Here is a 144,179-nt window from a genome sequence, read left to right as displayed (position 1 = left end):
CTGAAAACTGTAAAACACTGTATCACAAGATCCAGAATCCGATGGATTCAGGGGCAAGCACAATCGAAGAATGATGGGGGCATTGCATCTACCATTTGCATCCATAAAGATTATTTTGTTTGAACTCATTTTTGTTGTCTTTAATATTTGCTTAAATATTTTAATCTTAATGTTTGAATTTATGCTACCTTCTTAGGTTGAATAATTAAGTGAGTTTTAATCTTTAGTGCTTTGAATATCAAATAAATTACGGATTCTCTTAATTATTCAAGAATTATAGATTTGACATATGGAAATATTAGACATTTCTTATCCAGTCTAAAACCCAAAATAAAATCTCTCGATTTTTTTACCCGAAATAATTCATGGTCACTACCAAAAGACCAAATTTTGACATTATCCATTTTTGAGACCTTGAAACATTGTTTTTATCTTTTTTGAGACACAAAAATTCATAACCATACCTTGTTTGAGCCAATAAAGTCACCATCGTCTTCTTAGACGTAAAACCAACATATTTTTCTACCAATAAAACCTAAAGGCATTGAGTACACTGTTCACTTGAACATGAAATTTCCTACAAGAAGAAACAATGTGGGGCAAGCGATCTTCTGAGGACGAGCCTGAGCAATTGAGACATGCTGAGAGCAAGAAGCAGAATAAGGAAATTCATTCAAAATAATTTTATCATGCATTAATTACATTTTTCATGTGAATAAACAATTAATACTGAAAATCTATCCCCCTGGGGATACCTCTTCTACAAGGACTTCTATGTATGAGATGATGAACGACTTTATTTCTTTATCCCTTCACAACAGGAGAAAATATATATCCCTTGTGTCCCCCTTTGAGCCTGAATTATGATATTTTTTCTGATTCAACCCTAACCAATGATCACCCTCCACAATGGGAGGCAAGTTGGAGGAAATATGCTCGCATGAGTGAAGACATTGATTCAAATGAGATACCAAAGGGAACCAAATACCAAGTGCGAAGACCAAATCAAAACAAAGAGAAAAGAAACAAAGAAAAACAAAGAGAAAAGAGAAAAAACAAAGAAAGAAAAACAACAAAGAAAATAAAGAGCAAAGACAAAAAACAAAGAAAAAGAAACAAAGAGAAAAAAATCAAAGAAAAAAGAACAAAAGAAAAAGAAAAAACAAAAAGAGGACAAAGAGCACAGACAAAGAGTCTCTCGACTCAAATGACGCATCAAACTTCAAACCATGAGAATTGATCAAGCACAATCATTCCAAAATCACTTCACTTGAAGATCACAGAACATCAAGAGAAAAACACATACAAGCATGTCCAAATTGAGCAAGACAAGATTGAAGGCGTCAGAATGAATTGATCATTGGTTCAATCACCCTTAAACACTTATTTGGGCCTACTTATCCTTTTCTTTCATAACCGTGAACCATGGCCTACATTACGTGCCTAAAAATCCCTTCTAATCATACATGGATTTCTAAACAGAATAGACTATCTTCAGATTTCATCCCGCCCATCAGAATTAATCTTTTTTTTACAAAAGATTTTCTAAAATCTTTAATGCATGATAGAGAAAAATAACAAAGAGGGTTCAAGACGTAAATATTGAATAACGTCTTGAAACCAAAGGAGGATTCGAGTTGAAAACCTGAAAGACGGCTCGAATACGAAGATGGTGCAGCTATTGCATAGAAGGCAATCAGATAAATCTATTGATAAGGCATCGCACAACCCAAGTGAGATCATGAGAGTTGGGAGTCGGAGAACACTTCCAATAAAGGAGTACAGAACCTACTCTATCAGATCAGTGAACAACAAATAAATGAGAACACCATACCTTTGACCAAAAATAACAACTTAAGATATTTTTTTATCCTTTCCTTATTTAACCATACCTCAAAGATAGCATTGATCTTGACACTTGTCAAATAGCTATAATTTATTAAAGGATTAACAGTGTAATTAATTCTTTGATATCTAATGAACTCTTGTTTTATGATTTGTCAATTCTAAAACCTCGAAAGGGCAATATTTTCAAACTTTTGATTAAACATTTTTCAAAACTTTTTTTAATTAATATTTTCATACATTTGAAATACAAGAAGAAGAAGAAGAACGTTTGCAAACAAGACAATCTCTCTGGAGTGGATCTTGGTAGTTGACAAGTGGCTCTCAGACACAAAGCTCATGCTTATAATCAGTGTTGAAGCAATCAACATTGAATATTGGGGCATCTTTGAAGAAATCAACATCGAACATTGGGGCATCTTTGGGGATTCAACATCCTGATGCGAACGACCAGATCTTTTGAAGGCCTTTCCTCCACCATCAAGAACAAGCAGATTATCAGTATCCTTTGAGTTGTTTTTCTGGAAACAAATTTTTGTCTCTCTTGAGACAATTTTTTTAAAAAAAATCTTACAGTTGTTTCCTTTGAAACAAAATTTTGTCTCATTTGAGACAGTTTCCTTCAAAACAAATTTGTTTCGCTTGAGACATTTTCCCTTTAAGATACAAATTTCGAATTTGTTTCACATTAAACAAAGTTGATCTCACTTGAGATCTTTTCTAAAAAATAAACTTTGTCTCTCTTAAGACAATTTCTCTAAAAACAAATTTTGTCTCGCTTAAGACAATTTCTCTCAAAGCAAATTTCGTCTCGCTTGAGACATTTTTTCTCTGAGATACAAATTTAAATTTATTGTACTTGAAAGAAAATTAATCTTACCTGAAATTTTCAAAATCGATTCATCTCGCGTGAGATAGTTTCCCCTTTAAACACAAATCTGAAATCGTTTCCTTTGAAACAAAACAAACACCTTTGAGTTTGTTTCCCTAGAAACACAATCAACAATCTTTTTCTTTAAAACGAAATTTGTCTCTCTTGAGACAATTTCTCTTGAAATAAATCTTTGAGTCTGTTCCTTTTGAAAAATCTTTGAGTTTGTTTCTCTTAACAAAATCAGCTTTGAGGCTATTTCTTTAAAAACAAAGTTTTGTATCTTGAGACATTTCTATAAAACCAACCTTTGAGATTGTTTCTGTAACACCCGTAACCCGTATATTTATACATTTACAGATTACAGATGTCACCCGAATTCTCGAAAACCATTACCTTTTCAAATGCGATTTAAAATTTATTTTCTTAAAATGGTAAATAATATTATAAAAATACCATATCATATAAATCATGTTTCGTTGTAACCAATTTAATTCAAAAGATTTATTTTATATGAATAGTGAATAGTACCCGTGAAAAGTAACAGTGAATAGTGGGGGAATTGATTCCCTGTAGCAGAGGAATCGGTACCCCATTTACATATTGGAAAAATTTGCTTAAAATGGGGTTACTGTTCATGCTACAGTACTTTCAAAAATTTCATATAAATCTCATAAAAATTCACCTTTCATCACTATAACAATTTCCAAAATTTATTCAACAAAATAAATTTAACATTATCAAATTACATGCCACCATCTAAATCAAATTCCATCATAGGATGTCTTACTGATGTTGAAATATACCTCTCGATGCTTGATGTCGTTCTGAACTCTTTATTCTTATTCTTTTCTTTTTACCTACGCGTGAAAATCATCACACGCTAAGTATAAACTTAGTGAGACAATTAAAACAATAAATAGTGCAATACAATTCATGTATGAATTTAGATTTCAAATCCAATACCATAAAATCATGCTAATAGCATATTCATTATTTTACTATGATCAAAATATCATAACTGAATATAAAAATATTCTTTCCAAAATACTTGCCATTCAAATTCCATAAGCTCGTAAGCTTATTGTTTTTCAATACTTGTCATTATTCCGTAAGCTCATAAGCTTATTTGCATGGTTACCATTTATTAACCAATAAAACATAATCCATAGCCAATAGCCCAATATTAAACCTTGAGGACCCTGGGTATTCGAGTAATATTTGCACCGTAGTGCTACACGTAAGGTCGTGTCCATCATATACACCGAAGTGTATTACACATAAGGTCGTGCCCACCATATACACCGAAGTGTATTACACATAAGGTCGTTCCCACCATATACACCGAAGTGTATTACACATAAGGTCGTGCCCACCATATACACCGAAGTGTATTACACATAAGGTCGTGCCCACCATATACACCGAAGTGTATTATAAATCTGCAGCTGCTATACTCTATGACATGCCAACTATACCCTGTCCCTCAATGACTTATTTGGGCGTATAGTCTACTTTATTCGATCCATCCATGGCAAAGTATATTATCAAATTTAACATTGGGCAGTTCATACCCAAAAACATTCATGGTAAAATATCACATATTTCATGATCAATGCATTTTAATTTCATACTCTGACATATCAATGTCAATTTATAAAAAATGATATAAAATCATGCCGATAAAAAGGTCGACTTATCGCAAGTCTTCCTTATGATGTATAAAACATCCATGTATAATTTCATGCATGTATTGCACTCACCTTGACACTTTATATCTTTCAAAATATTTGTGCCTCACTATTGTCCACAATATACCCTTTTTATACTTGACTTGCTTCAATTGCAAATCAACCATGATCTGTATAAATCACAAATTTATAACAATACATATGTTAGTATTTTACCAACATAAATACATTCCACCATATCTCCATACTATATTGAAATTCATCATCTATCAAAATATTCAACTCTTAATAATTCCTTATAACATTGGAACCAACTTTTCCAATTTACCCAAAATGGTCTTCACCATTTTACCACTTAAATTCTTAATACCAATAATTCCAACATAGAAATTATTTTCATTCAAATGCTTTTACAAAAGCATAAATACATTTAAGTACCCCAACTATGCAATTGTTGTACTTAAATCATCAATCATTTCAATCTTCCCAAAATAATCAATTTCACATCTAACACTCATTTCAATTCTCAAACAACAATTTCCAGCATAGTACATCAATTATACAACACTTACATAACAACCCATTAATTTTCCAGAATTCAGACAACTCGTACTACCCTTAAAGAATCATTATTTTGTATTGATATAGACACTGGAATTCAATTCCGTTTCTTTCATTAAAAACTAGACTCAAATAATGATCTATCCATATAAATAACTCCTTCTAATTCATTCTGTACAATTTATGGTGAATTTTCAAAGTTCACCAACAGAATCTGTTTTGTACAGAATTCTGCAGTCTGACTTTTCTGACCTTTCCTTAGTTAAAACTTCATATATATTTGTATACAACTTGAAATTGATCTCCATTTGTTTTAAACAAGACTAAATCCATATATGAACACAATATATAAAAATAACCTCCAAATTATTTTTATATATTTTCTGGTGAATTTTCGAACCTACTACCAGAATCAAAATCCAAACTGTTTTTTTTAACTTCATCCTTGGGTTCTTCATCATTTTTATTATCAATTCTTAAAATCTCTTAACCCTTCAAAACCCCTAAAACACATGAATCAACACCCCTTCATCAACTCAAGATGAACTTGAACATGAACCTTATTGATATTCATGTCAAAACGTAGAGAATTGAACGTAGAATATTTTTACTAAACACACTGAAATCTAATTCTCAACAATATGCTTCAAAATTCAAAATAAAGATACCTACCTTCAAGATTGGAGCTGCCGGCCCTTTGATGAAGAAGAAGCTGAATTGCTCCACTATATTTGATATTCTAATGATATAATATCTAACACATGCTTAATATATATATTATAATAGAATATTTTATTCCATTCAATAGGAAATTTCACTTTTGCCCTTAATGAATTTCCATATTCACCATATAACCAAGCAATCTGATCAATACCATATTTCAAAGTCAAATATAATTTATTTGACTTTTATATCCGAAATTACCCCTGAATTTTCAAATCTTGCATTTTAGTCACTAAATTCCACTGTTTCGGTTAAATCTGAAAAATTGCACAATTCTAAACCAAATTTCTCTGATCCAAAATATTAAAATAATATTTCCAACCATTTTATAACATCCTTCAAATTTTTGTAAAATTCCATTTCGATCTGAAATACCGATTTCCTTGCCGGCTTTAACCTTTTCTAGTTTTTCTTTACTAAAATTCCAAATCCAAAAAATATAATTTCTATAACTCTACTATCAAGAGTAAACCATCTATTTATGGAATAAAAATTCTTTTTAGGAAATTATCACTTAATTCCCTAAGTTTTCCCCCAAATTTCTACTTTGACCATTAAACTTTCAAAATTTGCATTTTGGTCTTTGTCTAAATTTTTGGGGTATTACAGTTTCCATTGAAACGAATTTTGTCTCCCTTGAGGTGGTTTCTTTGGAAACACAAAATCTTTGAGTATGTTTCTCTTGAAACAAAACTATCTTTGAGTCGTTTTCCTTTAAGCGAATTTATTTCTTTTGAGACAACTTCTCTTAAAGCATCATCTATGAGTCGGTTTCCCTTGAAACCATTATCCCTAACTATGGCATGTCATCCTCATCGCGTAGGAACCGTGTCATCCCCCGACTAGACCTCCTCATCACGTAGGAGTCGTGTCACCCCAGATAATATATCGTCCTCATCACGTAGGAACCGTGTTATCATTCCTAAAGATGGCCAGAACTCTTCATCACGTATGAGACGTGTCATCCACTGACCAGACCTCCTCATCACGTAGGAGCCGTGTCACCCCTAGATAACCAGTCGTCCTCATCGCGTAGGAACCGAGTTATCACCCTACCTAAAAATGGCCAAGAACTCTTCATCACGTATGAGCAGTGTCATCCCCCGACCAGATCTCCTCATCACGTAGGAGCTGTGTCACCCTTAGACGACCAGACCTCTTCATCGTGTATGAGCCATGTCGTCCCCAACAACAAACACATATTCAATTTATAGGCAAAAGAAAGAGAACCAGACAAAAACGTGATGTCTTGTCGTCTTTGTCATATTCTTGTTAACACAAGAATGTGCAAAGAGGGGAAGCTGTAGACACCAATTTTTTTTCCGGGTCTTTTATTATTATTTAATTATTATTATATTATTATTATTATATTATTATTATTATTATTATTATTATAGTATTATTATTATTATATTATTATTATGATTAGTATTATTATTATTATTATTATTATTATTAGTATTATATTATTATTATTATTATTATTATTATTATTATTATTATTTTATTATTATTATTATTATTATTATATTTATTAATACATTTGTTTTACAGGCCAATCCCGAAGCCCAAACCAGATTACATTAAAGCCCAAGTCCCCCATGACCCGGATACAACCCAAACTGATGATCCAACAGTAGAACCAACCCAACAAACTGGAACCCAGTCTAGACCCAGTTCAAATAGGACCCAACCCTATTCAGTGACCTGACCTAAGGTAAATAGGGTTTTAAAACCCTAAACCTAGCTAGTTGCTACCGCCGCCTGTTGCTTCTACCTCCGACAGCCTCTGACGTCGCCACTCTCATCAACAGTGACCTAAAGTCCTAGCAGTCTGTCAAAGAACCAGTGGAAAAATTAAAAGAAAAATTATGTTCCCGATGAGCTCAAATCAATCCAAGAGATTTATCACAGAGAGAGATCAGAGAGATGCAAATAAAAGAAGAAGCAGAGAGAGACAATGGGGATTCCCATTCGGGGGTTTTGAGAGAAAAAACGAGAGAGGGAAATAGGGAGATAATCAAGGGGAGACAAACCGAAACAAAAAAAATGAAAAGATTTGAACCAACCCAGAAAGAAAAAATCAGATTCGAATACAAAAAAGGAAAAAGAGAAAAAAAAAAGATTTATATCTTGGTTCCTCACGTTGGAAGTTGGAAGTTGGAGGTCGTCGGAGCTCGGTTTTTTTGAAGGTAAAGTCCCTTTGTTTCTTCAAATCTATGGCTTTGCGGTGGTTTGTAGGCTAAAATATGTTGGGTTTCGGGTTAAGCGGGTTGAGGGGAGCCGATTGAGGGTAGTTAGTTCGCTCTGACCACCGTACGTCGTCGTCGGCCCCGCCGTGGGAGCCTCTGACCACCATGGTTGTTCTCTCTTCGTTTGAGAGAGTTGAGAGAGTTCCAGAGAAATTTCTCTCTCTTTGTCTATTTAAAGTGAAGCAAATGAGGGGGGAGAATGGGAAACAAAGCCCATTTTGGGCTTATATAGTTCGCTCTAAACGGCGTCGTTTGTAAGGGGCTTCTCCGTGTTTTTTCTTTGGGGGATAATAACAGGTTTAGTCCCCCCTGTTTTGTAACTTACTATTTAGCCATTAAATGGAAGTTTATTTTATTTGATTTGAGCACTCATTTTTTGTACTTATATTTTAGTCATGTTATTACATGTTATGTCATTCTTGTAAATATCTGACTTTGATCTCAATGTTTTTAAATGTTTTTTTAGTCACTGATGTTATGTGTTGTGTATTTTCTTTGATATTTAATTTTGGTCATGAAATTTTTAAATATTTTATTTGAGTCATTGCTAGGCATTTGGTGTAATTATATTTTAATTCTCCATTTTTCTGTGTAGTTTATTTTAGTCCTGAACATGATTTATGGGTTATTTGTGTTTCTAGTACATGTATTTATTTTAAATAGATTATTAAGGCTCTAATTTATTTATATTTGGTTAATAGGTCCTTCTAGTTTCTGTTAATACCATTTCAGTCCTTTAAGTTTCTATTTTTACTATTTTAGTCCCTAAGTTTCTATTTTTTGTTATTTAAATCCTTTAAGTTATGTATTTGCTATTTTAGTCCTTGTAATTTCAAATACTTATTTTTTGTCATTTCATTTTAATTTGTAATATTCACTCATTTTTATTTTAATCTTCATGTGAATATATTTACATGTATGTATTATCATTAAGTAAATATTAACCATAATTATTGTATGTAAATGTATGTTGTTTAATATTATTTCCTTCATGTTTTTTTTATCTATTTTATGGTATTCAACTACTTTCAAGAACACGTATTTGTAGAACGGACGTTAAAAGTATCAATTGATCGAAGTGGTACAATCTAATACGACGTTCGAACGAAATGAGACTTGAAATAAATTTAATTTTTTTACTAATTAGATTTTTTATGATTCAATTGTTTTTATAGCAATTTAATTTATGCAAAGGTCGATATTCAATTTATATTTGATTCGCATTTTATCGAAGAGGGAATATTCTTTACGAATAAGAAATAGTTGAGATAGCTTTCCCAACAGATAATTGCTAATCTCGATATTTCTTTTCAAGTTAAAGAATTTTCTTTATATAATTAACTTGGAGTAAATTAATTACATTTTAATAAACGGATCATAAATTAACTTTATATTCGATTTATAAGTTTCACCATTTACGACAATGTGTAAGTGACACAGTACTAATTATGAGTGATGTGGGGTGCTTATCCTTTCCCACGCATAACTACTCCTGAACTCATTTTGATTGAATCTTTGTAAACGCAGACCAGCTTTTTTCTTAAAACGATTTTTCTTAAAATTGCTTTTTAAAAGACGTTTTTAGGTATTCGACCTACCTAACCCAAAGGTCGATGGCGACTCGTTTTTCATTTAATTTAAATCAATTTCAAATTCGCCCATTTTTCAAATTAGAACAAAATCGTTTTTTAAATAACATTAAAATCTTTTTTTAAATAACATTTAATTGTTTTATAAAAAAAATGGTTATGACAAGTAGTATTTGATTCTACCTCTCGCTAATTCCTGTCATTTGATTAAACCTGTCCTTCGTAGTCGTAAAAAAATTCATAAAGATTCAGTGTATATTTAGCACTTCGGTGTCTTTGTTTGTTCGTATTTTTCTGGGTTAGGAAGACGACTCCAAGCTTGAAACACTTGGCTCAGTGAGAATTATGGTAAATTATTTCAAAGGCAAAAATAAAAGTGCAGACCCGTTGATTTGTGCTTCTGAAAAATGCTTACACAATACAGAATATAATTACCAATAAATTGTTATATAATTGAAATTTTTATCACCTCTTTAATTAATAATCATTATCTTATTGATATATTTTTATTTTAAATTCTTCAATTGATTTTTTTTTTATCTTGATAAGTGTTCATAATCAGTTTGTAGATGGCATATTTAAGTTGTGATAAAGTTATTAATTAATAAGTGCTCAATAGATTTTTTTTAAAAATTTGTTTGTTGAACGTTCTTCGGCTGATGATGAGTGTTAATCGCAAGCAATCTGACGTAATCGAGAACGGCCCACGCCCAATAACATAAAACTGATGAATTTCGACCGTAAAACAGTCTTCAAGGCTGGCGTTCGCAGTTTGCTAACTGCAAATTCCCATCGCAAACCTAGCTGTCCGGTCATTTAAGCCGACGGCAGCGCAATATCTTCAAAAACAACTTGTTTATGTGTAGGGATGGGCATGCGTCGGGTTTTTGGTCCACCCGACCCGAGAATAAGGGAGCCTCCACCTGAGACCTAATCCGACCAAAATAAGGTTTCACCCGACCCGACCGACTCAAATATATGACTTAGAAACCTGACCCGACCTGACCCAAAATAATAAAAAAATTATTTTTATTCAATAAAACAGTGACTTAATTAAAAAAATTATATATAAAGGGGTATTATTGTAATTATTCATAAATATATAATATAAAATTATATTTTTTTTTCGGGTCGGGTATTTTTCACCCCAAACCCGACCCGACTCAAATATCAAACTGTAAAAAATTCGACCTGACCCGACCCGAACCCGAATTTTTTTTAAAAAAAACCTAATTCAATCGGGTCGGATCAAAACTCGTTAAGTTCGGATCAGGTCGGGTCGAAACCCGTTAGATTCGGGTTGAGTGCTTATCCCTATTTATGTGTAATCCAATGAGAACTCTCAGCATTTAAGCGTAGAGCGTTGAGATATTTTAATTTAGATATTTTGAAGGGACGGTATATTGAAATGAAATATCTTCTAAGCTGTCGTTTTCTGGTCAGACCATTTAAGCATATAGTTTAAGTTACCGATAGCTCATAAAAATGGCAAGTAACAATTGGGGATTGTGTTTACAAGGTTGACGGTTCTACATAAAACTAGATAAATGTACCAAAACTAACACAATAATTTTAGCAAATATTTTTTATAGAAACCATTAATTATATTAAAAATAAAAAATATTTAAATTATAATGCAAGGTTTAATACCACAATTATAAAATAAACACATAATAAATATATTTTTCTGAACATGAGAAAACTAGCCACTTAAAATCACAAGACCATTCAAGGAAAATGTTAAAAAATCTACTTGGATAAAAGGTAGATACAAACAGAGTTGACAGCACTAACAAACAAACTATAAAATGAGATGAAACTATTGAATGATTATTGACAAATCGCAAATCAGAATTGAGTGACGTGAAAATACTAGCCATGAACGTAAATCGAGTATCTAGTTTCAATCAGATGATCCAAAGCAGGGAAGATCAACGGGATAAAAAATAAAACGTCATTTTCATCAGTCGTGACAATGTCAAATTCAACCCTGAAAAAAATGAAAACAACGATCAAACGATCGAGAACGTGTCATAAAGATAAAGAAACAAATGTCATAAAGGCAGAAAAAGATGTGACGACATAAAGACATAATAAATAAAATTAAAAGATAAAAAATATTAAAAAATACACTATAATAAAATAAAAGCAAAGTAATAAATATCAATAGTCGACAATCAACACCAAAATTGATATAACCTTTAATTGTAAAGATGGTGAAGAAAAGAGAGTAACAGTCGTTATTGAAAAAAAGGAAAATATGACAAACCCTATTAAGCAAATACATTTTGGTTAGTTAATGGTAGCCACTTCGTATATAAGGTAGACTTAATTAAAATAAATTTAGATAATACTTATCTGTGGTAAAACTAAATTAACATAAAATTTAAATTATTAATTTTAAAACCAAACCATAAACGTAAAAGAAACAAATACATTTTAAAATGTAAACGGGAAATTATTTCAGCATATGAAAACTGTTTCATTTCGTTTTCAATCCAATATTTGTATGTGGAGAGAATTTACATGCCAAAAAAGCATGAAGGAAATAAACTCTCAGCTAAACACTACAACAAAATCGGTGTGTAAAGACACAATACCAACATCTCTTTAGACTCGTCTCTTGCGTGAAAAGTACATGATGGTCGACCAATGTCCAAATTTAATTTCGAGAACCAACTTTAACCCCATTTGGCGAGCTCTAGCTAAGTATTGGAAGGATCTCCAAGCGAGGATTGCTTGGTCTGTAGGTAATGACATCTCTGTTCGACCTCTAAAAGATATTGGGGTACCTTCGCTCGGCTCGTTGAGCGAGCATGTGGGAATGTTGAATTCCTTTTCCCGGATTACTCTATTATGGATTTCACTAATAATCGTGGGGAATGTGATTATGGTAAACTCTCTCGGACTTTTACTCATGAAGTGGTAATGCACATTCTCAGTAATAATTGTCCTAACAGCTCGGCAGGCGATGATCGAATTATTTGGCGTTGGAATCCTAAGCATAATTTTTCTGTCGGCAGCACTTACATTCATCCCGGTAATGTTGCTTGGAATCCGAAAGATACATTCTGGAAAGCCCTTTGGAAAATTCAAGTCCCTCAACGGTTAAGAGTATTTTTATGGGTTGCTTATAAGAATCACCTAATGACCAACTTGGAGAGGTGCCACCGATCTATAGGGTCTTCCCCCTTTTACGGATTCTGTTCTTCAGTTGAAGAATCTTCGATTCACATCCTGCGTGATTGTAAGGAGGCACGGGCTATATGGCATCGTCTGCTCCCGCCTAATCTCCTCCATTCTTTCTTTAACATGTCTTTGCAGGAATGGTTTCAGGATTGTCTCCTATCAAACGCTACTGTTACAAGCTGGAAGCTTCCTTGGCCAACTCTTTTCTCGTCAATAATCTGGTAGCCCTGGAAGGCGAAGAATGATTACGTCTTCAATAGCTCGAAAGTCTACACTGTCGGCATCTTAAGCAAAGGGATTACTTGGGCCAGGTATTATCATGGTAGTCATGTACCTCCGATTCTCCTGTTGTACTTCAACAACCCGCCAAATAGATGAGACCGAACCCAGAATAGCTTTGCTTGAATGTTGATACTGCCATCTCTTCAACAACAGGTATAGGCTCAGTTGGTGGCCTTTTTCGGAATAACACAAGTGATTGGATCTCCGGCTTTCAGAAATCTATTGGGATAACTTCTACAATTCAAGCCGAACTTTGGGCGATTCTCATTGGTCTTCAGTGTGCCCAAAAGAAAGGTTTTGAAATGGTTCAGATTCATTTCGATTGTGTTGAAGCAGTTGACATAGTGAATAATCCGAATGCGAGTCGCAACCCCCTCTCCCTAGTTCGACTCATTGATGCTATTAGATGTGGCGCTTGGGCTACAGAAGTTGTTTGGACCCCACAAGAATGCAATAAACCAGCAAACTACCTTGTCAGAACTGCTACGCCTCATTCCCTAGAGCTGATTTACCTATTCCTCCCTCCAGCCGAAGTGATCTCCTTGTTGGAACAAGACTCCGTTATTGTTCCTTTGTTGCAATAGTTTTGTAGCTTCCACTTTTCAATTAAAAAAAACACCATATAAACTTTCTAGTTGGGCCCGCATTTATCTTTCTGACTGTGTCTGACGTTAGTTTTTATAGCTCAATTACCCTTTATAAATACACATTTTGCATAGCAGTTGCATGTGCAATGAGTTTTAATATCTTGGGTGAGATAATAATTTTATATATCTATACTTGTACCGTATAATAGAAAAAATATAAATAAATTTTTTAAAACAAAAATGTAATAGAAATTATATTCAAACAATATTAATATTAATACAAACCAAAATCTATAAGGCTACAAATATCACCTAAAACGATATCTTCGTGTATTTTTTTAAGCAAAAACCTCTATTATTTTACGATAATTAAGACTTTGTAAAAATTAACTTTCGATGCTTAGAATTGCTAATCCGTTCAATCTATTTTGAGTCATCGTGCTTCGAAGATAGGATTTCAAGAGCTTCAATTTTAAAAAACTTCTTTCCGCGGAAGCAACTATAACCGGTACCGTCAACAAAATTTTATATGCTATCAACACATTAGGGAACATATACATTCTTCTTGCAAACTCCATTATCTACTTTTCAATTAAACAAGAGTCATATATACAAGAATAATAAAGTAATCCTTTCAAAATACTTCTTGAGAAGATTATTGTTCTCTTTCGGTATTTGGAATTTCATCAAATTATTTTTTTTATAAGAAATACAATTTTTTTAAGAAATTGAGGTTCAACCCCAATATTATATGTTATTTTTTTAGCTTCATTAATAACATTGTCAAACCCAATTTCCCTATATTCTTCAAAATAATTAATTAATCCCTCTAAGTTTTTAATCGCAACATCAAAAAGAGTATATTTCCCTTCTCAAACTATGTCCCCTCAAACATATTGTCCTGGGTTAAGGCCCATCTGGCACATATTGGGTCGGGCCTGGCAGAATCTCACCCTTTTCCAGCCACCATTTTCGAAGAAGAAGAAGAAGAACAGTATTGGAGTTTGGCCATCCCCAAAACTTCCTCTTCTTCTTTCGCATTATATAAAGAGGTCTTCTTGCAGGCTTCATGGCCCAACTTATATTTATTGCTTCTATCTGTGTTATTCTATCACATTCGTTCATATCAGGTATTGGTTTGGGAAACGTATTCAATCAATTCTGAAGTTAATTATCTGGATTTGGATTCAAGTTTGGGTTGTTTTGAATTGATTTTCATTGCATTGTAATTTGTAAACAGGATTGAATGCAACAACTTTTGTAACCCCCACAGACCGATAAGGGTAACCAAATCCGATCTGGGGTGTCACATTAGGGCCACCGGAGCGACCCATTGTAAAAATAGCGGAAAATTTAAATCATTTTATCAGAACATGTAAACTTATAAAATCATTTGTCACTATTTAAAAATAAAACATATTTCCAGACTCATATATAAATCAAAATACAATTACATGCCCCCTAATCACATGTACCATACTCTGCAACAACACCGAAAGAACTCCCTTACTGAAGTCGATAGATGCACTGGTACAAATCTTTTAACCTGAAAAGGTGAGTAATAGAGTGAGCTTCGAAAAGCTCAGTAATACAGAACTACCAGATGATGCTGAAAAACGTGCAGATACAGATAAACATATTTTCCTTATTGGTTCAGATATTTACAGATCTTTATGTTGAGCTGAGGTCCATTGATATCGCATGTAGTAACAAATAGTATTCATTTCAGATGGAAATATTTCGGATGTCTAGGTTCAGGAGATCAGAACAGGTTTTCTAGTGTGTTCCCGAAAAATTCAGTAAAAAGATATAGATCTTTTAAAACATATATATATATATATATATATATACCCCCATCCGTTCACATCATAAATGTGTAGGTTCCCCAGAACCATACACCCAACCGCACATGCCATTTAGACCCTGAGCACAAAGCCGAGGAGTCTGCAGATAATCTTCCTCCAACAATAAACCCCCAGATAAAACATTTCTCCGTCGGTAAACGGAGATATCAGAAATCAAAACATAATTCAGATCAGATATCAGAACAGAATCCAGGTTAGGAATCAGAACAGATTTCAGATCGGATGTCAAAACATAATTCAAATCAGAAATCAGATAAAATATTCATATAAGTAAGGAACACACTAGAGTTTCCAAATATTATTTAGAGATACAGGATAATCTTATCGGGCAGAGAAACACAAATCTTTAGTTTAACGATAGAATATTGAAATTTAGAATCACTATTGGAAGAGTTCATTAACTGACAGAATCATCAGTTATTCAGAATGTGAAATATCAGGATCATATCTTATTCGGACAGTTTTCAGAAGTTGTACATAATCAGAAGGGTATTCAGAATCCTTTGTATCCATGTCAATTGATCGGATAATCGAACAACTTGATAACGAAGATTCAGAACCTTAACAATTTATATCCACTGGTCAATTCATTTCCCTTCCAGGGTATTTACTTTTTTAATACCACAAATTCTTGTTCATAGATCACCTTCAGAATCATCGCTGAATAGATCTTCCAATGATCTTTATTTCATTTCCAAGCTTCCACGATATCATGAAATACTGACGTGCTTGATTTGTAGTTCATGTTCCATAAGGACAGTACATCTTATAAACTCATCAAAATTTCCAGACTTATCCAATTCACTTACTTAATCCTCGATCATTGAGGTTACTTAGCTTATTTAGCAGTCAAATTCATTCCAGTTACTTCGGGGTTTTTCAGAGTAATTTAGACGTTACTGAATTTTAGATACATGTTGTACTTCCATTCCATTCGATTTGGTCTTCATGGTTGATTTGACTAACAAACGTCCAATTCATAGTACTGAATGCGATCTAGAGTTGAGTTGAGTTGAATACTTCCAAAATTATCATCGAGCCAAACTTAAGAAGACGAACACGCATTCCAGTAATATCTATGCTATTTAGGTATTGACATAGATTTAGGGTTGATCTACTCACTTAAGTTGTTTTCCATTACTTTTAAAGGTATGCCAATACCTATGTTTATTTGGATTCCTTAATTAATCCAAGGCATTTACTTGGTATAGGTCATGAGGGTATTTTGGTAATTTTGGTATTTAGTTTTATTCCATTCATTTCAGAGCTCGAGGATATCCAATCATTCCTGAGCTTGGTGATAATCTTGGGTCATTTCCATTACAGGGGTATTTTGGTCATTTTACAGATCTACGGTATTTCAATCTTTTCCTTCCATCCGATCTTATTATTTAATTCAATCTTATCATTTACTTCAGTCCTTTCGAACAATTCTGACAGCAGAATACCCCCGATAAATTACTCTTCAAGTATTTAATCATTATTCGAATATTTTCAGGTCAAGTGTCTTCTCAGACTTTACAAACGGAATATCAGAAATTTTCCTGCACTAAGTCGGGATCTAACAATTAAATCCGTACTTAATCGAGTTAAGTACGAATCCTCTAAGTATTTTCTCAGTCAGAGTCATCTCAGACTATTCTATCTCTTAAGGGCATTTCCGTAATTTCTTAACCAGATAAGTTCGATATTAGCTCTTAACGAAAATAATATAATTTAGAGATCTTATGATTAATTGCTTTCTTGAACAATCTCTGATCTTGAAATAATTCCCTTAACACACTTCTAGTATCTTGCATAAACCCTCTTGGGGTTAAAAACCGGTTATCCATAATGTCTACGTATAACTATCATTTCTTATGCACATCAATATTTTTATCAGATCAATATGTCTGTAAAATCCTCTTATCTAACTTCCATATTCCAATCTTGTCTTTTTATAACACAAGGGTATTTTCGTAATTTTACCCTACCGGAGTATTTTCATAAATTCACATCCAAATGCCTTTAACATTTAACCTTTGATGAAATAAATTATAATTTACAGATCCAGGTTGATTTCTTTACCACTAAGCACAACTTGTAATTTAATTCTAGCAATCCCTTAATTTCTTATAAAAGTCATCTGAACCATAATCAATTACTGAACCTTTTTACCGTATTCAGATCGAGTGTAGAACTTCATTAATTACACATATGAGACCAAACATTTCCATTCATGCATTTACCAATACCAACATGTCCTATAAAGCATAAAGAGGTAGTAAATTATTACCTCGATTTCCGTGCAATACTGATCGACCATAAAAATTCCATTCGAACGCCTTTGATCTTCAATTCAACTTCCAATAATTCCTCAGATACATATCAACATAAATTATATCAGAAACGGAGCTTAATTACGATAAACGGATCGAATCGGGTGATAAATTAGTGGAAGATGGCTTACCGAGTTCGAATTTGGCGAAACGGACTTCGGATTCGGATTCAGGACGTCGAAAGCATAAAATATGACTTTTCGGAAATTTGGAATTTTCGGTCAAAATCAGAGTCAACGGGTTTGACTGACAATTTCAAGGCCTTCGGGTTCGAATTTTGAAAAACGGACAGCGGAATCGGATTTGGAACGTCGAAAAATGTCAGGATAGGTATACTCGGTCGAAGTCAAAGGTCGTTTAATGCCCGGTCAAAGCCGGTCAAAGTTTTGGTCAACAGTGGTCAACTCCGGTCAACGGTCAACGGTCAACGGGTCAACGGTCAACGGGTCGGGTCAACGGGTCGGGTCGGGTCAACGGGTCGGGTAAACGGGTCGGGTTGGTCAACGGGTCGGGTCGGGTTGTGATCGGTCAAACCGGTCAAAACAGTTCCAAAACCGGTCAAACCGGTCACTTTTTCCTTCCCCACGCGCAGTGGCGGCGCGTGGGGGCACGTGAACAGTGATAAAATCCCGGAAAAATTTCTAAAAATTATTTTGAGCGATTTCGAGATACTTACAAAGCTCGGTTCACAATTTTGAACGGCGGAGAGCTCGATTTCAACAAATCGGGAAGTTTGACCGGTTCACCTCCCAACGCGCCACCGCCGCCGGAGAAAAAGGAGAACACCGATGGACTCGGAACGGCACAAGGAACACGATGGTGCGGGAGGTGTCGTAAACGGATGACCCGATCGTCGTGAATCGATGAAAAACCAACTAAAACCGAGTTATTACCGACGATACTTCCGAATGAAATTCACGACGAACGGCGATGATTCACGACGAAAGGTTTGAGGGGTTTTGTTCCTCGGTTGACAACGAACACGATGGTGGTTTTGGCTCATTGTTTGGAGGTCGGACGGCGAGTAGATCGGAGTTCAAAGTTGGGTTGAGGGAGAGGGAAAACTGGAAAAATTTCCAGAAAACATACGGGGGATTGAGGTTTATAACATCTCATATTTAAAAATGGTTAAACCAAGAGTTTAGCCACTGAACTTCCTGCACTTCATAAAACGGTCTGCCAACTTTAAAATTTTACAATTTAATCCCTTATTTCTTTCAAAATACCAAATTAAATCCACCAATTTATATTTTCTTAAATTTAGCCCCTAAATTGGGGTGTTACAATTCTCCCCTCCTTAAAAAAAATTCCGTCCTCGAAATTCATTCATATCACATAATTGCATAAATGAAACTTCCATCAGTTCTTTCAAATCTATCAATAGCTTTTATAAAAGTACGATTCCTCCACTTATCCTTAACCAACTGAGCATACATTCTTATCATAAATTTTCCTTATTTCAATAAAAGAATTTAAAATTTTCTCGAGTAATCAATCTCTTCAGAATTCTCCCTCAGTCCAAGTAAATAATCAGAACAACTTTATTCTTGTGAAATCAATTCAGCATTGGATACGTGAATAGGCTCGTAGAGCAGCAACATATCTCAATTTCATTTCCGGAGTCGAGTCAGAAATTCTCAGATGAATAACTCTCACATGGCTCATGAGATACTTTACAGCATTTAGACAGATGTTACTGGTATTCCTTTTTGTAAAAGTATAGCCTTAGCAGATAGAAGCTTTGGTTTACTCAATACAGATAGGGACTCAGCCCTGGAGTTCCGGCTCAGAGAGGTACGATTGCAGTCTAGGGGCATGTACTGATCAGACATATTTTGACATTTGACCGGCCGGTCTATCTTGAAAAAATTTTGACTCAAACCATATCTCTGATACCACTAAATGTAACCCCCACAGACCGATAAGGGTAACCAAATCCGATCTGGGGTGTCACATTAGGGCCACCGGAGCGACCCATTGTAAAAATAGCGGAAAATTTAAATCATTTTATCAGAACATGTAAACTTATAAAATCATTTGTCACTATTTAAAAATAAAACATATTTCCAGACTCGTATATAAATCAAAATACAATTACATGCCCCCTAATCACATGTACCATACTCTGCAACAACACCGGAAGAACTCCCTTACTGAAGTCGATAGATGCACTGGTACAATTCTTTTAACCTGAAAAGGTGAGTAATAGAGTGAGCTTCGAAAAGCTCAGTAATACAGAACTACCAGATGATGCTGAAAAACGTGCAGATACAGATAAACATATTTCCTTATTGGTTCAGATATTTACAGATCTTTATGTTGAGCTGAGGTCCATTGATATCGCATGTAGTAACAAATAGTATTCATTTCAGATGGAAATATTTCGGATGTCTAGGTTCAGGAGATCAGAACAGGTTTTCTAGTGTGTTCCCGAAAAATTCAGTAAAAAGATACAGATCTTTTAAAACATATATATATATATATATATATATATATATATATACCCCCATCCGTTCACATCATAAATGTGTAGGTTCCCCAGAACCATACACCCAACCGCACATGCCATTTAGACCCTGAGCACAAAGCCGAGGAGTCTGCAGATAATCTTCCTCCAACAATAAACCCCCAGATAAAACATTTCTCCGTCGGTAAACGGAGATATCAGAAATCAAAACATAATTCAGATCAGATATCAGAACAGAATCCAGGTTAGGAATCAGAACAGATTTCAGATCGGATGTCAAAACATAATTCAAATCAGAAATCAGATAAAATATTCATATAAGTAAGGAACACACTAGAGTTTCCAAATATTATTTAGAGATACAGGATAATCTTATCGGGCAGAGAAACACAAATCTTTAGTTTAACGATAGAATATTGAAATTTAGAATCACTATTGGAAGAGTTCATTAACTGACAGAATCATCAGTTATTCAGAATGTGAAATATCAGGATCATATCTTATTCGGACAGTTTTCAGAAGTTGTACATAATCAGAAGGGTATTCAGAATCCTTTGTATCCATGTCAATTGATCGGATAATCGAACAACTTGATAACGAAGATTCAGAACCTTAACAATTTATATCCACTGGTCAATTCATTTCCCTTCCAGGGTATTTACTTTTTAATACCACAAATTCTTGTTCATAGATCACCTTCAGAATCATCGCTGAATAGATCTTCCAATGATCTTTATTTCATTTCCAAGCTTCCACGATATCATGAAATACTGACGTGCTTGATTTGTAGTTCATGTTCCATAAGGACAGTACATCTTATAAACTCATCAAAATTTCCAGACTTATCCAATTCACTTACTTAATCCTCGATCATTGAGGTTACTTAGCTTATTTAGCAGTCAAATTCATTCCAGTTACTTCGGGGTTTTTCAGAGTAATTTAGACGTTACTGAATTTTAGATACATGTTGTACTTCCATTCCATTCGATTTGGTCTTCATGGTTGATTTGACTAACAAACGTCCAATTCATAGTACTGAATGCGATCTAGAGTTGAGTTGAGTTGAATACTTCCAAAATTATCATCGAGCCAAACTTAAGAAGACGAACACGCATTCCAGTAATATCTATGCTATTTAGGTATTGACATAGATTTAGGGTTGATCTACTCACTTAAGTTGTTTTCCATTACTTTTAAAGGTATGCCAATACCTATGTTTATTTGGATTCCTTAATTAATCCAAGGCATTTACTTGGTATAGGTCATGAGGGTATTTTGGTAATTTGGTATTTAGTTTTATTCCATTCATTTCAGAGCTCGAGGATATCCAATCATTCCTGAGCTTGGTGATAATCTTGGGTCATTTCCATTACAGGGGTATTTTGGTCATTTTACAGATCTACGGTATTTCAATCTTTTCCTTCCATCCGATCTTATATTTAATTCAATCTTATCATTTACTTCAGTCCTTTCGAACAATTCTGACAGCAGAATACCCCCGATAAATTACTCTTCAAGTATTTAATCATTATTCGAATATTTTCAGGTCAAGTGTCTTCTCAGACTTTACAAACGGAATATCAGAAATTTTCCTACACTAAGTCGGGATCTTAACAATTAAATCCGTACTTAATCGAGTTAAGTACGAATCCTCTAAGTATTTTCTCAGTCAGAGTCATCTCAGACTATTCTATCTCTTAAGGGCATTTCCGTAATTTCTTAACCAGATAAGTTCGATATTAGCTCTTAACGAAAATAATATAATTTAGAGATCTTATGATTAATTGCTTTCTTGAACAATCTCTGATCTTGAAATAATTCCCTTAACACACTTCTAGTATCTTGCATAAACCCTCTTGGGGTTAAAAACCGGTTATCCATAATGTCTACGTATAACTATCATTTCTTATGCACATCAATATTTTTATCAGATCAATATGTCTGTAAAATCCTCTTATCTAACTTCCATATTCCAATCTTGTCTTTTTATAACACAAGGGTATTTTCGTAATTTTACCCTACAGGAGTATTTTCATAAATTCACATCCAAATGCCTTTAACATTTAACCTTTGATGAAATAAATTATAATTTACAGATCCAGGTTGATTTCTTTACCACTAAGCACAACTTGTAATTTAATTCTAGCAATCCCTTAATTTCTTATAAAAGTCATCTGAACCATAATCAATTACTGAACCTTTTTACCGTATTCAGATCGAGTGTAGAACTTCATTAATTACACATATGAGACCAAACATTTCCATTCATGCATTTACCAATACCAACATGTCCTATAAAGCATAAAGAGGTAGTAAATTATTACCTCGATTTCCGTGCAATACTGATCGACCATAAAAATTCCATTCGAACGCCTTTGATCTTCAATTCAACTTCCAATAATTCCTCAGATACATATCAACATAAATTATATCAGAAACGGAGCTTAATTACGATAAACGGATCGAATCGGGTGATAAATTAGTGGAAGATGGCTTACCGAGTTCGAATTTGGCGAAACGGACTTCGGATTCGGATTCAGGACGTCGAAAGCATAAAATATGACTTTTCGGAAATTTGGAATTTTCGGTCAAAATCAGAGTCAACGGGTTTGACTGACAATTTCGAGGCCTTCGGGTTCGAATTTTGAAAAACGGACAGCGGAATCGGATTTGGAACGTCGAAAAATGTCAGGATAGGTATACTCGGTCGAAGTCAAAGGTCGTTTAATGCCCGGTCAAAGCCGGTCAAAGTTTTGGTCAACAGTGGTCAACTCCGGTCAACGGTCAACGGTCAACGGGTCAACTGTCAACGGGTCGGGTCAACGGGTCGGGTCGGGTCAACGGGTCGGGTCGGGTCAACGAGTCGGGTAAACGGGTCGGGTCGGGTTGTAACCGGTCAAACCGGTCAAAACAGTTCCAAAACCGGTCAAACCGGTCACTTTTTCCTTCCCCACGCTCAGTGTCGGCGCGTGTGGGCGCGTGAACAGTGATAAAATCTCGGAAAAATTTCTAAAAATTATTTTGAGCGATTTTGAGATTCTTACAAAGCTCGGTTCACAATTTTGAACGGCGTAGAGCTCGATTTCAACAAATCGGGAAGTTTGACCGGTTCACCTCCCAACGCGCCGCCGCCACCGGAGAAAAAGGAGAACACCGATGGACTCGGAACGGCACAAGGAACACGATGGTGCGGGAGGTGTCGTAAACGGATGACCCGATCGTCGTGAATCGATGAAAAACCAACTAAAACCGAGTTATTACCGACGATACTTCCGAATGAAATTCACGACGAACGGCGATGATTCACGACGAAAGGTTTGAGGGGTTTTGTTCCTCGGTTGACAACGAACACGATGGTGGTTTTGGCTCATTGTTTGGAGGTCGGACGGCGAGTAGATCGGAGTTCAAAGTTGGGTTGAGGGAGAGGGAAAACTGGAAAAATTTCCAGAAAACATACGGGGATTGAGGTTTATAACATCTCATATTTAAAAATGGTTAAACCAAGAGTTTAGCCACTGAACTTCCTGCACTTTATAAAACGGTCTGCCAACTTTAAAATTTTACAATTTAATCCCTTATTTCTTTCAAAATACCAAATTAAATCCACCAATTTATATTTTCTTAAATTTAGCCCCTAAATTGGGGTGTTACAACTTTCACCATAGTAAACAATTGCAACTATGTTGTATGGCCTGGAATTCTCACAAACGCAGGTGTTCCACCTCTTCCCACTACAGGTTTCACTCTTCAAAGAGGTGAAACGAAAACCATTGCCGTACCGACATTATGGGGTGGTCGTTTCTAGGGCAGAACTCGTTGCTCCCAAGATTCCGTCTGTAAATTTTCATGTTTGACGGGGGATTGTGGCTCCGGAAAGCTAGAATGTTCAGGAAATGGCGCTGCTCCACCTGCCACTTTGGCTGAATTTACTTTAGGTGGTGCCAGTGGTCTTGACTTTTTTTATGTTAGCTTGGTGGACGATTACAACATCCCTATGTTGGTAGTTCCTCAGGGAGGTACAGGGCCTAATTGTACCTACTTTTACGTCGGCATGGCAACGGTTATGGCGTTTTGGTTGTCAGGGCACTCTTCTAACTCATTCACCAAGTATATTCGTACGATGTCATATAGAATGGAAAATATACGAAATATTATCATTTAACACAAACAACAACAACAAAATCCTATTTTTATATAAAATGAATAAGGATTTAGCACAAAAATATCCATTAAAATTTGATGGGGAAAATGTAATTATTAGTGACCCCGATGGGTCCCACGAGCTTGTCTGACAGTGACGTGGAATGCATTCAAGACTGAAAATCCTCTCCCGTCAACTGAATTGAAGTTCCCCTAGCAAGTTGCCTCTTCAACATGTGAAAATCGGTGGGTTTGGGTGAAGAGCCTAATGTACGAAAGGGAGGCTTTTTTTTCAGGTCGAATTAATTTATATTAGAAGAGGGGATGGTATTCTATTGATTATTGATTTCATGGAAGGTATGGATAATATTTAATATTATCATGCCACTACTACAACTGGAGCATTTGCTTCCAAGGGAAATGAAACTAATCATTTTTATTAATCAGTTTTTGTGTCGATGTTTTATGTTTGTATTCTAGATTGAGAATTTTGATTAAATTAATCCTAGTGACTCTTCACATTAATAGAAGGATTATAATATTTATATGGATCACATATAAATACAAATAAAATCAATTAGAACCAACGAATGTTAAATGCGTGCAAAATGAGTAGTAAATCAGCTAGGGAAAAGTGTTTCAATAATGCAATGGATAAAAAAATTCTTCACATAGTACAGTCGAACAATTATTTGTTGAAGTAGGGTGATTGTTGCAGTGACCACCATATGTCTTCAGGAGCACATGGCGGCCTCTATAGGTCTCCAAGAACACACGGCGACCTATAGAACACTTGGCGACCTATGGAGTTGCAACAACAAGAGAAGAGAGAAGAGTTGTTGTAACAGAGGAGGTTTTGTCACAATGAGTACTTGGCGACCTATGGAGCACTTGGCGACCTATGGAGCACTTGACGACCAATGAGGTCATTGTAGCAAACACCCCAATTAAAAAAATAATTTGAGTAGAACCCTATATGAGAAAAAAAAATTCCAACGCCCTACATGGACGAGAAAGCCAATCAGCTAAATAGCGACTGCCTTAAGTTATTATTTCGCAACTGGAGCCGTCGTAATTACTGGTAAGGGTAGGGGCCTTCAGGCCTCAGCTATTTGTTGGATTTCCTTGTCAAATTCATCATGTATTCCGCCCACAATTTCTACCATTTTATAGACAACTAGCATGCAGAATTTGCAACCTTTTTCCTTTACTGATCAAAGCAGGAGTGTCTTTGAAGATAAGATTTAGACAAATGATTGAATTGTTTGTACGTGAGTAAAGCATTCATTGGCTTCAACATGGTGATATCACAACCATAGCAATTTGGGAGCACAAGGCTGCTATTTCGTTGGTTGCAAGCGCGTGCATTTTTATCCATTCCCACAGAAGTTAGGACGCTAGATGGTTGTTGAGTTATTAACTATTTGTTTGAACAAATTAATTATAAGCGGGCAGATGAAACGTCTTACTTTGCTAATTATAAGCGGGCACAAATTAATTAGATGGTTATTGCCCCACGCGTCCATGGCCGTGAGGGCCGGGAATCTCCAATAATTAAGCGAGGAGCAGACCGTTTGTAGGATTGGTACAAACTCACGAGCCGAGACATTTCAGTAGGATCAAATTTTAATTTAAATATATTGGATAAGTTTATTGGTTATGAAGTAGCAGACATCACTGTTGCTTTTGGACGTCGAAATTATACTGGGGTCTAAACTGATTTTGGGGCCTCAACTTAATGGCCCTTAAGTAGTGCCCATTTTATCAAATTCAGTTTTTTCTATTTCTTGTTACATTAAAACTAGGGAGAGAACTATTAAGCATGAGTGCATGGCTTCCGTAAATCAACGATTTATTAGAACAACCACTTTATCGTGGATTTTGCAGTAATCTATAACTTACTAGAATACAATAACAACTCATATCGACTAATGTCTCAATCATTTTTGTCCATTATGCAATAATTTGTAAAACATAAATCAAATTAACCCATAACTACTATATTGTTTTCAAATAATTTTTAACTCTCTCTAATAAAACCCACTTGAAATATTTAATTTTCTGAAGCATATACGAACATTACTGTGGAGAGAAATATGAGTTCAAAATGCTTTAACTTTTGTATTCCTCTGAGTTGTTTTCAAATGAAATCAACAAGACCTTTATATAGACACTATGTACTACTCTGCCAAAAACAGAAAAATAATAAATTCTATTAAAAGCCATAAAAGACCACTATCTCATGTATCACCCCTTGGCCTTTCAACTACAAAAACTCTTGACCTTTTATTTTCCCACTAAAAACAACATTTAATGTTTATTCAACAAAACTCCACCGTAAACTTAAATGCTTCTACCATCTGTCATGCCAATCATCTTTTTGCATTTATCGAAAAGTACTTTCGATAGCGATTTTGTGAAGTTATCCGTAACTTGATTCTGGCTTGCCACATGCACCAATTACATACTTCCTTCCTTCACATGATCTCGGATAAAGTGAAAATGAACATCAATGTGTTTGTTTCTTTCATGGTTCACTGGTTGCCAACTCAATTGCTGATTTTTTGTCAACATGAATCACAATTGCACCTAGTTGTTTTAGCTCCATCTTGCTCAACAAATTTCTAAGCCATATCGGATGACATACACATCAATATGTTGTTGTATATTCAGCTTCACACGTTAAGAGCATCACGATCAGTTGCTTCTTTGAAATCCAAGTAAATGCAATATATCCCATAAAAAACACATATCCGATGTGTTTTTCTGATCGTCTATGTCTCCGTACTAATCGTCGTCGGAGTATCCAACCAATTTGTAATATTCTACTTTCGAGTAGAACAACCTGACTAGCACCGTTCCTTGGATGTACCATAAGATTCACTTCAACATCTTCTAATGTGAATAAAACGGCTCCTCCATGAACCGACTTACAATGTCGACACTTAATGAAAGATTCGACCTTGTTCATGTGAGATAGCGAAGGCTTCCTACCAAACTCCGGTATCTACTCTTACCAAGACACTCCCCTCTATCGAACTTCGAGAATTTTGCATCTGGTTCCATTGGTGTTGATATCGGGTTGCAATTTTCCATCATGTACTTCTTCAAAATCTCTTTTGCATATGTCTCTTGTGATACAAAAATACCCGTCTCTATTTGTCTAACCTCCAAACCAAGATAAAACTTCATTAAGCCCAAATCTGTCATCTCAAATTCCCGTGTCATTGTGCCCTTAAACTCTTCTATCATCTCATCATTTTTACCCATAAAAATGAGGTCATCGACCTAAAGAGTAATAAATAACATGTTACCTCCATTATTCTTTACGTAAAGGGCATGCTCGTAGGGACATTGCTTGAACACGTTCTTCTTAAAATATGTATTGATAAGTGTATTCCATGCCCGTGGTGCTTGTTTCAACCTGTAAAGTGCATTCTTCAATTTTATCACCTTATTCTCTTCTCCGAGTTCATGTACCCGAGTGGTTGTTTGATGTAGACATCTTATTCGAGCACACCATTCAAGAATGTAGACTTGACACCCATTTGAATTGAGCAGCTTGTGAAATTGGTAATCGAATCGTCTCCATTCTTACAACAGGAGAAAATACCTCGTCATAGTCGATTCTTACCTTTTGCTTATATCCCTTCGCAACAAGTCGCGCCTTGTACCGTTCTATCTTGCCTTGAGCATTCATCTTTTTCTTGAACACCCATTTCACACCAATAGGTCGACTTCCTTTTGGCAATTCTGTTAGCTCCCATGTATTGTTGCAGTCAATTGCCTTAATCTCCTCGTTCATGGCGGTTTGCCACTTCTTGTCACTCAATGCCTCTTCAAAGTTGATATTTTCAGCATCTGCCAAAAGACATACAAGATGTACTTCATTTGATGAATCATACAAATCTTGTAAACTTCGCATTTTGGGTTTTTATGGTTTATTTTCATCATCAATAGTTTTAGAGTTTGTTGGTATGCTTGGTGCAGCGAATGGTGATTCTCCAACTTCGATGATAGCCTTTGTCGAATTGTTTCAGTCTCACTCGCTTGTTTCATTTACATGCATATCATGACTCACCATCACCTTCTTGCTTATCGGATTGAGTAGCTTGTACCTTTTTGTCTTCTCATCATACCCAATAAAAATATACCTTTTGCTTTTATCTTTGAGCTTCGTTCTTCATTGATTCGATACATGTGCATAAGCAACACTACTGAACACTTTGAGATGAGAAACTGTTGACTTTTTTCCACTCCATGCCTCTTGTGATGTTTTATTATCTAACTTTACATGTGGAAATCGATTTTGTACATAGATGACACATTGCACGACTTCTGCCCAGATTTCATTCGGCATCTTCTTACTCTTAAGCATTGATCGAACCATGTCGAGAATGATTCGGTTCTTCCTCTCAGCCACACCATTTTGTTGAGGAGAGTATGGTGTGTAACATTCCAAAACAGGGCATATAACATCCTCAATACCAGGTTAGTGACCAAATTGTAATATTTCAGGATTTGGTTATTTAAAATGGAATAGTTGAAAAGTTCAATGATTTATTTGGAAATATTACCTTAAAGATGCTAGTAATTATAAAAGGTATTAAAGGGTAAAAGGGTCATTTGACCAAGAAATGAATTAAAAAATGGGATATGGTATGGATATATACACGTGGGAAATGAGAGATTTCTCCAGAGCTTTCTTCTTTCTTCTTTTTCTTCATACGTGAAAGAGAGCCAAGCAAAAGTAAGCTTTTTGATCTGTTGATTATTTGTTAATTTAAAGTTTGGGTTTTGATCGTTAGATGAAAACTAAGCTTAAGGAAAGCTTAAGTTATCTTAAAATCAAAAGATAAAAGAGTTAGGGAAGATTAAAGATTTTGAGTTCTTGAATGAAATTTTGATATAGAGTTGATAATTACAATTGGAAGTTGGATTTGACTTGTCATCAATCTAGTTAAGACATATGAAGTGTTAGAAGTGGAATTAAATCATGTTCCAAAGTTGTATGATTCTTGAATCTCATAAGGAGGATAGGATTTTAGGGCTTAAGATGAAATAAATGAGTATAGATTAGTTTAAATAGGTGTATAATAGTTAAGAATAGAAAAAGGGATGAAATATGAAGAGTTGAGAGAATAAAGAAGGGATTTTCGTGCTCAAAATATCATTTCTGGGTTGTGTGCATCGATGCACTCTCAAATAAATGAACATAGAAGGAAATTAGTGCATCGATGCATAAGGAGTGCATCGAAAAACCTGCTTAAAATACAAACATCGAATAGGATTTATACATCGATGCATGGATACTGCATCGATGCACCTATCAAGGGATGCATCGATACATGGTGTAGTGCATCGATGCATGCCTTCATTAAAAGTTAAAAATAGCTTTCTTTTTATCCTAAGAAGTGATGGTTTATAATATATTAATTAGTATACGGATATGTATCAATGTATTACTATGTAGATTTAGAGCGTAATCTTATTCCGGAACAATCGAAGAATTAGAATCAAATCAAAGCAAGCAAGGCTAAGGTGAGTGCAATTTTATTGTACTTATGTTATAGAATAAGCATTGGCTTGCGATGAGCCAGTGACGAAGTTACTATGGTAATAAGTAACTCGTAAAATGTTATTTGATTTGCGAATTCTATGTATGCATGAGTATATGTAACATGATTTATATGATTCATATGATATGTGATACTGAACTACATGAATATATGAGAATATTATATAAGTGGTGTGATAGATTTGACATGTTATTTTATGTAATACGTGTTTACCTTATCACAATACATGAGTAATATGAAAGAGAAAGTATATGTGATACGTGAAAATAAATCATATGTTTATATGAAAAGTGACATGAATTACATGAAAGTAAACTATGTGACTATATGCACATGTGATATATGACAGAAGAAAAGTAATATGTGATCATAAGATCAATGAAAGTGTATAAGTGAAAATGCCCATGTTATGTGTATTGAGAGCTAGAGGTATAGTTGAAATGCCAAGAGTCGAGGGTTTACCTATGTTCTAAGGAACATATGGACAGTTTACCTAGGTTCTTTGGGACCTATGGACAGTTACCGAGGATCTTTATGACCTTTGGATAGTTACCGAGGATCTTTATGACCTCTGGATAGGTCATTCGGGACATTTATACGAGCTGTGGTGACAGCATAGTAGTGCACAACCTCAATAGACTCACGTATCTACAGTTCTCACATGTGTACCATGGGCTAATAAAGAGATAATATTAATAAAATGGATATGATGATATGTTTGTTTCCTTATGAAATTTTATGTGTGATATATGATGGTACAAATGGTAATTATAAGATATATGATATGGATATAAAAGATCATAGGAATAGGAGATAAGAGATATGAATGATAATGACATATATGTATGTATGATTACTAGTTAAAGTTACATTATATTTTTATTACATCACTAAGTCTGTGATTTAGCGTGTAAGTGATTTACACGTAGGTACCTAGAATCGGGAAGAACAGAAATAGGAGTGGCAAGAACAGCAGCACTGCTAGAAGAACAGATCAGAAGTAATTGTGAAATTATGTATTTTGATGGTGTATAGTGTGTTGGCATGTAAGAAAAGTGTTAGTTACAAATGCTCTGATCAGTTTTGTCTTGTTTTGGTTAACTCGTATACAGTAACAATGTTATTTTAATAAAGTTTTAAATTTCCTTGGTTTTCGTTAAAAGTTAAAGTTTGAAAAGTCAATGTGACACCTCAGACTTGTATCTGGGTCGGATACGGGTTGAAGGTGTTATATTTAATGCTATCAGAGCTACGGTTTAGTCAATTCTCGGCATAAAACGAAGTCTAGAGTGTCTTATAAAGTATACATGCCAACAAAATAGTGAAAACTTCTGATCTGATATAATAGTAAGTGTGTTGTTTTGCTGATACAATGATATGGGTATGTTTTTATAGATGTCCAGACATGATAGTTCTCGAAGTCAAGCGGGAGATGATCGGCCCGCTAAAAGTAGTAATTCACCTGCCCTGGCCCAGCAAAGTGAAGAACAAGCACCTTCTGGAGTGCCTATAGCTGATCAAGATGTGTTTTTTAGAACATTAGAAGCAGTATTGACGTGTTTCCAACCTCCTACTACTTCAACTCCAAGAATAAATGTTGCAAAGGAGTTGAAGGGTTTGGGAGCTCCAGAGTTTAGGGGTGAAGCCGAAAAAGGTCCTGTTACCGCAGACCTTTAGCTTAATGATGTAAAGGTTATGTTAGAAGGACTTCACTGTTCTAGTGTGGAGAAATTAGATGGAGTGTTCTACTTGCTTCGTGGGCAAACTAGAATTTGGTGGACGAATGTTACTCTGAGACTGACAAGTGACCAAGTGACATGGTCTTTATTCTTAGAAGAATTTAAGCACAAGTATATAGGAGACCAGTTTATTCAGAAAATGAAGCAAGAATTCTTGAATCTGAAACAGATGAATCGCACAGTGTATGAGTACGAGTTTAATAAGTTAAGTCATTTTACGAATGAGTTGGTCCCAACAGAGAATGATGCATGTGAGTGGTTTGTAGAGGCTTTGCACCCGAGGTTGAAAGAAATGTTAATAGTGCTAAACTTGTCTTCATTTCAAGAAATAGTAAATTATGCTAAAGCTCTAGAAAGAGCTCATAATGAAAGGTTTGGGGATTAAATAATCTAACTCTCTAAAAGAATAGGGGTTTCATCGAGTTCTGCACCACCCAAGAGAGGTAGAGATTCTGGTTTTCAGTCTCAGACAAGGATTGGATCGGTGGTATCCTCTGTTAGAGAATCAAATCAGATAAGAACTAGACATGCCCAATCAGTAGGGTCTGGTGATGGAAGAGCACAACAGAGACATTGTCGGACTTGTGGAAGATATCACGGTGGGACATGTAGAGTTAAATCTGGATCTTGTTTCCGATGTAGGGAACCAGGACATTTCATGAGAGATTTCCATTGGGGATAGAAGAGCATGCACAGTTGGATCGATCTGCTTCTATGTCTCAAAGAGGAAGGGGTAGAGGAAGAGGCATAAGTCAACCTGATTCCTCTACTCAATAGGAAATACGTTCCACTGCTCGAATGTATAATATTAATACCAATGAAGATTTTGATGATCCAGAGATAATAGCAGGTATTTTCTATTGTACAGTAAAGGCATTATGATATTGGTTGATCCGAGTTGTATATATATACATGATTAGTGAATGGGTGAGAGAATTGAGAATTGTAGATAAAAGTCATTTGTAGTAATATTAAAGTGACAAATTTAGTAAGGCACAGTGCTCAAGTAAATTAGATATGTTGGAGATGTTTCATTCAGATTTAGGGAATTGAATTCTTTGTTAACCTAATGGAGTTATTCTTCAAGAGATTGAAAGTAATATTAGAGATGGACTAGTTATATAGTTAGTATGCAAATGATAATTGTAAATTAGGAAGAGGTACAACTAATCAGCTTAGACGGATTGGAAATGTCAGTGTTGAAGGATATATGTTATGAGGAAAAATATTAAAAGAGCAAGTGATAGGAGTATGTTTTGGAAGAGTTTTGGGAATATATATATATATATATCTGTGATCGGTTTATAAGACAACGATAAATGAAATGTTTGAATTTGAATCAAGAAAAAAAAAGAAGGTTTAATAAGTTAAGGAAATAAAGGATGAGTTATTTTGGTTAGAAAAAATATATATGTGGATGATTTGACGAAGGTTTACATTTTTCTTTAGAGAAGTGGGTTGAATAACAAAGTAATGTGAGAATGAATGTATTAAATTTAAAGGATTTATATGTTTGATGAAAGTTAAATATTTAATAGAAAAGTTTGAGATGAAAATGGATAAATATATTTTGACTGAATAAGAATTTTACAAGGAATAAGGTTGTGCAAGTAGTGTTAAATATCATAATTATAGAAATACGATATGGAAGGTTATTTAAAGATAAATATAAGTGTTATGAAAGTATGAAGGATAGGATATAGTTTGGTTATGTATATGAAGATCTTGATTATAACAGGATAAGTGGATAAAGAAATGAAAAGAATTGAGTTTAAAGGATCAGATATAAGATAGACTATATGGAAGGGTAGATGATAAGTTCAATATAGAAGTGAAGGAAAATGTGCAAGGTGATATGAAAAGATTGTTTAATTTTGTAAAATATATGTTTAATCACATTTAAAGAAGATTCAAGATTATATTCTTGGTTAAATTATAATGAAATAAGAGTTTGGTTACTGTCTACGGGATGAGTAATATTATACGGATTTTATGAAGGTCAAAGGAAAATGTAAAAAATTGAAAGAGTGGAAAAGATAGATAAAGATTGGATTCTTTGGAAATTGAAGGCAAATCACTGATTATAAATTACGAAGGAATAAGTTGAAAAAAACATGAGAACATTAGAAGATATGTTCTTATCAAGATGTACAATGAAAAATTCGAGGACGAATTTTATTTTAAGGATGGGAGATTTGTAACATCCTCAATACCGGGTGGTGACCAAATTGTAATATTTCAGGATTTGGTGATTTAAAATAGAATAGTTGAAACGTTCAATGATTTATTTGGAAATATTACCTTAAAGATGCTAGTAATTATAAAAGGTATTAAAGGGTAAAAGGGTCATTTGACCAAGAAATGAATTAAAAAATGGGATATGGTAAGGATATATACACGTAGGAAAGGAGAGATTTCTCTAGAGCTTTCTTCTTCTTCTTCATACGTAAAAGAGAGCCAAGCAAATGTAAGCTTTCTGATCTGTTGATTATTTGTTAATTTAAAGTTTGGGTTTTGATCGTTAGATGATAACTAAGCTTAAGGAAAGCTTAAGTTATCTTAAAATCAAAAGATAAAAGAGTTAGGGAATATTAAAGATTTTGAGTTCTTGAATGAAATTTTGATATAGAGTTGATTATTAGAATTAGAAGTTGGATTTGACTTGCCATCAATCTAGTTAAGGCATATAAAGTGTTAGAAGTGGAATTAAATCATGTTACAAAGTTGTATAATTCTTGAATCTCATAAGGAGGATAGGATTTTGGGGCTTAAGATGAAATAAATGAGTATAGATTAGTTTAAATAGGTGTATAAGAGATAAGAATAGAAAAAGGGATGAAATATGAAGAGTTGAGAGAATAAAGAAGGGATTTTTGTGCTCAAAGTATCATTTCTGGGTTGTGTGCATCGATGCATCTTCAATGTGCATCGATGCACTCTCAAATAAATGAACATCGAATGCAATTAGTGCATCGATGCATAAGGAGTGCATCGATGCACCTGCTTAAAATACAAAAATCGAATAGGATTTATGCACCGATGCATGGATAGTGCATCGATGCACCTGTCAAGGGATGCATCGATACATGGTGTAGTGCATCGATGCATGCCTTCATTAAAAGTTGAAAATAGCTTTCTTTTTAGCCTAATAAGTGATGGTTTAGAATATATTAATTAGTATACTGATATGTATCAATGTATTACTATGTAGATTTAGAGCGTAATCTTGTTTCGGAACAATAGATGAATTAGAATCAAATCAAAGCAAGCAAGGCTAAGGTGAGTGCAATTTTATTGTACTTATGTTATAGAATAAGCATTGTCTTGCGATGAGCCAGTGACGGAGTTACTATGGTAATAAGTAACTCGTAAAATGTTATTTGATTTGTGAATTCTATGTATGAATGAGTATATGTAACATGATTTATATGATTCATATGATATGTGATACTGAACTACACGAATATATGAGAATATTATATTAGTGGTGTGATAGATTTGACATGTTATTTTATGTGATAGCGTGTTTATCTGATCACAAGACATGAGTAATATGAAAGAGAAAGTATATGTGATACGTGAAAATGAATCATATGTTTATATGAAAAGTGACATGAATTACATGAAAGTAAACTATGTGACTATATGCACATGTGATATGTGACAGAAGAAAAGTAATATGTGATCATAAGAGCAATGAAAGTGTATAAGTGAAAATGCCCATGTTATGTGTATTGAGAGCTAGAGGTATAGTTGGAATGCCAAGAGTCGAGGGTTTACCTATGTTCTAAGGAACATATGGACAATTTACCTAGGTTCTTCGGGACCTATGGACAGTTACTGAGGATCTTTATGACCTCTAAATAGTTACCGAGGATCTTTATGACCTCTGGATAGGTCCTTCGGGACATTTATACGAGCTGTGGTGACAGCATAGTGGTGCACAACCTCAATAGACTCACGTATCTACAGCTCTCACATGTGTACCATGGGCTAATAAATAGATAATATTAATAAATTGGATATGATGATATGTTTGTTTCCTTATGAAATGTTATGTGTGATATATGATGGTACAAATGGTAATTATAAGATATATGATATGGATATAAAAGATCATAGGAATATGAGATAAGAGATATGAATGATAATGACATATATGTATGTATGATTACTAGTTAAAGTTACATTATATGTTTATTGCATCACTAAGTCTGTGACTTAGCGTGTAAGTGATTTACACGTAGGTACCTAGAATCGGGAAGAACAGAAATAGGAGTGGCAAGAACAGCAGCACTGCTAGAAGATCAGATCAGAAGTAACTGTGAAATTATGTATTTTGATGGTGTATAGTGTGTTGGCATGTAAGAAAAGTGTTAGTTACAAATGCTCTGATCAGTTTTGTCTTGTTTTGGTTAACTCGTGTACAGTAACAATGTTATTTTAATAAAGTTTTAAAATTTCCTTGGTTTTCGTTAAAAGTTAAAGTTTGAAAAGTAAATGTGACACATCAGACTTGTATCCGGGTTAGATACGGGTTGAGGGTGTTACAGGGCAGGTGACTAAAATATAAATTTTGAAAACTTTGTGCTTAATTTCGAAACAAGTTAAAAGTTTAAGGACTTAATTAGAGAATTTTGATGTTGGATAGATTAGCAAAGTTGGAAAGATGAGAGGGTAAAATGATCATTTCATAAGGAATACTTTTATTTTCCTTTATATAGGATATAAACACGTGGAAATGGGATAAAAGGAAAGAAGAGTCTGGAGACTTGGTTCTCTTATTCTCCCTCGTTGCCGTGAGCTTTAATTTAAATGTGAGTTTAGGTAAAATGATTATTTCTTAAGTTTTAAGCTTGGTTTTGATTCTTGGTATGTTAAAAAAGCTTAATTAGAGATTAAAATGTGTTGAAACTTCAAGATGAATAAGTTATGAAGAGTTAAATATAAAGAGTTTTTAAGTGAATTGTTGAAGAAGAAACTATAAATGGATTTTTAAGTCATATTTGACTTGTCAATAATCTAATTAAGAAATTAGAAGTTATAGAAGTGAATTAAGAACACGTTGAAAATTTAGTAAAATTCTTGGTTTCAAAAATTAAGATGAGTTATTAAAGATGATGATAGGTTATATGGATATACGATGATTGGAATAAGTGTAGTTAAGCTTAAAGGGTTAAAAGGAGGTTATGGTAGAAGAATTAAGTAAGTTTGGTAAGATTTTCGGGTTAAAGAAGTGTATTCTGGGCAAAGGGTGTCGGTATTGTTCATCCGGTATCGACACTTTCAAGATAAAATGAGTGTTAATTGAAGCATAGTATCGATACTGGTTGAGTGAGTATCGATACCATAAGGCACAAAATTATAAAAAAAACAACCTTTTTTTCACCTTGATTATCAATTTATCGTCACGCTGGAAATGCATCCTCTTCTTCCCAGGACAAAGCTATACTCTCTTCATCAGCATTAGTAAAATCCCCTAGTCTTTAGTCAAACCCCATAAAGAATTCAGTACAGATGGATCTCATCTCCTCCACCTGTTTATTTTGCCTCATCTCCCTCTTCCAAGGTATGATCTTCAACATTGAATGCTCATAGCATTAACATGAACACAGTTTGAATTTAAACATGTATACACAGGGATTTCAGGGACTACATTTACACTGGTGAATAAATGTGACCACACAGTTTGGCCTGGTATCCTTGGCAACTCCGACTTTGGTAGCACTGGATTCGATCTACAGAGCAGAGGGTCACGATCATTCCAGGCACAACCCGGTTGGTCAGGTAGGTTCTGGGGAAGATCTGGATGCACATCGGACCAAACACAGGTCAACTCACCTGCCAAACCGCTGACTGTGGCTCGAGCCAAGTGGAATGCAATGGCAGAGGTGCAACTCCCCCGGCTATCTTATCGGAATTCAGGATCGGATCAGGCACCCAGGATTTCTACGACATTAGCTTAGTTGACGGTTACAACTTGCCAATGATCGTGGAGGCAAGCGGAGGGTCAGGCACGTGCTTATCAACGGGGTGCGTCAACGACTTGAACCAGCAATGCCCATCTAAGTTAAGGGCTAGTTCCGGCGAGGCACAAACAAAACAGCCTTAGGACTCAACATCACCTTCGGCAGTGAAGTGGCTCCAGGCCATGGGCTTCTCATCACTAAAGTTCTGCAGGGCGTGAAAATTTACATTTACAAGAATAGAAGTTAGAAACCTCCCCATAGTATTTTAAGAATTCTGATGCTAGGAAATATGAAAAATTACCTTTGCTAAAGATTTATAGAACTTCGTGTATTCCTCATCTGTCACCACCTTTGGACTGCGCAACCATATAGCCTTAACATCATTCAGAAGCTCCCATTCATAAGTAGTTTCCTTCACCTTCTTTGTCTTTGGCTTCTTTTCAGCATCATCATCCTCATTTTTTTCGGCTTCTTCATCTTCTCCATTCTCGGAAGAGCTGGTATCAGCTGTTTGGAGCAATATAAGACAACAAAATACAAAAGACGACAATTATAACATGCACACTCTAATGAGGAAAGATGGCATCAGAAAGTCTTGTATAAATATTAACATGATAGTTTCCAGTGATAAGTACCATTGTCATCCTCATCGCTTGAATCTTCATCGGAAGGTACCTCAACACAACCTCTTTGCTTGCCCAGATATAGATGGGGAAGTTTATGAATTCAGAATATTTCTTCACCAACTCCTGCATATAATACCATAGCCTGTATTCTTAGCATATTTTCAAAAGATCAAGCATTCAATACATTAAACAACAAATTCATTTATTAATGACAACGTGATGGGTCAGATAAAACCCACAGAAAATCACATGCCTAAAATAAAGGTAATGTAAACAATCATTACTTTAACCTACACTAACCTTCAATTTGCCCTCCTCCAATTACTCCTGAGTCTCGTCCCTAAGATGCAATCTAATCTCAGTTCCACGTCCCAATGGTTCATTCCAAGTATCCTCAGATATGGCAAATGCCCCATCAGCCTTCGATTCCCATACATACCTGAAAATTTTCATGGAACCACTATGTAACAATGATTCAAACACTTCAATAACAACTACATTAAGCTAGAAAACTTACTGTTTGTCGTCATTGTGTTTACTAATAACTTCAACATAGTCCGCTACCAGATAGACAGAGTAGAAACCGACCGCAAACTGCCCAATCAGATTAAGGTGTCCACTGCTCTGCATTTTCTCAACAAATGCTGCATAAAGAAAAGGGAAAAAAATTGAAAAATTAATTTAATCATAATTTAACAACATTTAAAGAAAATCTAGTATTTATTTACCAGAAGTTCCAGATTTTGCAATTGTTCCCAAGTTCTTGATTAAATCTTCTTTTGTCATTCCTATACCTCTGTCACGAAGTGAGAGTATTTTCTTCTCTTTGTCCAACTTAATCTGCAATTTCATCAGGTTTATAAGGTTCCGAAATACTGATACAGAAATTCCACATGTGCATGCTCATGCCCGTTTTGCAACATTTCTAGACAACGAAAACCAGAGTTTCTGCGTTTATATTTCCATAAAATAAAGTTCTAACGTGAAGCACTAACCTGGATCTCCAGCTTGGAAATGTCACCTTCACCCAAAACTTCTTTGTCTGTGAGTGAAAGGAACCTAATCTTGTCCAATGCCTAAAATTTAAACGAGGTTTCCGTTCAAATATTGAACTAAAAAACAACAAAAACAATCACAAAAGAAAAGTCGAAAGCCTACATCAGAAGCATTTGAGATCCCGGAGGAAAATATCCTTGTTGCTATAAGAGAATTGATAATAATGTCCATAAGCCGAGACACCTCAGCTTGTAATTCAAATTTCTCCGCATTATTTCGAAGCGATCTGGAAGAGATCGACTCGGATTCCCTGACAACAAAGGCAAAAAAAAAAAAGATTTTCGGATTCAAAATATCACAATAAAGATTAAAAAAATTAAGTAAAAGCTTGTTCATAAACAAAATTATGCGAACCTTTTAACGACATCAGAATCAGTTTGTAAACCGTTAGGCACAGCGCCGATCTTTTCCTTGACTTTTGGGGGATCTACAGCTCCCTCTTCAGCATTTGCATGTACTTTTCTACCTGGAAAAACCGTAAATCCAGAAAATAAAAATAAAAAACAGAAAATGAAAGCAAATTTGGAGTAAGCTGACCTTGATCTGAAAAGAGACTAAGAAGGCAAAGAAGAATCAAAACGGAAGGGACCGTCCATTTCCTCATTGTTTGCTTCAAAGCTGGTCTTTTAGTGGAATTTATCAGTAAATAGACTGCATTATATATTCGTTTGAAATCAGTTTTAAATATTGAGGGGATGTTTGAGTGCGACACGTTATCAAAAAATATTAATATTTTTAATATTTTTAATAAAATATTTTTAAAAATATTTTTTATCAAAAATATTAATATTAAATGTTATTTAAAATATTTAATATTTTTGATAAAATATTATTTAAAATATTATTTTTTCTATCATAAATATTAATATTAAATTCTATAGAAAATTAATTAACGAAATTAATATTTCTTTTAAAAGATCTAATATTTTAAATATCACTTTATTAAAAATATTAAAAAATATTAATATTTCAATTTAAAGTTACCTTACAACAAAACTACCTAAATATCGAGGCATTAGATGTAATGTACATTGTACATTAAGGGTGCGTTTGGTTCACGGAATGTAAGATTACCAGTGGGAATAAAAGATTACCAGGGAATAGGATTACTGGAATGTTGTATTTTGTGTTTAGTTGGTTTAGCAGGAATGTAAGATTACCGTGTTTGGTTAAAGGAATAAAAGATTATTGAAATGTATATTTGACCAAATTGTCCTTATTATATATTTGTATAATATTACAAATCGTAAAATATTTATATATTTTCTTTAAAAAATTAAATTCATAATATTTATATAAATTTTTTTACAAAATTAAAAATATAAAAAAGGTTTAATGAAAGGATAAAAAAATTTTAATTCATGAACTTCATATACAATTTTATTTATATAATTTTTTTTGTAAATCTAAAATAATTTAAGGATAAATTTGTAATTTAACCTTCATAGAATTTTTATTATTCAATGATAGAAGAATGATATTTTAGAAATAAAAATAAAAATTTAAGGACATTTTAGTCCAAAACGCCGGTAATGTTACAATACCTAAAGGAAGGGAGGTAATGACATTCCCGGTAATATACCCCAAAAAAATCTACTATTGATAATAAAACATTATTGGGAATGAGATTCCCGACCAACCAAACATGGGAATGTGAGATTCCCATCCCATGGGAATCCCACAATCCTTGAACCAAACACCACCTAAGATTGTCTCTCGATTGGGGTATTAGAGCCAGAGCCAGAGCCAGCGGGAATGATCTAACGGTTGGCGATTTATCCCGTAACACGTGTAATAATATTAATGGTTTTACTTTGTTTTTCGACGTGGAGGAGTCTGTGTTATTGCCGGCCCCACATGAGACGACTTCAAGCTCTCATGGATCGATAATCCAACGGTTTTGCTTGAAAAATCGTGGCAGAATACATTTGGGTATTTGTCCCCGGCTTGACGTGGATGGACAATTTTTTCTGGATAGTTCTATGTGCGAGATGGGCTCGGAAATGTTTTATCGCCTACGACTGCCTTTTTAGTTAGTAATGGGTTCCACTTTTCCATAAAAATAACTTCAAATATTAACTGTTAATTTGATATGTTTTTTTAATTAAAATATTATGAAAAATATTTTTAATTTTAAATTAAAATATAAGAAATTATTTGATATTTAATACATATTTTTTTTTATAGAAATCACTAGTATTATTGAAAAGGAAATATCCAAATTATATTAAAAACATAATCTAATAAAATAACTCTAACGTTTAACAGTAGTGTCAAATATACTCATATCATTTTTTTGACACATTTGTCCACTCAACGTTTAATTTTGGGTCAAAAATCAACCTCGGTGGATGAAAACAGTTAGTTAACTGAGAGTCAACGTCTGATACTGACCAAATATATACACACGGACATGGATGTCGATGTGGCATGTCCATGTCAGACCTCATGATGTCATGACATTGTCATGTTAAAACTTTTAAAAATAAAATAAATAATTATTATGATTAATATTATTTATATTTAATTATTTATAACCAATTAGAGAGTGTCACTCTTTTGATTAATGTTTGTTTAAAGAAACCCTTAAAAAGAGGATGAATTGGAAGGGGAATTGAATCTGGGTAATTGTTGTGGAATGGCACGAGTTTTGCCACTAAACCAAGCTTATTACTTGATTAATTAATGTACTAAATGTTATTTAATAGATACTTAATTTGAATTTAATAAAAAAATAAATAAAACACGTGTTTATAATCTCACTTATACCCGATTATACCCGAAACTCCTTACATCGATAACTTTGTGATTGTGAAAAACCGAAAGCTATGTTTCTATTACAATCTGAAACAAAACCAGCAAACAATCCAAGTGGTTCCAGCAGGAAATCCATCAACCAACCAGATATCAACAGTCTCTATTATATAAAAAGGCTAAATACAACAAAAATATCTAAAATGAATTGCAAAATCTACTCCAGAACATCCAAAAATAATCTCAAATCACCCTCTAAATACATATGAATTCTGGAAAAATGTTTAAGATACTCTATCAAACACAAATACATATCCTACACTCGAGCCAAGATCAGTTCTAGATAACTTCAGTCTATTTCTACATTAAAATCAAGCTCAGTATCTTCAAAAAAGAAAAACAAAAGGCAAAAGAATTACGCGATGACCTTTCGAATCGACCCCATCATTATAGAACCTATTTATGGAGTACCTCAAATAGCACCCAGCATTCAAATCTCTCCCTTCCTCCTTAAGCACGCATCCTCTCACCGTTTTCGTCGCCTTCTGCAGGTACTGCTGACACTCACCGACGTAAGGCTCTCCCAACACTGCGCCAATGCATACACCCCATCCATCTCGACCGCCCCGAATCTATTTCTTCTCAAAGCAATACTCGTTACATTCCCGACAGCATGGTCAATGCTTCTTAAATCATCCTGTTGTTATCTTCTCAAAGCGCATTGAGTGTCACTTATCATTTTATCTAAAACTTCTCTCAATCTTCCCATTCCCGATTATTTCCAAAATAGATTGGGGTTTAGGGTTTCGTTACCACAGTCCTCAATTTTTTTTTTCAAAATTCTTATAGCAACAACTTCCAATCGACTAATATGATGCAATACATAGTAATCCTGATAAAAAAAATAAATAAAACACGTATGATGCAATACATAACAAAACATAGTAATAATTTTTTTATAAGAATAAGAAGTTTCTATAAAGGATTCTTCGAAATGTTCAGAGGTTACAAAAAAAACAAAAAACAAAATGTTCATAGATATTTTTCGAAATTTTTACACATCCAGTGGTGATTTTATTTTCAAAATAAGGAGCTAGGTTTTGGGGGTTTTACCTCTAGTTTTTGAAATTCACGATGGGGTTCCCTTGGTCTGTTTCCATGGAAGAAGAGATAAGTGTTACATCGTTTGAGGTTTGTTTTCAGGTTCACCCACTCATCGTGGAAGCCGGCCGGAGCAAATATGGCCACCAAAGTATGGTGGTCAACGAAGTATTGGGGGTTTCGAAGAGGCAGCCATTTGTGTGGAGAAGAGAGCTTCAGAGATGAAACAAATTTGGGAAAGGTGAGATTGGGGAAGATAAACCAAAACAGATTATGAGAATTGAGAGGAGTTTTGGAAATATTCGGGTATATGTGAGATTATAAACACGTGTTTTATTTTTTTTAATTAAATTCAAATCAAGTATCTATTAAATAGCATTTAGTACATTATTTAATGAAGTAATAAGATTGATTTAGTGGCAAAAGTCGTGCCATTCCATAACGATTACCCAGGTTCGATTCCCCTTTCAAGTTATTTTCCATTTAAGGGTTCATTTAAACAAATATTAATAAGAGAGTGTCACTCTTTGATTGGTCATAAAATAATTAAATATTAATCATAATAATTATTTATTTTATTTTTTAAAATTCTAACATGGCCACGTCATCATGAGCTCGACATAGACACGCCATGTCGGCATCTACGTCCATGTCTATATGCTTGATCAGTATCAGGCGTTGACCATCAATCGACTGATAGTTTCCATCCATCGAAGGTGATTTTTTACCCAAAATTAAACATTGAGTGGACGAATATGTCAAAAAAAATGATGCGGGTATATTTGACATTACTGTAAAACATTAGGGTTATTTTATTGCATTATGCTTATTAAAAAATTACAATCGGAATAGTAAATTACACACATATATTTTCTTAAAATTATTGACATACAAACTAATAACTTAAGATTACATAAGAATAAGGATTAAAAACCTAAGCAAAACTTGAACAATGATAGATACAAAATATATAATTACATCAAACAAACCGTAAAAGGATCAAACTACTAAAAGACAACCGATAAAACATAAATCAATGTCAAGCTACATCAAAAAACTATCCACGAACGCAAATTGAGTATTCAAATCTAATATGAAGGTCCAAAACAATAAAAAAAACATGATAACATATAAGCGCTATCTTGATAAGTTGTAACAATATCAAATCAGCCCTTAAAAATTAAATAAAAAATAACGGTCAAACGACCGAAAATGTACCATAACGATAGACTCATTAAAATTTTCAACAAAAAAAAGAAAGAAAAGAAAAATAGAGATGCAATATCAAAAATAGAATGACAATAGAATTAATACAGAAGATTGACAACCAACATCGAATCAATGATTAATAAAACGATGGGTAAATTATATTAGTGATCATCCAACTATAGTCTAATTTCATTTTGACCTTCATTTTTTTAATCCTTGTCAATTAGGCCACCCAATTATTTAAATGTATTGAATCAAGCCAATAGTTGTTAATATTTAACGAAAGTGATGATATAACAGTTAGTAAATTTGGTATAATTACAAATTTGGTAATTGTTACATATTTCATCAATTTAGTCCTAATTTTAATAAATTAAATAAATTTAATATTCAAATAAGATTGTGCCACGTGTTGCCACTTGAAATAAGGGAGAGTGAGAATCAAACTTGGGTCTTAGGGTTGATAAAGCAACATTTCAACCATTGGACAAATGTGATTATTTGGTATAGAATAGACTACATATGATATATATTTTATATTTGAGTCTAAACTTAAATTCTTAATATTTTGCTTAATACTATATATTTTAACTTAAATTCACATATTAACATTAAATGTTTTTTATTTTATTTTAAATTATTAAATATATTTTATTCTTGTATTAACCTAAAAATATATTTTATTTTTATTTCAACTTAAAATATATTTCAATCTTATCATAACTTAAAAATATATTTTACTTTTTATCTTAAATTTTAAAAGTATATCTTATTTTTTATTTTAACTTATTACATATAATATATTCTTAACTTAAATTATTAAATATATTATAGTCTTACATTAAATTATTAAATATAATTTATCCTTATTTTAACATAAAAATATATTTTATTCTTATTTTTAACTTAAAAATGTATATTTTTATTTTTATTTTAATTTAAAAATGTATATTTTGTTTTTGTTTTAATTTAAAAATATATTTTATTTTTTTAATTTAAAAATATATATTTTTATTTTAATTTTAAAATATTATAAGAATAAAATATAAATATTTAAGTTAATGTGAGAATAAATTATTTTTTAAGTTAATAAAAAATATTTTTAAGTTAAAATAAGAATAAAATAGATTTTTAAGTTAATATTAGAATATAATTATATTTTTAATGTTAAGATGTTAATTTAATTTAATATGCGAATTCAAGTTAAGATATATAAAATAATAAGAATTTAAGTTTAGGCTAGTATTCTATATACATAGCATATCTAGTGCTTTTTAAACCAAAAGTTTTGCTTGATTCAATGATAAAATTGTTGCTTTACCTCCCAATGGACCTAGGTTTGATCCCTTGCTTCCCTATTTATTTATTTTTAATTTTCTTTCCACCAAAGGTGGACACTTATCACTTTCACCCTCTGTTTGGTGCAAAATAAAATTATTAAATTAAAATCAATTAAATCTTCAAATCGAATGGTGACATATGGCATGACCTGATTTAAAGATTAAATTTATTTTAATTTATTAAAATTCGGACCAAGTTGATAGAATATATAAGTAACATTGACCAAATGTGTAATTATACCGATTTTACTAGCTGCCACATCTCACTTTCATTAAATGTTAACGACTAGTGGCTTGATTGAATGCATCTAAATAGTTGAGTGGCATGATTGACAATAATTAAAAAATGGTGATCAAAATGAAAAGAGACTATAGTTGGGTGATGACTATTTTAAGTTACCCTAAATTGAAAATAAGAAGTTTGATCGACCTTGTATTTTATGATAAAGTTCGATCCACTTTCTAAATAAGAGAAAATTAATTTATGATAAATATGTCATTTATCTTATTTAGAATTTATGATAAGAATATATATAATAAACATATGCACAAATTCCATGATAAAATGCAGGTATAATGAAAAAAAATATTTAATATTTGATTCAACAATCAGTTTGGTTTATATTTTTAGAGTATTTTAACCTTTACAGTTGACTATAAGCTCATAAAAAAACAAAAATTTTAATATAATTATAAATAATTTGTTATTAAATTATTTACAGTCAATCAAAATATAACATATTAGAAAAATTCAATCCTAACACGCATGAAAGGAAAAACAATCCTAAAACTATCAGGCTAAGTGATTTCCTTGAGGGGAGACCCGTTTTTCTGTCACAAAAATAAGTGATTTCCTATGTTTTGTTATAAAAAGAGACTTCATTTAATCCTATTTGAAGTTAATAAAAACAATTACTCGAACTAAACAATATGTAGCATTGGCGTTATCAAAATTGATCATTCTCTTGTATGTTAGGGGTTTGATTTTTCTCAACCTACATAAAAGGATGACGGAGCTGCGCGACGTGTTGATAGCAATGGGGTCCAACAACTCGAAGGATGAGCTCAGGCGCGTCATGGACGACATCGACATCGACAACGACAACGCACAAAGACGGATACATTAACTTCCCCGAATTATCCTCCTTCTGGACCTCGTCTACCGACGACAGAACCGCCACTTCCGAGCTGAAAAAGGCCTTCGATATGTACGATGTGAATAAGAACGGCCTTATCTCGGCATCCGAGCTGCATCAGGTTCTGAACCATGGGGATGACATTTTCGATCGAAGACCGTTGATACGGATGTAGATGGTCACGTCAATTTGAGTAGTTTAAGAAGATGATGAGTACCTCGTCGGCGTCCAGCAGTGGCGGCGGATCTAAGCCGTAGGATTCGAAACTTTATTTTCCCGACGGTGATTGATTGGTTCGAAAAACGTGGATCAAAGGTAGCGTTCCTAGAGATTTTCTTAGCTTATATATATATATAGGCTTTATGGAATAAGAGGAAGAAGGGGCGGAGTAGGAGATTAGAGAGGGATTCGAGGGTTGGGTCGGCGATGGTGAGAAACTGAGAATGCGATGGAGATGATCAGGGGATGAAAAGGGTGGAGTGGGTGATTAAAATATATATATATATTTTAACTTATGTTAATTTATCAAAATAATAATTAAAAAATTAAAATAGTGTGTTCGGATTAATCCTTGATTTTTTTAACGGTATTAATTATTTAGGGTAAATGGTATAATAATTTAAAGTTAAAGGGATAAAATGTTTAAAAAAATACTTTAATGCTCAACTTGATACAAATAATACGATGCAAGGGGACAATGGTGCTTCTAAGCCTTAAAACAATGCTAAACTAAACCTTATACTATATTTCTGTAAAAGTTGGATCGACGCGCCACTTTTAAGTATTGGGTTTTATTTGTGAAACGTTACACATACACCGACTCTATTGGTTCGACCTCCATGGCTCCTTTCATCTTAGAAGCCCCCAGCGACGAAGAGCCAGAACTCTCAGAATCCAACGAAGAAGACAATGAAGTAGCAGAAGAAGGAGATGAAGCAGAAGGCAAACCTTCTAAACCGAAACACAAATCTCAATCTCCATGGGACTTTGCGTCTTACTCTTGACTCCGTGGCAGAGGAACACGCTCGCCGTGGCACCACCTCCATCGATTTCAAAATCTCCAAAATCCTCCAGCAAAGCACTGATCCAGCTCAGCAAGACGAGACATACGATTCTGAATCCGACAAACAAGTATTTTTTTATTTATCTGTTCTTTTAATTCTAAATTATCAATTTTCCTGTTCTAAATTAGTAATCCTTTTTGTTTTCTATATATCAGATTGATTATAGATCAGAAGATGAAGACGAGGACACAAGTAATGCAGGAGACAGTAAACGATTCTTTTCACCATCTGAAGGAGCGTCGTTTCATGCGAATTCTTTCATGGACCTCAATCTCTCGCGTCCTTTGCTTCGAGCTTGTGAAACATTGGGTTACTCGAAGCCTAATCCTATTCAGGTATCCATTTTACTTAATATCACAATTTTCATTTCATTATTTGAGTTTTCTTGAATGAGTGTTTTGGGTAATTCTTTTGTAGGCTGCATGCATACCCTTAGCCTTGACTGGACGCGATATATGTGGGAGTGCGGTTACTGGTTCTGGGAAGGTATATTTCTTTTGATATTCATCTCTTTCTGTTTCATCAATTTGCGGTTGGACATTTGGTTTTTATTGAAATTCTTTAAATTTGGTCCTGATGCAGACAGCTGCATATGCCATACCTACACTAGAAAGGCTGTTATTCCGTCCTAAAAGGGTTTCTCCTTACTCCTGCTAGAGAGTTGGCCGTTCAGTAAGTGCTCAAAAATCTTTTGAGCATTTTCCAATTTCTATCACAAATTTAATCAGGATTTTGCTTTCTTTGTTCTGGCTTAGTGTAAGAAAACTAATAATTTTTTTTTTTATAATCAAATCATGTTAACTTAAGCTACTGCTGGACTGGTTTATGCATTTTCCTACTTTGATAGTTTATTTATTTGTAAGGCTCGACAGTTTTTATGCTTCAAGTTTTATTGAAAACTATAAATGTCTTTAATTTGAATTTTGGGGATTCGTTAAGGTTTAAACCTGACTCTACATTCATTTGTTTCAGGGTTCACAGTATGATAGAGAAACTTGCTCAGTATACTGATATTCGATGTTGTCTGATTGTTGGTGGGCTTTCATTAAAGGTTTGACCTATTGATTTCCATCCTTAGTTGGATTAATTTGCACACATTTTCTATACAGGGAAAAAGTCATGTGTCTGATACTTTCAGCACTTTTTTTAAGTGTTTCTTTGATCCAGTTAAAGTTTCCTCCATCATCTTATTAAAAGACTATGGCCGCCCGTTTCCACTTTCTTAAATGTTTGACTGGTTTCGGAAACTTTATCATTAATGCTCTTGGGACTATAAATAAAATCATTATTTTTTTGGATGAATCCACTGTGTTTCTTAAAGAGTCTTGTTTATTTGGAAGTTGATGTTACCAATCTGTCTAATTATTTGCTTTCCTACGATTACATTGTCTTCTTTTATTTCATGTCTTCTCTATAGGCACAAGAAACAGCTTTGAGATTAATGCCTGACATTGTTGTGGCTACTCCTGGAAGCATGATAGATCATTTACGCAATACTATGTCTGTGGATTTGGATGATCTTGCAGTTTTGATCCTTGATGAGGCTGATCGGCTTCTTGAGCTCGGATTCAGTGCCGAAATTCATGAGTTGGTAACTCCTAATCAAATCTCCTTTTATATGAGTTGTTTTGTTTGTAGTTTTCTGAATTTCTTTGACGACGGGAGGAGTAATTTATTCTTGACTTCCAACTTGATGGGTTTTGTCTAATTCTTATGAGGTAGTAGAATAATGCAGAGGTAATCAGGTAAAACAAAACTGGTTTCCATATTTGAAACAGTTTTAGTTTCTAACGAATTTATATTTTCATCAGTAGAAGAAATATTTACCAAAGTTGGGTCAAAGATAATTTTTTACTAGTAGATAAACATAATTGAGTCCCTTTTCCTTTCTCTAGCAAAAATTTCACTTTCTAATCTACCTTGCTATGTTTATGTGCATTGGGTTGATATTTGTTTTTGTGGAATTTGTATGTTATCTAATGCAACTTATGTATAGGTTCGTCTTTGTCCTAAAAGGAGACAGACTATGCTGTTTTCTGCTACAATGACTGAAGAAGTTGATGAGCTTGTCAAGCTTTCTTTGACCAGACCCTTACGTCTCTCAGCTGACCCATTATCTAAACGGCCATCAACATTGACTGAGGAGTAAACTCGCTTAAAATTTTACAGTTTATTTTGCTTGCTGATTTGGCCTTTTGTATGTTTTGACTATGTTATCTGTGTTGTTTCTTGTTAGGGTTGTAAGGATACGCCGGATGCGTGAAGTAAATCAAGAAGCCGTCCTTCTTTCACTGTGTATAAAGACTTTCACGTCCAAAGTGATTATCTTCAGGTTATTATTATGCATGTTGATGGCCACACTGATTTATAATATGTCAATTAGGATATGCAGATCTTTGGATAGTATTGTATTTCTCAAATCAGTGCACTTGTTCTGAGAAAAGGATCCATAGAGATAACATGATATCTTTCTCTGTTGTTTCAGTTTAATTTATAATCAGGTTTTTTTACCAATCAGTTTTATGTCACCCTCACATTAGTGGGCAAACCCTTATTACTCTAGAAATGACATTCCATCTCATTTGGCAGAGGAACCAAGCAGGCTGCACATAGATTGAAGATTTTATATCAGCTGGCTGATCTTCAAGCAGCTGAGCTTCATGGGGATCTTAAGTTCAGCGCCTTGATGTGAGTAAATGCTATTGTTGTTCTTTAGTCCGTGCTCCTTTAATTTTCTTTTTAATTATTATTATTATTATTGAACTCAAGTTTAACACCTTGATGTGAGTAGGTTATATTGCTGTTCTTTTCCCTTTTTCCCCGTTCTAACCAACTATTGTTCGTGTAGCCTTTAGAACGTTTTAGGAAGCAGGAAGTTGATTTTTTAATTGCCACTGATGTGGCTGCTCGTGTAAGTAGCTGCACTGAAACTCATTCCTTACCCATATGCCTCGGAAGTTTGTTCACTTTCATGTGCTTTAGTTTGATAGGTCTTGGTCAGTGAAAGGAGTCAACTTTTACATAGATGATTGATGCATCTGCTCTCCACATGTACATGCATATATCTATAATTTAAGCAGCAGCAGTTTCCTAACACTTGCTTCTAAATGGTTGCAATTTGTAGGGACTTGATATAATTGGTGTTGAGACAGTTATTAATTATGCTTGTCCACAAGATATTACAAGGTAGTTCCATGCTCTTTGAATTATGTTTGGCCAGCATGCATCATCTTTCTGTTATCAATAATAATTTGTGGTACTTCTTTTCTTTGATGTGTGCTATGCTTAATTGCAATGGCTTGGCTCCATTGTTTTTTCTTTATGCAGTTATATTCACCGAGTGGGCAGGACAGCAAGAGCTGGTAGAGAAGGATATGCTGTTACCTTTGTCACTGATGGTCATCCTGGTCTCAGTCTGCCTTCTTTTCCCAGCCTAGAATAGGCATTCAGTATTGAAATTTTTGTGAGAAGTGACTATGCATGTTAATACTGGTTCTGATTGTGGTAAAGAATCATGCTGGGCTAAATAAAAGGCAAGATTAGTTATGAAACTTTGAATTGGAAAGGTGCTTGATGGCCATATATGTTGTTCTCACTCCAATACCTTCTTAAACTTCAATTTCATCAACAATCTGAAACAATTCCCCTTATTGAGAGTCTGGACATTTCCTGTCAGAAATTTGAAAATTCTATTTCTTTTAACTCTATACTCGTGGTTTATATTTGATAGGCAAAGAGGGTAGGTTCTAAGTTAAAGAGCCGGATTGTTGCGGAGCAGTCTATTGCTAAGTGGTCTCAGAAAATTGATGAAATGGAGGAGAAAGTCACTGAAGTTATTGAAGAGGATAGGTTGGTTTTGTTTCATTTTTCAAAGTTATTTCTTTCTCCTGGCACAACTATTATAGCTTCTGTTTTTTTCTTTTGCCAGGGCTGAGCGAGCCCTAAGAAAGGCTGAAATGAAAACTACAAAGGTAGGTGATCTGCTGATTTTCATGCTATTTAACCTAGATGTTTTGAATATATAGTTCTAATTTCTAAAGTTCTGATTCTACTCTCTATGCGCTTTTGTGATGCAAGGCTGAAAATATGATTGCACATAAGGATGAAATTTATGCACGGCCTAAAAGAACCTGGTTTATGAATGAAAAGGAAAAAAAAAGCTTGTCGCAAAGGAAGCGAAGGTAAATAATCCTTGTATCGAAATTTTAGTTTTCTTGAATTGTTGTCACTAGTCCATAGGCTACTGGAATTTTTATTAAGCACAAGTTCTCTGTTTAGCTACTGTAATGTGAAAGAATTTTAGTAAAGATATGACATTATCTCTTTGGATAGGCATCCGTGGCGAAAGAAAAAGGTTCTGCAAATGCAATCATTAGTGCCCAACAAGCTGAGGACCTTAAGATGAAGGAAAAGAGGAAGAGAGAGCGTGAGGTTGTAGATATTTCTCATTTCAAAACTTGCTTTTATTTTTTGCATTGTGCGCTTTGCTGAATGCTAACATCTACTGAGCAGAAAAAATTTACCTCAGAAGAAACGTCGAAAATTGGAAGCTGCCAGACAAATGTTGGAGGATCAAAGTGAAATTAATGAATCACATGTAAGCATCTTCTTTTTTAGAATTCTAATCCTTTCAAGGCCATATAATGCTTATACGCCTAACTTACAGTTCATGCAACTTTTCTGTTGGCAAATCATTTTACCCTTTCCCTTATTTGTCAAAATCAGTTAAAAAAAAAATTCTTTCTTACCCCTAGAATATGTTTTACTGTTCAAGTATTAGTTTTTTTTATGCTATGGGCTAGCTAGCAAGTTTATCTTTATTTTTTGTCTACTACTAATATATGAGAATTGCAGGGTAACGGAAACAATAAGAAAGAGAAGGAAGGTATAACTTTGGTTGACTTGGCTTATCGGCAAGCAAAAGCAGTGAAAGCTGTGAAGAAGGCACAAGATTCTGGCAAAATTGTTAAGAAATCCAATAAAATGCCAAAGAAACCTAAACAAAGAAGTCAGTCAAGGACAGAAGAGATGCAGGAATTATTTCAAAATGACATGAGTGAGAGGAGGCAGAAAAGCTCTAGTAACGCTGGAAGGAAAAAGTCCAAGAGTTCATTTAAGAGAAAATCACGATAAGAAACATGCTATATTGCTTTAATTTCCTGCCCTGTTTCTTTATAGATCTATATTTTAACTGTATTTTTGGTTCAAAATCAAGCAGGAGAATTTGGTTGCATATTAGACCATTAATTCTGTTGTTTTTTAAATCTAGCTTTGGCTTTGTTTGCACAAATGTATTTTAGAAGAATTTGCACAATTTCTTAGACACTGTATTATGACGAACTTGATTTTACAGTCGGCTTTAGCATCTTAGTTTCTTTCCCTCTTTGCACTTAACAAGTTTCCAAGTAAATTCTAGGTACTATTTCTGAATATCTGTACTGAAGATGTTTGCTTGGTACAATCATCTGCCTTTCTTAATTAATGTAAATGTTTGTCTGTCTTGATTTTATTATTTTTCTTTGCACGCTAGAATACTGTTTTCTACTAAAATCTCAATTTTGTTTTCCAGTTACAAGCGTAGGTAGCGACGCTTTAGTACAAGTCTATTGGGTGCACCAAAATTTGCAGCTCTTTATGTTGGTGGGAGCAGCCCCATGGGTCAACATTATAACTTGAGTAGACACCTTTGGAGAGGGAGAGCTAGCTACTGCGAGATGTGAATTGCACAACAGTGGTCAGGATCTGTGAGTTGGAACGGATATGCCAGTAGTTTTTTGTAACTTTGGTATTAGTGTTCAAATATTGCTAGTTTCTGCAGGTGTTTTTGGAAATGAAGTATTGCGATTATATGCCCAATCAAATTCAATTTTGTTCACTTAGTTTTTTAATTCGTGCCATCGCCCTTTAGCTGATAGGTTTAGTTTTTTTATACTAAATTTATTTCTCCTGAAAAGAGCACGACGCAGGCCAAGCGTACAAACCAAAAAACCAAAGCAAATCGTTGCGGAAACGTTTTAAATGAACAACGAAGAAAGGGTAAAAAGAAAAATAGAGGAAAGCATCTGAAGATGTTGGTAATGGTCAATGGAAGGGATGAGGCCGTGGGGGGGGGGGGGGGGAGGGTTCACTCCCCTACTATTTTATTACTATTAAAAATTTTATATTAATATATACTTAAATGTCTTAATTTTAGTTCATTTTGATTGCCTTTTCTTTTTTTAATGTTAATGTAGTTTCTGCAAAGCATTACGACCCGCTTGCTTCTCTGTCTGTCGTTCTAAGACTGATCAGGGGTTTATATAAATGCAGCTATATACAAAGGGGCAAAAATGACGATGTGAAAAATAATACAGTAATTTATAGCTATCAGTAATGAACAGTAACCAAAATTGTTCTTGCCCAAAAGAAGAGAAATGGTAAGAAAAGCAGTTTCTTTTATCTTTCTGTGACATGAAAGGAAAATAAGTTACACCTACATGTACCAAGCCTTGTGCGGTTTCAATGGCCTTCTATGGATCGCAGAAAATGAAGACAAGAAAATAAGGCAAAACTAAACAATTAAAACCTAATATGCCCCCTCGGCAATTCAATCTCGTAGATCATATTACATTCATAATTTCCCACAGTTCGACTCCCCTCCTATGAAAGTTAATGGGCTCTGATTTTCCAGGTATCTTTGGCAATGCAAGAATCAATTAACTTGGACTTGTAAAATGACCCCTTGACAAACATAAATATGAACTTACTGTTTCCATGGGAATTGCTGCTGTCTGTAGTTAAATGTGTATGGATCCCATCCACCGTCCGGTTCCTTCCTTTTTATGGCAACCCCGGAACTAGAGGAGGCTTGTGTGTTTGCTCTCAAATGTTCTTCTATTGACCTACCCTGAGCAGGCATGAAAGGCTGCCTTAAACCCATGGGCTCCATATTTCCTCCCTCGATTGCTAATCCAAAATTCAGATCGAAATTAGGCCTTGAGGGAACTGTACCATTTAAACCAGCACCTGCGTTGTTCATGTCCATCATGAACTGAGAGTAAGCTACTGGAACAACTGATGCAGAGCCCATAAGTTGAGGCACAACAGGTGCACCTGAATCGATGATACAGGGGATTGAACCACTAGCCCCATAAATGGAAGAGAAGGGCATCTTTGGTGCTAAAGGCAGTCCATTAGAACCAAAAGCAGGAGAATGCTTATACGAGGCAGTGGGAACCAACCCCATAAACCCTGCAGTTCTTGTGATGCTTCCATCAGTTTCATGCTCGAAAGTCTTTCCATTTGGAAACGACACGAACTTAGAAGCAAAGTCCTTCCTATTAACTTCCACTCTAGTACCCATTATAGAAATGACAGGATCATTTGGTTTAATCCCTCCCTGGGCAATGGCATTTTGAGAAGATCTACCAGTATATGTCCCTTGTTCTGAAGCATTATTGTGAGTATATGGTCTGTCATTCAAGTCGAAGTTCCTCAGAGAAGATTTGATTGGTGATGATGAAGAAACAGGTGATTGGCTACGATGGCCATTCCTGTCAAAAAAAGGTTGTTCCTCCACTCTTGAATATAAAGCAGGAGCATCACCATCATCACTGATACAATTTAAATCCAGCTCAAGTCTCTCAGATTTTCTTTGATTTGCTTTTGAAGATTCAACAGAATGGAGGCCTGATGAGGCTGTAACCTGTTTCCCGGATATTAGTTCAGCACCTTGTTCATCATTAGCCTCAGCAACGTTAAGATCCAAATCAAGGCAATCCAGCCTCTGTTTTGAGCTATTGCTTTTTCCGCCAAGGGATAGAGTCTTATATCCTTCATAGTTTTGGCGAGGTGATGCTGGGCGAAAAGCACTTGTGGCAGCAGATCCTTTCCATCCAAGAGTCCCCTCAAAATGTAAAGGAGCGGCAGGTAAATTACGCACTGCAGCTGCCCTAGAAGCAGAAACCACTGAAACAGGGGTGGAGATGGAAGTTGCTGCATGTTCCATTTCATCAGAACAGACTTCTTGGTTCAGATCAAAATCAAATAGACTTTTCTCTGTGTTGGGCTCAGGATCTTGAGCCACAATCACCTGAGAGGACTCCATGTCATGCAACTCATTTTTTGGTTCATTGTCAGCATCATCTGAATTTATAAGCCCCTCATCCTCAGTTTGTGCTCCAGCAGACTGAGTGGGTCCACTTGACACCTCCTTTGGCAATACCTCGCTGGGTAGATTTTGCTTTCCATTTATTGATCCTAGGGAATCAGGTTGCCTAATACCACCTTCTGAAATCTTCTCTGAAGAGCAGCTGGAATGCCCTCTGTCGTTTACAACTTCTCGTTCCACTTCTTGAGCAACTATTCGGGCAACTTCTAGAGCATCAACAATACCATACTCAAGCTCAATGTCAGGTGTCGTCGTAAGCATCCCAACAGGACTACTGGTAAACCTAGAACCACCCCTAAAATCCTCAAGTCCACATTTCTCCTTATCTTTATCTGCTGTTCCAATTTCTGGCTTCCTGGAAAACCTAGTCTCCAGATTCCCAGACATTTTATACACAAGCTCATACTCAGAAGAGCTCCGCAACATGCTCAAATGTGACTCAATATCTTTGCCTGCAATCTTGCATAGCAGTGAACTATTGCTGGAATGATTCATTGCTGCCAAATCAACCAATGCTTTCTTCGGCTCGGATCCTTGTGTCTTCTCATCAGTAAGATTGACAGATTTTAGGACATGACCCCTATTGGCTTCAGAATCATTTTGGAAATTGGGTTCTGTTGTAACCTCCAGAGCACTTCTAACACCAGCATGCTCCACAGTACTAGAGTTTGAAACTGTCACATCAAAAAACTTTTCATCACTTGTTGACCCATTCAACTTCTGAGAATCTGAAACTTCAATATTTTCTTGCTTTGAATCTGGTAAACCGCAGGTTTCATGGGAAGCAGTTTCTTCCGCATCTTTTGCAGGGAGCTCTTCCCTCTTGGGCAAATTCTCTTGAACCGGATTTGCCACAAAAGCGGAGGCCATATCACACTGAGATCTGTTCTCCATTTCTGAATGGTCTGAATTTATGTGGGGCTGGAGCTCATCATTAGCAGAGTCAATGGGTAAATCTTTAGTGCTTTCTGGTTGAACACTATCGAGACTTGATGAAATGTTTCCACTTTTTGCAGCATCTGCTCCATCATTTTCCTCATGGGAACTTCCTCTAGAAACAGGAACATCTTTAGCAGAACATTGTGGCCCATTATTTTCACCAGTAACCGTAGCAGTCTCTGAAATCTCACACTCATGCCCACCACTATCAACATGAGTAGTAACTCTACCTTGTTTCCAGCTATCAAAGAGCAACTTAGCACTATCCTGAACTCGAGAGCTATTGTGGCCAAGAAGATTCTCGACTGTAGTCCAGATCTCAGAAGAAACAGACACCTCCCTATTTCTATGCAACATTTCAAGTGCTCGTAAGAGTGCACTAATTGATTCTTCCACAAAACTATCACTCGAGGCTTTACCAAATTCCTGAGCATCCTTCAGCCATCTGTCAAGAAACAAGAGTCCGTCTAGTTGAATAAAAAGATCAAGACAATCTTTATTCTCGGTGGCCGCAATTGTGCTTGCAACAGCAGTCCATTGCCTGGTCACATCGCTGACATTTTTAACAACAGATTCTTTCTCCTTCATCACAGTTACTAGCTCCTCAACTCGTGAAGGGACTGTGAGCCCATCTTTCATCTCAGTCAGTGTAAAAAAATCCTCCAGCGTCATGGTGCTTCAGATGCAAAACCACTAGACAAAGAGAACTTTGTAATATACTGACATCTTTTGTTCCAGTTAGAACATGAGGTGAAGCTTCAAGGTGAAATCTAAAAAGAAACCTGTAAAATGGCATGACATACTGGTTAATCCCGTAACTCATCATCCCTATTAAAGTTCTCTGTAAAATTGCATTATATTAATGGTTGATTGATTAATTGGTATTGAAATAAAAGGGAAATAAACATTGACATTATCAATTCATCATCAAAATAAAGAGGAAAAATCATATTAATTGTCAACAAAAGATTAGACAAAGATAAATGATGACACTCCTCAAAACCTGAAATAAAAGAATTAACTAAAACCTCAAGCTTTTAAAATGATCAAACGAACAGAAACTTGTTCGGTTCTGAGATAAACTGAATTTAAGTTCTAAAATAGAATTAACCCCAAAACAAAATAACAGACGAAAACTTACTCTTAAACCAACCGAAAACCGGAAGAAAAAAATTAAATAGTACCTTCCAATTTCCTCTAAAACGGTTAACAGTGCAACAGAATATCAATTAAATAGTGGAGAGTGAAGATCTAACCCTAAAAAACAAAGCTAAAAAGAAACAGCATCACAAAACCCTAGCTTTACAGCTATACACCTTGAAGAGTGATGTGAATTTAATTAAGATTACCTTACCTAATGTAGAGATACAGCTGACTCTAATAACACCAATCCTCAATGTGCAAATAAAATTTATAAAAACCCAATCTTAAAAAAAACATAGCGAAATAATTACTAGCGTTACCTTCATCGAAACCCTTCAAAAGAGGCAAAGAAAACGAAACCCTAGCTCTGAAGCCGAGCTCCAATAAAGAGACGACACCGCACCTATTTGTCACTCGAAATGAAAAACTGTTCTCAAATTTTCGACCCTTTCGTTTTGAGCTTTTCCCTCCCCGTGGAAATAGTGTTTTTCCGTTTCGGATGGTTTTGTTGTTTATCTCGCCCTCTTAGAAAGAAAACCTTCGCTTTGTGGCCTGTGAAAAGCCTTTCCCGAACCAGGTTGAGACAGAGAGAGAAAGAGCGACGTCTATTCCTCCAAATAATTATTGTTTTTGGCTAATTTTGATTTTGACACTCTCAATTTTGTGGTGTGTTTCGGTTTTAGTTTCGTTGTTAAGAGAACGGCACGTGCAGTGTGGTCGGATCGATTGGTGAAGAAAACCAAAAACAAAAAGGGTAATTACGTGTTTGATATTTAAATTATAAGTTTTTTTTTATCTGTTTTACTATATAAACTTTTAATTTTTTTAAAATTATAACTAACGTTTAATTTTTATTTTTTTAATATTCTGTTGAAAACTAAACAATAAGTTCTGAAAGATTTTAAAGTTTAGACGCTAAAACAATTCAAAACTAATAATTTACTTACTAAAAACGTTAAATTTTTAATAATTTGATACTAAAATAAAATAAATATTAAATATAATTTAAAAAAATTAAAATACTAAACGGATAAAAATTAGAGAAAATAACTTCAGTGACCGAAAATTTCTTATAATATACGATTTTAACCAACTTTTTTATATTTACGAAAATGACCAACAAGTAATTCGCAACACAAAATTTGTAAATCGCAACGCGAATTTGTAATTCGTAACATAGAGTCAAATTCGCAACATAAGTCAAATTCGCAAAGCACGTTATTTTCGAATTCGAAACACAATATTAATTTCGCAACACAAATGTAAACAGTATAATCGCAACTCTAACCTAAAACCCTAAACACAATTCAGTCCCATCTCAATCTCTCACTCTCTACGGCGACATCGTCCCCATCTCCGGCGAAATCTGTCCTCATATCCGACGACCCCCCTCTATCCCCATCTCTCAGAGCCACCCTCACAACCATTCACGGCCACAAATGGAAAATCAAGCACCGAGGGTTAGTTTTTTTAATTATTTTTATTTTGAAATTTTTATATTATTATTATATTTTTTATATTTAAATTGATGATAAATTTACTGGTAATTTCAATATATAGATTAACCAGTTCACTTAGATTGCTTAGTAAATTCATTCGGTTGCTGCCATACTGCAAAACTGTTTAGTCTTTAACCTTGTGAAGTTAGTATTTGTCTTTGTTTTGTCTTTTGGTTGAAGTAATGCAATTCATTCAAGTTTCAATTTACAGAAAAATAGTTTTTGAAACTTAAATTCACAACACGAAAATGAAATTTGTAACACGAAAATGAAATTCGCAACACAAAAATCGCAACGCGATTTTCATTTTCTCTTTACGAATTTAAGTTTCAGAAACTACTCTGCTTCTGCAAATTGAAACTTGAATGAATTGTGTTACTTCAACCAAAAAACTATGATAGAATAATGACTTGGGTGAATACCGTGCTAGTTTGAAACATATTTGGCTTTGTTTTCACTGTTAATATCATGTTGTTTATAGTGTATAATTTGTAGTTTTTGGTATATCTAACTTGGTATGTTTATTGTTTTTTTAGAAAATTTTTTTGGGTTCATTGACTCTAAGGAATAAATAAGCCTAGTCACTACAATACGTCGACACTAACACCTGTACAAAGAAAATTGTTTGAGGATACTTGCTTCGGGCCATGGCTGAAAGTACAACATCCAGGTGGAGATGCTATGTTGACCCATTTGTTTCTTCAGACCATGACTACGATCAACCCGAGAGGATACAACGTGGTGATGAAGATATGGTTTCATTTTCCACCGGCGTATACTTGTTTTGGGCGAGAGGAGTTTTGCTTAATCACTGGTCTACATTTCGGACACGATGAAGCAGGTCGGTACACTAGTCATATCGCCCGCCCATCATGGTTATCTCGGGTTTTTCCTGAGCTGGCAAAGGTGAAGCCCAGTTTACACGTCGACGACTTGAAAAGATTACTTCTTAAAGATGGTTTTATTCAGATGATGACCTTGATGTTGACTGAGTATGCCTTTTATTACTTTTGAATGCCGAATTTTTAGGCAAGAGGCCAGACAACATATTTCTGAGGACCTAATATTATTGGTAGAGACCTAAATGCATGGAACGTGTTTCCCTAGGGTTCATATCTATGGAAAGCTACATGGAAAAAGTTTTGTATGCCTTTGAGGACCGTCGTATTTGCGTGGCCATGGTTCCAAATATACTTTGGTAGGCTTTTTGGGCCTTTAAGGTTAGAATTCTATAATGTTTCTAAATTATAATTAAATTTAACAATTACAAAAATAATATTTGTGTATTATATGTTTGTAGATTTGGATATTTGAGGCTTTTCCCAGCATGTAGACATATGCAATAAAAAATCAAATGATATTCCTAGGGTTATTACCTGGAGAATGATCCGGCTGCTGGATTGGGAAGATTTATTACATATACGACGATGAATGATGTAAGCTAACACAAATACTACCATATATAAACAAGTTATTACTAGTAGACGTTTGACTTTGTTTGAGCTTTATATTATTAGGAGGCAAACTATCCATTATAGAGGCTGACAACCAGAGGCTGAGCTTGAGCTTTTATATTATTAGGAGGCAAACTATCCATTATAGAGGCTGACACCCAGAGGCTGAGCTTGTCACTGATTGGTGACAAGCTAGTAAGTATTTTTTTGATGGCACAGATGATGAGCACCCCCCACTTCGAGAGCCATCACCTGATCGAGCCGATTATACACCTCCACACCGAGAGCCATCATATTCCATCATATCATCGAGCCTCTTCTCCACCATCACCTCATGATAGGCGACCGGCAAAGATGCCACGACATTTATCTCCCCGTTCTCCACCTCCATAGGATGAGTTAGGGGAGTTACGTGATGAGGTCAGTGCTTTGCGTGATGAGGTCGGTACTTTACATGACGACAATGGAGCATGGCGTGATGAGGTACGGTCTTTACGTGGTGAGGTAGATGTTTTACGCAATGACAATGGTGTTTTACGTACTACTTTACGTGATGAGATAGCCGCTACGTGAGAGTTTCATCATTGCAGAATGAGGTTCATACTCTACGCAATTAGGTAAGTTTTAATACTATACTAAATTGCAAATAACCTTTTTTCGGCATTATTTTTATTTATTTTACTGATTTATGTATTAATTTATTTTTAGTGGCCCGATATGGTAGATGATTTACATCGAGTTTTTCTTGCATGACGGGGTTCACGCATCAGACGTCGTGCACGCACCATTACGTCTCATTTCACCCCTATAGTTCCAAGACTCCGTAAGAAGAAGCCCATTTACCTATCATCATTCAATAGGCCCCTCCTATTGTTCAAGAGGCCCCTCTCATCATTCAAGAGGCCCCTCCCCGTTCAAGAGGCCCCTCTCATCGTTCAAGAGGTCACTCCCACCTTCAAGAGCCCGATTCACATGGCATACTATGTTGATATATTGATAAACCCCCTCACGTGCCCGATATGATGGATGAGATTTGGCTTTCATATGAGTTACCGGCCAATACCATTCCTCAGCAGGAGAGGATAATACTACCGGACACAATTATAGATAATACCCTTTGGGCTAAGACCGCAGTTGATTTTTATATACATGAGCGGAGCTAGGGGTGTTACGCTGACATATGCAAAATCGACGATAGTATGCATTTGTTTCTTGATCGGTCTTGGTGGGGTGTTTTATTAGGGGTTTAAGAGAATGGTTATTTTGAATGGGGGTAAGTCTTATATTCTTCTTATATTGCATTTTGATTATTTTTTAAATTTATTAAATTCACTAATATATGTTTTTTTATAAAACACATATTGATGCATGGGTGCCACGTCTTCTGATTATAAGAAAATTGAAAAAAATAAAAAAGATGATGGACTATTATGCCTTCGTCTTTTCACGTAGCTCACTTGAAGGATCAGAGAGACACTTCATATGCGTTGGGTAATGGAAAACTATCCTTTATTTTGCGTGGTGGGAGGTCGATAAGGTTGGTATTTATTTTTGAATATTTTAAAGGTGTTCATAAATTTAATTGATGTGCGCAATTGAATTATTATTTATGATTGTAGGTGTTTATCCCTGTTATGGAACGTTGTCATTGGCTTCTCGTCGAGCTTCAGCTCCCATCCCTGAAGACGATAGTATATGACAGCATGTTGAATTACAAACCATTGTCTGATTTGAAAGATATTATTTGTAAGGGATGGAGCACTCATTTGGCTAAATACTTGGATGCGATTGATTATTGGACTAATTCTGGAAACAAGAAGCCAAAAAAGTTCAAAGTTATAATGATGAGAGACGAGACAACGCCACAACAAACGGCGGGAGCCAGAGGGGATTGTGGTCTTCTTGTATGCATGTGCTTGGAACTTTTGAGGACAGGAGGTAAACAGTTTCTACTCCCACAGATAGAGATAGAGGTGCAGTAGGGTTGTGGTTTCGATATTTTATGGCTAGAGCGATATATTCGAGACGTTACCTACCTACATCCGCGTGCTGAAAGTGTGCATAAACAACCATTTGTTATTGGTAAGTTTGAGCAAGTGTTGTTAACATATATACTCTTTGTTGGTTTGAAAATATTTGGTTAAGTACCTAGAATTCAATTTGTTGTTTGTTGGTTTTAGATGTGTAGAAAATCTCAAGGCCATAACGTTTCTACAGGTTACTAAAGTGAGATGCGCGAACAAATTGATATATTTGGACGTAAGCTCCCTACTATTAGGAGCATTTGGATATACTATGAACAAATGTTTTACATATATATAGCAACTCATTTACAATGTCGTTTAATTGATTTGTTGTTTAATTTTCAATCTGCATTATATTGAAGGCAAAAAAGACATGTTGATGGTACACTTTCGCAACGCGAAAATCAAATTTGCATCGCGAAAGTTAAATTTGCATTACGATTTTCGCGTTGCGATAATAAAATTCGCAACGTGAAAGTCAAATTCGCAGCGCGGAAGTCAAATGCATGGAACATGTTTCCTGGGGTTCATATCTATGGAAAGCTACCTGGAAAAAGTAGTCGTATTCCTTTGAGGACTGTCGTAGTTTGTGTGGCCATGGTTACAAATACACTTTGGTAGGCTTATTTGGGCCTTTAAGGTAAGAATTTCTATAAATTAAAATTATTTTTAATTTGTATATAGATTTTATTTGGCTTTCCCAGCAGACATATGCAATCAAAAAACAAATGATATTCCTAGGGCTATTACCTGGAGGAGATTCGACTACTGGATTGGGAAGATTACCGACGATGAATGATGTAAGTTAACACAAATACTACCATATATAAACAAGTTATTACTAGTAGACGTTTGACTTTGTTTGTTGGGCACAATGGCTGACCTTAAGGCTGAGGGATGTAAGTGATGGATTGAGCACCCCCCATTCGAAGCCATCACCTGATCAACCGATTATACACCTCCACACCGAGAGCCATCACCTATTCCATCACATCGAGCCTCTTCTCCACCATCACCTCATGATAGGCGACCGACAAAGATGCCACGACATTTATCTCCCCGTTCTCTACCTCCACGAGATGAGTTAGGGGAGTTACGTGATGAGGTCAGTGCTTTACGTGATGAGGTCGGTACTTTACGACGATAATAGTGCTTGGCGTGATGAGGTACGTCTTTACGTGGTGAGGTAGATGTTTTACGCGATAACAATGGTGTTATGTGGTGAGGTATCTACTTTACGTGATGAGGTAGTCACTCTACGTGAGATTGTTTCATCGTTGCAGAATGAGGTTCATAATCTACACAATGGTAAGTTTGTTTAATACTATACTAAAAATGAAAATAACCTTTTTCGGCATTTTATTTATTTATTTACTGATTTATGTATTAATTTATTTTTAGCGGCTCGATAAGGTATATGCTTTACGTCGGGTTTCTTGTACGACGGAGTTCACGCTCAGACATCGTGTACGTGCCATTACGTTCATTTCACCTCGATAGTTCCAAGACTCCGTAAGAAGAAGCATGATTCACCTGTCATCGTTCAATAGGCCCCTCCTATTGTTCAAGAGGACCCTCTCATCGTTCAAGAGGCCTCTCCCACCGTTCAATAGGCCCCTCTCATCGTGCAAGAGGTCACTCCCACCATTCAAGAGCCCGATTCACATGGCATACTATGTCGACATATTGATAAACCCCCTCACGTGTCCGGTATGATAGATGCGATTTGGCTTTCATATGAGTTACCAGCTAGTACCATTCCAGCATGAGAGGAGAACACTACCGGACACAATTATGGATAATACCCTTTGGCTAAGACCGCAATTGATTTTTATCTACATGAGCGGAGCTAGGGGTTACGCTGACATATGCAAAATCGACGATAGTATGCATTTTTTTCTTGATCGGTCTTGGTTTGGTGTTTTATTAGGGGTTGAAGAGAATGACTATTTCGAATGGGGGGTAAGTCTTATATTCTTCTTATATTGCATTTTGATTATTTTTTTAAGAGAGACTTCATATGCGTTGGGTAATGGAATAGCTATCCTTTATCCTGCGTGGTGGGAGGTCGATAAGGTTAGTATTTATTTTGAATAAGGTGTTCATAATTTTATTTGATGTGTGCAATTAAATTATTTTTATGATTGCAGGTTTTTATCCCTGTTATGGAACGTCGTCATTGACTTCTCGTTGAGCTTCAGCTCCCATCCCTGAAGATGATAGTATATGATAGCATATGAATTATATACCATTGTCTGATTTGAAAGATATATTTGTAAGGGATGGAGCGCTCATTTGGCTAAATACTTGGATGCGATTGATTATTGGACTAATTATGGAAACAAGAAGCCAAAAAAGTACAAAGTTACAATGATGAGAGACGAGACAGTGCCACAAAAAATGGTGGTAGCTAGAGGGGATTGTGGTCCTCTTGTATCCATGTGCTTGGAACGTTTGACGACAGGAGGTAAACAGTTTCTACCTCCCACAGATAGAGATAGAGGTGCAGTAGGTTGTGTTTTGACATTTTATGGCTAGAGCGATATTCGAGACGTTGCCTACCTGCATCCGCGTTCTGAAAGTGTGCTTAAACAACCATTTGTTATTGGTAAGTTTGAGCAAGTGTTCTTAACATATATACTCTTTGTTGGTTTGAAAATTTTGGTTAAGTACCTAGAATTCAAAATTTGTTGTTTGTTGGTTTTAGATGTGTAGAAAATCTCATGGCCATAACGTTTCTGCATGTTACTGAAGTGAGTTGCGTGAACAAATTGATGTATTGGAAGTAAGCTCCATATTTTAGGAGCATTGAATATACTGTGAACAAATGTTTTACATATATATATAGCAACTCATTTACAATGTTGTTTTGATTTGTTTTTAATTTTCAATCTGTATTATGTTGAAGGCAAAAAAGATCTGTGAAGGTACACTTTCGCAACACGAAAATCAAATTTACAACGCGAAAGTCAAATTCACAACGCGGAAGTCAAATTCGCGTTACGAATTTGCCTTTCGCAACACAAATTTGACTCAAGTTACTAATGCATGTTCAACTGAAAATGTTCAAATTCAGTTACTAATGCATGTCTAACTGAATACGTATCCATTCACACATAAAATACACATAATACAACGTTTGCATTTAAAAAATCACACATAAAATACATGTTCAAACTCAACAGAACAAATCATAGCAATGTTCAAACTCAAGTTACTAATGCATGTCTATCTGAAAATGTATGCATTCACACATAAAAATATACATAATACAACGTTTGCATTTAAAAATCACCTAAGTTAATAAGTCCCAAAAGTGAAGCCGGTTGTGATTGGGATTTTGATTGCGATTTTGATTTCCTTTTGCTTGACACCATATGAGCTTTGGATTTTGATGAGGATCCATATTTTGGTAGAGGAAAAGATGATTGTGATGGCACTGGTGATCCACAGGTCAACCTTGTATGACCACTTTCCTTGCACCGACTACATGTTCATATCCTCTTCTCTTCACCCTTAGACGGTATACGATCATGATTTTTGGTCGGCCAAGTAGCCTGCTGTCCATGACTGGTGACAAAACTGTTTGTAAGTCATCTGGTATGTCTCACTCAAAAGGATGTGGAATAGGGTAGACAATCTCGACATAAGTCTGTCGATATACTTCTGTAGGGTAGCAATCCATAACGTATGCGCTTGAATCATCTTGGTTTAGATGAGAGCAACTTTTATAATATGGCCACACGGATAACTAGATGTTTGCCATTTCATACAACTACACGTCTTTGCATTTAGATCGACAAGCCCATTTAAGTTATTATTCAATACTTCAAACAAAGTTTTGAACATGGTTCAACTCTCCATAATGTTGACTTCACAACACATTTCGTTATCTTTTTTTCCAATGTTCCTGTAAATTTAAATAAATAATACTTAGTAAAATATATTAATATGATAAGTTACGGATTTAATGAAATAATACCTGCATGGTTTCTTTTCTTGTAGTACCGCTATTGAATAGAGGCTCAAAAAACTCCATTAACATAGTAATGGGTAATTTTCGGGAATAACGACTTAGAGTGTTGATTGATTCTGCACTATTAGACGTCATGAAACCATATCTTGCTCCAAGTTGATGTACTCTTGACCATATTTCAAACCTGACATCTTCTAGTGTTTGAGCACATTGAGGCAAAACACGTCTTAAACAATTATATTTATTAAAATCCAATTCCCGATAAGCTTTTACAGCCTTCTAGTATGTCCATATGTGATTTTTTATACCAGCATACCTTGATTTTAGATTTCTGTACAAATGAACACCACAAAGTCCATGAAAAACATCTGGGAAACACCTTCTAACAGTGTTGTCAATTGAGTTTGCCCTATCAGATATGATTTTCAGATTGCTAATAGGACCTATGCAATCCCTAAGATGCTCCATAAACCATGTCCATGAATCAGGTTTCAGATTTGCCAACCCCGTAAGCTATTGACAGCATCCCATTGTTAACATCCATGGCTACTGCTAATAAGTTTACTCCAAGGTAACGACCTTTCAAATGTGCTCCGTCAACTATAATAACTGGGCGCATGCAAGTAATAAACGAACGAATCTACAAATAATATACACAAGAAATATAATCTTTAATGTGAAATGCATGTAACTAATAAAAACGAGTCAACAAAATTATATTGATTTACTAACCGCAGAACCATGGCGATAAACAACAACTCAAAGTGTACATATCTATCTATTTTGATATGAGTTACAGACCCAGGATTTTTCAGCTTCAATTATGATAATAAGCCGGCAGTTGGGCAAACGATGCTTCTGGCGACCCCCTCAACAATTCCAAGGCAAAACATTTGGCTCTCTAAGCTTGAGAATATGAATACTAATCTTGAACTGAGCATTCATGTCAGTCATAATTTCATGTCCCCGATACTCTGCCATTCAAAAACATTAACTCAGCCAGAAAACCACCCAACACCTTTTTGTTTGCCTGTCTATGGTGAGGAAAAACTTGGGTTCTTGAACATATATGTTATCAATAAAATTCCTAACTTGAAACATTTCACAATCTTTTATCCTCTTTGCAATCATACGCCAATACAGTTTTTTGTCAATCATACACCTTGTTTCGAAACGATCTTTGCTTGATTTGTTAACTTTTAGTTGATAGCCATCTTCCACACATTTCGTATACAAAGCTATCTTCAAGTCTTCCTTTGTATCAAACAATCATCTTTCTTGATACGAATAACTTTTATGTAACAATCAACTTGTATCTTTACCAACTCTTCTTTCGGTATCTGAAGTAATTCTGGCATATTCCAGTTATACTCCCGTGGTATTTCTTTTTTTTTTCTTTTCTTTGGGGTCTTCTTCTTCAGGGTTATATGAATTACATAATGGATGTTCAACATGTTCATTCAGAGTCGTAACTTCCTCCTCATTATCATCAACAACATCTTCCTCGGCAGCGGCTGTTTCATCATCAAAATTCGGGTATTGACCATATCAAAATCATTACACGCATGGTCTGTTTCTTCTTCTGAACATCAAAATCCGAGTATTGACCAAGATCAATGTCCGGGAATTAACCAAGATCAAATTTCGAATACTGACTAGTACTCACAATTTTTTCTGTTGACTCATCAACATCTAACTGGTCAATACGAAAACCAGAATTTGGTGCTGAAAGTTGATTGGGATTTGGATTAGGGAAAGGTTGTGGGTTTGAGATTGTGTTTGATATTGTGTTTGGTATTGGAAATGTGGTGAAACAAAATTTTCTTGGTGATGAAATTGTGGTGGAACCATTAAATTTTTAGGTTGATAACAACGTTGTACATTGTGAGCACCATAAACTGGGGTTGAAGAACTTAGTTGATTACTACCCGCTACTGACCCAACTGCACTACTTCTAGGTTCAACAACATAAAATGTAACACCATCTTCTTGCGAAACACTAATGTAAGCAATGAATCGTTCAACATCTTCATTGTCGGTTAACAAATAAACTTTACCCTTTCTCTGATAATATAACCTAAATCCACTTAGGGGCTCTAAATTTAATTTCTTTGCAACACGTAACATTAGAGTTTCATAAGTTAACTTTTTTAATGACAGTTTTAATTGAAGATTCATGGGTAAAGATATATATTATAAAACACCATGAACAATCTCTCATGACCCTCCAAAACACAAATCTATCCAAACATGATAAACATTAGATGATTTCATTCTACAAATTGTAAATTAATTTACTAAACAAACGAGCTATAAACTAGATATCATCACTAACTTAGAGAAAAACATACCTTTATTAAGTTGATAGTTGATAGTTTGGGAGAGAAATCATTGAAAAATTATATAGAAATAAAATTATGTAAAAAAAATTAGAGATGGGGAAGGATGTCGTTGGATATAGGAACGGATGTCGCCAGAGAGAGTGATAGATGGAGATGGAATGAGTTGCGATTTAAGGATTTAGGTTATGAGTTGTTGCTGTTGCGTAGTTTATATACCCAAAACATTTGTGTTGCGAAAATAAAAGCTGTTGCGAAATTAAAATTTGTGTTGCGAATTCGAAAATCGAGTTGCGAAAACAAAATTTGTGTTGCGATTTAGAAAATCTTGTTGCGAAAAGGAAATTTGTGTTGCGAAAAAGAAATTCGCGTTGCGAATTCAGAAATCGAGTTGTGAATTGAAATTTCGTGTTGCGAATTTGGAAATCGCGTTGCGATTGCAGAAACTGAGTTGCGAAATTAGAAACTGTGTTGCGAAATTGGAGTTCGCGTTACGAATTTGTTGGTCATTTTCGAAAAATCTAAAAAAAATGGTTAAAATCGTATATTATAAGGTATTTTCGGTTACTGAAGTTATTTTCTCTCAAAATTAATAATTTAAATAAGTTGAAGAGAAAAAAAACGGGCGAGTCCGCGGAGAAACAGTCAATTCTAGGTGTGGACTTATTTATTTATTTTATGATGAATTTGGGTTTAGGGGGGGAGTGAAGTTGGCATGGTCTAAGTTCCATCCACCTCTTGACAATGAGAGAGAAGCAGTAGCTTATCGTCTGTTGTTGTCATTTCAGAGATTAGGTCCTCTCCCCATAAATTATTTTACTTTTTGCGATGGGAATTCCGTACTTTTCTGTCTTCATTTTACAACCAAAAATCGATTAAACCTTAATCTAATTTGATTTTGATTTAAAAACATTTGTGAAAGCCACTTATTGGTCTTTATATCAGCAACTGTTCTAAAAAAATGTATTTTCCAACCTCAATTTATTGTTATGCGACGGTTAATTTGTGGTTTCTTAAGTCGAATAAGTTGTTATTTCTTGGGTTTTGTGAAAAAGAGTCCCTGGATTAAGGTAAGATGGAATGGAATTTAAGATAAAAATTGACTTGATTTAAGAAGGATATTTAAAATTTACTATTATATTTTATAAGCATAAATATATATTTAATTGTCGCATTACACTAATGAATAAAAAAATCGTATCAAAAGAAACATGATTAGCTTTAATCTTAAAATTTAAAATGTGGCAATTCCCTTTTTTTACACCCTCTGACTTCTTTAATTAAGATAAAAAATAGTGACTACACAATCATTGCACTTGTTTCTTGTCAGAGACTTTGTTGCCTCTTTTATTGTTATTAATTTGGTAAAAGGCACCGGCTTCATCTTCCTCGAATCGATGATAGTCGAGAGTTCGAAGAATATTCTAAACCTCAGAAATTACTGCCTTTCAATCTCATTTCCTGCGAGGTTCTGTGCTTGCTGCACCTATATTCCAACAACACCATCATGTTAGCTACTGGTCTATCTGTGGGAGCAAATGCTAAGAGCATCATCATGTTGGCAATGGCCTCAAGGGCCTTTTTCCTCGTTCAAACTTCTATTGATGGGACTTTGATACTCTAGTGGATTTCTGGTAATTTTGTACTCTCTTGAGATACAAACAAAATGGGGGCATGAACTTCTCCCGCTACTTTCCATTGGGAAATGGGGGATACTGTTTGCGGTCTCCGCTAAATTACTTTCCGACAACGGTTTATTTTCCTTCTGGCTTGGTTGTAACAGGTGCTTACCTGCTTTTGGAGCGTTTGTTTGTCCCAGAGAAAATGTAATAATGAAAAGGAACTGATCCTTTGTGGCTTATGGAAACATCAGATATGGATTGGTTTGACCATCGGATCAAGATGAAAAGCGTCCCTTCACTTTCATTACTTATTCATCAATTTCGAAAACCAATCTCCCAGCGACTGGGCAAATTGTCTCCAAAAGTAACGCAGGCCTTTTCTGATTTTAAAATTAATCAACATCACTGTATATGGGAAAGTTGTACAGTTCGTCATTTTTAATTTACAACTAAAAAATATTATCGATTTTATTAATAAAATTGATAAAATGATAAAAATTATTTAAAATATTATTATTTTTACTTAAAACATTAATTTTTTTTTAATATTTTTGGTAAAATGTCTAATAATAACAAAACCGGTAGAATAATAAATAGATAAAAAAGTATCAATTTTATTATTATTTAAATAATAAAATAGATAATAAAAAAATTACCTAAAACATTATTATTTTGACCTAAAACATAAATATATTTTAACATTTCCGGTAAAATGCCCAACTATAACAAAACCAGTAGAAATAATAATGTTTCTGATAATTTTTTACAGCTTTTGTTATTTAAATAATAACAAAACTGGTATCACCTTTTGTTAATCGTATATTAAAATTACCGCACGTGATCATTTTCCTTGTATATGGTCCAACTATCCCAGCGACACCCTAAGACTCAATCATCAGAGAGGCCTACCTGTTACGTTATAAAAGCCGAGTTTAAATATTATTGAACTCAATTTAATTTAAAAACTTTAAATTTAAATTAGATTCAATTTAAAAATTCATAACTTAAAAATTATCAAATTCAACTCAAATTTGGAAAAAAAAATTAAAGCTCGAGTCAACATGGAACTCGCGAGCTTAAAATTTTCAAGCTCCACTCAAACTTAAAAATTAAAGTTCATCTAGAACTCAAACTTTAAGTACATGAAAATATCACGTTATATTTTTTTTTAAAAATTAACATATAAATGTTAATATTATTAATAATTAATTTAAAAAATATAAAATTTTAATATATTATGTTTTTTGAATAACTCATAAACTTTTTGAGTTGAATATCAAGTAGCTCACTTCCACTAATTAAATATTCAAATCTATTTGAGGCTCGAAACAAATTTATTCAATTCAAATATTAACTAACTTTTAATTAAATCAATCTCAAATTGATTTGCATCCCTATCGCTGCTTTCCTGTTTGGACTGTGGTGAAGCGCTCAACTGGATTTAAGATTTGTTTACCATACACCTTTAGTAATAAAACCTTGCCAAATAAAACGTTTTGTACCACTCCAAATACATTTTTAATACCACAATTATTGAAATAAAAACATTCTTTAACAGTAATCATCAGAATAAAAGTTTCTCGATTATGTGATCAAATTGTAAACATTCTAAAGTTCAATAACTATCTATGCAATTCAACGTTTTATTTATGATTTTTATAACTCTAAAATCATTGAAATAATAGTATCGTTATAATGAAATAATTGTATCTTTTTAGGAAGAAAATTTTAAAAATGATATTACATATAAATTTTAAAAATTTGTCTTTAATCTGACCAGTATTTAAGAATTAAAATTTAAACTATATATTTTGTGTATTTGCCCCAAAGAGATCATTGACATTCAACTTCAGGAGGTCCCATCGGCAGTAAGCTTTCAGAAGTACAGACCATTAAGCAAACAATACCCATTGCATGCTTATACTTGGCTATAGAACCTTTAAAAAAAACTCAAAACGGGGACATCTATACAAAATGAGCAAGCTTTATTTAAAGCAATAAAAGGTGCTAAACTAGAGATGAAGATTATTCTTAAGTAAGGTAGGAGAGAAATGCTGCCCTGAGTTCTTTGCCTCTCAGAAGCAGCCAAGTTCTTCCCACCTCCGTTTCCCTGAAGAAAGATTCAAGGAGATATGTTGTTCATTGGAATGAATAATATTGGTTTATTTCTTTACAAGCAACGATATTAAGCATCATATTCCATGTGATGTGCATTTAGATTAATTTCAAAACTTCAAAACAATAGATCACGAGGATTATCAACTAACCTCTGGTTTGTCAATCTCATCAGCATCATAGGTGCTGATTTCCCTGACTAGAATGGATGATTTAGGCAAAAGTCTCCTGTTTGTGCAATATAGCGATAAAGGAGGAGGGGGGTCATGAGCAAATAATTTTGTAAAGCAAGGCAATTACCGTGATCCAAAGTCCACGTGACTTACCTTTTTGGTTTTTCCATCTTCGAAGAGCTGCGGGAGGTATTAGGTCTTACTCCACTCTCAGGGACACCCGTAAGGTCTTGATGTTGAGTTTGTTCAACATGCTTATGTGACACCGGCAGTGAATCCTAGAGAGGGCAAGAAATATTGTCAAAGGAAAAGAAAAGCTAATGGTCAATTTTGACATTAATGTAGAATGTGGAAATGACACTTACCTCATCGTTTGCACCAAGCTATTTACATGGCTGCACAGATGTACTACTTTCATTGCCTGAAAGTCTAACCGCAAAACGTGAAAGGCTTAAATTTGTCGTATAGGTGAAATAATATATTTAAGGAGAAGGAAATAACCCCCACCTCAAACAAATCAACAAAACATATATGACATGCCATTATCTAGTTTGAAAACACAGGAGAAATGGTAACAAAGGGGCCTATAAGATATAATATGTTTCATGATTGTGGTTTGTAATATAAAAGTCGAGTTTCTAAACCAGACCTGTTTCATGTGAATTACGATCAAGACCCTCAGCAACCACATTATTTGACTCACTTGAATCCTCGTGAATATTTTCAGTCCCAGGAAAGCTTTCAGTCCCAGGAAAGCTTTCAATCCCAGGAAAGCTTTCAGGTATCTAATTTGGAAACCAAACCATATTTCTGTCAGAACCATCCCAAAAATGCATCACACACACACACACACATATATATACAACCATAATCCAAGAAATGGGTCATACAAGTGGTTGACGACCATGATTGTTGTCACTTGAATCAACATGCTTATGTAATACAGAATGCGGAACATACACAAACCTTGTCATTTTCACCAAGCTGTTGACATGGCTTCACAGATGCACTGTTTCCATTGCCTGAGAGTTTAACTACAAAACGTGAAAGGCTTAAATTTGTCATATAGGTGAAACAATAGACTGAAGGAGAAGGAAATATACCCCCCAAGGCCGAAAAAATCAACAAAATATAGATGATAGGCCATTATCTAGTTTGCAAACACAGGAGAAATGGTAACAAAGGCCTAAAAGATGTAAAATGTTTCATGATTGTGGTTTGTAATATAAATGTAGAGTTTCTAAACCAGACCTATTTCATGTGAATTAAGATCAAGATGCCCAGCAACCACATTATTTGACTTACTTGAATCCTCGTGAATATTCAGTCCCAGGAAAGCTTTCAGGTATCTAATTGGGAAACCAAACCATATTTCTGTCAAAACCATCCCAAAAATGCATCACATATATATAAATCTTACAACCCTGATCCAAGAAATGGGTCATACTCATACCTGAAGACCCTGATTGTTATCACTTAAATCAACATGCTTATGTGATACCAACAGATCCAGTGAGTCCTAGAGAGGGCAAGAAATGTTGTCAAAGGTAAAAAATGGCTATTGGTCAATTTTGACATTAATACAGAATATAGAACAGACACTAACCTCATTGTTTTCACCAAACTGTTGACATGGCTGCACAGATGTACTACTTTCATTGCCTGAAAGTCTAACTGAAAAATGTGAAAGGTTTATATTTGTTATATAGGTGAAATAATAGATTGAAGGATAAGAAATTACCATACACCAAACAAATCAGCAGAACATATATGATAGGTCATAATCTAGTTTGCAAACACAGAACAAATGGAAACAAGGGGCCTATAAGATGTAATATGTTTCTTGATTGCGGTTTGTAACATAAAAGTTGAGTTTCTAAACCAGGCCTATCTCATGTGAATTAGGATCAAGACCCTCAACAACCACATTATTTGACTCACTTGAATCCCCGTGAATATTTTCAATCCCAGGAAAGCTTTCAGGTATCTAATTTAGAAACCAAACAATATTTCTCATAACCATCCCAAAAATGCATCGCATATACATAAATCTTACAACCCTGATCCAAGAAATAGGTCATACTCGTACCTGACGACCCTGATTGTTATCACTTGAATCAACATTCTTATGTGATACTAGCAGATCCAACGAGTCCTAGAGAGGGCAAGAAATGTTGTCAAAGGGGAAAAAAGGCTAATGGTCAATTTTGACATTAACACTGAATATAGAACATACATTGACCTCATTGTTTTCACCAAGTTATTGATATGACTTGACAGATGCACTACTTCCATTGCCTGAGAGTTTAACTAATGTCAGAGATTAGTTACCTAAGTTAAGAAGATTGAGTTGGATTTGTAAATATTTTTATCTAGTTAGTATCCTTAAATCTAAGGAATTCTTTTATTACTATAATTAGTCTCTTACCTAGTTTAGAAGTTACCCAAGATAAGGCTTAGGCTTGTATATATAATTGTAAGTTTCTTACACGTTTAATAAGAATGAATTATAGTAAAATTCATGGCTTTTGTCATGGTATCAGAGCTAGTCGTTTTTGGGTCTTAATCTCCTCGTTGAGCGTCTTTTCATTATTCTTAAGAGAGTATGACACATGATCAACAAAATATAAGCGATACGGGTGATTTCAATAGCATATAAACTGCTCAAAGAGGCACAATGGGTGAGGGAAGTCACTCTAATTCGACAAGTGACTTACAAAACATACATGCCACTTATAGGTTAATGGAAAAAACTACCTTAAGTGGTCACAATTGGTTCGAACTTTCCTAAAAGGAAGAGGTAAACTTAGTCATCTCCTCGGAATGGGACTAAAGAAAGATCCCAGATTTGAGTCTTGAGATGAACAAGACTCATTGGTTATGTCTTGGTTGTGGAATTCAAAGGTATCTGAAATTAGTGACACTTTTATGTTTCTTGGAACAACCCAAGAGATATGGGAGGCTGTAGAACAAACCTATAACAAGAAATGGACCACTATCAATGCATTCAGATGAAATGCAATAAGGATGCAACAATCCTAAAAATGTTTGTAGAAAAAGATAGGATTTATGATTTTCTTGTTGGACTAAATGTAAAATTTGATGCAGTAAGGGTCCAAATTCTAGGAAAATAAGACATGCCCTTACTGAATGAAACTATTGCTATCATTCATGCAGAAGAAGGAAGAAGATGAGAGATGGTGGTTGAAAATAATGAAGTAGAAAACTCAACCTTGGTTATTAGGCATGTTCTTGAGGGACCAAATTATCTGGAGCAACATATTATTGAAGGTAAAGAAGGAACAAATATGGTTAACAAAGACTCCTTATGGTGTACATACTTCAAAAAACCTCGTCACACGAAAGAGAAATGATGGAGGTTGAATAGAAAGCCTCAGACTGCAAATAATTTACAGAGAAAGGATGTTCAACAGAAGGACACAACAGAGCTTATGGCTAAGAAGTCTGATGAACAATCTGTTGAATTCAACCGGGAAGAAGTAGAAAAATTGAAAAACCTACTGGAATCCTTAGAAAAACTATCCTCTGCAGGTACATGCAATTTAGTTTTCTCAGGTATATCTTCTTCCTCTTCTCAGAATTCTAATGCCTTGTAATCATCTACCCACATACCTACCCAAAACTCCTGAGTAATTGACTCAGGAGCTACTGACCACATGACTAGTTCTTCACTGAATTTCCTCACCTACATATCCTGCTCTAGCAACAAGAAAATCACAATTGCAGATAGTACTATGGTCACGGTTGCTGGCCAAAGAGATATTGCCATCAGTAAAAACCTATTGCTTAAAAAAGTTTTAAATATGCCAAAACTATTTACTAGCCTTATCTCTATTCCAAAGTTTATCAAAGATACTAACTACAATATTTTGTTTCATTCTACAAAATGTATTTTTCAGGAGCAAGAAACGAAAAGGGTGATTTTTGATTCTGTCATCTCTAATCTCTTGTCCCAATCGTCCCTCCTCTTTAATCTCTCTTGCTCCTGTTGTATTCCTTCCCATGGGTGACAGTCAAAACTTCATCCGAGACTGAAACCTCACAAATGATTCCAAATATCAATTAAGGAACCCCTTAAGGGGACCTTAATTCCTCTCTTATGATCACTAACCATCGACTAGATGGGAAAATTTTCTTGCAGCGGTCTCAATCGGTTATTATGGCGATTCATGGTCGTGGAAAACTAGGATATATCAATGGAGACATCCCACGATCAGCCACAATAGACCCAACTTATGGCACTTGGGAACTCAACAACTAAATTGTAATGGCTTGGTTAATTAATTCAATGGAATGTCATATTAGTCGCACCTACCTCTTCTTTAAAACTGCAAAAGATATGTGACATGCAATCAAAGAAAACTATTCGAATCTTAGAAATGCCTCCCAGGTATTTGAGATCAAACGGAAGTTGAAGGATATCAGACAAGGAACACTTGAAATAACTCACTATTACAATAATCTGAAAATTTTGTGGCAGGAACTAGACATGTACTATGAGGCAGACTAGGGAGAAGGCGTGGAACACACAAGTTTATTACTCACCTCAACAATGAACGTCTCTATGAGTTTCTAGCAAGACTGGATCGAGAGCTAGATGAGGTCCGTGGTCGAATTCTGGGTAGAACCCCCTGAGAACCATTGGTGAAACATATGCAGAAGTTAGAAGAGAAGAGAAGCGCCAACTTGTCATGATGGGTGATTTAAAGGAGCCAAAACCTGTGGCAACTACTGGTTACCATCCCACTGAAAACTCATCCCTTATATCTAAAGGCCCACAACCACAAAGGTCCCTTGTTGGAAATGATTCGAGCTTAACAAGGCCATGGTGTAGCTACTGCAACTGTGTAGGACATACAAAGGAAAAATGCTTCAAACTCCATGGTTATCCTGGAAAAAACCAGAAGGAGAATAAGATTGCAATGTTGTCCACTAATACCTCCACTGTTGCAGATGATGCTCTCGATGTTCGCCTAATCAAAACTCAACTTGAGACACTCCATAAGTTGCTTGGTACTTCTACGACCAGTGGTTCTCTAGCCACTCAAGGTATTGCCCTCAATATTATCCTCGAACCTAACAAATCCTCATGGATACTCGATTCGGGTGCTTCCGATCACATGACATGTAACCCAATTTGTTTCACACTTATACACCTTGTCATGGCCAATCCCGAATCCGCATAGCTAATGGATCCTACTCACTGGTGGTTGGAATTGGAAAAGTAAAATTAGAAGAAAATTTCTCCTTTGATAAAGTCCTACATGTCCCAAAATTGTCATATAATTTACTTTCAATCAGTAAATTTACCAAGGATGAAAATGTTTTGCTGAATTTTCTGCAATTAGTCGTGTGGTACAGAAACAGAAATTGAGAGGATGTTTGATACTGCTAAAGTTGATGATGTGCTCTATGTTTGGAATAAAGACAGTACACAAGAAAGATTGACTCTATCTACTTCAAAAGAGTACACGATTATGTTATGACATCGTAGACTAGGATATCCAAACTTCTTGTATTTAAAGAAACATCTTCCATTGTTATTTTGCAATAAAAGCGTGAGCTCCTTGAAATGTGAAATTTGTCAATTATGCAAACACACCCGTGTATCATACCCCATTAAAGCCTTGTGTCCAGTCTCAACCTTTCTCGTTAATACACAGTGACCTATGGGGAGCCAGCCGTGTAAGAATGTTACTAGGGCTAGATGGTTTATAACTTTTATTAATTACCACACTAGGGTTTGTTGGGTATACTTTCTCAAAGAAAAATCCAAAACACCCAAAATCTTCCAAAACTTTCACTCAATGGTTCGAACCCAATTTAATTCTACCATACATACTCTCCGAACTGACAATGGTAGAGAATATTTCAACTTTGTCCTAAGCCCTTACCTCATACTCTCCGAACTGACAATGGTAGAGAATATTTCAACTTTGTCCTAAGCCCTTACCTTTCTGACCAAGGCATCATACATCAAAGTTATTGCCCTGACACACCTCAACAAAACGGGATATCCGAAAGAAAAAACTGACATCTCTTTGGTGTGGCTCGAGCCCTAATGTTCACCATGGGTGTCCCAAAATACTTCTAGGGAGAGGTTGTCTTCACTGCTTGCTACCTCATAAACCGTCTACCATCAAAGGTATTAAATTTTCAAATACCTCTACATACACTTCAAAAGGCCTTTCCCTTATTTCTTATTCCCAACCTACCAATAAAAATATTCAGTTACAAAACCTTTGTCCATAAACATCAACCCAATTAATCCAAATTTGATCCTCGAGCCTACACATGTGTCTTCATTGGCTATTCCCCCCCCACAAAAGGGCTATAAGTGTTACTCACCAACCTTACACCCAATGTTTGTCTCTCGGGATGTCACCTTTTTTTTAGAATGAACCATACTTTGCAACATCTCATCTTCAGAGGGAGACTCTCAATGAAGATGAGACCCTTAATACACTTCTCATTATACCTTGTGATCCTACCTCTATTATCACAAACAAACCTAACAACCTAAAAACCATTGTAATTCCATATTCAGGGATTGTTTCTCCTGTACAGCAGTAAGAAATTAGCATAATCAATCATACTACTGAAGAACAACAGCGACATGATCCAGGAAGGAAACAAGAACAAGCTTCAGAACTTTAGGTTTACTCTCGACGACTTTATTCTCCTAAAACTAAAACAACAGTGCCAATTTCATCCTGAACCAAGGACTGTTCTGAAACAGAACTCTCACCTCCATCACCATCCATATATCTTCCAATTGCAATTCGAAAGAGAACAAGGAGCTGCACTCAACACCCTATTTTCTATTTGTGTCCTATGGAAACTTATCTAAGTCTTATAAAGCCTTTGTGTCTAATGTTGATACTGCAGAAGTTCCGAAAAACATAGTAGATGCACTTAAATCAACTGAGTGGAGGCAAGTTGTGATGGAAGAAATAATGGCTCTCAAAGACAATGAAACGTAGGAAGTCTCGGGTTTACCAAGTAGTAAGAAGACCGTAGGATGCAAGTGGAACTTCACTACAAAATTTAAACCCGATGGCAGTATCGACAGATACAAGGCTCAACTTGTGGCTAAGGGGTTTAGTCAAACCTATAGCATTGACAGCATTGACTAAGACGAAACATTTGCACCAGTTGCCAAGCTAAACACCATTCGAGTTCTCTTATCCCTTGTTGTCAACTTGGATTGGCCCTTGACCCAATTGGATGTAAAAACACTTTCCTCAATGGGGAATTAAATGAGGAAGTATACATGGACTTCCCACCCGGGTTTGAAGAGCAAGGGCCAAGTGTGTAAGCTAAAGAAGTCCTTATATGAGCTAAAGTAATCTCCAAGGGCGTGGTTCAACCGATTTAACAAAGCTATGACTAGTAGAAGCTATATTTAAGGACAAGCTGACCACACCGTGTTTTATAAACACTCAAAAAGTGGAAAATGTTGCATTCTCATTGTCTATGTGGACGATATAATATTAACAAGGGATGATTCAAGCGAAATTAAAAGGCTAAAGAGTTTCTTAGTGTTGAATTTGAACTTAAGGACTTGGGGAATCTTAGATACTTTCTTGGAATGGAGGTAGCAAGGTATAAGGCAGGTATTTTCATCTCCCAAAGAAAGTATGTTCTTGATCTACTTTCAAAAGTTGGCTTGTTGGGCTGCAAACCAAACAAAACTCCTATGGAATTCAGTCTTACATTAGGAACTGATCAGGAAGGAGAAAATTTGGTAGGGGGAGATATCATCGACTAGTAAGGAGACTTATCTACCTATATTACACTCGTCCAGATATAGCTTTCGGTAAACACATGCACTTCAAGAAAACTGCTAACCGAAGTGTAGAAGTATACACTGATGCAAACTGGGCAAGTGTTGTTAACGATAGACGTTCTACAAATGGTTATTGTAGCTACGTTTGGGGTAATCTCGTAACATGGAGAAGTAAAAAATAGTTCGTTATAGCATGTAACGGTGCAGAGGTAGAGTATCTAGCACTATCCCATGGTATATGCGAAGGAATCTGGATACGATGACTACTGGGAGAACTAAAAGTGTCCTATACAAGACTTATAGAAATGCATTGTGACAACTAGGCAACTGTCAGCGTATCACATAATCCTGTTCACCACGATCGCACCAAACATGTAGAAATTGATCATCACTTCATCAAAGAAAAAATTAACTGAGGTTTGTGTTACCTACATACCTACGAGACAACAAGTTGCAGACTTCTTGACCAAAACCTTGAGCAAAAACATGTTTGAAGAAATTATTGGCAAGCTGGTTTTGATAAATATCTACAACTTGAGGGAGTGTGTTGAAATTCCTAAAATTAAGGATAAATTACTTACCTTACTCCTAGGAGTTCTCTTGTGCAGTAGGATCTAATCATAGTTTCTAATTCTTAGGGAGTTACTGATTTTTAGGGATTGTTTCCTTATTTACACTTTGATTACTCTACAAAGGTTGTAAACTATTTAGTAAATAATAACAACCTTATTTTTAAGTTTGTTTAAATTCAGTAAGAGTTCTTCTGTCCTTCACAACTACTCAAGGATGGAATTTGCAGTAGTTTGACATTAAAAATGTATTCTTGAATGGAGATCTTGAAGAGGAAGTGTACATGAATATACCACCTGGATTTGGACCAAGTACTAAACAGGCTTTGCAAGTTGAAAAAAGTTCTATATAAATTAAAACAGTCTCCTAGAGCTTGGTTTAGAAGATTTGCTAAAGTGATGCTGAGACAAGAATTTAAACAGAGCCAAGGTGGCCATCATTTTTTTGTGAAATACTCTTCTTCAGGAGGAGTAACTGCACTCTTGGTGTATATCAATGACATAATTGTCACAGGAAATGATCTTGAAGGAATTGGTAGTTTAAAGAAGTGTATGTGTAGGTTATGCAATAGATAAGTTAGTATTTTAATATAACACTAACTCTTAGAAAGTTAGATAGATAAAGATATCTACTAAGTAGTTTACTTTTAATAGAAAACTTACTCCTAACTTTTCCTATAAAAAGATGTATTTTCACCATTCACGATATAGAATAATAAGAGTTCATTTTCTTCTCCACTATGTTGTTTACTCTTTATCAACATGGTATCAGCTAGGTGACCGATCTTTCACTTAAATTTAGCCGATTTTTTTCTTTTTCTTTTTTTACCCTAAATCTAGGCGTCGATCATGAATTCCACCACTTCTTCATTAGAGGTCACTTCGAAAATCCTCATTAATTCACCCCATTCTGATGTTTCTTCAGCCTCTATCACCTGTCACCGATTGAATGATGACAATTATATCCCTCACTCTCAAACTACTACTCGGCCAAAGAAGGGGAGACTTTGGTGTGACTATTGTAAGAAGGTTGGCCATTTGCGGGATTCCTGTTGGAAATTACATGGCAAGCCTACTGATGGGAAGTCTTCAAAACAACATCAACAACGTGATACTCAAGAAAACTGTGTTGTGAATACTGATTTACAAGGAAGTTCGTTTACTAAAAAACAAATGAAAGAGTTGCAGCAATTTTTTAGTAAGTTAAACACTCATTCCCAATCAGTACCTGCAGGTAGAATTCCTTCTGCTACTTTAGCTAATACATCCACCACTCCCACTTGGGTTGTGGATTCTGGTGCAAGTGATCATATAACAGGTGATCTTCGACTCTTTCACACTTTTCATGCCGACTCGTCTATCTCTCATATTCGAACAACTGATGGTTCTCTATCCGGTGTTGCCGGTCATGGGTCTATTCGAATAAATCAGGACATTTTGTTATCTCATGTTCTTTATGTTCCCAATCTTACTTGCAATCTTATCTCCATTAGCAAGTTGTCTGTCGATTTATGATGTATCACGAAATTTAACTCTGATTTTTATGAATTTCAGGATTCTAGCTCGGGGAAAATGATTGGCAGTGCTAGGCTTTGTAGGGGTCTTTACCTACTTCCAACAACTTTATTTTCCCACCCATCTACTTCCTACCATGTTATACAACAATTTCCTTTACTTGAACCTTCAACCGATGTTATGTTATTGCATTTTCGTTTAGGACATCCCAGTTTCTTTTATCTTGCAAAATTGTTTCCACATTTGTTTATCAATAAGAGTCCAAAATCTTTTTCTTGTGATATTTGTCCACTTGCTATACAAACTAGGAGTGTTTATCTACCTTCTCCATATAAACCGTCCAAACCATTTACCATGATCCATAGTGATATTTGGGGACCATCTCGTGTCGTATTTTTACATGGGTTTCGGTGGTTTATTTCATTCATTGATGATCACACTCGTACTACCTGGACCTTTCTCATGAAAACCAAATCTGAAGCTTGTGAAATATTTAAACGGTTCCATAAGATGGTTGAAACCCAATTCCAGTGTTCAATCCAAATGTTTCATTCTGACAATGGTAGTGAGTATTTTGCCAATGTTTTGGGTTCTTTCTTTCAGGAAACCGGGATCATTCATCTTACTTCGTGTGTCAATTCTCCTCGACAAAATGGGATTGCTGAGCGAAAAAACAGGCATCTTCTTGAGGTTACTCGGTCTCTACTTTTTTCCACAAATGTTCCTAACTATTTTTGGGGGGAAGCCCTTTTAACTGCCACTTATTTGATTAACCGTCTCCCTAGTAAACCGTTACAATTTAAGTGTCCAAGAGATATTTTTCTTCAGTTTTTCCCAATTTTAAACCGATGACTTCATTGTTACCCCTTACAGTCTTTTATTGTACTGTGTTCGTTCATAACAATGTTCCTTTCATGTCCAAATTAGATCCTCGAGCATTTCGGTGTGTGTTTCTGGGTTATTCATCAACTCAAAAGGGCTTTCGGTGTTATTATCCTCGTACAAAGAAATTCTTTATTACTATGGATGTTACTTTCTTTGAAAAAACACATTTTTTCCTTAAAACTGCTATTCAGGGGGAGTTATATAATGAATACCAGTTTATTGACTCACAACAATTGTCACTTGATTTGCAGCCAGCTCTTTTTGATCAACCAGCACCGTCAAACCAGTTAAACCAGTCGAATAAGCCTACAAAATCGCTACAGCCATACCAAACAACACTACCGAACCCAAAAAAGGTATCCTTGCCAAACCAGTCCACCGAAACACATTTACCTCGGCATGATCAACATATCACTTCGCCTCAAATACCTCAATCCGAGTTGCAGATTTACAAGAGACGACAAAAATCAATTTCTAAATCAATCCCTGAACCTAATTTCGAGTCTCCCACACAGTATGGACACTGTCATGAACCAGAACCGAACGAGAATCCTTTGGAGAATGAAGAAGGTAATCAGAGTTCTTCCACTGAATTAAATATTTTAATTGATGATAATGACTTGCCGATTGCTCAAAGGAAATGAGTAAGAAAATGCAGAAATTATCCAATTGAGAGATTTGTTGCATATGGAAAGCTAACGCCGTGTTTTAAGAACTTTACAGTAAGTGTAGATAACATTATGTTATGGAATGAGAGAAATAGAGAAAGATACGAGAAAAGAAGGAGAGAATTTAGAGAAGAAAATAGTCATTCATTCATTGCATAAGGAAATTCCTGATTACACAGCAGGTATTTATTTAGTTACAAGCTGGTACAAGGAATCTAACAATGCCAGCTGGCATTCCTTCTAACAACTTATAACTGACTAATTCATTCTTATCTTCTTTCTCCTTGCAGGATATTGAGCCACATAACCTGTGCTGCTTCAACTCGTCCTGGGCTAGAGACTTGGGCTTATCCAACACTGACTGGACCGGTTACACGGGTGACTCCAATTCAGAGGGTAAGTACCTCATGCCCCTTTCTCGTGTTTCAATCCCTAAATCCCCTTTTCAATTCCCTCAATCCCTAACCCTTGACTTCTGATTTCCCCAATTCCTTCTTCTCGTCCACTCTCATCTCTTCTAACTGTGACAATACCGCCGCTGGAATCGATCCTTGTCCCCAAGGATCAAATCCTAGAAATTGGCCTCGAAGAACAATATCGTCTTCCCATGTATCACTGGTGTCATCGAGGTCTGTCCAGTGTACCAACAACTGCGTTACAGGTTTGTTTTGTCGATTCATTATTCTTCTTCCCATATCCTTATACGGCTCTAATCGAATCTGACCATCATCGTCCATGGCAGGAGAGTCCGTTGAAGAGACTGTTGAGTCACTAACGTGTATCTTCAGGATGCTCACATGAAAAATTGGATGCAATCGGAAAAAATCTGGTAAGTCCAATCGATACGCGACCTCACCAATTTTCGCAATAATTTTGTAAGATCCGTAGTATATTGCTACTAACTTTAAATTTTTTTGCAGGACAATGGATGTCTGCCTGTAGGGCCGCAATCTTAGGTATTCTTCTTTTCCCCTTTGAAACTGTCGTTCACTTCGATTTTTTTCAGTATGTTGTTTAATTATGTTCTGCAACATATCTGGGACCATATGCATTGTGAATTCTGAACACCATAGCAGAGTAGGTTGTTTATCAGAATTTACCTTCACTTCATACCACACCTCATTAGTGTGTTGTGAAACTTCGCTCTTCCCAATAGCTCGGCAGGGTTCTTGGAGTGGCAGCTGTAAGCTTAGAGCACTCAAAAATATTAAATTCTGACTAGTATAGAAACTGAAACAATAGTCTTCTAAAGCTTTGTAGTTCACCAAGTTTCCATTGTAACCAACCTCAATAGACCCAAACTTATACCCCACATATTCCGTTAGATTAGTAAACATATTCCAAATAGGTTGAGTTTCATTTGTAAGCTCCCAATCCCAGTACCTCTCCACAACCTTCTCACGGTTTTCTGACCACCAAGATTCTGCTTGGTGCTCTCCAAATCTTCTCCAGCTGAACCGCATACGTTTAAGATCTCTAATTCCATCCTGCAGTGCTACAAGAGTTATGTAGACTCCAGGCTCATCCTTTTCAATCCAGTCAGCCTCAGCTTGACCGCCATTAGTTACTGATGCAGAATTTCTGCATTTCGTACTATTTTCGCTCTCCCTGAAAAATCCAGATTCTCTTTCATCATAGTAATCCACAAGTTTCACAAAATTCATCATGTCAGGGCAAATAGTCTTCTTGAAGTTCTCAATTCGCCTATGGCCTTGAACTGCCTTTGCCATATTTCTGTCATAAGTATATACAATTACATCACTCTGAAGGGCAACAACAGAGTCTAAACCGGCCAACATGTTCTGATGGTTCTTGAAAGGATTCAACTCCTCATCTGTTGCCAAGGAGGAATGAGAAAAGATGTTAGGGAAATCCTCCTTAAGAGGCTCCATACTTCCATTTCCATAAGCTTCACCATCTACTAAGTAAATCCGAGTACTTGGTGGGAAACCCAATACTCTGAGCAAGAGAAAAGTCTCCCTAGGGGTCAGTGAACAGTCATCGAGCAATCTTCTCTCTATACCATTAATCTCATTCTCCTTCCAATGGCCGACTTTATGATGCATCCTACTTAGTTCATTATCTTCTTCTGTTGTCAAGCTATGACTGCAGCCAGTAAATGCAAGCATATCCATCTCGTATCTCAAATGTAGAGCAAGATAAGGGCTTCCATTTTGGCGCATTCTAGAAATCAACGTAATTCCAAGTTCTTCACTTGCAGCTGAATTTTTCAGTGCCTTGTAGTTAACCCAGCACCTCAGTTTTTTTATGGAACTTGAGATACCATTATTGGCAAGCCGAGAATCAGTGTGTATAAAATAGATTGCTTTTTGCTGCTTCAGCAATGGTAGGACCTCTGCCTTATAATAGCTAACCTTAGACCAGGATATATGCATTTTGTTAAATGGCTCAATTCCAGTATACTCGGGTGGTATTGCCTCAACTATATGGACATCGTCCTTCAGGGTTTTAATGAAGTACTGCCAGTCAAACAGATCTTTAAAGCCACTGAAAGTTAGAGCTGCGATGTGATATGCACCACAGGCATTTTCTTCAACATATTCCCCTGATGTTGTCAACCCAACTGTTAAGCCATGCCCATAAGCAACTTTGTGAAAATTGTAATCAATTAATGCTAGAACACACGTGGGCTTAATCCGTGTTTCTTTGTCTCCATGTCCAAGACGATTTTTGTCCCCATCCCCCCATGTGAATAATTTTCCTGAGGAAACACTAGTAGTAGATTGAGTGACAATAACCTCAACAACTGTAGAAGTATGCCATACTCCACATGCCACCGCAATTGTAGCAGTATCTAAGACAACCTTTCTTTGAAAATCAGTGAAGTCTACATGAATTCCAATGCAACAATCTACCCTAGTTGTATTCAGATTCTTCTCAATTAAAAAATCATCCGAATTCATCGAAGCATATTTCCACATCAAAAGACCTTCATGAGTTCAAGGTACATATGGAACATCAGATTTTTCAATCTTTGCATCATGATTTACTCCTTTATTGACCATAGAAACAAGTTTATCCTTAGCTCTCCATCCTGTGTCATAATAAGTGGCAGTTTTCTTTCCCAATTTTTCCAAAATCTTTATTCCATCAGTCTTAAGGAGGTTAGGAGTACTTACTTGAGCATTCTCTGAAATGGTTTGCTCTTGTTCCTTGATGTCCACTAGATTTTTCCACGAAATCAATTTGCTAAGCCCACTCAGACTAACATTTTGTTGTAGTCGTGAATCAATTTTTATGGTTCCAGTAATGGATGGAATTGCATCAAATGCTCTTGTTGACAATTTATCAAGCACTTGATACCTATCATTTGTATCTTCTATTGCCATATGTAACATCTGCTTAATTTCTGGGCTGTTTTGGACTTGCTCCTCCGTCCTCCTTGTCAAAATCCCCAATATCTGCTCCATGTAGCTTTGAGTCGTTGCCATCCTAAACTCCAACAAACTGATACGCTTATCTTGTGCCTCCCACCACTTGGGAGGGTTGGTTTCATCATTTACTTGCTGTACTGTTTTCTTTAAATCCTCAATCTGCTTTTTGATGGCAGAGATATCAGTAGATCCGACCATGGTTTGGTTCTTCTTTTGCATATCCAGTCTGTAATTTGCCAGGAAATGATGGCTCTGAATACCAATTTGTTATGGAATGAGAGAAATAGAGAAAGATACGAGAAAAGAAGGAGAGAATTTAGAGAAGAAAATAGTCATTCATTCATTGCATAAGGAAATTCCTGATTACACAGCAGGTATTTATTTAGTTACAAGCTGGTACAGGGAATCTAACAATGCCAGCTGGCATTCCTTCTAACAACTTATAACTGACTAATTCATTCTTATCTTCTTTCTCCTTGCAGGATATTGGGCCACATAACCTGTGCTGCTTCAACTCGTCCTGGGCTAGAGACTTGGGCTTATCCAACACTGACTGGACCGGTTACACGGGTGACTCCAATTCAGAGGGTAAGTACCTCATGCCCCTTTCTCGTATTTCAATCCCTAAATCCCCTTTTCAATTCCCTCAATCCCTAACCCTTGACTTCTGATTTCCCCAATTCCTTCTTCTCGTCCACTCTCATCTCTTCTGACTGTGACACATTACTGTTCCAAATACGGTGAAAGAAGCATTGAAAGATCCCAAGTGGAAAAAGGCAGTAGAAGAGGAATTAAAAGCACTGGAAAACAACAATACTTGGATTATAGTTGATCTTCCGAAAGATAAAAAACCAGTCGGCTACAAATGGGTATTCACGATAAAATACAAAGCTGATGGTAGCATTGAAAGATATAAGGCGAGATTAGTGGCGAAAGGATTCACTCAATCTTTTAGAGTTGATTATCATGAAACGTTTGCTCTGGTAGCAAAACTAAACACTGTGAGAGTGTTACTGTCATTAGCAGTTAATGAGAATTGGGTGTTTCATCAGTTAGTCATCAAAAACGCATTTCTAAATGGAAACTTGGAGGAGGAAGTATATATGCGAATTCCACCGGGTGTGAAGAGTAATACAGGAAAAGCATGTAGATTACTAAAGTCCTTGAATGGACTTAAGCAATCTCCAAGAGCCTGGTTTGACAGATTTACAAAGGTGATTATTCAGGATGATTACAAGCAATGTCAATCATATCACACTTTATTTGTCAAAACATCTTCAAACAACAAAAAGACAATTTTGATTATCTATGTGGATGATATCATTCTAACAGGTGATGATTGTAAGGAGATAAAAAGATTGAAAAAGCTACTGGCGAAGGAGTTCGAAACCAAAGACTTGGGAACTTTACGGTATTTTTTAGGCATAGAGGTTGCAAGGTCAAAAGAAGGAATAGTGATCAACCAAAGGAAATATATCCTTGATCTACTATCAGAAACTGAAATGAAGGGATGTAAGACGGCTGAAACAGCCATGGAAGAAAATATGAAGCTAAGGAAAAAAGAATTGGGAAGTTCTGTGAACAAAGAACAATATCAAAGGCTAGTAGGTAAACTAATTTATTTATCACTTACTAGATTTGATATTGCGTTCCCTACCAATATAGTGAGTCAATATATGAATGATCCAAGTGAAGAACATTTAGAGGCTGTGAATAGAATTCTAAGATACTTGAAAATGACACCAGGACATGGATTAATTTTTAGAAAGAGTGAAGATAGAACAGTAAGAATTTTTTTGGATTCAAGCTGGGCAGGTGAATTAACGGATAGAAGATCTACAACTGGTTATTGTTCATTTGTTTGGGGAAATCTGGTTACTTGGAGAAGCAAAAAACAGGCGGTGGTGTCTCGAAGTAGTGCAGAAGCAGAATTTAGAGCAATGGCACTTGGAATTTGCGAAGGAATTTTGCTTCAAAGAATGTTAACTGAGCTATGGTTATGTACCTACAAATGGTTTGAACTTCAAAGTGACAGTAAATCTGCAATAAGTATTGCAAAGAATCCAGTTCATGACCGAACGAAGCATGTGGAGATTGACAGACATTTCATCTCTAAAAAGGTGAAGGTGGAACGGTGAAGCTCAATTATGTTTCAACGAAGAATCAGTTAGCATATATTCTCACCAAAGCACTTCCAAGAATTACCTTTGATGAGATTATATCCAAGTTGGGTCTTTTCAACATTTACTCCCCAACTTGAGGGGGAGTGTAGGTTATGCAATAGATAAGTTAGTATTTTAATATAACACTAACTCTTAGAAAGTTAGATAGATAAAGATAACTACTAAGTAGTTTACTTCTAATAGAAAACTTACTCCTAACTTTTCCTATAAAAAGATGTATTTCACCATTCACGATATATAATAAAAAGAGTTCATTTTCTTCTCCACTATGTTGTTTACTCTTTATCAACAGTATGATAAAGGAGTTTGAAGTTACAAAACTTGGAAGATTAAAATATTTCCTTGGAATTGAAGTGTTACATTCACAACAGTTGATTTTTATATCTCAGCAAAAGTATGCTCTGGACTTAGTGAATGAGACTGGAAAACTAGGGTGTAAGCCAGCATAAACACCAATAGAGGTCAATCATAAGCTTGGAGATTCAAAAATTGATGATGCAACAGTTGATAGAAGTTCATTTCAAAGACTTGTGGGAAGGCTTATTTATTTGTCACACACTAGACCAGACATAACATATTTTGTTGGAGTTGTGAGTCAATTCATGCACAATCCTAAGGAATCACATCTAAGGGTTGTGACTCAAATTTTGCAGTACTTAAAAAGGACACCAGGCAAAGGAATTTTGTTTAGAATAATGGAAAATTTAACTCTAGAAGCATACACTGATGCAGATTATGTTGGATCCATAGTTGATAGAAGGTCAACCTCGGGGTACTGAACTTTCTTTAAAGGAAATTTAGTTACTTGGAGGATCAAAAAGCTTAATGTTGTGGCTAGATCAAGTGCAGAAGCTGAGTTTTGAGCTATGACTTTGGGAATTTGTCAATTACTATGGATGAAGATCATTTTAGAAGATTTGAAGGTCAAATGGGACGGACCAATGAAATTATATTGTGATAACAAGTCAGCAATTAATATTGTTCACAATCCAGTTCAACATGATAGAACAAAACATGTTGAAGTGGACAAACTTTTCATAAAGGAGAAACTTGAAAGTGGCATGATCTGTACTCCTTATGTGACCACTGGAGATCAAGTTGCAGATATAATTACCAAGGGTCTACCTGGTAAGAATTTTCAGAAGTTGAAAGACGAGGTTGGAAGACATCCATGCCCCATCTTGAGGGGGAGTGACAGAGATTAACTTCCTAAATTAAGAAGATTATGTAGGATCTTTGTAAATATATTCTACTAGTTAGGATCCTTAACTTTAAAGGATTAGAATTACTCCTAGAATCAATTACTTACCTGAACAAATTTAGGAAGAAGAAAAGTCTCTTATTTCTTCGAATAAGAGTACACCCTTTTTAACATAGAAAAAAAAATAAAAAAGGAAATAATCTCTAATATTTTCAAGGAAATAATCTCTAATAATAAGCCTATCCCTAAAAATCAGTAATTAGATCATGACTAATATTTACAAGGAAATTCCTAGAACTAAGGTAGAGAATCTCCTTAATTTAAGGATTTCCATCACTCCCCCTCAAGCTGGAGTGTAGATGTCAATCGAACCTAGCTTGCCCATAATTTCTTCGAACCTTTTTCTGCTCAAGCTCTTGGTTAACACATCTGCTACTTGTTGTCGAGTAGGTAGATATGAAACACAAATTTCCCTTTTGTTAATTTTTTCTGTAATGAAGTGGCGATCGATTTCCACATGCTTGGTGCGGTCATGGTGTACAGGGTTGTGAGCTATATTAATTGATGTCTGGTTGTTACAGTTCAGTATTATAGGTGTTGTATAGGATATTTTAGTTCTCCCATTAGCCGTTATAGCCACATTCCTTCACATATACCTTGGGACAGAGCTTGATACTAAGCTTCAGCACTGTTGCGTGCCACAACCGACTGCTTTTTACTCCTCCATGTCACGAGATTACCCCAAATATAACTACAATAACCACTTATGGAGCGCCTGTCATTAATAGCACCTGCCTAGTCTGCATCAGTGTAGACTTCTATGCTTCGATTTACATTTTTCTTGAAATGCAACCCCTTACCCGGAGTCCCTTTTAAATATCTCAATATCCTGTAGGCAGCTTCCAAATGTTTCTCCCTAGGAGCATGCATAAATTGACTAATAACACTTACTCCAAACGCTATGTCTGGACGAGTATGAGAAAGATAGATAAGTTTTCCCACTAACCTTTGATATCTCCCCCTGTCTACCTCTTCTCCATCTTTATCAGTTCCTAATTTAAGGTTGGGTTCCATAGGAGTCTCAGTTGGTTTGCAACCCAACAATCCGACTTCAGAAAGTAGATCAAGAACATACTTTCTTTGAGAGATTGAAATACATGCCTTTGACCTTGCTATCTCCATTCCAAGAAAATATCTAAGATTCACCAAGTCTTTAAGTTGAAACTCAAGACTTAAGAATTCTTTTAGTCTTTCAATTTCAATAGAGTCATCTCCTGTCAATATTATGTCATCAACGTATACAATAAGAATACAACACTTCCCATTAGCCCAGTGTTTGTAGAATAAGGTGTGATCAGCTTGACCTTGAATATATTGTCTACTCGTCATGGCTTTAGCAAAACGATTAAACCAAGCCCTGGGGGATTGCTTTAGTTCATACAAAGACTTCTTCAACTTGCATACTTGGCCCTTGTTTCTTTCGAATCCGGGTCGGAAAATCCATGTAGACTTCTTCGTTTAATTCTCCATTGAGAAAAGCATTCTTTACATCCAATTGAATCAAAGGCCAATCTAAATTGACAACAATTGAGAACAACACTCGAATAGTATTTAGTTTGGCCACTGGTGCAAATGTTTCCTCGTAGTCCAACCCATATGTTTGAGTGAAACCCCTGGCCACAAGTCTAGCCTTGTATCAATTAATGCTCCCATCTGGTTTAACTTTCGTAGTGAAAATCCACTTACAACCCACGGTCTTCTTTCCAGTAGGTAGTTTAGATATTTCCCACGTTTCATTGTCTTCAAGAGCCTTTATTTCTTCCAACACGGCTTGCTTCCATTTGGTTGACTTAAGAGCATCTTCTATGTTTTTTGGAGTTTCTACAGAGTCAATATTAGAAATAAAGGCATTGTAGGATTTAGACAAGTTCCCATAGGATACAAACCGAGAAATGGGATGTTGAGTGCAGTTTCTCGTGCCCTTTCTGATTGCAATTGGAAGATAGATGGAAGGCGAAGGAGGTGAGACTTCTTCCTCAGGACAATCCTCAGGTAAAGATGGCATTGGCACTGTTGTTTCAGTTTCTGGCAGCTGATGTTTCCGAGAATATACACGAAGCTGCTGAGTTTTTTCTTGTTGTTTTTCAGAAGGAGAGGGTTGTTTTTCTTCATTTGTATGATTAATCGCCCTTGTTTCTTGTTGTTGCACAGTAGAGTCGAGTAAAACGGGGTCCAAATCAGGAATTACAATGGCTGTAGGACTTTCAGCAGTGGCTGTAGGATTTTCAGTAGTGGTGGTAGGATTGATAGAGTCTTGAGGTATAATGAGAAGGTTGTTCAATGTCTCATCTTCACTAAATATCTCCCCCTGAAGATGATAGGCTGAAAAATATGGCTCGTTTTCGAAGAAAGTAACATCAAAGGACACAAACATCCGGTGTAGGGTTGGAGAATAACACTTGTACCCTGGGGTTCATATCTATGGAAAGCTACCTGGAAAAAGTAGTCGTATTCCTTTGAGGACTGTCGTAGTTTGTGTGGCCATGGTTACAAATACACTTTGGTAGGCTTTATTTGGGCCTTTAAGGTAAGAATTTCTATATAATGTTTCCAAAATTATAAATAAATTTAACAATTACTAAAAAATTAATGTTTGTATATTATATTGTTTGTAGATTTGGATATTTGAGGCTTTTCCCAGCATGCAGACATATGCAATCAAAAAATCAAATGATATTCCTAGGGCTATTACCTGGAGGAGGATTCGACTACTGGATTGGGAAGATTTACTACCATATACGACGATGAATGATGTAAGTTAACACAAATACTACCATATATAAACAAGTTATTACTAGTAGACGTTTGACTTTGTTTGAGCTTTTATATTGTTAGGAGGCAAACTATCCATTACAAAGGCTGACACCTATAGAGGCTGAGCTTGCCACTGATTGGTAGCAAGCTAGTAAGTGTTTTTTTGATGGGATGGATGATGAGCACCCCCCATTTCGAGAGCCATCACCTGATCGAGCCGATTATACACCTCCACACCGAGAGCCATCACCTATTCCATCACATCATCGAGCCTCTTCTCCACCATCACCTCATGATAGGCGACCGACAAAGATGCCACGACATTTATCTCCCCGTTCTCTACCTCCACGAGATGAGTTAGGGGAGTTACGTGATGAGGTCAGTGCTTTACGTGATGAGGTCGGTACTTTACGCGACGATAATAGTGCTTGGCGTGATGAGGTACGGTCTTTACGTGGTGAGGTAGATGTTTTACGCGATAACAATGGTGTTATGTGGTGAGGTATCTACTTTACGTGATGAGGTAGTCACTCTACGTGAGATTGTTTCATCGTTGCAGAATGAGGTTCATAATCTACACAATGGGTAAGTTTGTTTAATACTATACTAAAAATGAAAATAACCTTTTTTCGGCATTATTTATTTATTTATTTACTGATTTATGTATTAATTTATTTTTAGCGGCTCGATAAGGTATATGCTTTACGTCGGGTTTTTCTTGTACGACGGAGTTCACGCATCAGACATCGTGTACGTGCCATTACGTTTCATTTCACCTCGATAGTTCCAAGACTCCGTAAGAAGAAGCATGATTCACCTGTCATCGTTCAATAGGCCCCTCCTATTGTTCAAGAGGACCCTCTCATCGTTCAAGAGGCCTCTCCCACCGTTCAATAGGCCCCTCTCATCGTGCAAGAGGTCACTCCCACCATTCAAGAGCCCGATTCACATGGCATACTATGTCGACATATTGATAAACCCCCTCACGTGTCCGGTATGATAGATGCGATTTGGCTTTCATATGAGTTACCAGCTAGTACCATTCCTCAGCATGAGAGGAGAACACTACCGGACACAATTATGGATAATACCCTTTGGGCTAAGACCGCAATTGATTTTTATCTACATGAGCGGAGATAGGGGTGTTACGCTGACATATGCAAAATCGACGATAGTATGCATTTTTTTCTTGATCGGTCTTGGTTTGGTGTTTTATTAGGGGTTGAAGAGAATGACTATTTCGAATGGGGGGTAAGTCTTATATTCTTCTTATATTGCATTTTGATTATTTTTTTAATTTATTAAATTCATTAATATATGTATTTTTTTTTATAAAACAGCATATTGATGCATGAGTGTCACGTCTTCTGTTTATAAGGAAATTGAAAAAAAATAAAAAAGACGTGATGGACTATTATGCATTCGTCTTTTCACGTAGCTCACTTGAAGGATCAGAGAGACGCTTCATATGCGTTGGGTAATGGAATAGCTATCCTTTATCCTACGTGGTGGGAGGTCGATAAGGTTAGTATTTATTTTTGAATAAGGTGTTCATAAATTTTATTTGATGTGTGCAATTAAATTATTATTTATGATTGCAGGTGTTTATCCCTGTTATGGAACGTCGTCATTGACTTCTCGTTGAGCTTCAGCTCCCATCCCTGAAGATGATAGTATATGATAGCATATTGAATTATATACCATTGTCTGATTTGAAAGATATTATTTGTAAGGGATGGAGCGCTCATTTGGCTAAATACTTGGATGCGATTGATTATTGGACTAATTATGGAAACAAGAAGCCAAAAAAGTACAAAGTTACAATGATGAGAGACGAGACAGTGCCACAAAAAATGGTGGTAGCTAGAGGGGATTGTGGTCCTCTTGTATCCATGTGCTTGGAACGTTTGACGACAGGAGGTAAACAGTTTCTACCTCCCACAGATAGAGATAGAGGTGCAGTAGGGTTGTGGTTTTGACATTTTATGGCTAGAGCGATATATTCGAGACGTTGCCTACCTGCATCCGCGTTCTGAAAGTGTGCTTAAACAACCATTTGTTATTGGTAAGTTTGAGCAAGTGTTCTTAACATATATATACTCTTTGTTGGTTTGAAAATGTTTGGTTAAGTACCTAGAATTCAATAATTTGTTGTTTGTTGGTTTTAGATGTGTAGAAAATCTCATGGCCATAACGTTTCTGCATGTTACTGAAGTGAGCTGCGTGAACAAATTGATGTATTTGGAAGTAAGCTCCATATTTTTAGGAGCATTTGAATATACTGTGAACAAATGTTTTACATATATATATAGCAACTCATTTACAATGTTGTTTAATTGATTTGTTGTTTAATTTTCAATCTGTATTATGTTGAAGGCAAAAAAGATCTGTTGAAGGTACACTTTCGCAACACGAAAATCAAATTTACAACGCGAAAGTCAAATTCACAACGCGGAAGTCAAATTCGCGTTACGAATTTGCCTTTCGCAACACAAATTTGACTCAAGTTACTAATGCATGTTCAACTGAAAATGTTCAAATTCAAGTTACTAATGCATGTCTAACTGAATACGTATCCATTCACACATAAAATACACATAATACAACGTTTGCATTTAAAAAATCACACATAAAATACATGTTCAAACTCAACAGAACAAATCATAGCAATGTTCAAACTCAAGTTACTAATGCATGTCTATCTGAAAATGTATGCATTCACACATAAAAATATACATAATACAACGTTTGCATTTAAAAATCACCTAAGTTAATAAGTCCCAAAAGGTGAAGCCGGTTGTGATTGGGATTTTGATTGCGATTTTGATTTCCTTTTGCTTGACACCATATGAGCTTTGGATTTTGATGAGGATCCATATTTTGGTAGAGGAAAAGATGATTGTGATGGCACTGGTGATCCACAGGTCAACCTTGTATGACCACTTTCCTTGCACCGACTACATGTTCATATCCTCTTCTCTTCACCCTTAGACGGTATACGATCATGATTTTTTGGTCGGCCAAGTAGCCTGCTGTCCATGACTGGTGACAAAACTGTTTGTAAGTCATCTGGTATGTCTCACTCAAAAGGATGTGGAATAGGGTAGACAATCTCGACATAAGTCTGTCGATATACTTCTGTAGGGTAGCAATCCATAACGTATGCGCTTGAATCATCTTGGTTTAGATGAAGAGCAACTTTTATAATATGGCCACACGGATAACTAGATGTTTGCCATTTCATACAACTACACGTCTTTGCATTTAGATCGACAAGCCCATTTAAGTTATTATTCAATACTTCAAACAAAGTGTTTGAACATGGTTCAACTCTCCATAATGTTGACTTCACAACACATTTCGTTATCTTTTTTTCCAATGTTCCTGTAAATTTAAATAAATAATACTTAGTAAAATATATTAAATATGATAAGTTACGGATTTAATGAAATAATACTTGCATGGTTTCTTTTCTTGTAGTACCGCTATTAAATAGAGGCTCGAAAAAACTCCATTAACATAGTAATGGGTAATTTTCGGGAATAACGACTTAGAGTGTTGATTGATTCTGCACTATTAGACGTCATGAAACCATATCTTGCTCCAAGTTGATGTACTCTTGACCATATTTCAAACCTGACATCTTCTAGTGTTTGAGCACATTGAGGCAAAACACGTCTTAAACAATTATATATTTATTAAAATCCAATTCCCGATAAGCTTTTACAGCCTTCTAGTATGTCCATATGTGATTTTTTATACCAGCATACCTTGATTTTAGATTTCTGTACAAATGAACACCACAAAGTCCATGAAAAACATCAGGGAAACACCTTCTAACAGTGTTGTCAATTGAGTTTGCCCTATCAGATATGATTTTCAGATTGCTAATAGGACCTATGCAATCCCTAAGATGCTCCATAAACCATGTCCATGAATCAGAGGTTTCAGATTTGCCAACCCCGTAAGCTATTGACAGCATCCCATTGTTAACATCCATGGCTACTGCTAATAAGTTTACTCCAAGGTAACGACCTTTCAAATGTGCTCCGTCAACTATAATAACTGGGCGCATGCAAGTAATAAACGAACGAATCTACAAAATAATATACACAAGAAATATAATCATTTAAATGTGAAATGCATGTAACTAATAAAAACGAGTCAACAAAATTATATTGATTTACTAACCGCAGAACCAATGGCGATAAACAACAACTCAAAGTGTACATATCTATCTATTTTGATATGAGTTACAGACCCAGGATTTTTCAGCTTCAAATTATGATAATAAGCCGGCAGTTGGGCAAACGATGCTTCTGGCGACCCCCTCAACAATTCCAAGGCAAAACATTTGGCTCTCTAAGCTTGAGAATATGAGATACTAATCTTGAACTGAGCATTCATGTCAGTCATAATTTCATGTCCCCGATATACTCTGCCATTCAAAAACATTAACTCAGCCAGAAAACCACCCAACACCTTTTTGTTTGCCTGTCTATGGTGAGGAAAAACTTGGGTTCTTGAACATATATGTTTATCAATAAAATTCCTAACTTGAAACATTTCACAATCTTTTATCCTCTTTGCAATCATACGCCAAATACAGTTTTTGTCAATCATACACCTTGTTTCGAAACGATCTTTGCTTGATTTGTTAACTTTTAGTTGATAGCCATCTTCCACACATTTCGTATACAAAGCTATCTTCAAGTCTTCCTTTGTATCAAAACAATCATCTTTCTTGATACGAATAACTTTTATGTAACAATCAACTTGTATCTTTACCAACTCTTCTTTCGGTATCTGAAGTAATTCTGGCATATTCCAGTTATACTCCCGTGGTATTTTCTTTTTTTTTCTTTTCTTTGGGGTCTTCTTCTTCAGGGTTATATGAATTACATAATGGATGTTCAACATGTTCATTCAGAGTCGTAACTTCCTCCTCATTATCATCAACAACATCTTCCTCGGCAGCGGCTGTTTCATCATCAAAATTCGGGTATTGACCAATATCAAAATCATTACACGCATGGTATGTTTCTTCTTCTGAACATCAAAATCCGAGTATTGACCAAGATCAATGTCCGGGAATTAACCAAGATCAAATTTCGAATACTGACTAGTACTCACAATTTTTTCTGTTGACTCATCAACATCTAACTGGTCAATACGAAAACCAGAATTTGGTGCTGAAAGTTGATTGGGATTTGGATTAGGGAAAGGTTGTGGGTTTTGAGATTGTGTTTGATATTGTGTTTGGTATTGGAAATGTGGTGAAACAAAATTTTCTTGGTGATGAAATTGTGGTGGAACCATTAAATTTTTAGGTTGATAACAACGTTGTACATTGTGAGCACCATAAACTGGGGTTGAAGAACTTAGTTGATTACTACCCGCTACTGACCCAACTGCACTACTTCTAGGTTCAACAACATAAAATGTAACACCATCTTCTTGCGAAACACTAATGTAAGCAATGAATCGTTCAACATCTTCATTGTCGGTTAACAAATAAACTTTACCCTTTCTCTGATAATATAACCTAAATCCACTTAGGGGCTCTAAATTTAATTTCTTTGCAACACGTAACATTAGAGTTTCATAAGTTAACTTTTTAATGACAGTTTTAATTGAAGATTCATGGGTAAAGATATATATTATAAAACACCATGAACAATCTCTCATGACCCTCCAAAACACAAATCTATCCAAACATGATAAACATTAGATGATTTCATTCTACAAATTGTAAATTAATTTACTAAACAAACGAGCTATAAACTAGATATCATCACTAACTTAGAGAAAAACATACCTTTATTAAGTTGATAGTTGATAGTTTGGGAGAGAAATCATTGAAAAATTATATAGAAATAAAATTATGTAAAAAAAATTAGAGATGGGGAAGGATGTCGTTGGATATAGGAACGGATGTCGCCAGAGAGAGTGATAGATGGAGATGGAATGAGTTGCGATTTAAGGATTTAGGTTATGAGTTGTTGCTGCTGCGTAGTTTATATACCCAAAACATTTGTGTTGCGAAAATAAAAGCTGTTGCGAAATTAAAATTTGTGTTGCGAATTCGAAAATCGAGTTGCGAAAACAAAATTTGTGTTGCGATTTAGAAAATCTTGTTGCGAAAAGGAAATTTGTGTTGCGAAAAAGAAATTCGCGTTGCGAATTCAGAAATCGAGTTGTGAATTGAAATTTCGTGTTGCGAATTTGGAAATCGCGTTGCGATTGCAGAAACTGAGTTGCGAAATTAGAAACTGTGTTGCGAAATTGGAGTTCGCGTTACGAATTTGTTGGTCATTTTCGAAAAATCTAAAAAAAATGGTTAAAATCGTATATTATAAGGTATTTTCGGTTACTGAAGTTATTTTCTCTCAAAATTAATAATTTAAATAAGTTGAAGAGAAAAAAAACGGGCGAGTCCGCGGAGAAACAGTCAATTCTAGGTGTGGACTTATTTATTTATTTTTATGATGAATTTGGGTTTAGGGGGGGAGTGAAGTTGGCATGGTCTAAAGTTCCATCCACCTCTTGACAATGAGAGAGAAGCAGTAGCTTATCGTCTGTTGTTGTCATTTCAGAGATTAGGTCCTCTCCCCATAAATTATTTTACTTTTTGCGATGGGAATTCCGTACTTTTCTGTCTTCATTTTACAACCAAAAATCGATTAAACCTTAATCTAATTTGATTTTGATTTAAAAACATTTGTGAAAGCCACTTATTGGTCTTTATATCAGCAACTGTTCTAAAAAAATGTATTTTCCAACCTCAATTTATTGTTATGCGACGGTTAATTTGTGGTTTCTTAAGTCGAATAAGTTGTTATTTCTTGGGTTTTGTGAAAAAGAGTCCCTGGATTAAGGTAAGATGGAATGGAATTTAAGATAAAAATTGACTTGATTTAAGAAGGATATTTAAAATATTTACTATTATATTTTTATAAGCATAAATATATATTTAATTGTCGCATTACACTAATGAATAAAAAAAATCGTATCAAAAGAAACATGATTAGCTTTAATCTTAAAATTTAAAATGTGGCAATTCCCTTTTTTTACACCCTCTGACTTCTTTAATTAAGATAAAAAATAGTGACTACACAATCATTGCACTTGTTTCTTGTCAGAGACTTTGTTGCCTCTTTTATTGTTATTAATTTGGTAAAAGGCACCGGCTTCATCTTCCTCGAATCGATGATAGTCGAGAGTTCGAAGAATATTCTAAACCTCAGAAATTACTGCCTTTCAATCTCATTTCCTGCGAGGTTCTGTGCTTGCTGCACCTATATTCCAACAACACCATCATGTTAGCTACTGGTCTATCTGTGGGAGCAAATGCTAAGAGCATCATCATGTTGGCAATGGCCTCAAGGGCCTTTTTCCTCGTTCAAACTTCTATTGATGGGACTTTGATACTCTAGTGGATTTCTGGTAATTTTGTACTCTCTTGAGATACAAACAAAATGGGGGCATGAACTTCTCCCGCTACTTTCCATTGGGAAATGGGGGATACTGTTTGCGGTCTCCGCTAAATTACTTTCCGACAACGGTTTATTTTCCTTCTGGCTTGGTTGTAACAGGTGCTTACCTGCTTTTGGAGCGTTTGTTTGTCCCAGAGAAAATGTAATAATGAAAAAGGAACTGATCCTTTGTGGCTTATGGAAACATCAGATATGGATTGGTTTGACCATCGGATCAAGATGAAAAGCGTCCCTTCACTTTCATTACTTATTCATCAATTTCGAAAACCAATCTCCCAGCGACTGGGCAAATTGTCTCCAAAAGTAACGCAGGCCTTTTCTGATTTTAAAATTAATCAACATCACTGTATATGGGAAAGTTGTACAGTTCGTCATTTTTAATTTACAACTAAAAAATATTATCGATTTTATTAATAAAATTGATAAAATTGATAAAAATTATTTAAAATATTATTATTTTTACTTAAAACATTAATTTTTTTTTTAATATTTTTGGTAAAATGTCTAATAATAACAAAACCGGTAGAATAATAAAATAGATAAAAAAGTATCAATTTTATTATTATTTAAATAATAAAATAGATAATAAAAAAATTACCTAAAACATTATTATTTTGACCTAAAACATAAATATATTTTAACATTTCCGGTAAAATGCCCAACTATAACAAAACCAGTAGAAATAATAATGTTTCTGATAATTTTTTACAGCTTTTGTTATTTAAATAATAACAAAATTGGTATCACCTTTTGTTAATCGTATATTAAAATTACCGCACGTGATCATTTTCCTTGTATATGGTCCAACTATCCCAGCGACACCCTAAGACTCAATCATCAGAGAGGCCTACCTGTTACGTTATAAAAGCCGAGTTTAAATATTATTGAACTCAATTTAATTTAAAAACTTTAAATTTAAATTAGATTCAATTTAAAAATTCATAACTTAAAAATTATCAAATTCAACTCAAATTTGGAAAAAAAAATTAAAGCTCGAGTCAACATGGAACTCGCGAGCTTAAAATTTTCAAGCTCCACTCAAACTTAAAAATTAAAGTTCATCTAGAACTCAAACTTTAAGTACATGAAAATATCACGTTATATTTTTTTTTAAAAATTAACATATAAATGTTAATATTATTAATAATTAATTTAAAAAATATAAAATTTTAATATATTATGTTTTTTGAATAACTCATAAACTTTTTGAGTTGAATATCAAGTAGCTCACTTCCACTAATTAAATATTCAAATCTATTTGAGGCTCGAAACAAATTTATTCAATTCAAATATTAACTAACTTTTAATTAAATCAATCTCAAATTGATTTGCATCCCTATCGCTGCTTTCCTGTTTGGACTGTGGTGAAGCGCTCAACTGGATTTAAGATTTGTTTACCATACACCTTTAGTAATAAAACCTTGCCAAATAAAACGTTTTGTACCACTCCAAATACATTTTTAATACCACAATTATTGAAATAAAAACATTCTTTAACAGTAATCATCAGAATAAAAGTTTCTCGATTATGTGATCAAATTGTAAACATTCTAAAAGTTCAATAACTATCTATGCAATTCAACGTTTTATTTATGATATTTTTATAACTCTAAAATCATTGAAATAATAGTATCGTTATAATGAAATAATTGTATCTTTTTAGGAAGAAAATTTTAAAAATGATATTACATATAAATTTTAAAAATTTGTCTTTAATCTGACCAGTATTTAAGAATTAAAATTTAAACTATATATTTTGTGTATTTGCCCCAAAGAGATCATTGACATTCAACTTCAGGAGGTCCCATCGGCAGTAAGCTTTCAGAAGTACAGACCATTAAGCAAACAATACCCATTGCATGCTTATACTTGGCTATAGAACCTTTAAAAAAAACTCAAAACGGGGACATCTATACAAAATGAGCAAGCTTTATTTAAAGCAATAAAAGGTGCTAAACTAGAGATGAAGATTATTCTTAAGTAAGGGTAGGAGAGAAATGCTGCCCTGAGTTCTTTGCCTCTCAGAAGCAGCCAAGTTCTTCCCACCTCCGTTTCCCTGAAGAAAGATTCAAGGAGATATGTTTGTTCATTGGAATGAATAATATTGGTTTATTTTCTTTACAAGCAACGATATTAAGCATCATATTCCATGTGATGTGCATTTAGATTAATTTCAAAACTTCAAAACAATAGATCACGAGGATTATCAACTAACCTCTGGTTTGTCAATCTCATCAGCATCATAGGTGCTGATTTCCCTGACTAGAATGGATGATTTAGGCAAAAGTCTCCTGTTTGTGCAATATATAGCGATAAAGGAGGAGGGGGGTCATGAGCAAATAATTTTGTAAAGCAAGGCAATTACCGTGATCCAAAGTCCACGTGACTTACCTTTTTGGTTTTTCCATCTTCGAAGAGCTGCGGGAGGTATTAGGTCTTACTCCACTCTCAGGGACACCCGTAAGGTCTTGATGTTGAGTTTGTTCAACATGCTTATGTGACACCGGCAGTGAATCCTAGAGAGGGCAAGAAATATTGTCAAAGGAAAAGAAAAGCTAATGGTCAATTTTGACATTAATGTAGAATGTGGAAATGACACTTACCTCATCGTTTGCACCAAGCTATTTACATGGCTGCACAGATGTACTACTTTCATTGCCTGAAAGTCTAACCGCAAAACGTGAAAGGCTTAAATTTGTCGTATAGGTGAAATAATATATTTAAGGAGAAGGAAATAACCCCCACCTCAAACAAATCAACAAAACATATATGACATGCCATTATCTAGTTTGAAAACACAGGAGAAATGGTAACAAAGGGGCCTATAAGATATAATATGTTTCATGATTGTGGTTTGTAATATAAAAGTCGAGTTTCTAAACCAGACCTGTTTCATGTGAATTACGATCAAGACCCTCAGCAACCACATTATTTGACTCACTTGAATCCTCGTGAATATTTTCAGTCCCAGGAAAGCTTTCAGTCCCAGGAAAGCTTTCAATCCCAGGAAAGCTTTCAGGTATCTAATTTGGAAACCAAACCATATTTCTGTCAGAACCATCCCAAAAATGCATCACACACACACACACATATATATACAACCATAATCCAAGAAATGGGTCATACAAGTGGTTGACGACCATGATTGTTGTCACTTGAATCAACATGCTTATGTAATACAGAATGCGGAACATACACAAACCTTGTCATTTTCACCAAGCTGTTGACATGGCTTCACAGATGCACTGTTTCCATTGCCTGAGAGTTTAACTACAAAACGTGAAAGGCTTAAATTTGTCATATAGGTGAAACAATAGACTGAAGGAGAAGGAAATATACCCCCCAAGGCCGAAAAAATCAACAAAATATAGATGATAGGCCATTATCTAGTTTGCAAACACAGGAGAAATGGTAACAAAGGCCTAAAAGATGTAAAATGTTTCATGATTGTGGTTTGTAATATAAATGTAGAGTTTCTAAACCAGACCTATTTCATGTGAATTAAGATCAAGATGCCCAGCAACCACATTATTTGACTTACTTGAATCCTCGTGAATATTCAGTCCCAGGAAAGCTTTCAGGTATCTAATTGGGAAACCAAACCATATTTCTGTCAAAACCATCCCAAAAATGCATCACATATATATAAATCTTACAACCCTGATCCAAGAAATGGGTCATACTCATACCTGAAGACCCTGATTGTTATCACTTAAATCAACATGCTTATGTGATACCAACAGATCCAGTGAGTCCTAGAGAGGGCAAGAAATGTTGTCAAAGGTAAAAAAAGGCTAATGGTAAATTTTGACATTAATACAGAATATAGAACAAACACTAACCGTATTGTTTTCACCAAGCTGTTGATAAGGCTACCTGCAAAATGTGAAAGGCTTATATATGTCATATTGGTGAAACAATAGATTGAAGCATAAGGAAATACCCCCCGCCCCACACCAAACATATCAGTAGAACATATATGATAGGTCGTAATCTAGTTTGTAAACACAGGAGAAATGGAAACATGAGGTCTATAAGATGTAATATGTTTCATGATTACAGTTTGTAATATATAAATTGAGTTTCTAAAGCAGATTAGTTTCATGTGAATTAGGATCAAGATGCTCAGCAACCATATTATTTGACTTACTTGAATCCTCGTGAATATTTTCAGTCCTGGGAAAGCTTTCAGGTATCTAATTTGGAAACCAAACCATATTTCTCAAAACCATCCCAAAAATGCATCGCATATATATAAATCTTACAACCCGATCAAGAATTGGGTCATACTCGTACCTAATGACCCTGATTGTTATCACTTCAATCAACATGCTTATGTGATACCAGCAGATCCAGTGAGTCCTAGAGAGGGCAAGAAATGTTGTCAAAGGTAAAAAATGGCTATTGGTCAATTTTGACATTAATACAGAATATAGAACAGACACTAACCTCATTGTTTTCACCAAACTGTTGACATGGCTGCACAGATGTACTACTTTCATTGCCTGAAAGTCTAACTGAAAAATGTGAAAGGTTTATATTTGTTATATAGGTGAAATAATAGATTGAAGGATAAGAAATTACCCTACACCAAACAAATCAGCAGAACATATATGATAGGTCATAATCTAGTTTGCAAACACAGAACAAATGGAAACAAGGGGCCTATAAGATGTAATATGTTTCTTGATTGCGGTTTGTAACATAAAAGTTGAGTTTCTAAACCAGGCCTATCTCATGTGAATTAGGATCAAGACCCTCAACAACCACATTATTTGACTCACTTGAATCCCCGTGAATATTTTCAATCCCAGGAAAGCTTTCAGGTATCTAATTTAGAAACCAAACAATATTTCTCAGAACCATCCCAAAAATGCATCGCATATACATAAATCTTACAACCCTGATCCAAGAAATAGGTCATACTCGTACCTGACGACCCTGATTGTTATCACTTGAATCAACATTCTTATGTGATACTAGCAGATCCAACGAGTCCTAGAGAGGGCAAGAAATGTTGTCAAAGGGGAAAAAAGGCTAATGGTCAATTTTGACATTAACACTGAATATAGAACATACATTGACCTCATTGTTTTCACCAAGTTATTGATATGACTTGACAGATGCACTACTTCCATTGCCTGAGAGTTTAACTAATGTCAGAGATTAGTTACCTAAGTTAAGAAGATTGAGTTGGATTTGTAAATATTTTTATCTAGTTAGTATCCTTAAATCTAAGGAATTCTTTTTATTACTATAATTAGTCTCTTACCTAGTTTAGAAGTTACCCAAGATAAGGCTTAGGCTTGTATATATAATTGTAAGTTTCTTACACGTTTAATAAGAATGAATTATAGTAAAATTCATGGCTTTTGTCATGGTATCAGAGCTAGTCGTTTTTGGGTCTTAATCTCCTCGTTGAGCGTCTTTTCATTATTCTTAAGAGAGTATGACACATGATCAACAAAATATAAGCGATACGGGTGATTTCAATAGCATATAAACTGCTCAAAGAGGCACAATGGGTGAGGGAAGTCACTCTAATTCGACAAGTGACTTACAAAACATACATGCCACTTATAGGTTAATGGAAAAAACTACCTTAAGTGGTCACAATTGGTTCGAACTTTCCTAAAAGGAAGAGGTAAACTTAGTCATCTCCTCGGAATGGGACTAAAGAAAGATCCCAGATTTGAGTCTTGAGATGAACAAGACTCATTGGTTATGTCTTGGTTGTGGAATTCAAAGGTATCTGAAATTAGTGACACTTTTATGTTTCTTGGAACAACCCAAGAGATATGGGAGGCTGTAGAACAAACCTATAACAAGAAATGGACCACTATCAATGCATTCAGATGAAATGCAATAAGGATGCAACAATCCTAAAAATGTTTGTAGAAAAAGATAGGATTTATGATTTTCTTGTTGGACTAAATGTAAAATTTGATGCAGTAAGGGTCCAAATTCTAGGAAAATAAGACATGCCCTTACTGAATGAAACTATTGCTATCATTCATGCAGAAGAAGGAAGAAGATGAGAGATGGTGGTTGAAAATAATGAAGTAGAAAACTCAACCTTGGTTATTAGGCATGTTCTTGAGGGACCAAATTATCTGGAGCAACATATTATTGAAGGTAAAGAAGGAACAAATATGGTTAACAAAGACTCCTTATGGTGTACATACTTCAAAAAACCTCGTCACACGAAAGAGAAATGATGGAGGTTGAATAGAAAGCCTCAAACTGCAAATAATTTACAGAGAAAGGATGTTCAACAGAAGGACACAACAGAGCTTATGGCTAAGAAGTCTGATGAACAATCTGTTGAATTCAACCGGGAAGAAGTAGAAAAATTGAAAAACCTACTGGAATCCTTAGAAAAACTATCCTCTGCAGGTACATGCAATTTAGTTTTCTCAGGTATATCTTCTTCCTCTTCTCAGAATTCTAATGCCTTGTAATCATCTACCCACATACCTACCCAAAACTCCTGAGTAATTGACTCAGGAGCTACTGACCACATGACTAGTTCTTCACTGAATTTCCTCACCTACATATCCTGCTCTAGCAACAAGAAAATCACAATTGCAGATAGTACTATGGTCACGGTTGCTGGCCAAAGAGATATTGCCATCAGTAAAAACCTATTGCTTAAAAAAGTTTTAAATATGCCAAAACTATTTACTAGCCTTATCTCTATTCCAAAGTTTATCAAAGATACTAACTACAATATTTTGTTTCATTCTACAAAATGTATTTTTCAGGAGCAAGAAACGAAAAGGGTGATTTTTGATTCTGTCATCTCTAATCTCTTGTCCCAATCGTCCCTCCTCTTTAATCTCTCTTGCTCCTGTTGTATTCCTTCCCATGGGTGACAGTCAAAACTTCATCCGAGACTGAAACCTCACAAATGATTCCAAATATCAATTAAGGAACCCCTTAAGGGGACCTTAATTCCTCTCTTATGATCACTAACCATCGACTAGATGGGAAAATTTTCTTGCAGCGGTCTCAATCGGTTATTATGGCGATTCATGGTCGTGGAAAACTAGGATATATCAATGGAGACATCCCACGATCAGCCACAATAGACCCAACTTATGGCACTTGGGAACTCAACAACTAAATTGTAATGGCTTGGTTAATTAATTCAATGGAATGTCATATTAGTCGCACCTACCTCTTCTTTAAAACTGCAAAAGATATGTGACATGCAATCAAAGAAAACTATTCGAATCTTAGAAATGCCTCCCAGGTATTTGAGATCAAACGGAAGTTGAAGGATATCAGACAAGGAACACTTGAAATAACTCACTATTACAATAATCTGAAAATTTTGTGGCAGGAACTAGACATGTACTATGAGGCAGACTAGGGAGAAGGCGTGGAACACACAAGTTTATTACTCACCTCAACAATGAACGTCTCTATGAGTTTCTAGCAAGACTGGATCGAGAGCTAGATGAGGTTCGTGGTTGAATTCTGGGTAGAACCCCCTGAGAACCATTGGTGAAACATATGCAGAAGTTAGAAGAGAAGAGAAGCGCCAACTTGTCATGATGGGTGATTTAAAGGAGCCAAAACCTGTGGCAACTACTGGTTACCATCCCACTGAAAACTCATCCCTTATATCTAAAGGCCCACAACCACAAAGGTCCCTTGTTGGAAATGATTCGAGCTTAACAAGGCCATGGTGTAGCTACTGCAACTGTGTAGGACATACAAAGGAAAAATGCTTCAAACTCCATGGTTATCCTGGAAAAAACCAGAAGGAGAATAAGATTGCAATGTTGTCCACTAATACCTCCACTGTTGCAGATGATGCTCTCGATGTTCGCCTAATCAAAACTCAACTTGAGACACTCCATAAGTTGCTTGGTACTTCTACGACCAGTGGTTCTCTAGCCACTCAAGGTATTGCCCTCAATATTATCCTCGAACCTAACAAATCCTCATGGATACTCGATTCGGGTGCTTCCGATCACATGACATGTAACCCAATTTGTTTCACACTTATACACCTTGTCATGGCCAATCCCGAATCCGCATAGCTAATGGATCCTACTCACTGGTGGTTGGAATTGGAAAAGTAAAATTAGAAGAAAATTTCTCCTTTGATAAAGTCCTACATGTCCCAAAATTGTCATATAATTTACTTTCAATCAGTAAATTTACCAAGGATGAAAATGTTTTTGCTGAATTTTCTGCAATTAGTCGTGTGGTACAGAAACAGAAATTGAGAGGATGTTTGATACTGCTAAAGTTGATGATGTGCTCTATGTTTGGAATAAAGACAGTACACAAGAAAGATTGACTCTATCTACTTCAAAAGAGTACACGATTATGTTATGACATCGTAGACTAGGATATCCAAACTTCTTGTATTTAAAGAAACATCTTCCATTGTTATTTTGCAATAAAAGCGTGAGCTCCTTGAAATGTGAAATTTGTCAATTATGCAAACACACCCGTGTATCATACCCCATTAAAGCCTTGTGTCCAGTCTCAACCTTTCTCGTTAATACACAGTGACCTATGGGGAGCCAGCCGTGTAAAGAATGTTACTAGGGCTAGATGGTTTATAACTTTTATTAATTACCACACTAGGGTTTGTTGGGTATACTTTCTCAAAGAAAAATCCAAAACACCCAAAATCTTCCAAAACTTTCACTCAATGGTTCGAACCCAATTTAATTCTACCATACATACTCTCCGAACTGACAATGGTAGAGAATATTTCAACTTTGTCCTAAGCCCTTACCTCATACTCTCCGAACTGACAATGGTAGAGAATATTTCAACTTTGTCCTAAGCCCTTACCTTTCTGACCAAGGCATCATACATCAAAGTTATTGCCCTGACACACCTCAACAAAACGGGATATCCGAAAGAAAAAACTGACATCTCTTTGGTGTGGCTCGAGCCCTAATGTTCACCATGGGTGTCCCAAAATACTTCTAGGGAGAGGTTGTCTTCACTGCTTGCTACCTCATAAACCGTCTACCATCAAAGGTATTAAATTTTCAAATACCTCTACATACACTTCAAAAGGCCTTTCCCTTATTTCTTATTCCCAACCTACCAATAAAAATATTCAGTTACAAAACCTTTGTCCATAAACATCAACCCAATTAATCCAAATTTGATCCTCGAGCCTACACATGTGTCTTCATTGGCTATTCCCCCCCACAAAAGGGCTATAAGTGTTACTCACCAACCTTACACCCAATGTTTGTCTCTCGGGATGTCACCTTTTTTTTAGAATGAACCATACTTTGCAACATCTCATCTTCAGAGGGAGACTCTCAATGAAGATGAGACCCTTAATACACTTCTCATTATACCTTGTGATCCTACCTCTATTATCACAAACAAACCTAACAACCTAAAAACCATTGTAATTCCATATTCAGGGATTGTTTCTCCTGTACAGCAGTAAGAAATTAGCATAATCAATCATACTACTGAAGAACAACAGCGACATGATCCAGGAAGGAAACAAGAACAAGCTTCAGAACTTTAGGTTTACTCTCGACGACTTTATTCTCCTAAAACTAAAACAACAGTGCCAATTTCATCCTGAACCAAGGACTGTTCTGAAACAGAACTCTCACCTCCATCACCATCCATATATCTTCCAATTGCAATTCGAAAGAGAACAAGGAGCTGCACTCAACACCCTATTTTTCTATTTGTGTCCTATGGAAACTTATCTAAGTCTTATAAAGCCTTTGTGTCTAATGTTGATACTGCAGAAGTTCCGAAAAACATAGTAGATGCACTTAAATCAACTGAGTGGAGGCAAGTTGTGATGGAAGAAATAATGGCTCTCAAAGACAATGAAACGTAGGAAGTCTCGGGTTTACCAAGTAGTAAGAAGACCGTAGGATGCAAGTGGAACTTCACTACAAAATTTAAACCCGATGGCAGTATCGACAGATACAAGGCTCAACTTGTGGCTAAGGGGTTTAGTCAAACCTATAGCATTGACAGCATTGACTAAGACGAAACATTTGCACCAGTTGCCAAGCTAAACACCATTCGAGTTCTCTTATCCCTTGTTGTCAACTTGGATTGGCCCTTGACCCAATTGGATGTAAAAACACTTTCCTCAATGGGGAATTAAATGAGGAAGTATACATGGACTTCCCACCCGGGTTTGAAGAGAGCAAGGGCCAAGTGTGTAAGCTAAAGAAGTCCTTATATGAGCTAAAGTAATCTCCAAGGGCGTGGTTCAACCGATTTAACAAAGCTATGACTAGTAGAAGCTATATTTAAGGACAAGCTGACCACACCGTGTTTTATAAACACTCAAAAAGTGGAAAATGTTGCATTCTCATTGTCTATGTGGACGATATAATATTAACAAGGGATGATTCAAGCGAAATTAAAAGGCTAAAGAGTTTCTTAGTGTTGAATTTGAACTTAAGGACTTGGGGAATCTTAGATACTTTCTTGGAATGGAGGTAGCAAGGTATAAGGCAGGTATTTTCATCTCCCAAAGAAAGTATGTTCTTGATCTACTTTCAAAAGTTGGCTTGTTGGGCTGCAAACCAAACAAAACTCCTATGGAATTCAGTCTTACATTAGGAACTGATCAGGAAGGAGAAAATTTGGTAGGGGGAGATATCATCGACTAGTAAGGAGACTTATCTACCTATATTACACTCGTCCAGATATAGCTTTCGGTAAACACATGCACTTCAAGAAAACTGCTAACCGAAGTGTAGAAGTATACACTGATGCAAACTGGGCAAGTGTTGTTAACGATAGACGTTCTACAAATGGTTACTGTAGCTACGTTTGGGGTAATCTCGTAACATGGAGAAGTAAAAAATAGTTCGTTATAGCATGTAACGGTGCAGAGGTAGAGTATCTAGCACTATCCCATGGTATATGCGAAGGAATCTGGATACGATGACTACTGGGAGAACTAAAAGTGTCCTATACAAGACTTATAGAAATGCATTGTGACAACTAGGCAACTGTCAGCGTATCACATAATCCTGTTCACCACGATCGCACCAAACATGTAGAAATTGATCATCACTTCATCAAAGAAAAAATTAACTGAGGTTTGTGTTACCTACATACCTACGAGACAACAAGTTGCAGACTTCTTGACCAAAACCTTGAGCAAAAACATGTTTGAAGAAATTATTGGCAAGCTGGTTTTGATAAATATCTACAACTTGAGGGAGTGTGTTGAAATTCCTAAAATTAAGGATAAATTACTTACCTTACTCCTAGGAGTTCTCTTGTGCAGTAGGATCTAATCATAGTTTCTAATTCTTAGGGAGTTACTGATTTTTAGGGATTGTTTCCTTATTTACACTTTGATTACTCTACAAAGGTTGTAAACTATTTAGTAAATAATAACAACCTTATTTTTAAGTTTGTTTAAATTCAGTAAGAGTTCTTCTGTCCTTCACAACTACTCAAGGATGGAATTTGCAGTAGTTTGACATTAAAAATGTATTCTTGAATGGAGATCTTGAAGAGGAAGTGTACATGAATATACCACCTGGATTTGGACCAAGTACTAAACAGGCTTTGCAAGTTGAAAAAAGTTCTATATAAATTAAAACAGTCTCCTAGAGCTTGGTTTAGAAGATTTGCTAAAGTGATGCTGAGACAAGAATTTAAACAGAGCCAAGGTGGCCATCATTTTTTGTGAAATACTCTTCTTCAGGAGGAGTAACTGCACTCTTGGTGTATATCAATGACATAATTGTCACAGGAAATGATCTTGAAGGAATTGGTAGTTTAAAGAAGTGTATGTGTAGGTTATGCAATAGATAAGTTAGTATTTTAATATAACACTAACTCTTAGAAAGTTAGATAGATAAAGATATCTACTAAGTAGTTTACTTTTAATAGAAAACTTACTCCTAACTTTTCCTATAAAAAGATGTATTTTCACCATTCACGATATAGAATAATAAGAGTTCATTTTCTTCTCCACTATGTTGTTTACTCTTTATCAACATGGTATCAGCTAGGTGACCGATCTTTCACTTAAATTTAGCCGATTTTTTTTCTTTTTCTTTTTTTACCCTAAATCTAGGCGTCGATCATGAATTCCACCACTTCTTCATTAGAGGTCACTTCGAAAATCCTCATTAATTCACCCCATTCTGATGTTTCTTCAGCCTCTATCACCTGTCACCGATTGAATGATGACAATTATATCCCTCACTCTCAAACTACTACTCGGCCAAAGAAGGGGAGACTTTGGTGTGACTATTGTAAGAAGGTTGGCCATTTGCGGGATTCCTGTTGGAAATTACATGGCAAGCCTACTGATGGGAAGTCTTCAAAACAACATCAACAACGTGATACTCAAGAAAACTGTGTTGTGAATACTGATTTACAAGGAAGTTCGTTTACTAAAAAACAAATGAAAGAGTTGCAGCAATTTTTAGTAAGTTAAACACTCATTCCCAATCAGTACCTGCAGGTAGAATTCCTTCTGCTACTTTAGCTAATACATCCACCACTCCCACTTGGGTTGTGGATTCTGGTGCAAGTGATCATATAACAGGTGATCTTCGACTCTTTCACACTTTTCATGCCGACTCGTCTATCTCTCATATTCGAACAACTGATGGTTCTCTATCCGGTGTTGCCGGTCATGGGTCTATTCGAATAAATCAGGACATTTTGTTATCTCATGTTCTTTATGTTCCCAATCTTACTTGCAATCTTATCTCCATTAGCAAGTTGTCTGTCGATTTATGATGTATCACGAAATTTAACTCTGATTTTTATGAATTTCAGGATTCTAGCTCGGGGAAAATGATTGGCAGTGCTAGGCTTTGTAGGGGTCTTTACCTACTTCCAACAACTTTATTTTCCCACCCATCTACTTCCTACCATGTTATACAACAATTTCCTTTACTTGAACCTTCAACCGATGTTATGTTATTGCATTTTCGTTTAGGACATCCCAGTTTCTTTTATCTTGCAAAATTGTTTCCACATTTGTTTATCAATAAGAGTCCAAAATCTTTTTCTTGTGATATTTGTCCACTTGCTATACAAACTAGGAGTGTTTATCTACCTTCTCCATATAAACCGTCCAAACCATTTACCATGATCCATAGTGATATTTGGGGACCATCTCGTGTCGTATTTTTACATGGGTTTCGGTGGTTTATTTCATTCATTGATGATCACACTCGTACTACCTGGACCTTTCTCATGAAAACCAAATCTGAAGCTTGTGAAATATTTAAACGGTTCCATAAGATGGTTGAAACCCAATTCCAGTGTTCAATCCAAATGTTTCATTCTGACAATGGTAGTGAGTATTTTGCCAATGTTTTGGGTTCTTTCTTTCAGGAAACCGGGATCATTCATCTTACTTCGTGTGTCAATTCTCCTCGACAAAATGGGATTGCTGAGCGAAAAAACAGGCATCTTCTTGAGGTTACTCGGTCTCTACTTTTTTCCACAAATGTTCCTAACTATTTTTGGGGGGAAGCCCTTTTAACTGCCACTTATTTGATTAACCGTCTCCCTAGTAAACCGTTACAATTTAAGTGTCCAAGAGATATTTTTCTTCAGTTTTTCCCAATTTTAAACCGATGACTTCATTGTTACCCCTTACAGTCTTTTATTGTATTGTGTTCGTTCATAACAATGTTCCTTTCATGTCCAAATTAGATCCTCGAGCATTTCGGTGTGTGTTTCTGGGTTATTCATCAACTCAAAAGGGCTTTCGGTGTTATTATCCTCGTACAAAGAAATTCTTTATTACTATGGATGTTACTTTCTTTGAAAAAACACATTTTTTCCTTAAAACTGCTATTCAGGGGGAGTTATATAATGAATACCAGTTTATTGACTCACAACAATTGTCACTTGATTTGCAGCCAGCTCTTTTTGATCAACCAGCACCGTCAAACCAGTTAAACCAGTCGAATAAGCCTACAAAATCGCTACAGCCATACCAAACAACACTACCGAACCCAAAAAAGGTATCCTTGCCAAACCAGTCCACCGAAACACATTTACCTCGGCATGATCAACATATCACTTCGCCTCAAATACCTCAATCCGAGTTGCAGATTTACAAGAGACGACAAAAATCAATTTCTAAATCAATCCCTGAACCTAATTTCGAGTCTCCCACACAGTATGGACACTGTCATGAACCAGAACCGAACGAGAATCCTTTGGAGAATGAAGAAGGTAATCAGAGTTCTTCCACTGAATTAAATATTTTAATTGATGATAATGACTTGCCGATTGCTCAAAGGAAATGAGTAAGAAATGCAGAAATTATCCAATTGAGAGATTTGTTGCATATGGAAAGCTAACGCCGTGTTTTAAGAACTTTACAGTAAGTGTAGATAACATTATGTTATGGAATGAGAGAAATAGAGAAAGATACGAGAAAAGAAGGAGAGAATTTAGAGAAGAAAATAGTCATTCATTCATTGCATAAGGAAATTCCTGATTACACAGCAGGTATTTATTTAGTTACAAGCTGGTACAAGGAATCTAACAATGCCAGCTGGCATTCCTTCTAACAACTTATAACTGACTAATTCATTCTTATCTTCTTTCTCCTTGCAGGATATTGAGCCACATAACCTGTGCTGCTTCAACTCGTCCTGGGCTAGAGACTTGGGCTGATCCAACACTGACTGGACCGGTTACACGGGTGACTCCAATTCAGAGGGTAAGTACCTCATGCCCCTTTCTCGTGTTTCAATCCCTAAATCCCCTTTTCAATTCCCTCAATCCCTAACCCTTGACTTCTGATTTCCCCAATTCCTTCTTCTCGTCCACTCTCATCTCTTCTAACTGTGACAATACCCGCCGCTGGAATCGATCCTTGTCCCCAAGGATCAAATCCTAGAAATTGGCCTCGAAGAACAATATCGTCTTCCCATGTATCACTGGTGTCATCGAGGTCTGTCCAGTGTACCAACAACTGCGTTACAGGTTTGTTTTGTCGATTCATTATTCTTCTTCCCATATCCTTATACGGCTCTAATCGAATCTGACCATCATCGTCCATGGCAGGAGAGTCCGTTGAAGAGACTGTTGAGTCACTAACGTGTATCTTCAGGATGCTCACATGAAAAATTGGATGCAATCGGAAAAAATCTGGTAAGTCCAATCGATACGCGACCTCACCAATTTTCGCAATAATTTTGTAAGATCCGTAGTATATTGCTACTAACTTTAAATTTTTTTGCAGGACAATGGATGTCTGCCTGTAGGGCCGCAATCTTAGGTATTCTTCTTTTCCCCTTTGAAACTGTCGTTCACTTCGATTTTTTTCAGTATGTTGTTTAATTATGTTCTGCAACATATCTGGGACCATATGCATTGTGAATTCTGAACACCATAGCAGAGTAGGTTGTTTATCAGAATTTACCTTCACTTCATACCACACCTCATTAGTGTGTTGTGAAACTTCGCTCTTCCCAATAGCTCGGCAGGGTTCTTGGAGTGGCAGCTGTAAGCTTAGAGCACTCAAAAATATTAAATTCTGACTAGTATAGAAACTGAAACAATAGTCTTCTAAAGCTTTGTAGTTCACCAAGTTTCCATTGTAACCAACCTCAATAGACCCAAACTTATACCCCACATATTCCGTTAGATTAGTAAACATATTCCAAATAGGTTGAGTTTCATTTGTAAGCTCCCAATCCCAGTACCTCTCCACAACCTTCTCACGGTTTTCTGACCACCAAGATTCTGCTTGGTGCTCTCCAAATCTTCTCCAGCTGAACCGCATACGTTTAAGATCTCTAATTCCATCCTGCAGTGCTACAAGAGTTATGTAGACTCCAGGCTCATCCTTTTCAATCCAGTCAGCCTCAGCTTGACCGCCATTAGTTACTGATGCAGAATTTCTGCATTTCGTACTATTTTCGCTCTCCCTGAAAAATCCAGATTCTCTTTCATCATAGTAATCCACAAGTTTCACAAAATTCATCATGTCAGGGCAAATAGTCTTCTTGAAGTTCTCAATTCGCCTATGGCCTTGAACTGCCTTTGCCATATTTCTGTCATAAGTATATACAATTACATCACTCTGAAGGGCAACAACAGAGTCTAAACCGGCCAACATGTTCTGATGGTTCTTGAAAGGATTCAACTCCTCATCTGTTGCCAAGGAGGAATGAGAAAAGATGTTAGGGAAATCCTCCTTAAGAGGCTCCATACTTCCATTTCCATAAGCTTCACCATCTACTAAGTAAATCCGAGTACTTGGTGGGAAACCCAATACTCTGAGCAAGAGAAAAGTCTCCCTAGGGGTCAGTGAACAGTCATCGAGCAATCTTCTCTCTATACCATTAATCTCATTCTCCTTCCAATGGCCGACTTTATGACGCATCCTACTTAGTTCATTATCTTCTTCTGTTGTCAAGCTATGACTGCAGCCAGTAAATGCAAGCATATCCATCTCGTATCTCAAATGTAGAGCAAGATAAGGGCTTCCATTTTGGCGCATTCTAGAAATCAACGTAATTCCAAGTTCTTCACTTGCAGCTGAATTTTTCAGTGCCTTGTAGTTAACCCAGCACCTCAGTTTTTTTATGGAACTTGAGATACCATTATTGGCAAGCCGAGAATCAGTGTGTAAAATAGATTGCTTTTTGCTGCTTCAGCAATGGTAGGACCTCTGCCTTATAATAGCTAACCTTAGACCAGGATATATGCATTTTGTTAAATGGCTCAATTCCAGTATACTCGGGTGGTATTGCCTCAACTATATGGACATCGTCCTTCAGGGTTTAATGAAGTACTGCCAGTCAAACAGATCTTTAAAGCCACTGAAAGTTAGAGCTGCGATGTGATATGCACCACAGGCATTTCTTCAACATATTCCCCTGATGTTGTCAACCCAACTGTTAAGCCATGCCCATAAGCAACTTTGTGAAAATTGTAATCAATTAATGCTAGAACACACGTGGGCTTAATCCGTGTTTCTTTGTCTCCATGTCCAAGACGATTTTTGTCCCCATCCCCCCATGTGAATAATTTTCCTGAGGAAACACTAGTAGTAGATTGAGTGACAATAACCTCAACAACTGTAGAAGTATGCCATACTCCACATGCCACCGCAATTGTAGCAGTATCTAAGACAACCTTTCTTTGAAAATCAGTGAAGTCTACATGAATTCCAATGCAACAATCTACCCTAGTTGTATTCAGATTCTTCTCAATTAAAAAATCATCCGAATTCATCGAAGCATATTTCCACATCAAAAGACCTTCATGAGTTCAAGGTACATATGGAACATCAGATTTTTCAATCTTTGCATCATGATTTACTCCTTTATTGACCATAGAAACAAGTTTATCCTTAGCTCTCCATCCTGTGTCATAATAAGTGGCAGTTTTCTTTCCCAATTTTTCCAAAATCTTTATTCCATCAGTCTTAAGGAGGTTAGTACTTACTTGAGCATTCTCTGAAATGGTTTGCTCTTGTTCCTTGATGTCCACTAGATTTTTCCACGAAATCAATTTGCTAAGCCCACTCAGACTAACATTTTGTTGTAGTCGTGAATCAATTTTTATGGTTCCAGTAATGGATGGAATTGCATCAAATGCTCTTGTTGACAATTTATCAAGCACTTGATACCTATCATTTGTATCTTCTATTGCCATATGTAACATCTGCTTAATTTCTGGGCTGTTTTGGACTTGCTCCTCCGTCCTCCTTGTCAAAATCCCCAGTCTGTAATTTGCCAGGAAATGATGGCTCTGAATACCAATTTGTTATGGAATGAGAGAAATAGAGAAAGATACGAGAAAAGAAGGAGAGAATTTAGAGAAGAAAATAGTCATTCATTCATTGCATAAGGAAATTCCTGATTACACAGCAGGTATTTATTTAGTTACAAGCTGGTACAGGGAATCTAACAATGCCAGCTGGCATTCCTTCTAACAACTTATAACTGACTAATTCATTCTTATCTTCTTTCTCCTTGCAGGATATTGGGCCACATAACCTGTGCTGCTTCAACTCGTCCTGGGCTAGAGACTTGGGCTTATCCAACACTGACTGGACCGGTTACACGGGTGACTCCAATTCAGAGGGTAAGTACCTCATGCCCCTTTCTCGTATTTCAATCCCTAAATCCCCTTTTCAATTCCCTCAATCCCTAACCCTTGACTTCTGATTTCCCCAATTCCTTCTTCTCGTCCACTCTCATCTCTTCTGACTGTGACACATTACTGTTCCAAATACGGTGAAAGAAGCATTGAAAGATCCCAAGTGGAAAAAGGCAGTAGAAGAGGAATTAAAAGCACTGGAAAACAACAATACTTGGATTATAGTTGATCTTCCGAAAGATAAAAAACCAGTCGGCTACAAATGGGTATTCACGATAAAATACAAAGCTGATGGTAGCATTGAAAGATATAAGGCGAGATTAGTGGCGAAAGGATTCACTCAATCTTTTAGAGTTGATTATCATGAAACGTTTGCTCTGGTAGCAAAACTAAACACTGTGAGAGTGTTACTGTCATTAGCAGTTAATGAGAATTGGGTGTTTCATCAGTTAGTCATCAAAAACGCATTTCTAAATGGAAACTTGGAGGAGGAAGTATATATGCGAATTCCACCGGGTGTGAAGAGTAATACAGGAAAAGCATGTAGATTACTAAAGTCCTTGAATGGACTTAAGCAATCTCCAAGAGCCTGGTTTGACAGATTTACAAAGGTGATTATTCATGATGATTACAAGCAATGTCAATCATATCACACTTTATTTGTCAAAACATCTTCAAACAACAAAAAGACAATTTTGATTATCTATGTGGATGATATCATTCTAACAGGTGATGATTGTAAGGAGATAAAAAGATTGAAAAAGCTACTGGCGAAGGAGTTCGAAACCAAAGACTTGGGAACTTTACGGTATTTTTTAGGCATAGAGGTTGCAAGGTCAAAAGAAGGAATAGTGATCAACCAAAGGAAATATATCCTTGATCTACTATCAGAAACTGAAATGAAGGGATGTAAGACGGCTGAAACAGCCATGGAAGAAAATATGAAGCTAAGGAAAAAAGAATTGGGAAGTTCTGTGAACAAAGAACAATATCAAAGGCTAGTAGGTAAACTAATTTATTTATCACTTACTAGATTTGATATTGCGTTCCCTACCAATATAGTGAGTCAATATATGAATGATCCAAGTGAAGAACATTTAGAGGCTGTGAATAGAATTCTAAGATACTTGAAAATGACACCAGGACATGGATTAATTTTTAGAAAGAGTGAAGATAGAACAGTAAGAATTTTTTTGGATTCAAGATGGGCAGGTGAATTAACGGATAGAAGATCTACAACTGGTTATTGTTCATTTGTTTGGGGAAATCTGGTTACTTGGAGAAGCAAAAAATAGGCGGTGGTGTCTCGAAGTAGTGCAGAAGCAGAATTTAGAGCAATGGCACTTGGAATTTGCGAAGGAATTTTGCTTCAAAGAATGTTAACTGAGCTATGGTTATGTACCTACAAATGGTTTGAACTTCAAAGTGACAGTAAATCTGCAATAAGTATTGCAAAGAATCCAGTTCATGACCGAACGAAGCATGTGGAGATTGACAGACATTTCATCTCTAAAAAGGTGAAGGTGGAACGGTGAAGCTCAATTATGTTTCAACGAAGAATCAGTTAGCATATATTCTCACCAAAGCACTTCCAAGAATTACCTTTGATGAGATTATATCCAAGTTGGGTCTTTTCAACATTTACTCCCCAACTTGAGGGGGAGTGTAGGTTATGCAATAGATAAGTTAGTATTTTAATATAACACTAACTCTTAGAAAGTTAGATAGATAAAGATAACTACTAAGTAGTTTACTTCTAATAGAAAACTTACTCCTAACTTTTCCTATAAAAAGATGTATTTCACCATTCACGATATATAATAAAAAGAGTTCATTTTCTTCTCCACTATGTTGTTTACTCTTTATCAACAGTATGATAAGGAGTTTGAAGTTACAAAACTTGGAAGATTAAAATATTTCCTTGGAATTGAAGTGTTACATTCACAACAGTTGATTTTTATATCTCAGCAAAAGTATGCTCTGGACTTAGTGAATGAGACTGGAAAACTAGGGTGTAAGCCAGCATAAACACCAATAGAGGTCAATCATAAGCTTGGAGATTCAAAAATTGATGATGCAACAGTTGATAGAAGTTCATTTCAAAGACTTGTGGGAAGGCTTATTTATTTGTCACACACTAGACCAGACATAACATATTTTGTTGGAGTTGTGAGTCAATTCATGCACAATCCTAAGGAATCACATCTAAGGGTTGTGACTCAAATTTTGCAGTACTTAAAAAGGACACCAGGCAAAGGAATTTTGTTTAGAATAATGGAAAATTTAACTCTAGAAGCATACACTGATGCAGATTATGTTGGATCCATAGTTGATAGAAGGTCAACCTCGGGGTACTGAACTTTCTTTAAAGGAAATTTAGTTACTTGGAGGATCAAAAAGCTTAATGTTGTGGCTAGATCAAGTGCAGAAGCTGAGTTTTGAGCTATGACTTTGGGAATTTGTCAATTACTATGGATGAAGATCATTTTAGAAGATTGAACGTCAAATGGGACGGACCAATGAAAATATTGTGATAACAAGTCAGCAATTAATATTGTTCACAATCCAGTTCAACATGATAGAACAAAACATGTTGAAGTGGACAAACTTTTCATAAAGGAGAAACTTGAAAGTGGCATGATCTGTACTCCTTATGTGACCACTGGAGATCAAGTTGCAGATATAATTACCAAGGGTCTACCTGGTAAGAATTTTCAGAAGTTGAAAGACGAGGTTGGAAGACATCCATGCCCCAGCTTGAGGGGGAGTGTCAGAGATTAGCTTCCTAAATTAGAAAGATTATGTAGGATCTTTGTAAATATATTCTACTAGTTAGGATCCTTAACTTTAAAGGATTAGAATTACTCCTAGAATCAATTACTTACCTGAACAAATTAGGAAGAAGAAAAGTCTCTTATTTCTTCGAATAAGAGTACACCCTTTTTAACATAGAAAAAAAATAAAAAAGGAAATAATCTCTAATATTTTCAAGGAAATAATCTCTAATAATAAGCCTATCCCTAAAAATCAGTAATTAGATCATGACTAATATTTACAAGGAAATTCCTAGAACTAAGGTAGAGAATCTCCTTAATTTAAGGATTTCCATCACTCCCCCTCAAGCTGGAGTGTAGATGTCAATCGAACCTAGCTTGCCCATAATTTCTTCGAACCTTTTTCTGCTCAAGCTCTTGGTTAACACATCTGCTACTTGTTGTCGAGTAGGTAGATATGAAACACAAATTTCCCTTTTGTTAATTTTTTCTGTAATGAAGTGGCGATCGATTTCCACATGCTTGGTGCGGTCATGGTGTACAGGGTTGTGAGCTATATTAATTGATGTCTGGTTGTTACAGTTCAGTATTATAGGTGTTGTATAGGATATTTTAGTTCTCCCATTAGCCGTTATAGCCACATTCCTTCACATATACCTTGGGACAGAGCTTGATACTAAGCTTCAGCACTGTTGCGTGCCACAACCGACTGCTTTTTACTCCTCCATGTCACGAGATTACCCCAAATATAACTACAATAACCACTTATGGAGCGCCTGTCATTAATAGCACCTGCCTAGTCTGCATCAGTGTAGACTTCTATGCTTCGATTTACATTTTTCTTGAAATGCAACCCCTTACCCGGAGTCCCTTTTAAATATCTCAATATCCTGTAGGCAGCTTCCAAATGTTTCTCCCTAGGAGCATGCATAAATTGACTAATAACACTTACTCCAAACGCTATGTCTGGACGAGTATGAGAAAGATAGATAAGTTTTCCCACTAACCTTTGATATCTCCCCCTGTCTACCTCTTCTCCATCTTTATCAGTTCCTAATTTAAGGTTGGGTTCCATAGGAGTCTCAGTTGGTTTGCAACCCAACAATCCGACTTCAGAAAGTAGATCAAGAACATACTTTCTTTGAGAGATTGAAATACATGCCTTTGACCTTGCTATCTCCATTCCAAGAAAATATCTAAGATTCACCAAGTCTTTAAGTTGAAACTCAAGACTTAAGAATTCTTTTAGTCTTTCAATTTCAATAGAGTCATCTCCTGTCAATATTATGTCATCAACGTATACAATAAGAATACAACACTTCCCATTAGCCCAGTGTTTGTAGAATAAGGTGTGATCAGCTTGACCTTGAATATATTGTCTACTCGTCATGGCTTTAGCAAAACGATTAAACCAAGCCCTGGGGGATTGCTTTAGTTCATACAAAGACTTCTTCAACTTGCATACTTGGCCCTTGTTTCTTTCGAATCCGGGTCGGAAAATCCATGTAGACTTCTTCGTTTAATTCTCCATTGAGAAAAGCATTCTTTACATCCAATTGAATCAAAGGCCAATCTAAATTGACAACAATTGAGAACAACACTCGAATAGTATTTAGTTTGGCCACTGGTGCAAATGTTTCCTCGTAGTCCAACCCATATGTTTGAGTGAAACCCCTGGCCACAAGTCTAGCCTTGTATCAATTAATGCTCCCATCTGGTTTAACTTTCGTAGTGAAAATCCACTTACAACCCACGGTCTTCTTTCCAGTAGGTAGTTTAGATATTTCCCACGTTTCATTGTCTTCAAGAGCCTTTATTTCTTCCAACACGGCTTGCTTCCATTTGGTTGACTTAAGAGCATCTTCTATGTTTTTTGGAGTTTCTACAGAGTCAATATTAGAAATAAAGGCATTGTAGGATTTAGACAAGTTCCCATAGGATACAAACCGAGAAATGGGATGTTGAGTGCAGTTTCTCGTGCCCTTTCTGATTGCAATTGGAAGATAGATGGAAGGCGAAGGAGGTGAGACTTCTTCCTCAGGACAATCCTCAGGTAAAGATGGCATTGGCACTGTTGTTTCAGTTTCTGGCAGCTGATGTTTCCGAGAATATACACGAAGCTGCTGAGTTTTTTCTTGTTGTTTTTCAGAAGGAGAGGGTTGTTTTTCTTCATTTGTATGATTAATCGCCCTTGTTTCTTGTTGTTGCACAGTAGAGTCGAGTAAAACGGGGTCCAAATCAGGAATTACAATGGCTGTAGGACTTTCAGCAGTGGCTGTAGGATTTTCAGTAGTGGTGGTAGGATTGATAGAGTCTTGAGGTATAATGAGAAGGTTGTTCAATGTCTCATCTTCACTAAATATCTCCCCCTGAAGATGATAGGCTGAAAAATATGGCTCGTTTTCGAAGAAAGTAACATCAAAGGACACAAACATCCGGTGTAGGGTTGGAGAATAACACTTGTACCCTTTTTGTGTAGGTGAGTATCCAAGAAAGACACAAGTGTGAGCTCTAAGATCAAGTTTAGATCGGTTAGGTTGATGATTGTGGACAAATGCTTTGCAACCGAAAGTTTTGGTTGGGAGATTAGGAACACGAAACAAGGGAAATATTTTTTGAAGAGTATGTAAAGGTGTTTGAAAGTTTAATACCTTTGATGGGAGTCGGTTTATAAGATAACAAGCAGTGAGAACAACTTCTCCCCATAAATACTTCGGTACACCCATAGTAAACATAAGAGCACGAGCCACGGCTAAAAGGTGTGTTTTTCCTCTCAGAAACCCCGTTTTGTTGAGGGATGCCAGAACAAGAACTCTGATGTATGATTCCTTGCTCAGAAAGATCAGGGCTTAGGATAGAATTGAAGTACTCTCTCCCATTATCAATTCTAAGGGTATGATTTTTGGAATTGAACTGAGTTTGAATCATTGAATGAAAACTTTGGAAGACTCTAGAGACTTCGGTTTTTTCTTTGAGAAGATAGATCCAACAAACTCTAGTATGGTCATCAATGAATGTTATGAACCACCTAGCCCCTGTGACATTTTTTACTCGACTGACTCCCAATAGATCACTGTGGATTAAAGAGAAAGGTTGAGATTGAACATAAGGTTTCAAAGTATAAGGGACACGAGTATGTTTAGACAGTTGGCAAACTTCACAATTCAATGAACTTATTTTCTTATTTAGAAATAGTAGAGGAAACAGTTTTTTCAAGTACGTAAAATTAGGGTGTCCTAGTCTACGGTGCCATAGCATGATAGATTCTTCTTTCGATGTAGATAAGGCCATCCCTTCTTGTGAACTGTTTTTATTCCAAATATATAAGCCATCATCAACTTTAGCGGTACCAATCATCTTCCCCGATTCTTATTCCTGAACCACACAACCGAAAGCAGAAAATTCAACAAGTACTTTCTCATCCTTGGTAAGCTTGCTAATTGAGAGTTACAAGAAAGATTTGGAACATATAAAACTTTATCTATGGAAAAATTTTCAGTGGGTCTGATCGTTCCAATTCCAGCCACCGGGGAGTAAGATCCATCAGCTATGCGAATCTGGGAGTGATCATGACAAGGTAAATATGTGTGAAACAAACTTATATTACCTGTCATGTGGTTGGATGCACCCGAATCTAGTATCCAGATTGGTTCATGTGTAGTATTTAAGGCAGTACCTTGAATAGCTAGTGATCCAATGGTTGTAGGAGTCCCGAGGAGTTTATGAAGAGCCTCAAGTTGAGTTTTGGTGAGCCGAACATCCTGGGCATCTTCTTCAGTAGTAGATATCATTGCTGCTTGTTTTCTTTATGATTTTTTTCAGGATAACCATGGAGTTTAAAGCATTTCTCCTTGGTATGTCCAACCCGGTTACAGTGGCTACACCATGGTCTATTTGAACCGAAATTAGAGAGGGTTTCATTGATATCACCCATGAGAGAAGAAAAAAAGAAAAAAATGTTTAGGAAGAGAGATGAGAGACAAATGAGTAGGATCGAATGAATCCTATGACTCTCGATGCCATGAACAAATTTAGGAAGAAGAAAAGTCTCTTATTTCTTCGAATAGGAGTACACCCTTTTTAACATAGCAGAAAAAATAAAAAAGAAAATAATCTCTAATATTTACAAGGAAATAATCTCTAATAATAAGCCTATCCCTAAAAATCAGTAATTAGAACATGACTAATATTTACAAGGAAATTCCTAGAACTAAGGTAGAGAATCTTCTTAATTTAAGGATTTTCAACATTACCTAATTTAGTTGTTTCCTAAGATAAGGAAACAATGTGTATATTTAAATTTTGTATTTTTCTACGTAAAAAAAATATAATCAATCGAGAGAAAAACCAGTTTTGACAGTAGAAGACTCCGAATCCAGTTTTGTCTAATACATTAGATAAAAGTTGAAATGAAATTGTTACCTTTTAGCATTATTATACAGGAACCAATAACATGATGCAAGTACAAAAACAGTTCTATGAAATTTTTAAAACATTTGAGATGCAAAACTTTCTTAATGTCCCATCCAAGAGTTCTGCATTTAGTCACGTTAAAACTTCCGCTGAAACATTTAGTTAAATTAGAAATTTCACAAAGTTTTATTGCTATTGGCTAACAAAAATTTAGAGGCCTATCCTAGGTTTAAATAGCATTATGACATGTATCTATGGGCATTTACATATACAACTATTACGCATATAAACTATTTGTCGAGCAATCGAATGTTTGCCAGCATGTTTGCATTTTATCACACGACACATTGTTTGTTTTTCATACAAATTTCTACCTGAAAAGGTAGTTAAGTAATAACCACATCTTTAATCAGAAAATAAGTAATACCTGATTTCCAGTTCTTTTCTCTTTCTGCTCCAGCAAGGTCAACTATGGATAATACAGCAGAATTTGATTGTTTATCATTTTCTGGATCAGACATTTCAGTACCTCCCCTAATGTTGATGATGCACTGGGAACGGCTGCAATGATGCCGACCAGTAATCGAATTAGTAAAGTTGCATTATGATATGTTTAAATGCGATACAGTCGTTTAATAAAATGATAGTATAATTAGCCATTCACCTTGACTGGCTGTTGGCATTTGTCATAGCCGTAGAACGTCTCAGAAGAGCACGAGCTATCAACAACTCTGCCTCAGCAACATCATGGACTAGAACCTGTTTGCATGAATAAAGGAAACATCATAATACTATCTTCCCGCCATAAATATATAAAGGGGAAAAGGGAGAAAACCTCCTGGAGCCCTTTAATGGTTGATTGCTGCATAGACAGATCTGGTCTATCAGAAGTTAAATCGCATATCCTCTCCGCTTTTCCTCGCTCAGCACATATTTCGAAAATAGATAAGTAAAATTGCCTGCACGGTTATTATACAGATAAAAAAAAACCCGCATAATTCAATGTTGCATGTTTAATATATATAGACATAATATATATAGAAATCCTTTTATAAGTTGTGAGATCCTGGATTACCTTGAGGACTGGAAGGCACACCCTTGAGCGGACTTGAAAATCCGTTTGAGTGTTAGAGGAACCATACCAGGTTCACGGGAACTTCCAAAAATTGTATGTGTCTTGCCGGAGCCTGTCGACCCCAATGCCGCCAACATTCCACTTTTACCGTTGAGGAAATTCTCAACCAACGGATTCACCATCTTTTCGTATACTTCAGACTACAAAAAGTTGCCAGTCAAATCGTCAGAATAAAATTCATAGTATTAACAAAGCTATGTCAAAAAAAACACATACCTGAGTCGACTCATCTGAAAACACATAAGAAAACCCTTCATAAATCTCCGATTTGACGCGTTTAGTTTCTTGTAGATGCAAAGGAGGTGACAAAGTAACCGAACAAAAATCCTGGCTCACCGAAATACAACTGTACTTTTCATCAGTGGATTTGTCTTCTCTTTGACGCTATTCTTTTTTGATGGATTTTGAGGCCAAACGTTTTTCGTCCTCGACCTAGCATGTTGATCTCCTGCGTTATTTTTTGAGCCTTTAAGTGGCACAAGAGGACGGATTCTCAAAAAGACTTTGAGGTTTTCTAGGACTGAATCTTGCGGAGGTGATGTCGAGGGCGAGGCGGCAGTGATGGTGGGGGAATTTTGCCGGATTTTTTCTGAGAGAACATCTTGGATTGGAAACGAAGAAATTTTAGGCAATTCAGAGGATGAAGTGGACTGAAGCGGAAGTCGAGATGCATTGAATAAGGAGGTAGACCTGGCCTTACGGTGTGGGTTTCGACGGACGGTGATCAATGAATAACTTGGTGTGGCGGTATTGGTCTCCATTGCATTTCTCACTGCACTCGGTTGAAATTCAAATGGCGGAGAATATGATTTAAATTTTTGGGAAATCAAGAGAGGACATATATAGTTAAAGAATGAAGTTGAAAGATGGCCCATTGGCCCAATAGTTAAAACTATATTGGAAGGAAGGCGGCGTCCAGTACACTACTTTCCCTTTTCAAACAACCAACAATGGGCCTAAACTCATCGAAGTTGGAGTGGATATGATTATGACTTTAGGATAAATTTAAACTTGATAAATATAATAAATCATAACGTTTTCAAGGAAGTTAGGATTGAGGTTGAATTTAAATGAAACTTGCTCACTTATTCTTTATGAGAAGGTTTGTAACGAGTATGTAGGAATATATATAAGAACTAGATTTTACAGGTTTTGATCTGATTTGATCTTATAGGGTTGAATCGTTTCTATTAGATTTGGGTCAGAGTTTTTTTAAAAAGGTCGATCAAATTCGAGTTTAAGATAAAAAAAATATTTGATTCGATTTGTAAACAACATGAGAAAATAATATTATTATCCTTGTAGATAATCATAATCATATCTCTATATATATATTTCAATTAGATCTATACTTTATCTAATAAATATAAATTATATATATTTTTATATTTTATCGATTCTATTATTTCACCCTAAGAATTAGATCGAATTTTAGTTTGAATAGAGTGTCCCTAAATTTAAGTTGAATCTAGTGATTGATGGAATGATAGAATCTCAATTCAACCAAAAACTGATGATTACCTAAGAATATGTGAAGCTACTAAAGAAAGTAGTGGTGAGTGTTCGGTCGAGTCAAAAAGTTTTAAGTTATTCGAGTTGACGAGTCTTATTTTATAACTCGTAATTGACTTGAAATTTTTTTCAAGACGAGTCAAATCGAGTCAAATTTTTGAGTTTCTATTTAAATTTAATTATAAATATTTACAATATTATGACATTATTTAATTCAAATTTGAATGATATTTTGTAACAATATACAATACATATATATATGTATTCTTATTTTTTTCATATGAGATTTACATATAACATACAAAGTCGAGATACTCGAATAAAACTTAAAAATCAATATACAAATTACTAAATATTTCAAGTTATATTTTGCAACTTGAATTGAACTTAAAATTTTTTCGCATCGAGTTTATGAAATTATAACTTGAAATTAATTGGAGTCGAAAAAAATCAATTTTTCGAGTCGAGTCGAATTTTTATCACTCCTAAAAGAAGGAGCTTAAATAAAGAAATTTAAAAGTTAAAACAGTTATGGTCAAACCTCAAACTAGTACATGGTATATAAAAATATGTAATAGTGGTGCAAATACAAATATAAGAAAACTAAAACAAACTCACATACAATTATCCCCCATCATGGAAATTAGTGCGACATATTTCGAATACCCAAAACCTTACATGGTTAGAAAATTATTACAGTTTCCTAAAGTTTTTATTTTTTTTAATTTTTACTACAATGGGCAGCAGCTGATGAGCATCAAAAGGTGATGAGGCATGGGCTTGGTGTGGACTGTGGAGGATCGGTGAGCATGTGAACAACTTCTCTCATGGTAGGCCTGTCGGAGCTCTGATCTTCAACACACTTCGTAGCTACTTTGAACAGATGGATGACAGCCGCCGATGGATACTCTTTCAACCTGGGGTCCACGATTGCCAGCACTGAAGCAGGATCGGACGGCTGAGGGTGTTCTGATATTGTCTTCCTTACCCACCTCACAATGTCCACCCCATCTCCAAATTCCCCTACAGGTTTTCTTCCTGCTATAAGCTCCAACAGCACAACACCAAAACTGTACACGTCGCTTTTCTCGTCCACCTTCAACGTGTAGGCATACTCTGTTTGCATATTTCATATCAAGTCAAAGAGCTGAAACAAAGTATCCAGAAGATTATGTTAAAAAAATGGGTGAATTCAAACCTGGCGCAATGTAGCCGTAGGAACCAGCAATGGCAGACATGCATTCCGAGGCACCCGCATCTTGCAAAAACTTAGCCAACCCGAAATCAGCAACATGAGCTTCATAATTTTCATCAAGTAAAATATTGTTGGACTTGACATCCCTGTGTATAATCAGAGGCGAGCAGTCATGGTGAAGATAACAGAGTCCCCTGGCAGCCTCCACAGCAATGCTATACCTCCTCTCCCATTGCAGATGAGCACCCTTTGAACCGTGCAACATTTCTCCTAAGCTCCCATTAGGCATGTACTCGTACAACAACAGATTGGTGTCCTTGTTCGATACGTAACCCAACAGTCTTACGATATTCCGGTGCCTGATCCGACCCAGGGTTTGAATCTCCGCCGAGAACCCGTGGTCGCTTCTTCCGGTTCCACGACCCACTAATCTTTTAATTGCGACTTCAAGACCGTCCGGCATGGAACCGCGATAGACAATTCCAGCTCCACCTTTCCCTATAATGTTCTCTTCTTGCAAGCAATCCAGCACATCATCGGCTTTGAAATCTAGTTTTTGGAAAGCAGTGAGCTTCCATGCTCGTGATTTCTCGAGTCTCTTCTTCCTCAATCTGTACACTGTGGCGACCATCATCAGCAAAGCTGTGATCAGCGTAAGGATGGTGATAACAAGCTTTGTAGCAGTGAAAGATGCTGCATGCCCGTGACCGGAACCTTCAGCTTGGTTCACCAAAGATGGACAAGTAACCTGGTGCGGTAGGCATAGATTGGGGTTTCCGGTAAACGAGCTGCCGTTGAAGGCTAAAAATTGGCCACCGGTGGGGATGCTGCCACTGAAATTATTAAAAGAGAGATCAAGAGTTGTGAGACTCGTCATGTATTGGATTTCACCAGGGATTTCACCGGTTAGCTGGTTTCGAGACAAATTGAGAAAGCCCAAATCCATCAAATTGTTAATTCCTTTTGGAATTTCACCGGTGAGATTATTCTGACTGAAATCAATTGAAGTAAATGAAACACACCGGGTGATTGAAGGAGGGATTCGACCAATAATATTGTTGTGACTGATGTCCATCGTTGAAAGCGAGTTGATATTAAAGATTTGCCCAGGAATTTCACCGGTAAATCTGTTCATTCCAAGAGATAAAATGTGTAAAGAGCCCAAATTGCCAATCGCTGGAGGGATTCTACCAGTGATCCTATTGTTTGAAACTTTTAACTGAGCTAACGAAGCACCAGACATCTGGGATGGAAGTTCTCCGGAGAAGTAATTGTTGTCAGACTCGAACATAATCAGCAAGGGCAAGTTGAAAATCCCAGCTGGAATTGTTCCATTAAGCTCGTTGTTCTTGATACGAATATTGATAAGAGACTTGCAATTACCAAGTTCTTCAGGGAGTGGACCATAGAAGAAATTTTTCATCAGAACTAACAACTTCAGCCTCCCTCCCTTGCACAAATCCCGTGGAATCATCCCAGTGAGGTGATTTGAAGCAACGTCCAGCATCAAAAGCTTCCCATTACGGCCAAGATTTTCCGGTAATTTAAGAGTGAAGTTGTTTCCCCAGAGTTGAAGCACTTCGAGGTGGGGAAAATCACCAACGAATGACGGGATTGGACCGTAGAGATTGTTTCTGAACAAGTTGAGAAGTGTAATGTTTTGTAAGGCAGAGAAACTCTCGGGTATCTCCCCTGATAACCCGTTATTGCAAAGATCAAGCGATTTCAAGCTGATTAAACCAGAGAGTTGAGGAGGTATACGGCCAGTAAGATTGTTCCGCTGAAGGAAAATTGTGTGCAAGTGCTTCAAATTGCCCAAACTCGCAGGAATCTCGCCGGTGAGGTTGCAGCCTACCATGTCGAGCAATTGGAGTTGACTCAATAAGCCAAACTCAGGAGGAATTCCTCCATCGTAGGTGTTGTAATATCCAAGATACAAGAGTTTCAGGTTCTTTAAACGACCTAAAGCTGCAGGGATTTTACCCTTAAAACCGTTGGCGTTTAGACCCAGGTATTCCAAGCTCCGGATGTCACCGTACTTCTCCGGTATCTCTCCCGTGAAATAGTTGCCTCCAAGAGATAGATGCTTTAGATTTTTCAGGTTCGCCACCTCAACTGGAAGACGACCCGTGAAGTTATTGTTGTAAACATCAAGAATCTCAAGCTGTGTCATACCAGTAAGTATTTCACCAGGGAAATTGCCTCCGAGAACATTGTTGGAGATGTTTAATACCTTGAGACAAGTCAAGTTTCCCATCTCCACCGGAATATATCCTGTAAGATTAACCATTGATATTGTGAGGTTTACGAGCTTGTTCAAGAGCCCTATCTCCGGAGGAATGGTGCCAAAGAGAGGAGCAAAGGACACATTGAGAGCAACAACACGCAAATCCTGGTCGCATTCAACGCCAGAGAAATGGCAATGGGCAGATGGAGATGATGAGGATCCCCAGTCGTGGAGACCTGAACCTTTGTGTCCAATCATGGAAGACTTGAGCTTCAACAGAACTTCAACATCACTGTAACCATTGATGCTAGTAGAAAATAGTAGAAGATTCATAGAAAAATAGAGGAGAAAAACACTGTAAAAGCTTCTCATGTCTCGATATTCGACTGTTCGTCTCCTCGCTGAGAGAGAGAGAGAGAAATGAATGTAGCGTTAACTCTATGCAGTGCAACTCAATCCTGAGATGCTACGTTAAGTAGTAGAGTTGTGCAGTGCTTAGTAAAGAGAATCGTAGACCCCAACGTATCGAATTTAGATAAACAAATACAAAATCTGAAAAGTCTACGAGAGAGAGAGAGAGAGAGAGTATGGATTGCATGGAACCCGTAACACCCTTCAATTTAGTATGCTCCAGGTTCCCACCGCACATTACAATATTTCACGATGGTGCCTTAACAACGATTCTGATACCGGAGTCTTACTTTTTATTACAACACTGTATAAGTCAAAACTGACGTTAATTTTATTAGCTTATAGAGAAACCTTGTCATTTCCTTGGATCAAATCATGAAACCAACCTCATTTAATCATGATTTTTACTCTTTCAGCTTTAGGGATCATCAAATATCAATGTTGATCCTATCCTTTTGGGAGACTCAAAAGAAGACCGGAGAAGGGCTTTTCTGGGCCCTGAGTAAAGTCTGCTTATGCCCTTTCCAGAAGAAAGAGTACCCTTTCCCCACTGACCCCGGTTTGTTGTTTTCTCTAATCTGGATCGTCCAGACTCCAGTGATGGTTCCTTACATGACCTCTTTTGTTTACCTGTTACAGGATCAATGGTGGAAACTCTTGATCATCTTGGTCAAACGTTTATATTTTTATCTCAGCCAGTTGGAGGTATCGACAATATTGAAAATGTTATTCGAAATCAAATCGTGGACTTTGTAGTATATATTATTATTATTATTTAATATATTTTGTAGTATATATTAAAATCTTGGCTTAAAGTGACTTTTTTTGTTGGCTATCTTTATTCTGGGGGAAAGAAGCCATTTGAGAAAAAAAAATGTTTCCTTGTAGATTACTACACGAGCTGTGTTAATGAAGAGAAGCATTTATTCGGTTTATTTAGATCCACTATAATAGCAGCAGCATAAATTCATATGCTGTTTTGTAAAAATATGGGGTGTTAGTGGAGAATTGTCTGCTAAGAATATTAAGGGAGTGTTTTAGGGAATAAAGATACCAACTTTTAGAGCAAACAAAACCTATTTGGGTATTTAGGTTTGGCCATATTTTTTTTTAGAAAATTTGAATAGCCCTCGTTCTCCATTCGTGCATGGTGAAATGGAGAATCCATCCAAAAATATACCCTTAAAATATATTGGAATTGGAAGAAACAAAATGAACGATTACCACTTGCAGTGCTTTAAAGGAGACACTGAGCTCCCACATTCCACTTTCCTTGAATAATAAATGGTGTATATAATCTCAGAGTTTGTAATTCTGAAACTTTGTCTACATGATCCAAATGAAATCTATGTTAGCCTATTTGACCCCAAAAAAAGGCGGGAAAAGAGCCGAGGTTCCTCAAGCTTTTTCTTACGTGCCCAAACCTGAAACCCCCATGCCCTATATTAAGCCATTATGAAAAGAAATCGACAGCTTTGAAGCATCTCCGCCAGAAAATTCAAGCTATAAAGAAATGTAATTATGCCTACTTTTACCTGTTTTAACTAAAGCGAAGTTAATGGCTTGTTTTTTCTTCAACAAGATTGGGATTGAGCATCGGTAGATGATTGGCTTGCAGTCATTTCAACATAATATAGTTCCATAATTCTTCAACGATACCGCAAATGAAGAATATTTTTCATTAATCGAAGAGAATGCAGTATTAGACAAAGGTCATACTTACAGCCCGCAGGATTTAAGATAAGGGCTGTCATAACTCATATGATGGTTACCGACACAATTGTTTCTTAAAATTTTTAAATTCTAATATAATTTTAGTATTAATTTTTAATAATTTCTATTTATAATCTGTTTTTGTCTCTTAAAATTTTATAAATTTACTCTTCTAACATAAAATCTTGTGTCTGTCCCGGTCTACGTGTGTGTGTATATATGCATAATAGAGTTGTTGAACAGGTTAGAGATTTGCAACGAAAATTATTTACTGACATTAAGCATGAATTTAAAAAAGAGTGACGAGAAGCCTTTGATAAAACGTAGAAGAGAAGGGTAAAACAAAGTGGCAATGATATATAAATTGCTAGCAACAGAGAACAACTGGACTAAAATCTCTTACAAACTTTCCAAAAACGAAAAAGCAAACTGTGACATACTTAAGAAGTTCTCCACTGCAATTCAATTTGAATCCGACCATTCTTTGAGTCAATGAGATGATACCTCTCATTGATTCTTCTGTTATTAACAACATCAGCTAGGCTTATAGTAACATGCCCCAAAGATTCCTGGCAAATCATGTGAAAAGGTACAGTCATTTCGATACATAAAAGGAAAATGAAAGAAGAAAACGATGAAAGTTCAACGTTGTCATCTAGTGTGACTATTGAGTTCAGAAAAAGGATTTAAAGAAGAAAAAGGATCCTATCATGCAAAGATAACGAAAAGTGAACCTTGGAATGCAGTAATCCTATCCTGGAGGATGTACTGAAGATTTCCACGTGAAGTTTCTCATTTGCGGGAGGTTCATCCAAAGTAAACTGAAATTCCTCATCCCATCTTGGATCTCTGTTTTTCCTTGTACGCTGTATCAATGCAAACATGATTGTCAATTCCGTATGGGGAACCAAAAAGTAAGACAAATAACAAGAACACAAAGCTCATATAAGCAAAAGTAAAAGGCGTAGCACTACAGCACCAATTTATCAATCAACTGGGAGTGCTTATAATTAGTACATGCGAGCGAGCATGATTTATCGAATATTTCCAGATTTTAAATGGTTGCATCAACAACTTAATGGAAATTCAGTTAAAAAAGTTAGATGCATTGGAAGTTTGGCACCATAGTTGCACACCATTATTTCTTCCAAGTGAAACCATGCTTCAACAAACTATTTAGAATTTACAGCATAGGTTTATGGAACATACCTTTGTTTTTCTCTCCTCCCCTTTGAACAACAAACGCACATGTGGATTTGTGTGGTACTTTCCTTCGAGATCTTCAGCTTCATGCACAATAACTACAAGCAAACCTCCACCTTTTGGTGTTCCATCTGGGGCTTTTTCTATCATATCTGCTTCCTCAGTGTCATCTAACATCTCATCCTCCTTGAAAGGTTTGTACATGACTTCGATAACAAGCTGCCCCCGTGACTTGTTGTTTTGTGGATCATCCGTGTTCATATTTTTCTTCAGATCAAGAGTTAGAACTTTTGGCTCATCAGGTGTAAGATCTTTCAATGGAACAATATTCATGCCCATCTCTTCATGTGTGCCAACCTGAATTAGTTAACATACAGCTTGAGAAATACTGGAATACATGAGGAACATGCACAGGCAGGCATGGAATGCTTAGATCCTAACAAAGTAAAGTTTTCCAACAAGGACAGAAAGAACAGTGACACATCCCATTATATGCACACCGCAACGCCAAATAAATTGGTTAAGATGGTCACATTAGGAACAACCTCAGAACCTACAATTAATCTAGAAAACAGATAAAATGAATCATACCTGGTCCCAGTCATAGACTTTTAACTCCAAAGTTTGAGCATATGGATTTTTAATAACAAAACTAAATTCCTCATCCCATTCAGGGTTCAAGTTGGAGCATTTCACAGTAGTTTTCTTCACCGCTAGTTTTTCATCCATTAAATTTAGTTTCACATAAGGATCCGATTTGCCGAGGAAATCTTTCTTCTGAAGCTTCATTGCCTTCAGAACTTTAACATCAAGAATTCCTAAAGGTCTCTTCACAGCTCTGCAAATTAGAGGAAATTTAGCCAGTAAGAAATAGAATCTCATCTGTAACAACTTGAAAGCCCGGGATATGCACACTTACATTGCAGGATCCATTATTTGCACTTCTAAGGTTTGGGGCCACAGATACATATTTGCAACTTGATCTTTTATGAGCTCCTGTATGAAGAAAAAAAGTCCTTACTATGCAAAGAGGAGTTTGAGGGTGTATTGGGAGATCTCAAACTTGATTCCTCGAAAATAAAGGGGGTGATGACATTGTCTATCTTATAGATTAGCAGTGTACTGTAAATAAAAAAGGTGGAGAGGCGAACCATCATCCATGAGCTTAATAACAGTGTTCTTCGTCACAAAAACTTGTTCTATCACGAGGAGATACAAGAAATAAAAAGTATTACCTGGACAAACATGTATAATCCAGGAATGGCCATAAGATCTGCCCCAAGTAACTTCAGCCCAAAGTCAACATGAGGCTACAAAATAAAGAATAGATGATCAAGAGAAAAGGGAAGGGAAAAAAAGAGGCAAGAGAGTAAGATCCTTCTATAGACACTTATGGCTTTTCTAAACAGAACAATGCTTAGAGATAAAATTGACATCATGTCCATAATATTGTCCATGAGAAGCTACAATGCAGCATAAACCTAATTACTGAATAAATAATCATATATGACATATGGCTTGTTAAATACAACGTACCTTGTTCATTAGGGAGACAAATATATTGGCGAAACAAGGAATGACACTGACCAACGGCTTCAGAGTGATTCGAGGAAGAGCAAATACTTGCAAATCAACAACCTGAAACATTAAAAATATCAATAGTCCCCACTGGAGACAAATTTTTTTGATAAAAGTAGGAGGTCTCATTAAAAAACCCCTTCATAATTAACCCTTTCCAAAAGGAAAGGAACAAATAGCGGAAGGAGGAAAAGAGTACCTCATTTTATTGATATATCATAAATACAACAACAAACCTTTGCATTACATCAGAAAAGACTGTCCTCTAAAAATTCAGGAACATCCTATAAAACACCAGACAGTCCCCACTGGAGACATACAAAGGTTCTCTTTCTAGCTCTTGCTAAATCATTTTGTTTCATATGTGTGCACACTGATATTTGTTCATGATAGAGGCACAGGCAGATATACAGAGTCTATACACATTTCTCGTATGCCTCTTCATGCCACCAGTACACTTGCAAATACCTGAACAGTGGCTTTTAATCCATAAGCTTTAACAGCGATTGTGATGTTAGGATTCGCTGCCCACTTAATTGATGGTTCCATTATAAGTTCCTTGTCGTCAGTAACATAGACTTTCATTCCTGGCATATGATTAAATCAACGACAACTATCACTCTGTGAAAAATTGTGCAATAACAAGGGAAAAGAAAAAAATAGAACACATTTTGTGCATATAACCCAACGACATCATAACCACCATGTGCATACTACAAAAGGTCATTGTTGTAACCCATTTCCCTTTAAATGACAATAAGCAACCATGTACTGTTCCAGGTGAAAGCTTTTCAGTACTTTTCTTGAATTATTATACTACAAAAGGCCATTGTTCTAACCCATTACCTGTTTATCACAAATGAAATGCAAAGGTTATTCATATACATACATAAACTCAGCACCTCATTATCAACTTATATGATGCCTTCTTTTCAATATATATGATGACTTGGATAAATATCTCTCCTTTGAATGCAGAAAAGAAGTCTAATAAAGTGATCATTTAAGGGGAACATATTTGATATGCCACATGTGGTTCAGCTTATGTGTGTAAATGTTTAGGATTATCTAATAGAGGAAGAGGAGTCAACCTTGAAAATTTGGTGGTACGGTGCCAAGAGTGAGAGTTTCAAATTCAACTGAATCAATTTTGTATTGTGGAGTTTGCTCATCAATAATGGGCTTCGCTATACTCTTGGCGGTTGCACAAATTGCCTAGACAACTTTAGGTGTCAAAACTCAGCAGGGAAATTAGAAAAAAGGGGGCCAAACAAAATATAACAGATCAAAGATCATTGCAGCTACACATACCTTGTCCATATAAGGCCACATGCACTCAAGAAATTTGTTAAGCCAGTCAACCTTCAGAGAAAAAACAGTTATTACCTTGTTCAGTAAGTTAATCCAGTTGAGACAAAACATCAGAGAAACCCCAAGAAAAAGAAAAACATACTCGGTCGAAATCTGGATTTTTGACCCACAGAGGGATCTCTGGAAGCAACCGCTGCATAGTCTCTGTGTCATCCTCGACCAAAGGATGAACTTTTATATCCTAAAACACACATGTTAACAACCAAAAAAGAAAGAAAGAAAGCAAGAATGCAACCAAAAAAAGGCTGAATCACGAGTCATGACATTTGAGGCAATTTATGATGTTTTGCTTGCAAATTAAAATCCAATGCTGTATAAATCTTTTCATATTGAAACTGGAGATGAATCCATAAACCAAAATAGGCTCAAGACAACACCTGGATTAAACAGAAATCGGATGCCATATATTTTATCAGACCAAAATAAATAAACAGTTGATCGCTTAGAACAGAGTTTTCATTTTTATTCATTTTAAACTAATAAAAGGAAAAAATTCAAAGCTGCTTATGGAATATATCAAAATTCTGCACCAAAAATAACAAAAGCAAAACATAACGAGAATTCAACAGAGAAAGAACCAGACCTCAACATCAGTAGGCAGAACGTATATGAATACGAAATAGCCAATGATCAAACCAATTGGAGTCCCAATTCCGAAGCCGAAAATACCCAATATAGTGCTCAGTATACCCATTTTTCTTTCTAAAAGATGCCAAATAGTTAAACAAATAGGGCAGAAGCTTTTCGCTCTGTTCAAATAAGAATAACAACCAAAGAAAAAAACCCAGAAAAGGAATCTAAGTAACAGACATTCTTGATATAGGTAAAATTCAGGAAAACAAAAAGGAAACAAATGCTGCAAAGAGATCTTGTCGATGGTGTATCATGAAGAATGCATTAAAGGAGGCATTTACTTCTTGTGGCCTATGTTTTACGTTCAACGAAGCCTCCCGGTGTTTTGGACCTATACAACGGATCTTGCTATGAAATATTCTTCAACTGCGTGATATTTGGCCTTCGGCCGTCTTGTCGGGTTGGTTGGTTATGATTTATGAATTCCTTCCGTTTTTTTCTTCTCTCTTGTGCTAGCTTAAAAACAAACTAAAAGTCCCAAAAGTCATTTTCTTAGAAAAGAATTTTAAGGAAATGAAATAATCTGAAGAAAATTAAAGGAAATGTAGTTGGCATGTAATAGAGAGCAGTTTGTGACAGTATGAGAGCTGAAAATTATGATGAGAAAATACGATATTAAAATATATATATATATATATTGAATTGACCATCCATTTAATTTTATCAAAAGTAACAAAACATATATATATCACAACTCAAGTGATTTAGGTGATAAGAAAATTGTTATTATTTTGTGAGGTCTTACATTCGAGTATCAAGATTGTAAGAGGTGTAAATGTTTAATATTAAATAATTGAGAATTATTTTTAAATAAATATTATATATATATATATATATATATATATATATATATATATATATAGTTTCAATTCATCTTTTTGCAATTTAATTCTTCAATATTGGATGTTTTTCTTTTTATTTCAATTCCTTCGTTGTTTTAAGTTTATTTTATATGATCCTCCACCACAGTAGAATACCTATATAATTTTAATTTATTTTTTTTAATAATTTTATCTCAACTTTACATTTTATTTTCTCTGGTCATTCAATTGCAACTCTTTATAAATTCTTTCTCCCCACAATTTTTTGTCTCATTTATACTCCCATCAATATATTATTCTTTAAATTATAATATTATAAACATATTATATAATTTTAGAAGTTATTTAATTTATTAAATAACATCACAAATCTTACTTACACATAAAAAAATAGGGTAAACTACAAAATTGGCCACTTTTGTTTGAATTTTATAAATTGTCTCACTGAATTTAAAAAATATAATATTTGACCACTTTCGTTTCGTATTAATTAAGATGTGGTCACTGAAAGATAACATCCGTTAAACCTTTAATGGTTTGCTGACGTGACACGTGAATATATAAAATTAAAATTACATTATTTCCATGTAGATAATACGTGGATAAAAGTTTTGGTCACTTTCCTTTCATATTTGTACACTTCTGCTCACCAAATTTAAAAAACATAAGTTTTAGTCACTTACATTATTGTTTTTATTAAGTTTTGGTCAATTACGTTATTGTTTTATTAAGTTTTGATCACTTAGACGTTGAATATCGTTAGTTTGATGACGTGACCTATTAGTAAAATGTTTTAATTTTTATTTTAACTCCTAAACTTTAGACAAAATACTGATTATGTCTCTTTTGTAAATTCAAATTAGCTTTGGGACAACATTTCAGTTCACCCATTTTTTAAATGTTTTTTTCTCCAAAACCCCTAATATTGCTCATTTCTCCATGCTTATTCTTAAGACATTTATGCTCCATTGCAATAACATTCTTATTTCTAATTTATTTTTTCCACAAAAATTATTTTTAATGAGTCGGTAAAACCACTCAACTTATTTCAACAACAACAAAAAAGCAAGAAATCAAAATAATGGATTTATCTCATATATCCTTATATATCAAAGTATTTCGAAAAAAAGGACTTTCGCTTTTTATTTTCAATATTTGGAGTTGATACGTTATATACAGAATATAGCTAGGGCGCTCTCGTCTCAAAATCTGAATATAACAATCTTTATTATTTGAGGCGGTTTGTTTGGGCATTTATCAAAAGAGGGCAATTGCTTCGAATTTGATCAATTGAGATAACGTAAATAATAACAATATAAATATAACAATAATATAGATATTCATTCGAACATTCGAATTCAAAGTGGATTCTTATTTTTATTTCTGTATTCTTTTTAGATTCAAGGAATAATCACTGAATAAAAAAACAGATACTAGATTCATAGGCCCCTACCTTATAATATAATGAAAGACATGCTTGATGGAAAGATTAGATCACATAGAGTTAACGAATGAAGTGGGTTCATTAACAATTCACAAATGAAAAAAATGGTAAAACAAAATTCACTCCCCTTCTATATCTTGCATCCATAGTATTTTTTCCCTGGTGGATCTAGGGATGGGCATGAGACTTGAACCCGATAGGTTTCGACCGGACCCGACCCGATCGGGTCAAATTTTTTTAAAAAAGTTCGGGTTCGAGTAGTGTCAGGTTTTTTTGAAGGTGATGTTCGGGTCGGGTCGGATTCGGGTTTAAGTTGAAAAATACCCGACCCGATCCGATAAAAAAATATATATTTTTACCTTATATATTTAGAAATAATTACAATAATACCCCTCTATATATTATTTTTTTCAATTAAATCACTATTTTTAATGAATAAAAAAATATTTTTTATTATTTTGGGTTGGGTCAGATGAGGTTTAGATTTTATCTCAAAAAGTCTGGTTAGGTTCGGGTCGGTTGAAGGATGTAAAATTTTTGTGTTGGGTCGGGTTGGCCGAAACCCGACCCATGGCCATCCCTAGATGGATCTCTCTCTCATTTAATAAAAGTCTGAAATCTTGGATTACTAATTGGAGGAATGTTAGGCAATCTGAAACCTTTTTTAGTGATATTCAAGAAAAGAGTATTCTAGAACAATTCATAACAGTAGAGGAACTCTTCCTGTTGGACGAAATGATAAAAGAATACCCGAAAACACATCTACAAAAATTACGTATAAGTATCCACAAAGAAACAATCCAATTGATCAAGATACACAATGAGGATCGTATCCATTTGATTTTTCACTTCTCAACAAATCTAATCTATTTTGTTATTCTAAGTGGTTATTCTGTTTCGGGGGAATGAAGCACTTCATATTCTTAACTATTGGTTCAAGAATTCCTATATAATTTAAGCGACACAATAAAAGCTTTTTATATTCTTTTATTAACAGATTTATGCATTGGATTCCATTTGCCACATGGTTGGGAACTAATGGTTATATCTACAAAGATTTTGGATTTGCTCATAATGATCAAATTATATCTGGTCTTGTTTCTACCTTTCCAGTCATTCTAGATACAATTTTTAAATATTGATCTTTTGTTATTTAAATCGTGTATCTCCATCACTTGTAGTTATTTATCATTCAATGAATGACTGAAAAATTATTCACGGATTCAATTATAATTTTTCCTTACTCTTTATACCCATTAGAAGACTCCTCTATTTCAGTCATTTTTTTCACTTTTCAATATTTCAGTTAAAGTGAATAGCAGAATCGTGGATAGGGAACTATACTAGTGACCTACCTAATTTTATTATAGAAATTTTTGGGATCAATGATTGGACCATGCAAACTAGAAATATTTTTTCTTGGATAAAGAATGAGATTACTCGATCCATTGTTGTATCGCTCATGATCTATATAATACCCAGGGCATCCATTTCAAATGCATATCCCATTTTTGCGTAGCAGGGGTATGAAAATCCACGAGAAGCAACCGGGTGTATTGTATGTGCCAATTTCCATTTAGCTAATAAACCCATGGATATTGAGGCTCCACAAGCGGTACTTCTGGATACTGTATTTGAAGCGATTATTAGAATTCCTTATGATATGCAACTGAAACAAGTTCTTGCTAATAGTAAAAAAGGGACTTTTAATGTGGATGTTGTTCGTATTTTAATTGAGGGGTT

General features: G+C 35.6%; 4 protein-coding genes, 3 long non-coding RNA genes and 2 pseudogenes across 8 annotated transcripts; 1 reads left to right on the top strand and 8 right to left on the bottom strand.

Annotated features, from left to right (window-relative positions):
• Nucleotides 1–37,608: 37,608 nt before the first annotated feature.
• On the bottom strand, nucleotides 37,609–39,994 carry LOC120136988 (annotated as a pseudogene).
• Nucleotides 39,995–47,637: 7,643 nt separating this feature from the next.
• Nucleotides 47,638–53,760, top strand: LOC120137003 (annotated as a pseudogene).
• A 607-nt stretch (nucleotides 53,761–54,367) lies between these two features.
• On the bottom strand, nucleotides 54,368–58,844 carry LOC120136981. The gene is made up of 2 exons (XM_039152881.1): nucleotides 58,505–58,844; nucleotides 54,368–57,823 (listed from the first exon to the last, which is right to left on the bottom strand). The coding sequence occupies exon 2, from the start codon at nucleotides 57,711–57,713 to the stop codon at nucleotides 54,696–54,698; it is 3,018 nt and encodes a 1,005-aa protein (XP_039008812.1). The 5' UTR covers nucleotides 57,714–57,823; nucleotides 58,505–58,844; the 3' UTR covers nucleotides 54,368–54,695.
• Nucleotides 58,845–84,567: 25,723 nt separating this feature from the next.
• On the bottom strand, nucleotides 84,568–91,552 carry LOC120136990. The gene is made up of 3 exons (XR_005517396.1): nucleotides 91,398–91,552; nucleotides 86,749–86,751; nucleotides 84,568–84,579 (listed from the first exon to the last, which is right to left on the bottom strand). It is a non-coding gene; the product is annotated as an uncharacterized LOC120136990 (long non-coding RNA).
• A 12,098-nt stretch (nucleotides 91,553–103,650) lies between these two features.
• Nucleotides 103,651–104,418, bottom strand: LOC120137015. The gene is made up of 3 exons (XR_005517399.1): nucleotides 104,314–104,418; nucleotides 104,138–104,213; nucleotides 103,651–103,978 (listed from the first exon to the last, which is right to left on the bottom strand). It is a non-coding gene; the product is annotated as an uncharacterized LOC120137015 (long non-coding RNA).
• An 11,532-nt stretch (nucleotides 104,419–115,950) lies between these two features.
• LOC120137014 lies at nucleotides 115,951–122,723 on the bottom strand. The gene is made up of 3 exons (XR_005517398.1): nucleotides 122,569–122,723; nucleotides 118,132–118,134; nucleotides 115,951–115,962 (listed from the first exon to the last, which is right to left on the bottom strand). It is a non-coding gene; the product is annotated as an uncharacterized LOC120137014 (long non-coding RNA).
• A 4,856-nt stretch (nucleotides 122,724–127,579) lies between these two features.
• On the bottom strand, nucleotides 127,580–129,089 carry LOC120137002 (kinesin-like protein KIN-6). Its single transcript, XM_039152887.1, has 6 exons — nucleotides 128,761–129,089; nucleotides 128,545–128,674; nucleotides 128,269–128,468; nucleotides 128,029–128,152; nucleotides 127,858–127,952; nucleotides 127,580–127,754 (listed from the first exon to the last, which is right to left on the bottom strand). The coding sequence occupies exons 1-6, from the start codon at nucleotides 129,087–129,089 to the stop codon at nucleotides 127,580–127,582; spliced, it is 1,053 nt and encodes a 350-aa protein (XP_039008818.1).
• A 1,346-nt stretch (nucleotides 129,090–130,435) lies between these two features.
• LOC120137013 (receptor protein kinase CLAVATA1-like) lies at nucleotides 130,436–133,819 on the bottom strand. The gene is made up of 2 exons (XM_039152892.1): nucleotides 131,039–133,819; nucleotides 130,436–130,956 (listed from the first exon to the last, which is right to left on the bottom strand). The coding sequence occupies exons 1-2, from the start codon at nucleotides 133,632–133,634 to the stop codon at nucleotides 130,598–130,600; spliced, it is 2,955 nt and encodes a 984-aa protein (XP_039008823.1). The 5' UTR covers nucleotides 133,635–133,819; the 3' UTR covers nucleotides 130,436–130,597.
• Nucleotides 133,820–135,704: 1,885 nt separating this feature from the next.
• Nucleotides 135,705–140,490, bottom strand: LOC120137004 (synaptotagmin-2-like). Of its 2 annotated transcripts, none has more exons than XM_039152889.1 (12): nucleotides 140,122–140,490; nucleotides 139,621–139,719; nucleotides 139,479–139,529; nucleotides 139,259–139,382; nucleotides 138,636–138,754; nucleotides 138,126–138,227; nucleotides 137,825–137,899; nucleotides 137,509–137,585; nucleotides 137,181–137,427; nucleotides 136,596–136,946; nucleotides 136,121–136,252; nucleotides 135,705–135,955 (listed from the first exon to the last, which is right to left on the bottom strand). In XM_039152889.1, exons 1-12 carry the CDS (start codon nucleotides 140,230–140,232, stop codon nucleotides 135,827–135,829), a joined length of 1,617 nt encoding a protein of 538 aa, XP_039008820.1. In that variant the 5' UTR covers nucleotides 140,233–140,490; the 3' UTR covers nucleotides 135,705–135,826. The 2 variants fall into 2 exon arrangements, with proteins under 2 accessions (XP_039008820.1, XP_039008819.1); XM_039152888.1 differs by having other exon boundaries at nucleotides 135,705–135,958; nucleotides 140,122–140,489.
• Between the last annotated feature and the right edge of the window lie 3,689 nt (nucleotides 140,491–144,179).

This window comes from Hibiscus syriacus, unplaced genomic scaffold (genome assembly GCF_006381635.1).
Source record: "Hibiscus syriacus cultivar Baekdansim isolate YM2019G1 unplaced genomic scaffold, ASM638163v2 tig00110646_pilon, whole genome shotgun sequence".
Lineage (NCBI taxonomy): Eukaryota > Viridiplantae > Streptophyta > Magnoliopsida > Malvales > Malvaceae > Hibiscus > Hibiscus syriacus.
Note: the sequence above shows the minus strand (reverse complement) of the source record. Positions and strands in the feature narration are given on the sequence as shown.

What these genes read in the sequence shown, in the direction of transcription:
- LOC120136981 (XM_039152881.1), bottom strand. Translation starts at nt 57,713, where the DNA reads ATGACGCTGGAGGATTTTTTTACACTGACTGAGATGAAAGATGGGCTC.
- LOC120137002 (XM_039152887.1), bottom strand. Translation starts at nt 129,089, where the DNA reads ATGGAGACCAATACCGCCACACCAAGTTATTCATTGATCACCGTCCGT. An exon ending in CCATTAAAGGGCTCCAGGAG is followed by an intron (nt 127,953 to 128,028) that starts GTTTTCTCCCTT and finishes TCATGCAAACAG; the next exon opens with GTTCTAGTCCATGATGTTGC. An exon ending in AATGCCAACAGCCAGTCAAG is followed by an intron (nt 127,755 to 127,857) that starts GTGAATGGCTAA and finishes GCATCATTGCAG; the next exon opens with CCGTTCCCAGTGCATCATCA.
- LOC120137013 (XM_039152892.1), bottom strand. Translation starts at nt 133,634, where the DNA reads ATGAGAAGCTTTTACAGTGTTTTTCTCCTCTATTTTTCTATGAATCTT. An exon ending in CTACGGCTACATTGCGCCAG is followed by an intron (nt 130,957 to 131,038) that starts GTTTGAATTCAC and finishes ATATGCAAACAG; the next exon opens with AGTATGCCTACACGTTGAAG.
- LOC120137004 (XM_039152888.1), bottom strand. Translation starts at nt 140,232, where the DNA reads ATGGGTATACTGAGCACTATATTGGGTATTTTCGGCTTCGGAATTGGG. An exon ending in AAGTCTATGACTGGGACCAG is followed by an intron (nt 136,947 to 137,180) that starts GTATGATTCATT and finishes TAACTAATTCAG; the next exon opens with GTTGGCACACATGAAGAGAT. An exon ending in GGGAGGAGAGAAAAACAAAG is followed by an intron (nt 136,253 to 136,595) that starts GTATGTTCCATA and finishes GCATTGATACAG; the next exon opens with CGTACAAGGAAAAACAGAGA.